The sequence below is a fragment of the Myotis myotis genome, unplaced genomic scaffold (assembly GCF_014108235.1).
Source record: "Myotis myotis isolate mMyoMyo1 unplaced genomic scaffold, mMyoMyo1.p scaffold_m19_p_2, whole genome shotgun sequence".
Taxonomy (NCBI): Eukaryota; Metazoa; Chordata; class Mammalia; order Chiroptera; family Vespertilionidae; genus Myotis; species Myotis myotis.
The window spans coordinates 158738034-158845407 of NW_023416324.1; the positions used below are offsets into that span (position 1 = coordinate 158738034).

General features: G+C 41.6%; 4 protein-coding genes and 1 non-coding gene across 7 annotated transcripts; 3 read left to right on the forward strand and 2 right to left on the reverse strand.

Moving 5' to 3' along the window:
• Positions 1-14331: 14331 nt before the first annotated feature.
• Positions 14332-28329, forward strand: CSTA (cystatin A). The gene is made up of 3 exons (XM_036352404.1): positions 14332-14606; positions 24667-24768; positions 28089-28329. Exons 1-3 carry the CDS (start codon positions 14541-14543, stop codon positions 28215-28217), a joined length of 297 nt encoding a protein of 98 aa, XP_036208297.1. The 5' UTR covers positions 14332-14540; the 3' UTR covers positions 28218-28329.
• On the forward strand, positions 16442-16548 carry LOC118677793. The gene has a single exon (XR_004974519.1). It is a non-coding gene; the product is annotated as a U6 spliceosomal RNA (small nuclear RNA).
• A 16496-nt stretch (positions 28330-44825) lies between the features above and the next one.
• Positions 44826-70429, reverse strand: CCDC58 (coiled-coil domain containing 58). 3 transcript variants are annotated; one of them, XM_036348121.1, is made up of 6 exons: positions 70304-70355; positions 66408-66457; positions 56808-56933; positions 50349-50495; positions 45862-45921; positions 44830-45128 (listed from the first exon to the last, which is right to left on the reverse strand). In XM_036348121.1, the coding sequence occupies exons 3-6, from the start codon at positions 56916-56918 to the stop codon at positions 45078-45080; spliced, it is 369 nt and encodes a 122-aa protein (XP_036204014.1). In that variant the 5' UTR covers positions 56919-56933; positions 66408-66457; positions 70304-70355; the 3' UTR covers positions 44830-45077. The 3 variants fall into 3 exon arrangements, with proteins under 3 accessions (XP_036204013.1, XP_036204015.1, XP_036204014.1); XM_036348120.1 differs by lacking the exon at positions 66408-66457 and having other exon boundaries at positions 44826-45128; positions 70304-70429; XM_036348122.1 differs by lacking the exon at positions 66408-66457 and having other exon boundaries at positions 44826-45128; positions 70279-70332.
• A 909-nt stretch (positions 70430-71338) lies between these two features.
• Positions 71339-101036, forward strand: FAM162A (family with sequence similarity 162 member A). The gene is made up of 5 exons (XM_036348123.1): positions 71339-71493; positions 91345-91467; positions 93454-93562; positions 98271-98379; positions 100767-101036. The coding sequence occupies exons 1-5, from the start codon at positions 71460-71462 to the stop codon at positions 100857-100859; spliced, it is 468 nt and encodes a 155-aa protein (XP_036204016.1). The 5' UTR covers positions 71339-71459; the 3' UTR covers positions 100860-101036.
• A 1884-nt stretch (positions 101037-102920) lies between these two features.
• On the reverse strand, positions 102921-106357 carry WDR5B (WD repeat domain 5B). Its single transcript, XM_036348119.1, has 2 exons — positions 105665-106357; positions 102921-105260 (listed from the first exon to the last, which is right to left on the reverse strand). Exon 2 carries the CDS (start codon positions 105192-105194, stop codon positions 104205-104207), a length of 990 nt encoding a protein of 329 aa, XP_036204012.1. The 5' UTR covers positions 105195-105260; positions 105665-106357; the 3' UTR covers positions 102921-104204.
• Positions 106358-107374: the final 1017 nt, after the last annotated feature.

Below are 107374 nucleotides of genomic sequence, written 5' to 3' on the forward strand. Positions count from 1 at the left end.
TCCATTTCTTTCACCAGGTGGGGGAAGTTTTCTGTCATTATTTCTTCAAATAGGTTTTCAATATCTTGCTCTCTCTCATCTTCTGGCACCCCCATAATTCGGATGTTGGTACGCTTGAAGCTGTCCCAGAGGCTCCTTACACTATCCTCGCATTTTTGGATTCTTTTTTCATTTTGCTTTTCCGGTTGGGTGTTTTTTGCTTCCTCGCATTTCAAATCATTGACTTGATTCTTGCGCTCCTCTGGTCTGCTGTCGGGAGTCTGTATAATATTCGTTATTTCAGTCCGTGTATGCTTAATTTCTAGTTGGTTCCCCAATATAAGATCGAGGGTCTTATTAGTTTTCTTGTAGATCTCATTAAGTTTATCGGCGGCTTCTAAACAGTTCTTGAGAGACCTTAAAAGTGTGGTTCTGAACTCTATATCTTCCATTGACAATTTTGTCCTGTTTCTTTGTCTCCGCATTTTGTTATGCTTCCTTGGTGCACCCCCTAGTGGTCTTTGTTCGCAGTCTTATAGTTAAATCTTGATTGTTGTAGCTAATTCCAGGGAGGGTTTGACCTCCAGGCCAAGTGGCTATGAGAGTCAGCTGTGTCAGCAGTGAGAGAACTTCTGTCCTCTAGGGAGGTGCTAATCTAGCCTTTGCCTGAGGCTATCCGGCAAATGCCTGTGTGCGGGGCTTGGGCGGGGCGGGTCCCACAGGATCAACAGGGTGGGCCAGAGAGAGCAGTTATGGCGGCTCTCAGTCCTGTCCCCAGGGGCTCTGCCTCTCTGAGTCCCAGCACCCGCTGCAAAGCTCAGAGAGAAAGCTGCACTCACTCTGACCGAAGCCAGACAGTCCCGCTTCTCCTGTTTGAGTCTGGGTCCCTAAAGACTCGCCCGGATCTGGAGCTCAGAGTCTGCGACTCCCTCCCGATTGAAAACGCCAACCGCGCCCTCCGCCGCCAGCCCGCTCGCGCACTCCGCACCTCAGAATTTGACTTCAGCACTGTGCCTCCTCTGAGTGTCTGTATGCGTTTCTCTTTCCTCCTAGTTGTAGGACTTCCACTCAGCCAGCGTTCCTGTGGTTCTGGGTGATGTCCCTTCCGTTTTTTGGTTTCACTTTTGAAGTAGTTGTTCAGAGCAGCAAACTCCGGCGTTAACCTATGCCGCCATCTTGGTTCTCCTGAACAATAAAGATTTTAAAAATATCCTATCTAACAGAAGAGAAACATGGTAATTGGCAAATGACCACTACCCTTCCCATTGGCTAATCAGGGCAATATGCAAATTAACTGCCAGCCAAGATGGTGGCCGGCAGCCAGGCAGCTTGAAACTAACATGAGGCTTGCTTGCTTCAGTGACGGAGGACTCCAATGTTCCCCGCCTGCCTTGCCAGCCTCTGAGCTTGCAGCTTAAGAAACATTGTAACAAATATAGAAGCTAAACAAAACCCCAGAAACCTGCTTTCAGCGAGCTGGGATCTCAGAGCTGGAGTTGATACAGAGTTTCGATTATAGAACCTAAACAAACCAGATACATTGGAGTTGATACAGAGTTTCGATTATAGAACCTAAACAAACCAGATACCTGCTTTCAGCAGCTGAGGCCTCAGAGCTGGAGCCAGGCTAAAGCTGGCCCAGAATAAAAAAAAAAAAAAAAAGAAAAAAAGGAGCAGTTGGGAGCTTCAGTTCCAGCCTGAAAACAGCCCTCAGCCCCTCACCCAGACTGGCCAGGCACCCCAGTGGGGACCCCCCCCCGAAGGGTGTGTGACCAGCTGCAAACAGCCATCATCCCCTCATTCAGGCTGGCCAGGCACCCCAGTGGGGACCCCCACCCTGATCCAGGACACCCTTCAGGCAAACCAGCCAGCCCCCACCCATGCACCAGGCCTCTATCCTATATAGTAAAAGGGTAATATGCCTCCCAGCACCAGGATCAGCGGAGCCATGAGGCCTCCCGGCACCGGGATCAGCGTGACAGAGGGCAGCGCCCAAACCCCCTGATCGCCCTGCGGCTCTGTGTGTGACAGGGGGTGGGGCCACAACCTCCCTATCGGCCCTGCTCTGTTCCTGACAGGGGAAGGCGCCCCAACCCCCTGATCGGCCCTGCTCTGTGCATGACAGGGGGTGGCGCCGCAACCTCCCCATCGACCCTGCCTTGAGTGTGACAGGGGGCGGTGCCCCAACCCCCAAATCAGCCCTACTCTGAACATGACTGAGGGTGGCATCGCAACCTCCCAATCTACCCTGCTCTGTGCATGACAGGGGGCGGCACCCCAACTCCCCAATCGGCCCTGCTCTGAGCCCGACCAGGGGCTGCACCTAGGGATTAGGCCTGCCCTCTGCCACCCGGGAGCAGGCCTAAGCCAGCAGGTCATTATCTCCTGAGGGGTCCCAGACTGCGAGAGGGCACAGGCCGGGCTGAAGACCCCCCCCCCCCCAAGTGCACATATTTTTGTGCACCAGGCCTCTAGTATATATATAATAAACAAACAAATAAATAAATAAAGGCAAAACAGGCCATTACAATACACTGTGGTAAGAGCTCTGATAGAAAAATTGCAATTATGAAGTGCTGTAGGAGTAAGCAGCAGAGACATACAGGTGGCGGTTGGGGGGTGGGGAGACAGCGTTGTGTGTGTCCCAAGGGCTTAAATCTTGTATTAATTTGCTAGAGTTGCCAGGAAAAAATACTACAGACCTGGTGGTTTAAACAATAGTCATTTGTTTTCTAACAATTTTGGAGGTTATACGTCTGAGCTCAAAGTGCTGGCAGGGCTGGTTTCTTCTGAGGCCTCCCTCTTTGGCTTGTAGATGCCATCTTCTCCCTGTCTTCACGTGGCCTTTCTTCCCTCTGCATGTTTGTGTTCTAATTGCCTCTTTTTATAAGGACGCCGATCATATTGGATGAAGGCCCATCCTAGTGACCTCACCGTAACTTAATTGCCTCTCTAAAGACCACGTGTTCAGTCACATTCTGAAGTGTCAGGGGCTAGGACTTCACCACATAGATTTCGAGAGGGGAGACACTTCAGCCCACAACAAGCCTGAAAGGTAACGAAGAATCAGCCAGCAAAATGGAAGCACAGGGAAGGGTTTTCATCATGAGCAGAGGCAGTGAGAAAGGCAACCTAGGAAAAGTTAGCAGGAACCAGATCAGAAAGAGCTTGTGAGCCATGTTAAAGAGTGAGAACTGTATCCTATGGACAATGGAACCCTATTAAAGGGTTTTAATTAATAATACAATGTGATCAGCCCAGCCAGTGTGGCTCAGTGGTTGAGCATTCTCCCTTGAACCAGGAGGTCACAGTTCAATTCCTGGTCAGGGCACATGCCTAGTTTCAGGCTCCATCCCCAATGGGGGATGTGCATGAGGCAGCCAATCCATGATTCTCTCTCATCGTTGATGTTTCTCTCTCTCTCTCTCTCTCTCTCTCTCTCTCTCCCTCTCTCTCTCCCTCCCTCTCTGAATTGAATTAAAAAATATACTTTTTTAAAAAAAGAATACAATGTGATCGGATTTACTTTGTTGTTGTTGTTAATTCTCACTGGAGGAAATTTTTCCTTTGATATTTAATTTTTAGAGCGAGTGAAAAGGAGGAGGAGAGACTGGGAGAGAAACATTGATGTGAGAGAGACACATCAATTGGTTGTCTCCTATATGTGTTCTCTAAGACCAGGGGAGACATATCCATCATGCCTTGCTATCAGGAAGTAGCTGTGCTTATCATAAGACCCTATTTGTTCTTATTTTCTCTTCTCCACGAATTGTGTAACTGACCTTGTTTCTGTCTTTGCTTTGGCTCCAAGGACCTTAAAAGCCAAATCTGCAGGCTTGCCTCTGGCAGCTAACCCCACCTTAGAGAAGTCAGCATTTAGTCTAATCACCTCACCATGGCTTTAATTTTTTTTTTCTTTCTTACGCTTATTTTTTTCCCCTCCTCCAGTCCCAGTTTCCTCTACATATGGTACAAGTGTATCTTGTGGCTGTGTTTTAAGCACTTGGCATGCTGATTTAAATCCTTTTTAGAATACCTCAGGATGGAAACAATCAATTCAAGGTGGAAAATCGAAGGTCGTGATTAGTGTTGTGTGAGTTATATTTAAACCCAGATAGGTAAGGAATGATAACCAAAGCCAAATAAGGGTTCTGTTTGCAATTTCAAAACCTGCTTCGGTTGTTCCACAGGTTTATCAATTCTGACCTGCTTCCTGACTCATTCCTAGTCACTACCCATGACAGAGATTGGCAAGGCTCTGGCTTCTCACAGGTGATGGGAGTGCCCTGCCTTTGTAAGCTGTTTGTCTCTCTAGAACCCACCCATTTTCAGTGTAAAAATACAGAAAATATAGGCCCAGCTGAATCTGTATGAAGAAAAGAAGAAAGATATTCTTACCATTCTTGCATATGTGGAACTGTATTTTATCATTAGTGAGACACAACTAGGCAAAGTGATAGACTAGATTTTTCTTTATTTTTGATTACTTAATGCCATTTAAACTGGGGGTTAAGTTTTATGATTAACAAGCACTGTGAACCCAAACTGATCCTCAGTTTCCTCAACTGCAAAATGGAGACCTTGACCAAGACATGCTCAGCCAATGACCTTCAAGGACTCCGTAAAACTGCATTGGAAGTTGCCTCTTCTCCCAATAAGAAAATGGTGAGAGCTGTGAATTTTCTGGGCAGATGCTGTGCTTGATAATCTAGGACAGTGATGGCGAACCTATGACACGCGTGTCAGAGGTGACACGCGAACTCATTTTTTTGGTTGATTTTTCTTTGTTAAATGGCATTTAAATATATACAATAAATATAAAAAATATAAGTCTTTGTTTTACTATGGTTGCAAATATCAAAAAATTTCTATATGTGACACGGCACCAGAGTTAAGTTAGGGTTTTTCAAAATGCTGACACGCCGAGCTCAAAAGGTTCGCCATCACTGATCAAGGAGGTATGTCTGCCATGGAAGAGATTCGAATCAGATCATGGACATGATAAACAGAAGAGTTAATAACTGAGATAATGAGAATACATAGTGCAAACCAAATGCTAAGAGGAACCACAGAGGCTCTGAGTGGTGCAGTTTTTGAAAGCGGTACTGAATGTAAGTTGATGGAGAAGAGGAAACATAATATCCCTCTCAAGGGGCATCACCTGAGCAGGAGCAGGAGGCATAAATGAGAATGAGGACCTGGTGAGAGAGACGCAGCTGCAGGGGAGTTCTGAGAGAGAAGGCTGGCTCAAGAAGAACCTTGAGTACAGTGGGGCCTTGACTTATGAGTTTAATTCGTTCCGAGACGGAGCTCGTTAACTCAAATTACTCTGTCAACTCAATGCAAAAAATCGGCTGAGAGACAGCTGGTATCTCAAAAAACTGGTTAGTCGGACACTCGTAAGTCAAGGCCCCACTATACTTGGGTGAGAGTTTTAAGAATTTAAAATGACCCAAGCCATTTTGGCTCAGTGGATAGAGCGGTGGCCTGTGGACCAAAGGGTTCCAGGTTCAATTCTGGTCAAGGGCACATACCTCAGTTGCAAGTTCCTCCCTGGCCCGGTGCCCTGGTCAGGGCTCGTGCAGAAGGCAACCAAAGGATGTGTTTCTCTCACATTGATATTTCTCTCTGTCTTTCCCTCTTTCTTCCACTCCCTCTAAAAATATCCTCGGAAAATGGAAAAATATCCTCGGGTGAGGGTTAAAAAATATCCTCAGAAAATGGAAAAATATCCTTGGGTGAGGGTTAAAAAAAAAAAAAGGAAAAAAAAAAGAAGTTAGAATGGATTTGATAGATGATAGGAAATTCCCAAGTTATGGAGCAACAATTTTTTTAAGGTTTATGAGGAAGAGTTTGGTATTCAAGAAGTACTAGAAGGGTAGACCCAGCTAGGAAATGTCAGCAATAATCCAGTAAGGAAGTGATGAAAGATTTGATGGAGCAGTACTGAAAAAAAACAGCGGGGAAGTGTGAATTTGAGAGAACTTGTGAAATCATAACTGCCAGTGTATTTGAGTAATTTCTAGCAATATTGCCTCTGGGTTTCTGTTTTAAGTTGGAGATTTCCAGCACCTCAGAAGTATTATGCCAAGACATAATTATTCAGTTTAATGTAAGTTTGGGATTGCTAATGCTCTGTTTAAGTCTTTAGAATGCCCACTATAAGAATAGAGTATTTCTAAATATCAGTGGATGTAAAATAACAGCATATTTAATGTCCAGCTCTGCATTGATCCAGGGTGGCTGGATCAATGTAGAGAGGTTAAAAGAAAATAACACAGAAGGCAGAGACTCCACTTGTTATAGAGAAATATTGATCAGTTTGGCTTTTGATTGACGATGGGATAGTGCTGTGACCATCATTGTCCCCTGCTGATTACAGAGCTTCGCCTGCCCAGACACAGAATTCTCAGCTGGAATTGGTGGCATGGCCATTGAGCTAGGACAGACTGCTTTACGGCCGGAACATTGCGCCCCCCCCCCCCCCCCCCCCCGTTGGATGTTCTACAACAGGAAGCTAGAAATGATTTACATCTCACTCAATATGAATAGTATGGGTTACCAATGTCTGCATTAGCTCTTTCCTTGGCCTTTTTTCATTCGTTTTCTCTTTGTAAAAATGGCTTGCATGTAGCAATGGACTGCTTGTCCAGATTTCTACCTTTTCACCTCCTTACTGCATCTATAAGCTTAGCACACAAACATTGTAAGTTGCTAAATTTAATGCACACAAGAATCACCTAGGGAGCTTTTTAGAAATGCAGATTCCAGGGCTCACCCTAGAGATTGCGATTTAATAAATGTGGATGGGGCTGAGGAATTTGCATTGAACAAGCATCCCAGGGAATTCTGGTGTAGGTGGTCCCCAGATCCTATGCTGGGAAGCACTGCTACATTGAACCCAGTGTGGACAAAAGGAGCCACATGCTAACCTGACAAGCTCATGGGAGGCCTGCGTGGCAGTCTTGCAAACTCAGAGACCTAAAGTAACCACAAAAGATGGTCTGAAAATTAAATATTTAACTACAAACAGGTTATAGTGGGTAGTCATGTCCTAGGCCGATATTTTCCCTGGCAAAGATCAACTTAGATCTTTACTGAGCCCATTTGCCTTTTTGCCTCTAAGATAACATATCTGGGTAACGTGTCTGGGTAACTTGTAACTTCCTTCCCTACCCCTCAGGGCACAACAAATGGCACCAGGACATTCCCTCATTGTTATTGTTATCAAGTTAATTGTCAGCTGTTAATTATGTTAAAGTATCCTGTATCCGTCTGTGTAAAAGAAGCACGTGTCCATCATTTCACTTTTTACCCTATCCCTGAGGTTTCCCCTGCTTTGCTTTATCCCACCTCCTTAATCTATCACCAATGGGTTTCATGTAACCCACCTACGTCCCTTTCCTTTGATTGCTGTGTAAAGGTGTCCCAAAATTCACGCAAGAAGTAATTTTGATAGAAAACACAGGTTTATAATTAAAAATTGTAAATTTTTTATTGATTCATAAAGTATATAGTATAGGGTTATGTATGGAATAGCATATCTGGTAAATGACCTCCACGGCTTTGCTGGCACATATGCACTCTTTTGTTGAAATTTTCCATGACCATTTTTGCATAAATGTGGCTGAATTTCGATGAGGCTCATTTTCATCTTGATGGCTTGGTTAATCGACAAAATTATCACATTTGGGGTTCAGAAAATCCACAAGTGATTGTTGAGAAACAAGTGCATCCACAATGTGTCACTGTTTGGTGCGGATTTTGGGCTGGAGGCATCATCGGACCATTCTTCTTTGAAAATGCAGCTGCTCAGGCAATAACAAAGAGTGCGTATGTGCCAGCAAAGCCGTGGAGGCCATTTACCCGATATGCTATTCCATACATAACCCTATACTGTACACTTTATGAATCAATAAAAAATTTACAATTTTTAACTATAAACCTGTGTTTTCTATCAAAATTACTTCTTGTGTGAATTTTGGGACACCCTTTATAAATACAGATGTAACCCTCCATTTTCTGGAGCATTATCTCAATTAATTGAGGTTCTGCTTCCCAGCATATGTCGACAGTTTGGCTCAATTAAATTCACAAAAATTCTTTACAGGTCTGAATTCTTTTTTACGTTAACACCAGCAGCACAATTAAGCCAAGTCAAAGTCAAACTCATACATGAACATTGATCAAGATACCTTTGAGAGCATGGCCCGATGTTCCTGTGTGAACCCATTTATCCCAGGGCACAAGCATGAAAAAATCACGCTAGGAGACACCTATGACCCCAGTGCATATTTCTACAAGGACAGAATCTTCACCCCAGCGAGAGGCACGGTAACTTTGATTGCATAACAGTACTCCACCCTGTCATTTATTGTTAGTCATAAAAATTGGCAGCCAACTCCAACATCTCCAGGTCACTTGATCAGAATCCAGGGTAGGTAAACTCCTACAATTGCCTTCTCTGTCCCCTCAAAGGGCAAAAGCATAACTCCACTCAGGGACCAGGCTACTGAGCCAATATTTGAATGATCCCTGAGGCCATTCAAAGGTTTCTGCATTGTTCTGAGAGTCCCCAAAAGAGACTGTAGCTGTTGAGATCAGCAGTTCCTTTGTCCTGTGGAGAAAGAGGAGGAGATTAGGGCCACTGCGCTCACTTTTGAAGTGGAAGAACCTGCAGAGTGCTGAAAGGTTTATTCTTGAAGGATCTTTAACAACATTGTTTCTATAACTCTCCAAACTATCCTCACACCCTCATCCTTAGTGTGTTAGCACCCAGAGCAGCGGTTCTCAACCTGTGGGTCTCGACCCCTGTGGGGATCGAACGACCCTTTCACAGGGGTTGCCAAAGTACATCCTGCATATCAGATATTTACATTACAATTCATAACAGTAGCAAAATTACAGATATGAAGTAGCAACAAAAATAATTTTATGGTTGGGGGTCACCACAACATGAGGAACTGTATTAAAGGGTTGTGGCATTAGGAAGGTTGAGAACCACTGACCCAGAGGGTGTCCTGGGCAGGCACAGCATGCAAACTTTTTGACTTTAGCTACTTTAATCCCACCTTCATTCTCAGCACATCTGCATAAGCTTCATTGAAGTTAGCCATGTGACCACTGGGGAGATTAGGTAAGGATCACCTGGACTAGGTGGTGAACAGAGGAATGGGCTGTGGCCTTGAAAAAAGGTTGGAGGCCTTTGTTTGAAAGGGCCTGACTTGGGAAGTTCACAGGAAGAAGTCAGGGATTTTCTGTAGCCAGAGCTGAGCCAAAGTCTTAAGACAACTTGTGACCTCTTGAGTGAGCACCATGTCATCCACATTTGCTGTTCTCAATACACGGATGGGGACATTCCATGGACAGCCATCTGCACAGCACCCCTTAGATTATCTAGCAAGATACCTACATATCTCCAAGAATTGTCAAGCACCTGCCAAACATTACAATGAATGAAACACCTTTCTATGTAGTAATGTAGAACAATATCCAAAATATACAGTTAGGGGTAAAGCAAAGTATATAATAGTTTATGTAGTAGGGTACCATTTATAAAAGAAAAGTATATGCTCACATGTATATATGTTGGTGTACCATTAATTATTTACATACTAGAGTCCTGGTGCATGAAATTCATGCATTGTGGGGGGAGGGTTCCCTTAGCCCAGCCTGCACCCTCTCCAATTGAACAGCCCTCTCACAATCTGGGACTGCTGGCTCCTAACCCTCACCTGCCTGCCTGCCTGATTGCCCCTAACCACTCTGCCTGCCTACCTGATTGCCCCTAACCCCTCTGTCTACCTGCCTGATCACCCCAAACCTCTCTGCCTGCCTACTTGATCACCCCTAACTGCCTCTGCCTACCTGATTGCCCCCAACCACCTCTGCCTGCCTGCCTCATCATCCCTAACTGCTCCCCTGCTGACCTGATTGCCCCCAACTGCTCTCCCCTGACAGCCTGATCGCCCCTAACTGCCTCTGCCTTGACCCCCACCACCATGGCTTTGTAGGGAAGAAAATCAGACGACTGGACGATGGCCAGTTGACCTGGTCTAATTAGCATATTACCCTTTTATTAGTATAGGTAGATTATATAGGATAGGATTGCTAAAATGGGGGGAAAGCCTTTTTCAGCAGGAGGAGATGCTCTTTGTAGACAAAAATACATAATCCCTATATCTGACTGAGAGCCAGCCATATGCACTATGCTGCCAAACCAGTTATTAAAAAATTGAACCGCTCTCTTACACCTTACACTAAACAGCTATTGCCCTTAAAACCCCACCTCAGCCCCCACCTTAGGTTCTGCCTTCGCAGTTCACCCAGATTAGGTTCTGATTGGTCGCTTTCTATGCCTGTCAGCATCAAAAGCTCCACCTCCTAAGCAGCCATTGGCTCCTCTGGGAAATCCAGAAGGCCCTGCTGACAGCTGTCTCTCTCTCCAGGCCTATCTCTGGGCCTGATCGCAGCCTCCGCAGCAGCTGTGGATCAGGCCCACCTCTCTCTCTCTCCGGGCCTTGCCAGCAGCCGCTGAGGCTGCGGATAAGGCCCTGCCTCTCTCTCCAGGCCTCTCTCTGGGCCTGATCCTCAGCTGCCATGTCTGCCTCGCCCCCCTCCTGCTGCCCACCCCCCTGCCATTCCCCCGCCCACCTGCCGCCAGCCTTGCTATAATAGGAGCCTGTGGGCCACAGGGGAGGGGCCAAGAGGTGCTCCATGCACTTCCTGGTGACCAGTTGTCCATCTGGTCATTTAGGTCATGACAGCCTAGGCTATTATTAGTACAGATTTGTATGTGTAAAGAATGTCTCTGCCCAGCCAGCATCTCTCAGTGATTGAGCATCAATCTATGAACCAGGTAGTCATAGTTAGATTCCCAGTCAGGGCATATGCCGGGGTTGCAGGCTCAATCCCCAGTGTGGGACCCCACCCCCCCCCACCACCAAGTGCACAAATTTTTGTGCACCGGGCCTCTAGTATACTCAGCCAGGCCTGTGCCCTCTCGCAGTCTGGGACCCCTCGGGAGATAATGACCTGCTGGCTTAGGCCTGCTCCCGGGTGGCAGAGGGCAGGCCTAATCCCTAGGTGCAGCCCCTGGTCAGGCTCAGAGTAGGGCGGATTGGGAGGTTGCAATGCCACCCTCAGTGACGCTCAAAGTAGGGCCAATTGGGGGGTTGGGGCACCGCCCCCTGTCACACTCCAGGCAGGGTCGATGGGGAGGTTAAGGCACCACCCCCTGTCACTCACAAAGCAGGGCCCGTGGGGGTGGGGGGGTTGGGGCTCCGTACCCTGTCACACACAGAGCCACAGGGCGATCAGGGGGTTGGGGAGCTCCCCCCTATCAGGCACAGAGCAGGGCCGATCAGGGGGTTGGGGCGCCTTCCCCTGTCATGAACAGAGCAGGGTGGATAGGGAGGTTGTGGCCCTGCCCCCTGTCACACACAGAGCCACAGGGCGATCAGGGAGTTTGGGCGCTGCCCCCTGTCATGCTGATCCCAGTGCTGGGAGGCATATTACCCTTTTACTATATAGGATAGAGGCCTGGTGCATGGGTGGGGGCCGGCTGGTTTGCCCTGAAGGGTGTCCTGGATCAGGGTGGAGGTCCCCACTGGGGTGCTTGGCCAGCCTGGATGAGGGGATGATGGCTGTTTGCAGCTGGTCACACCCCCTTCTGGGTAGGGGTCCCCACTGGGGTGCCTGGCCAGTCTGGATGAGAGGCTGAGGGCTGTTTTCAGGCTGGCGGGTGACTGAAGCTCCCAACTGCTCCTTTTTTTCTTTTTTTTTATTCTGGGCCAGCTTTAGCTCTGAGGCTTGGCTCCAGCTCTAAGGCCTCTGCTGCTGAAAGCAGGTATCTGGTTTGTTTGGGTTCTATAATCAAAACACTGTTTCAACTCCAGCTCTGAGATCCTGGCTAGCTGAAAGCAGGTTTCTGGGGTTTTGTTTAGCTTCTATATTTGTAACAATGTTTCAAACTGCAAGCTCAGAGGCTGGCAAGGCAGGCAGGGAACGTTGCAAGCCTCCATCACTGAAGCATGCAAGCCTCATGTTCGTTTCAAGCTGCCTGGCTGCTGGCGACCATCTTGGCTGGCAGTTAATATCGCCCTGATTAGCCAATGGGAAGGGTAGCGGATGTACGGCTAATTACCATGTTTCTCTTTTATTAGATAGGATATATATATATATTATTGCCAGAACCCCCTTCAGGGTGAGGGTCCCCACTGGGGTGCCTGGCCAGCCTGGGTGAGGGGCTGAGGGCTGTTTTCAGGCTCCCTCACCCCCTTCAGGGTGGGGGTCCTCACTGGGGTGCCTGGCCAGTCTGGATGAGGGGCTGAAGGCTGTTTTCAGGCTGCCTGCACCCCCTTCAGAGTGGGGGGCCCCACTGGGGTGCCTGGCCAGTCTGGATGAGGGAGGGGCTGAGGGCTGTTTTCAGGCAGGCCAAGCCTGCAACTGAAGCTCCCAGTATCTCCTTTTTTTCTTTTTTTTTTTATTCTGGGATTTATTTACCTTCTGTAATTGAAACTTTGTTGCGGCTCCAGCTCCGAGGTCAGCTGGCTGAAAGCAGGTATCTGGGGTTTGTTTAGCTTCTATAATTGCAACATTGTTGCTTAGAGTGCAGCTCAGAGCCTGGCTGCAGCAGGCCGGGAGCCTTGGCTTCCTCCATCACTGGAGCAAGCAAGCCTCTTGTTCGCTTCAGCTGCGTGGCTGCCAGCCGCCATCTTGGTTGGCAGTTAATTTGCATATTGCCCTGATTAGCCAATGGGAAGCGTAGCGGAGGTATGGTTAATTACCATGTTTGTCTATTATTAGATAGGAATATATATTTAAAATAATAATAATATCTCTGAAGACCAGGAGAAGCTGGTGAGTAGAGTGGAAAAGGAATAGAGTGGCTGAACTCTCTCATTCCTTTTGAACACTTTTATCATATGTATATGTTACATATTCCAGAAATTGAATAAAATAATACAAATAAATATTCACACACAAAAAAATTTTACTTTTAGATAAGTTGCCTGCAGACACCCTCATACATGGACAAAAGGAGGAAATGCAATATTGTTTATAACAGTAAAAAACTAGAAACTATCAGCCCTAACTGGTTTGGCTCAGTGGATAGAGCGTCGGCCTGTGGACTCAGGGGTCCCAGGTTCGATTCTGGTCAAGGGCATGTACCTTGGTTGCGGGCACATCCCCAGTAGGGGGTGTGCAAGAGGCAGCTGGTCGATGTTTCTCTCTCATCGATGTTTCTCATTCTCTTTCCCTCTCCCTTCCTCTCTGTAAAAAATCAATAAAATATATTTTTAAAAAAACTAGAAACAATCAAAATCTTCATCAATAGGGGAATAAGTATGTAAAATATGGAATAGCATATAAAAGATAGAGCAAGTAGAGATGATAGATCTAACATAAAATAAAGTTAAAGGAAATTAATTAGATTGATCTGTGTATAAACATGGAGTGACAAAACATGTTAAGTATTTAAAAGCATATTATACAATGTATTGGAGGCCTGGTGCATGAGATTTGTGCACTCAGGGGGTCCCTCTGCCCAGCCTGCATCCTCTCGCAGCCCGTGAGCCCTTGGGAGATGTCTGACTGCCAGCTTAGGCCCAAGCCATCAGTTGGACATCCTTAGGGCTGCCACAGAGGCAGGAGAGGCTCCTGCCACCGCCGCTGCACTCGCCAGCTGTGAGCCCGGTTTCTGGCTAAGCGGCACTCCCCCTGGTGGTCAGTGTGCATCATAGCAACTGGTCCTTTCACCATTTAGTCAATTTGCATATTAGGGCTTTTATTATATAGCATAAGATTTAGCTAGATTTTTTTTTTAACATACTAAGTCAAAATATAAAAATAGGCTAGAAGGATACCAAACTCAAACTGTAGTGGGGGGGAGGCAGGGTGGTGTTATAATAATTTATTTCTTAAACACAACTACCAGAAAATATAGAAGTAAAATGACAAAATGTTAAAAGTTTGAATTCTGGCTAACAGGCATATAAGTGTTTGTTGCATTATTCTTTGTGTTTTTCTATATTTTAAACAGCTCTAGAAATGTAAATAAATGTAAAATACAATTATCCAGCCATGGCTTTTTACTTTCTTTGTAAAGAATTTTTTTACTTTCTTTATAAAGGCAAGTAAATTCTAAACATTCAGTCTTGACATTATTAATAAGTAATCCTTTAAAAAAAATTTGTGTAAGAGGTTTTCGGGAAACTCTGGCTGTGGCTTCAGATTCCACTGCTCAGATGCAGCAGGATGGAACCATCATGAGAGAATGCAGGGAGTGTGACTCCTGCTAAGGCATGACTCCTGGTGCACACCCACTATTCACCCTCAATCCCTCGTTCCTCTGAATTCCTGTTAGCTACTCTGTTGAGGAAGCAGGAAGACTTGTCTCAAGGCATCCTCATTTTCCTGTGCCCTTTGCTCTTTAAGAAAAATAAAACATTCTGTAGGTGGAGCTTGTGAACAACACCTTCTTTAAAAACAGGAGTCTCCACGCTTACCTGACCACTTCAGTTCCAGTATCCTGCCCAGCAAAGAAGCAATTAGCCAAAATGATGCCTGGAGGTTTAACTGAAGCCAAACCTGCCACTCCAGAAGTTCAGGAGATTGCTGATGAGGTGAGTGATGCAACCCATGGAAAGGTTTGATCCAAAATCTTAGTTCCTAGGTTGGCCCTGGGTGATGTGGGGGAACGTGAAAATCAGAACACTGGGAAATGTGTAGTTTTGTTCAGGCTTTTTTACAACTAAAAGTCTTTTTAGATGAAACCACTGATAACCCCAATTGTGAGAATGATCTGGAGCAAGCCATGTCCCTTCTCTGGGACTCGGTTTCCCCATTTGTAAAAGAAGAACTTTTTATTGGATGATCTCTAAAGCTTTTACAATGTATGATTCTAGGATTTCTAACTGATGAAACTTTTTTAATCTCACCAAGTGGAGTCAACGTGTAATTAAAGTCTGAGGTTATTAACAATTTGATAAACTAGACTTCAAACTCACTGCAGAGAAATATTTTTAAATGGTTGAATGGAGAACAACATTGTAAAGGCAATCCGCTTACAAATTTCCTACAAACTTGGCCAAGTCGGCAATGTCTTAGTCTTTTAGTATTTAGAAGATGGAAAACTAGTAGAAAAGAGAAGTGGAATAGTCTATGGTGATTCTGAAATTGATCATGGTGAAAACAGAACTCTAAATGCTTTTTAGCAAGTTGATATGTTTTTTTCTAAGTGTTTGATTAACTATCCCCCATATAATAAAAGTGATTATATTGCATATTTTATGAAAAGGAAAATATATAAATTACTATTTTAGGATTGTATCATTTTCTATTTTCTTGTACCATTCTTTCTTTCTTTGCCTCTTTGATGCTTCATTCTATGACACTGTTGGGCCAACAAGATCAGCTTCTTGTGTAAGTGGAAGAGATGGGGTCCCCTATGTTAGAACCCTGAAAAGCTCTCTAAGAGATCAGATGCCTGGAATTCTACCATTCATTCTTTAGGGCTCAATATTCCTCTTCTAAGAGTCCTTTTGAAAAATACATACCTTGGAGCTTTCTTTTTCTTGGAGATGATAATATTAAGTCATTGATACTTTCATTTGAATCCCTGTATTGGGTCAGTATTCTCAAACTTGAATGCGCACAGGAATCACCTTGGGGGCTTGTTAAAATGCAGATTCTGACTCAAGTAATTCTGGGATGAGCCTGATAGTCTGCATTTACAACCAGCTCCCAGGTGAGGCCCATGCTGCTGCCCAGGACTTCACTGGCCTGCAGGACCAGAGATCCACAGTATCCTAAGAGACCTATGAGAGATGGGCTTTCTAAACTCAAAGTGCTGCCAAAAGCTTCTCAATTTCATTTGTGAGATGAAGATAGCATCTCTTGCCCTGCCGATCTCAGAGCTGGAAGGACTAAATAAGATAACTTGCATAAAAATTACTTGAAAACAAGAAATAAATAGCATAGATGAGGCGTCACAATTTCTTACTTCAAATTTTTGCCTGAAATCAGCCCTGACCCTGGAAAATCCCTATGAGACTCTTCAAGGATCAGAACTGTTCGGGGTTGGGGGGGATAACAGAGATTTAAAATATAGAGGATGCAGAAAATGTTAATGATTTTTAAAATTTTATTTATTTTTAATTTTTTAAATATATTTTTCTTGATTTCAGAGAGGAAAGGAGAGGGAGAGAGAGACAGAAGCATTAATGCTGACAGAGAATCATTGATTGGCTGCCTCCTGCACGCCCCACACTGGGGATTGAGCCCACAACCTGGGCATGTGCCCTAACAGGGAATCAAACCATGACCTCCTGGTTCATAGGTCTATGCTCAACCACTGGGCAATTTTAATTATTTTTAAAAGCCTGTCTTGGTTAGCAGCAATTTTTTTTTTTTTAAGAAGAAGCTATAAGAAGGCTTTATGGTTAATAACACCCATCTGGTGCTCGCTTCGGCAGCACATATACTAAAATTGGAACGATACAGAGAAGACTAGCATGGCCCCTGCACAAGGATGACATGCAAAGTCATGAAGCGTTCCATATTTCTTTTAAGAAAGAAAAAAAATAACACCCATCTGTGAGCCGGGTCTTAAATGATAAATTTAATTTGAAAGTGTGTTTCTTGCTGCACATCTCAGGCTCCAATCTTGTCAGAGAGTAGAATGAGAGAGAGGTATTTACAGTAGCTAATCACCCCAGAAAGGTACTTTGCAGTTTTTGTTTTGTTTTGTTGTTGTTTTTTAATATATTTTTATTGATTTCAAAGAGAGAGAGAGAGAGACATCAATGATGAGACAGAATCACTGGTGGGCTGCCTCCTGCAAGCCCCCCACTGGGGACTGAGCCCACAACCCAGGCATGTGCCCTAGACCAGAATTGAACCCAGGACCCTTCAGTCCCCAAGCCGACGCTTTATCCACTGAGCCAAACCAGCCAGGGTAGTACTTTGCGTTTTAAAAGCTTTCTCCTCCATTCAACTTCTCATTTGATCTTTAAAACCTCTGGGGCAGGGAGGAAAGGCATCGTGCCCATTTTTCAGAAGAGAAAACTGAGATTCAAAAATGTTAATAACCACCTTGTGAAGAAGCTAGCCTATCTCCAGATATTTGACCGCCTGCCTTTTCTATCCTACAGTGGCAGGAACAGGGAGAAGTACACGGGGTGAGGGAGATACCCTGGGGAGATAGCATGTGGCAAATTTGCTTCTCTGTGCAAGCAGCAGGCCTCAGATTTAAATCAATATGAGAAATGGATATCAATGACTCTTTCCTCTAATATCTCTCCTGTGTCAGCACTGTATTTTAGAGTATAGGAGATACAGAAGGACTGTAAGACATGGCTCCTGCCCTCAAGGAGTTTCCAGTCCATTTAGGGAAATCAAGATATCTGGAACATATAAAACAATCTCCAGTTAAGTACTTTTTCATAATCATAGGATTTGGACCAGGAACAAGATTAGAGATTGCTTGTCAAACCTCCTTACTTTCAGGTGAATAATTACTGTGTGGTAGTTCAGCTTCTCAGGTGTTAAACTCCCAATTATCCTTTATCTTCCCTCTCTCACAGGAGAGAGCCTTAGGGAACAATTTCCGATTAAGTGTTGGAAGATAGAGGAACAGTCCATTCGGAAGCACTTTATAGTTTAGGAAGCTCTTTCACACCAATTATATCATTTGTTCCCCCACAAACAATCCCAAGAGGCAGATATTACTGTAACCACTTTTAAGTGAGTAAATATAATCAACACCTTCAAGATTATAGAATTTAGTTAGGTCCCCCGGCAGAGCCTGGCACATCACATACCTAGTATGATTTGAGGGAGTCCCAGTCATTTACCTTATAGATTTGTTCCTTTGATTTTTTTTAATGTATTTCTATTTTGAAAAATCACTCGTTAAAATGCAGGTGTTTGGGGGGGAGCTGTTTATCAGCTTTCCCTGTTCTTACCAGAGAGCTTCTTAGTGGAATGCCAACTGAAAGAAGAACCCCATTGGTGAGGGAAGGGAAGGAAGGGGGAGGGTCATCTCATAGAGAGGGGAAAGCATCAAAAAATAAATGAGCCCTACCTAGTTTGTCTCAGTGGATAGAGCGTCAGCCTGCGGACCAAAGGGTCCCAGATTCAGCTCCAGTCAAGACCACATACTTTGGTTGCAGTCTCCTTTTTGGCCCAGGCCCTGGTCAGGGCTCATTCGGGAGGCAACCAATCTATGTGTTTCTCTCACATCGATGTTTCTCTCTGTCTCTTCCTCTCTCTTTCACTCTCCCTAAAAGTCAATGAAAAAATATCTTCAGGTGAGGATTAACAAAAAACAAAATTTACATAAAAATAAAAAATAAATTATAACTGCCTATTCAAGGAATTTGATATCAAAATGAAAGAGGGATGTTAGATGAGGTCAGAAAAAGATCAAACGAAGAGGTTTGGGTTCAGAAGATGAGCATTTCTGAAGAAGAAAAGAAATGAGAAGAAAAGAGTTTCCTCATTCTGAAGATAGCAGAGGCTGGATGGTAAGTGCAGAATCATTACCAAAGAGTTTTAAGGGTGCTTGGGACCAGAGTACACCTGAAAGGAACCTCCTCTTCCAAGATTCTCTATATCGGGGTCCTCAAACTACGGCCCGCGGGCCACATGCAAATACAAATATTGTATTTGTTCCCATTTTGTTTTTTTACTTCAAAATAAGATATGTGCAGTGTGCATAGGAATTTGTTCATAGTTGTTTTTTTTTTTAAACTATCGTCCGGCCCTCCAACGGTCTGAGGGACAGTGAACTGTACCCCTGTTTAAAAAGTTTGAGGACCCCTGCTCTATATCATTTGAGCATCTTGGCTACAACCTTCTTCTATCCTCTTTCCTATTTTGGGAGACAAGTTGTCATAAAATAACAAACCTAGTCTCTTCATTCAGAAAACATTGATTATGTACACAGTACTGTGTGAATTGCTATAGGGAGAGAAGGATTTTAGAGGATATAAAAATAGTCCCGCCCTCAGGGAAATTTATAAAATAGATTGGAGATAAGAGATACACACAAGGAAATAAAGAGTATATATATACCTCACCTATGAAAAGCCATAATACAGGGTGGGGCAAAAGTAGGTTTAGAGCTGTGAGTAGGCGAAAGAGTTTATTCTTGTATTATGATTTATGTACTAGTATGTTTTTCACACAAACAACTACACCTACTTTTGCCTCACCCTGTATATGTAATTAAGGACCAAATGAATGACCCTACTAGCAACAGCTTCTGCACCATTATCTTATCTTATTAAAACCATTGGGTAAAAAATCTGAAACTGTTTATGGGCAGAAAAAAAATGTTATTTCAATAATTATTTTTAGAAATAAGAGCTATTGTTACACAAGCATGGGTACATACACATAAAACACCCACACCAACGCACACACACATACCTAAGTCAAACCTGATTACTGAATACCATTCCTGGAATATACACTGATCGTGAGCTTCATTTGCCAGGACTCCACACAAACACCCCATCTGCATACCATATGGACACACCCCAGGGCTTAGCATGTCATGGCACTCACTCACACACAAATGTGTGTTCTACTCTGACTATAGCCTCCTCATCAATCACCTCTCCCACTGCCCCACACCCAGAGAACATGCCATTCAACCACCTACTTCAGAACACACATAGGCCCACCAGATCACTCACCCAGGCTGGACCCATGTGGGTGGTTCCATCCTCTCCTCCACCCTTATTTCCATGACCCGGTGAGCCAGTGGCATTCCAATCCTCAATTAGAGACCATGCCCACTGCCACCACTTCCTCCTCAGCTTCTACTCTGGATCCAGGAAACTTTGCTCAAGGAAGATGCAAAACCACAAAAAACTCACCCATTATAAATCTATGAATTCATGCCAACAAACAGCCACTACAGAACCTTGGGGTTGCCAAAACCGGTTTGGCTCAGTGGATAGAGCGTCGGCCTGCGGACTGAAAGGTCCCGATTCCGGTTCAAGGTTCGATTCCGGTCAAGGGCATGTACCTGGGTTGCGGGCACATCCCCAGTGGGAGATGTGCAAGAGGCAGCTGGTCGATGTTTCTCTCTCATCGATGTTTCTAACTCTCTATCTCTCTCCCTTCCTCTCTGTAAAAAATCAATAAAATATATATTAAAAAAAAAAAAAAAGAACCTTGGGGCTGCCAGAACACCATCTTTGTCATATCCTGTTGGTCCTTTTCTAGAAACTCCACGGAGATGGAGCTGGACCTTATGTCTCCTCAGTTCCTCAACCCCTCCCATCACCTTGGCCCCTCCGGCCGGTGTCTCGGTTCCTCTCTTAGAAGATCACAGTCATCCTGTGTAAGAACACCCCAGTTTACTTATCTGCTGCTGATCTCACTCCTCCCTCCAATCTCAGACTTTGTCCTCCTTTCTTAAGCCCTCCTCTCTTCTGTCAGATGCCATCACTTCTTGTACACCAGGTGCCTTGCCCCAAAATTCCTCCTTCCCTCAAAACATAGACAACAAATGCCCACGAGTCACCTCTCACCAGCCCCACTGTACTTTCACGCTGCTACCCAAACGCCCCTTCCTTACTCTCTAAAACTTCCCAAAATATGGTCTATCCATGCTGCCACCATTACCGTTCGATCCATTCTTTCCTAAACTATGCATAATTCAAATGATTCTGCAGACTGGTTATAGATAAGATAAACTCCTGGGTGTTGGGTGCAGCGTGGCTGGAATCCTCAGATGCCAGAGAACAAGGTGCCAAGGTTCATGCTCTGCAGCAATAAGAAATGCTGAACAGCCCTGGGGTAGATGTGTTTTACCAGGTGCTCCTCCCTGGCAGCATCCTTCCCCTAGCTGCGGCCCAAGCAGTACACCTACACTGTTTCTTCCAGCGCCTCAGCCACCACCAGGCGTGGCGGGCTGAGAAGGGTGAACACCAACTCAAGGTCTGTTCAGCTCAAGGTCTGTCAGTTTTCCACCAGGCTCCTGACCACCACTTCTGTTACCGGGAAAACCCCAGGTGGGCTGGGGCTACCTGTAGCTCTGTCCAATAACGAAGGCAGGGTTGAATCATGTAAGGCTTATATTGAGGAGGCCAGCCAACCAAGGAGACAGGAAGCTTACAAGCATCCAAAACCTGTCTTACAGCAAGGTGCAGGGGACAGGATTATAAAGGGGAAGGAGTTAGGGTGAGGCTGGGAACGGATGCTGCTACATGCAGAATTCAGCTATTGTTCTTGGTCGTCAGACGATGAGATAATGGCTTGACTCCTGATGGGGACGGCCTGGCCATGCTTAATGGTTCTGCTTGCTTGCTGGGTGCATTGGACATTGTCTGCAGCTGAGTCACCTCCTCCATCACTTTGCCCGGGATCAAAGGGAGTAGTACGCAGGTGCACTGGCCTAAGAAATGAAACAGAAAAACTTAACCCGCTGTTCCCATATAAGAAACTTAACCCTCTGTTCACGTAAGTATATGTATTCTAAGATTTAAAATTAATATAATTATTTTTCAGATTAATTCAGGTGCTCTATCTATCAGATTATAGTCCCCCCCCCCCATCACTCCCAGCTGGCTTTCACCCCTTAGCACTCATTCTGGGGGCCTCTCAGCACCAAGCTGCTTTCTGAAACAGGTTTCACTGAGCAGCTTTTTCCTACTCTCCCCCTTTTCCTGTTCCTCAGCTTCAATCTCATCACCTCAGGTTCATAGCATCCAACTCTAGAATAATACAAATCTGTTTTACTGGAAAGGGGGAGAGTTTTTACAGGTAATAAGTAAGTAGGTCCTCCATATCCACGGGCTTCACATCTGTGAATTCAACCAACCATGGATCAAAAACATTTTGGAAAAATAATCCCAGGAAGTTCCAAAAAGCAAAACTTGGGTTTGCCACGTGCCAAGCTCTATGCCGAAAACACAGGACTGAAACACGTGGTGACCTATATGCAAACACAGGCTATGTGCAAATACTGTACTCTGCTGTTTTATATAAGGGACTTGAGCATCTGCAGATTTGGGCATCTGCAGGAGGTCCTGGGACCAATGCTCCTCGGATTCCGAGGGACAAGTGTACAGCGAACCTGGAATCAGGGCACACACTCGGATAGGAGCAAACCAGGACCATCGAAATCAGCTCTCTCGTGGAAAACTCTGGACTTACAGACTGCACTGATACAATGGAAAGGTTACAGATTTAGATAGGACAGATAGAAATAAAAACTTCTGATATGTGATAAAAACAAGACCAAAAGACCAGACACCAGAAGGAGGACAGATAGCTGCAACAGATAAATCAGATACTTAAGTTGTCAGGCAAGGACTTGAAAATTTTAAGTAACTATAATTAGTAACTTATCAGCCTCAAGCAGTCATCTTCTCACAACCTCCGTTCTTTGTAAAAGAGGTTTAAATAGATAATTTGGGGTTTTGTGTAGAGATTAACCCTTTCCAACTCTTTCTAATGTGAGTGGTACACAGTGTTGGCTGAGGGTTAGGACAGGGGCAGCAGGCAGTAACCCCTTTCCTTAATTTCTCTCTCCACTCTTGCCCATCGTTCTCCTCTCTCTCTCTCCTGCACCCACTTCTTCCCGTTTCTGGTTTTTTCTCACTCTTTGTCTTCTTCCTCTTTCCATTTGAAGCTTATTTTATCCATCTCAGGATTACGGGAGAAACGAGTGGTAGGTAGTCCATGAACTGTTTGCCCCTCAAAAGTGGTCTGAGAATGCCTCGTTTGCAAATGTCTTCATCTTTGAAAACGGTTCTGGTACCCAAACTGAGCCACCAAAAAAGAAGTATTCAAAACATTTAGCGACTGATAGGAAGGCCTGGATGGCCTCGAGAGAACCCTAGATGCACTGGAGGCCTGACCAGAGCTGTGTATGCACATTAAATGCTTCAGGGAAGAGCAGGGAGGCAGTGTCCCAATAAATAAGGCATAGCAAACAACACATTTATTTCCTAGTAAATAATAGAAAAGGATTGAGATGAAAGGGGCACAAACATACAAATATAAAGACAACAGGAGATAGGTAAAGACCGCCTTAGAGACACCGACAAAACTTTGCAAGTTGAAAACAGATGAACATTGGAAAATGACTGAGCCATCTACACAGAGCCTAAGCCACAGAGGGGACCGTCTGAGCCAGAAGCAAGCAGATTCACATGCAGAGCTCCAAACTACCTCAAGCACCAGACAATGACTAAGAGGAGAGTGCGGTATGGGGCTAAAGCCAAGAGGATTGCTGAGAGATCTGTATGAGGGGCAGTCAGACTCCTCACTGTCCTCCATCCTACAAGGCAAGCTACTTCCTGTCCTCCACCCCAGCCTCTGCCAGAACTCTACTGTTAGCAGACACTGAGTCAGAGAGACCATGGTGGCCGCTAGTAGATGAGGCCCAGCTGAGAGCAGGAATGAAGGACCTACACTGGAAACTTGAATTCGGTAAAAGGATTCGGTATAGGATTTGAGACTTTCCTGCTCCCTTCTCAGTCTTGTTTCAAGAATTCTGACATCTAAGCTTATATTCCTCTATGATAGGCAGAATGGTGGCCATCCACATTTCTGAATCTTATAAATATGTTACCTTACATGGCAAAGGGACTTGCAGGTGTGATTAAATTAAGGATCTTGAGATGCGGTGTTTGAAATTTTGAGTCAGGATTTTTTTTAATGAAGTTGTAACTACTGCTCTCCCTTTTTTATTAATCAAAGGCTTATATAACTATGACAGCTTTGCCCATCAGAACATTACTGTACAGTAGGGCCTTGACTTACGAGTTTAATTCGTTCCGTGACGGAGCTCGTAACTCAAATTACTCGTATGTCAAATCAGTGTGACGTTCACTGTGCCAGCTAGCGGTGGGGTATCTGAAGCTGGCTTGTAACCTGAATTTTAGCTCGCAACTCAAAGCAAAAAATCGGCCGAGAGACAGCTTGTATCTTGAAAATCTCGTTAGTTGGGACACTCATAAGTCAAGGCCCCACTGTATTGCCTTACCATCATATCTTCACATTGAGTTGATGTACATGCAGCCTAAAGCAACAAAATTTGACCTTTTCGTGAGCCCATATAATCTTATTAAAAACTAGGTGCCCAGTGCACGAAATTCTCACATACTGGTAGCCCTCAGGGGATGTCCTACTGACAGCTTAGGCCTGCTCCCTGCTCTCCTTGGAGCCGGCTCAGCCCCTGCTCCCTTCGATCACCTGCTCACCCCTGCCCAGGCCTAAAGCCTTTGGCCAAGGGCATGGGCCCCCTCAGCTCTGATCACAGGCTCAGCCCTGCCCAGGAGCCCCCTGGCTCAGGCCCTTCCTAGGCTGCTCAGGGCCCACACGGGGTCTACCTTGGAGTGACCTGGGTGCCCAATGATGTTCCCGGGACCCAGGCCGCTGGTCACCTACATATTCAAATTAATCACCCTCTTAGTTGGGTTAATTTGCATACTCGCTCCTGATTGGCTGGTGGGTGTGGCTTGTGTGTGGTGGAGTGATGGTTAATTTGCATGTTTCTCTTTTATTAGTGTAGATAGGAGCTTTCCTTTCTTGCAAATATGAAAATAGCTCATAGATCTCATTGTCATCATTTAGGAACTTGAGGTCCTAGTTGTGTAAATCACATAAATGGAACCCAATATAGTTTTGATAATGTGTTTCTTCTTTTCTTTTCTTAAGGTTAAGCCACAGCTTGAAGCACAAACAAATGAGACTTATGAAGAATTTGAAGCCATAGAATACAAAACCCAAGTGGTTGCTGGAATAAATTACTACATCAAGGTTAGAGTTTAACATCCACTTTGGCACTAAAAGATATTGTATTTCTCACTTTATGTGAAGTTCCCTGTCACCTCTAACATATAACCTGTTCCTTCTCCTTGTCCTAAATCAAGATGCCCACCTAGCATACTTCCTAAGTAGTAAACTCTCAAATTTAAAAGATGACGGTATATTTATACCTTTTTGTTGTTGTTGTTGTTAATTTAGAAAGCCTTCTTATATTGATTCTTAACTTAATTTCCAGAAGTCGTGTAGAAAAAGATCTCATAAAAGTTCAGGTCCTGTTTAGCTTATGGCGATGGCTGCTTCATATGTGAAGAGGGAGACTGGAGGCCTGGTGGAGCCAGATGCTCTGCTAAAGTTTGCTCCACCTCAAAGCATTGTGATTTTCGTGTCCTCAATTAAGTGGGACTAAAGAATGCCTTGAATCATTGGTTGGGGAAATAATTTAAAGCATTTTTGCCCTGTTTGCATTTTGATTATTATAATTTAAATAATCTTCACAACTCAAATAAATAGACTAATTTAAATAATTTTTGCAACTTAAATGAATAGATTAAACTTGTGGCACTGACGGTTTAGTTTAAAACAGTGAAACATTAATATATATATATATATATATTTTTTTTAAATTTATTTCAGAGAGGAAGGAAGAGGGAGAGGGAGCGAGAAACATCAATGATGAGAGAGAAACATTGATCGCTGCCTCCTGCACACCCCACACTGGGAATCAAGCCTGCAACCTGGACATGTGCTCTGACCGGGAATTGAACCGTGACCTCCTGTTCACTCAACCACTGAGCCATGCCAGCTGGGCCATTAAAATAATTTTTTTATTAATTACATCTATATCATAAAGTAAATGATTTATTGATCTGGTTCTAACTGAAGAAAAAACTTGTGTAGTTACTGAGAGGGAACCAGTCCAACAAGTCAACCATAGATATTTGTGAGCCATTTTTGTCCTTTAGTATTGAGGAGATGGTAATTCTGATTTAATAAATAATGACAGCCCTAGCCGGTTTGGCTCAGTGGATAGAGCATCAGCCTGCTGACTGAAGGGTCCCGGGTTAGATTCTGGTCAAGGGCACATGCCCGGGTTGTGGGCTCTATCCCCAGTGTGGGGTGTGCAGGAGGCAGCCAATCAATGATTCTCTCTCATCATTGATGTTTCTATCTCTCTCTCCCTTTCCCTTCCTCTCTGAAATTAATAAAAATAAATTTAAAAATAGAAAAATAATAACAGACATTCAAATGTATTTACTTAATCTTTACTAAATTATTTGACCAGGGCACAGTCTGGCTTATTTCTCTTTAACAAACAACTACTTAAAATATAAAATTTTAAAAAATATTTTTAGCAATGGAAATAGCATAAGTGGTGTTAACCAGCTCAGCATGAGAAAATCACAGAACTGGGTCATGTAACTGGATTAGGCCAGTTCTACCAAATTTGAGCTCCTGAAATATGCCAGGCCCGGGGGTTGAGCACATGAATGAGAGCCTGCTTTCTTCATAGCTGGAAAAGAATGCTTTCCAATGAAAAGATGATTTTATTCAATAAGAAACATTTCCTCCAAATTGGGATCATTAATACTTTTTAATTAATCTAAGTGCATAACTTTCACATATTAATTAGCTCATGTATTTCTTTAAAAACTCATCAGAAAACTATCTTGAAATTTTCCTCCCTTAAGATCACCTTCCCCCCAACCCCCCCCCCCAAAAAAAACAAGAAAAAGAAAAAAGATCACCTGCCCAGTCTTAACCAGTTTCTTCTCTTCCCTTCCCTTTTCTTTCCCTACCCTCTTTTCCCTCCCAACTCTTTCCTTCTGCTATCAAATTTCTCCTATTGGATTATAGCCACTGGCCCCAATTCCCTCAGACTTCCTGTCAGTCTAGCTGTTAACCCCTTTGCTCTGAGCCACTCTCTTGATTTAAGGTGTTGCTGGTGATGTGACCTTCTCTGTTCTTCCTCAAGTACCCACCCAGAGGCAGGTGGTTTATACTTATTATTATTTTTATTTTATTTTATATTTTTTAATTTCTTTATTGATTAAGGTATTACATATGTGTCCTTATCCCCCCATACTTATTATTATTTTGCAGAGACTCAGCTACCAAGTTCAATAGGGCCAGTGATATCTGATATTCTTATATGAATGCCCGTTTAATGGGGATTGTAAAATTTTATCATTCAGTAAGATGTTTGAAGTAGAGTTTTAATTTAATCACATTTTCTAAATGTTACAATAATTGTTATATTTTATTAAATTCATTTTCTGTAAAAAAAAAAAAAAAAAAAAAAGGTGCGTGGTAAGAAGGAATTATTGTGAGCGTTGGTCCTGGGTTTGAACTCTTGCTTAACTTGTCCTGCTAATTAAAACCTGTGTGATTGCAGCTGCTCATCTTCTCTGAGCCTTCATTCCCTTATCTGCACAAAGCAGATAATAACCTACCTTTGCAGGGTTTTGTGTGGAATAAAATGAACCAAAAATTTACAAGCATGTAGAATGTACCAGGCACTGTTCTAAGAGCTGGGCTTGTATTATCTCATCTAATCCTCTCAACAAATATATTGGATAAGTATGATTATTTTTCTTGTATTACTGATGAGACAATTGAACCCTGAGAAAGTGAAGTAACTAACAATAACTATGAAAGCAGAACTCAGCCCTAGCCAGTTTGGCTCAGTGGATAGTGCATCAACCTGCAGACTGAAGGGTCCCAGGTTCAATTCCAGTCAAGGGCACATGCCTGGGTTGTACACTTGGTTTTCAGTAGGGGGCGTGCAAGAGGCAGCTGATCAATGATTCTCTCTTACCATTGATGTTTCTATTTCTCTCTTCTTCTCCCTTCCTCTCTGAAATCAATTAAAAAAGCATAACCCAGGGAGTCTGATGTTTAACTATTGCCTCTAATAGTATATGCCTAGAACAATTCTGCGTTTCTTCTCCCTTCTTAAATCATGTGGCAAATAAAGTGTGCCAGTTTGGGAGTCAGAATCACCAAAAAGGCTGTCACTTGTTTTTTTGCTCTGTGCATCTTTGAAAATGAAAGGCAACTTATCTGTGCCCAGATTATAGTCAAATATAAAATAAAACACTCCTTAGGGCCTTTGCCTCTTGCCATGGCTTTAACCTGCCCTTTCTCTCATAGAATAAGGTGGCAGGCTTATGAACACCAGGGGTCTAAGAAGGCGTGTCTAAGAATGCTGTTCCAGAAAAGCCATTGCAGCAAGGTCTTCAGGGTCTATAGATTCTCCCTTGTTAGATCCATGCAAATAAACCTCCTCCCCCCCCCCCTTTTTTATCTTTCAGGTGCGGGTAGGTCATGATAGTTATATTCACATAAAAATATTCAAACCTCTTCCTCAACAACAGCAGTCTTTGAAACTCACTGGTTACCAGACAGACAAAAGCAAGGACGATGAGCTGAAAGGCTTTTAGTGGAACGTTCAAAAAGCAACTGGATTCCTTCCATTAATGATGGAATTGTTAATAAATGCAACTATCAATAAAGAAACCTTCCTTTCTAAATAAATTAATCCTTTCAACTATCTGTCTGTTGCATTAAATAGTCATTACCTTTTCTTTCTCAAAATCAATGTTATTGCGTTAGAGCAGAAATTCCATACAAATTGATGTCAATTGGAAATCTTGTAAAAATTAGTCAGGCCTACGCAACTGGCTAAATAATACTACCCTCACCATGAGCCATCAGTGCCCTCTGGTTGCTGAGAATCTGACAAACCATCTCCACTCACATTTCAAATTTAAATCAGGTGTGTTACAAAACATTTTTATTTTGAAGCAATCTCAAATTAGACAAGTTACAAAAACACTTTTTTCCTGGACATTTGAGGGTAAGTTACCTATAATGACGCCCCATCACCAAAACTACTTTATTTTGCATTTCCTACAAACTAGTGTAGTCTCCTGAATAACTGATATACAACCACCAAAATCAGGAAATTAACACTGCTCCATTTACTTGCATCTTATCACCAAATAACATTCAAATTTCCCTAGTCATCCCCAAAGTGCCTTTTATTGCAAAACTAGAGGCCTGATGCATTAAATTCTTGCAAGGGGCTTGGCCCTCTCAGCCCCAGCTTCGTTCAGATTAGGTCATCCGAAAGGTTGTCTGGATGGTAGTTCTGCTGTTCAGCCATCTGGTCTAATTAGCATATTATGCTTTTATTATTATAGATGATCAGGTTCAAAGCCATGTGTTTCATTTAATTACCATTTTCTCTTTTTTAACACCTTTATTGAGATATAATTTGCATACCATACAATTTGCCAATAAAAGTATACAATTCAATGATTTTTGGTATATTCAAAATATGTACAACAATCATCACAGCCAATTTTAGGACATTTTCATCACTTCAAAAAGAAACCTCATGCCCTTTAGCTCTCATTCTCCTCCAAGCCCACAGCCTAAGTAGCCACTAATTTACTTTCTGCCTCTACAGATTTGCCTATTTTAGACATTTCATATATATGGAATCATACAATATGTGGTCTTTTGTAACTGGCTTCCTTCCTTTAGCAGCATGTTTTCAAAGCCCATATTGTAGCATATGCCAATATTTTATTCTATTTCATGGCCAAATAATATTCCATTTTATGGATATTCTACATTTTGATTATATATTGATCAGTTGGTGCATATTTGAGTTGCCCTCACCTTTTGACTATTATGAACAAGGCTGCTATATATATATGCTATATATATATATATATATATATATATAGCCTATCTAATAAAAGAGAAACATGGTAATTAGCATACGAATGCTACCCTTCCCATTGGCTAATCAGAGCAATATGCAAATTAACTGCAAGCCAAGATGGCGGCCGGCAGCCAGGCAGCTGGATGCTAACATGAGGCTTGCTTGCTTCAGTGACGCAGGACTCCAACATTCCCCGCCTGCCGCTGCCAGGCTCTGAGCTTGCAGTTTGAAACATTGTAACAAATATAGAAGCTAAACAAAACCCCAGAAACCAGCTTTCAGCAAGCCGGGATCTCAGAGCTGGAGTTGATATAGTGTATCGATTATAGAACCCAAACAAACCAGATACCTGCTTTCAGCAGCAGAGGCCTCAGAGCTGGAGCCAGAGCTAAAGTTGACCCAGAATAAAAAAGAAAAGAAAAAAAAGGAGCGGTTGGGAGCTTCAGTCGGCCTGAAAACAGCCCTCAGCCCCTCACCCAGACTGGCCAGGCACCCCAGTGGGGACCCCCACCCTGAAGGGTGTGTGATCAGCTGCAAACAGCCATCATTCCCTCACCCAGGCTGGCCAGGCACCCCAGTGGGGACCCCCACCCTGATCCAGGACACCCTTCAGGGCAAACCAGCCAGCCCCAACCCATGCACCAGGCCTCTATCCTATATAGTAAAAGGGTAATATGCCTCCCAGCACCGGGATCAGCATGACAGGGGGCAGTGCCCAAACCCCCTGATGGCCCTGCGGTTCTGTGTGTGAAAAGGGGCGGGGCCACAACCTCCATATCTGCCCTGCTCTGTTCGTGACAGGGGAAGGCGCCCCAACCCCCTGATTGGCCCTCCTCTGTGTGTGACAGGGTGCGGCACCCCAACCCCCCCTCCCCACGGGCCCTGCTCTGTGTGTGATAGGGTAGAGCCATAACCTCCCCATCAGCCCTGCCCTGAGTGTGACAGGGGCCGGTGCCCCAACTCCCCTATCGGCTCTACTCTGTGAGTGACAGGGGGGAGCTCCCCAACCCCCCTGATGGGCCCTGCTCTGTGAATGACAGGGGGGAGATCCCCAACCCCCTGATCAACCCTGCTCTCTGCGTGACAGGGTACGGAGCCCCAACCCCCCTGATGGGCCCTGCTCTGTGTGTGACAGGGGTGACGCCGCAACCTCCCCATCAACCCTGCCTTGAGTGTGACAGGGGGCGGTGCCCCAACCCCCCAATCGGCCCTACCCTGAGTGTGACTGAGGGTGGCATCGCAACCTCCCAATCTGCCCTGCTCTGTGCATGACAGGGGGAGGCGCCCCAACTCCCCAATCGGCCCTGCTCTGAGCCCGACCAGGGGCTGCACCTAGGGATTGGGCCTGCCATCTGCCACCCGGGAGCAGGCCTAAGCCAACAGGGCGTTATCTCCCGAGGGGTTCCAGACTGCGAGAGGGCACAGGCCGGGCTGAGGGACCCCCCTTCACCCCCCCCCCCCGAGTGCACAAATATTTGTGCACCGGGCCTCTAGTATATATATATTTATGTACAAGTTTTTGTGTACACATAAGTTTCCAGCTTTCTTAGTTCCTATGGTAACTCTATGTTCAATTGTTCAAGGGATTTATAGACTGTTTTCCAAAGCAGCTGCACCATTTTACATTCCCACCAGCAGTGTATAAGGGTTTGGATTTCCTCACATCCTTATCAACTTCTGTTATTACCTGACTTTTATTGTTCTTGACACTATTAAAGATTTCCCATTCCCCCACCACCACCCTTTGCCCACTTCCACCCAGCCCCCACCCACCCTCCCCCGTCCTTCACCACACTGTTGTTTGGGCTATGTATATTTGTTCTCTGGCTACTCTCTTCAGCTTCTTTTACATTACCTGACTTTTTTTTAGTCTAGTCATTCTAGTGGGTGTGGAGTGTTATTTAATTGTGGTTTTAATTTGCATTTCCCTAATAAGATATGATGTCAAGTATCTTGGCCTGAGCTTATTATATATTTGCATATCTTCCTTTGAGAAATGTCTCTTAAGAGCCTTTGCCCATATTTTATTGGGCTATTTGTCTTTTTATTATTGAGTTGAGAGTTCTTTGCATATTTTAGATACAAGTCCCTTATCAGATTTGTAATTTACAATCTCATATTTTGTGATTGTCTTTCACTTCTTAATAGTATCCTTTGAAAAACAAATATTTTTAATTTTAATGAAATCCAAATTATATATTTTCTCTTTTGTTGCTCATGCTTTTGGTGTCAGGTCTAAGGATCCTTTGCCAAATCCAAGCTCATGATGACTTACGCCTATATTTTCTACTATGAGTTGTGTGGTTTTAGCTTACATATATATGGAATATAGGTCTCTGGTCCTTTTTAAATTAATTTTTAAGTCAAGCTTTGTTTTTTTGTTTTTTGTTTTTGCCTATGGATGTCTAATTGCTGCAGCACTATTTGTGAAAAGGCTATCCTTCCTCCTTGAATGACTTATGTTCCATTATCAAAAATCTACTGGGCCTATTCGTGTGGATCTATTTCTCCTTCTCTGTTCTGATCATTGATTTATGTATCTATCCTCCACCAGTACCACACAGTCTTGATTACTGTAGCTATATAGTAAGTCTCAGCATGTAGAATGACCTCTCCCACTTTTTTCAGAATTATTTTAGCTATTGCATGCCCTGTGCCTTTCCATTCAAATTTAGAATAAGCTTATCTATATTTACAAATAAATTGCTAGAATTTTTATAAGAATTTAAGTTAATCTTATAGATCAAGTTGGAGAAAATCTATATTGTTACTAGGTTAAGTTTTTCAATCCATGTACACAATATGTCTCTCATTTATTTAGGTTTTCTTTTATTCCTTTCACCAATATTTTGTTGTTGTTGGCATAGAAATCCTACACACATTTTGTTCATCTTTTTCAATAGTTAGAGGTAAGGATACAACATCATTCTTTTGCATGTGGCTATATAGTCGTTCCAGCACCATTTGCTGAAAAGACTTCTTTCCTACATTGAATGGTGTTGGCTCCCTTGTCAAAACCAGTTGATTACAGGCACATGAATTCATATCTGGACTTTCAATGCTATTCCATTAATCTACATATCTAGCCTTATGCCAGTTACATAGTTTTTGGGACTGAATTGTGTAGGAAGGAGAGGGGAAGTAGAAGTGGAAGAGAGGGGAAAGAGCAAGGAGGGATAAAGGGGAGGGAAAAGAAAAGAAGAAACTGTTTTAAAGATGCCCCAATAACATCTCCCACCCAGCTGGCATGGCTCAGTGGTTGAGCTTTGATCTATGAATCAGAAGGTCATGGATGAACCAGAAGGTCACGGTTCAATTCCCCATCAGGGCACATGCCTAGGTTGTGGGCTCTATCCCCAGTGCGGGGCATGCAGGAGGCAGCCTATCAATGATTTTCTCTCTCTCCCTCTCCCTTCCTCTCTGAAATCAAAAATATATTTTAAAAAATAATAATCTACACTAATAAAAGACAAAGATGCTAATTGACCATACCTTCGCTATGCGCAAGCCACGCTCACCAGCCAATCAGAGCGACTATAAGCAAATTAACCCAACCAAGATAGTGGCTGGCAGCCATGGAGCTGGAGCAAGCAGGAGGCTTGGTTGCCCTGGCGATGGAGAAAGCCAAGCTTCCCACCTGCTCTGGTTGGCTGTGGCCTCCGCAACAGGCAACACAGTTTCAATTATAGAAGCTAAATAAATCCCAGATACCTGCTTCCAGCCAGCCTCCACTGGGAGCTTGGGTGGCTGGGGGCTGTGGCCAGCCTGTAAACAGTCATCAGCCCCTCACCCAGGTTGGCTAGGCACCCCAGCGGAGACCCTCATCCTGAAGGGGCTGTGTCCAGCCTGCAAATAGCCATCAGCTCCTCACTCAGGTTGGCCAGGCACCCCAGCAGGGACCCCCATCCTGAAAGGGCTGTGGCCAACCTGAAAACAGCCATCAGCCCATCACCCAGGCAGGCCAGGCACTCCAGCAGGCACCCCCACCCTGAAGGGACTGTGGCCAGCTGCAAACAGCCATCAGCCACTCACCCAGGATGGCCACACCCTCATGGGGTGAGGGTCCCTGCTGGGGGCTTGGCCAGCCTGCAAACAGCCATCAGCCCCTCATCCAGACTGGCCAGGGACCCCAGCAGGACCCTCCACCCTGAAGGCGGTGTGGCCAGCCTGAAAAACAGCCATCAGCCCCTCACCTAGGCTGGCCAGGCATCCCAGCGGGGACCCCCACCCTGAAGGGGCTGTGGCCAGCCTGCAAACAGCCATCAGCTACTCACCCAGGCTGGCCAGGCACCCTAGCAGGACTGCCCCACTCCCTGATCAGGGACACCCTTCAGGGAAAACCAGCCGGCCCCCACCCATGTACCAGGCCTTATCCTATATAATAAAAGGGTAATATGCAAATTGACCCTAACAGCAGAAAGACTGGGAATCACTGGTCACTATGACACACAATGACCACCAGGGGGCAGATGCTCAATGCAGGAGCTGCCCCCTGGTGGTCAGTGCGCTCCCACAGGGGGAGCTCTGCTCAGCCAAAAGCCTGTCTGATGGCTGCCAGTACAGCGGTGGTGGTGGGAGCCTCTCCCGCCTCCTCAGCAGTGCTAAGGATGTCCGACTGCAGCTTAGACCTGCTCCCCACTTGCAAGTGGACATCCCCCGAGGGCTCCTGGGCTGCCAGAGGGATGTCTGACTGCCAGCTTATTCCCAATCTCCTGGGAGCGGGCCTAAGCCAGCAAGTGGTCATTCCCCGAGGAGTCCCAGACTGAGAGAGGGCACAGGCCGGGCTGAGGGACCCTCCTGAATGCACAAATTTTTGTGCACCAGGCCTCTAGTCAATCTAACAAGGAACATACAAAACCTATGCAAAGACAATGACAGCACCTCACTCTCAGAAATAAAAGGCTTGAATAAATGGATAAACATATATTGTTGCTGGTTAGGTTAAGTTCATATTAAAGCGAACACAATAATAAATAACAACAAATAGGAAAGAAGATTTAATAATGTGTGCAGGGATTCTCAATCTTGTTTACATATTAGAATTACTTAATTAAAAAAATTTTTTTAAATCCAGTTTGAGGTCCCACTGCAGACTGATTAAATGAGAATCCCTGGGTAAGAGTCCAGGTGATCCTAGTGTCAGCTGGCTTGAGTACTACTGTTATTTAAAGGAAAAAAGAAAGATCTTAATGGAAATATTCGCCCTTGTAATGAAATTGAAAATATATTTCAAAGTTAAAAGTTTAGTATAAAATATTTCACTGAGAGTAGGTGAAAACAGAATAGATAATGAGAACAGAAAAAAAAAAAAGAAAAAAGAAAAAGGTCAGAAAACGTAACCCAAATCTGTTCAAGCCAGATTAAATAAAAACAGCACAAAAATAATTTTTTATTTCCTAAATTCTGTTGAAAATTTACACTTTGAGGGAAATAATCATTTGGATCTAGGTTTAACATATATCATGATAAATTACAAATTTTTTAAAAAGTGAAAAACTAAAATAGTTTAAAAACCATTTTAACCTAGGAGATGGCTTTTTAAAAGGGAGTGGCTTGTTTTAAAGAATAAGATAATATTATTTGAACAATTACTAGACTTATTCTCCAAGAGTTGTTGGGATTCCCAGAGTAAGAAAGAGAAAATAGGCCTACAACTGGATAAACTATTAATGAAAAAAATGTTCAAAAATTAGTTGGCCATTTAGGGCTTATCCAAGTAAAGGAGCAACTTTCTCCCCAAAAGACCTAACTTCCCTTAACTGTACCATTGCAACTAAAGAAAAAATTGCATTGCTAAAACATTTTTACCATCAAATTTGAAGTTGAATCTGGGATCGAGAATTTTTACTCTGTTGCATAAATTATTTGGTCTAACCCAGAGAGAGAGAGAATGTGCTCTTGCCTCGCAAGTGAGGAACTCAACCCCAGCTGTCTATCCAGCACCTCCAGAATTCCCAGCCACAGAGTCTGTGCTTAAATGACTGGAATTGGGCCAAATGAAAACTCAGAGGGCATAATTCCAGGGTTACAGGCAACTCCTGGGAAACGGGTTTCTTCACTTACGTAAGGAGTGAATCAATCATTTCTGCCTGGTTTCTTACTTAGGAAAAGGCCAGAGACTCTTCTGAGGCTTCCTTGGTTGGAACCTGAAGTTCAGACACAGTGAAGGTACATAGGAAGCTAACCAAGCACATCCCCAGTGCTCTAAACAGTATGATAAAGTGTTGGATGAGGAAAGAATGTTCTAATGTCAGTGGAATATTTAAACATGGAGATATTGCTGGACCACCCAAATGTTCTTAAGAGGCTCCTTTGGTTCAAGAGGACTTGATTTATTTTGTGTAATGCATGGATTGATCATCAAGATGCACCTGCTTGGGAATCTAGGAAATGACAGTCAGGCCTCATAGAGAAGAGGGACCTGTGCAGAACTGGGTCTTACAGCCAGAACCAGAACCCAAGGTCACTCTAGGAACCTGAGGAACTCTGCTGGTGGGTTTTCACCCCGGGCTCCATTATCAGTGGGTCTCAGCTATTCCCCAAACAGCTGTCTGCATCTCTGTCTCTGTCCACTTTCCCGCCAGCTCCAACTGGCATTGTCTCTTCTATTCTGCATGACTTTTCTCTGCCTTGTTGGGTGCATCCTCACAACTCCTGCTTTCTCAAAATATTGAGAGAAATAGCCTCAAAATATAGAGGCTGCCATAGCCTCTATTGTACCTTATCACCACTCTCCTGCAAGCCTCACCTCTCACTGCTAACTACATCATTCTCTCCGTATTGCCCAGTTTCAAAGCCTGGAAGATTTTTTTTTCTTTATTGATTAAGGTATTATATATGTGTCCTTATTCCCCCATTGCTCCCCCCTGCTCGTGCCCTCACCCCCCTAGTGTCTGTGTCCATTGGTTATGCTTATATGCATGCATATAAGTCCTTTGGTTGATCTTTCCCCCTTATCCCCACCCTTTCCTGCCTTCCCTCTGAGGTTTGATGGTCTGATCGATGCTTCTCTGTCTCTGGATCTGTTTTTGTTCATCAGTTTATGTTGTTCATTATATTCCACAAATGAGTGAGATCATGTGATATTTATCTTTCTCTGACTGACTTATTTCACTTAGCATAATGCTCTCCAGTTCCATTCATGCTGTTGCAAATGGTAGGAGTTCCTTCATTTTTACAACTGCATAGTATTCCATTGTGTAGATGTACCCAGTTTTTAATCAACTCATCTGCTGATGGAACTTAGGCTGTTTCCAAATCTTAGCTATTGTAAATTGTGCTGCTATGAACATAGGGGTACATATATCCTTTCTGATTGGTGTTTCTAGTTTCTTGGGATATGTTCCTAGAAGTGGGATCACTGGGTCAAATGGGAGTTCCATGTTTAGTTTTTTCAGAAAACTCCATACTGTTCTCCATAGTGGCTTCACTATTCTGCATTCCCAACAGCAGTGCATGAGGATCCCTTTTTCTCCACATCCTCACCAGCACTTGTCATTTGTTGATTTGGTGATGATACCCATTCTGACAGGTATGAGATGGTACCTCATTGTGATTTTGATTTGCATCTCTCAGATAATTAGTGACTTTGAGCATGTTTTCATATGTCTCTCGGCCTTCTGTATGTCTTCTTTCAAAAAGTATCTATTTAGATTCGTTGCCCATTTTTTGATTGGCTTGTTTATCTTCCTTTTGTTAAGTTGTATAAGTTCACTGTAAATGTTGAAGATTAAACCCTTATTGGAGATAACATTGAAAGCCTGGAAGATTTTTATTGTCTAGAGAACCATTTTGCTCAGGACATGTCACAGGACACTGGCCAACTTAATCTTTGGCTGTGTTGGGCCAACTGCACAACCCTGACCAATCAGCAGAGTGTGAAATGGGCTTTCAGTGGCTGCTCTTTCAGTAGCAGCTGTGGGGCAAAGTTTGCCCTAAAAGAGGGCTCTGGGGTGGCAGGTATCTGATCCATGTGACAAGTATATGGATGGTTTGATGGGTGGATGGACAGATAGTCAGGAATACTTTGTCCTCAGAAAAGTAAGGCATGATTGATTAGTGGGAGAGAGAGAGTCAATGTGGGTTGAACAATTGAGCAAAAAGAGAACTGCATTTGTATGTTAACATGTTTCACTGAGATCTGACCTCAGTCCTTCGGAACCAAGTAATGGACAGGTCCTGCCCTGGATGAGCTGGCTATTAATGACAAGTCTTCCTTTTTAGGGAAATGATATGACTTTCCTCCAAAATTCCTGCACATACTTCTGGCTGTTCCTTCATAGAAGGTCTGATCTTCTCTAGTCTTTCCCTATTAGAATCTTCCAAGGTTCATCTCCCACCTATAGATATAAAAGGCTAACATGCTAAGTGTCCTTCCCACTGTCCAACTGGTCGCTATGATGTGCACTGACCACCAAGGGGCAGATGCTCAATGCAGGAGCTGCTGTGATGCACACTGGCCATTTACAGAGAAATGGCACTGCGGACCTGGCACCGACAAAGCAACACTCAACTCTCCCCAAGTGAAACACAGGCTGTGCCACTACCCTGGAGTGACAGCCCACCAAATTGCAGCCAATGCTGCCATGGCGCAAAATGCAGCCCACAGCCCAGCCCAGCCCAGCCCAGCCTGCATACAGTGGCTGTGGGCACCGGGTAATGACGTCACATTTTTGTTGACATTCTGAAGATAAAACTTTTGACAGACTATGTCTGAAGACCAACTATTGGCACACCATATCTCTGAAGCCAGAAGAAAGCGACGTCGTTGACAGAATATGTCTGAAGAACAGTCATCAACAAGTGTTCCACGTCCAGCATGGGCAGGTTCAACGAGCCTGAGGAGGGGCGGTGAAGGATTAAAGAAGACAGACAAGAGAATACAGCTGGGGCTCAGTGGGATGCTGCTTCTCTGATGGAGAGACAGCACCACGGCCTGCAAACCGAGTCTTTATTTTATAGTCAGAGCACACAAAGCAAAACAAGGGTAGTGGTCAACATGTTTACAATGTTCTTGTGAGTTTCACCTTGTTTTGGCAGCACTTGCTGCACCTCCCACAACCCATTAGCTATATAGGAAGGAGCAAGGGAGGACTATAAGGTCAAGCTTAATTATGCTAAGAGGGCTCTGCCCTCCAAGCTGGGACTTGTTTGTGGCCCTGCCACAGGTCAGTCCGAGGCTTAACCCTATAGCCGCTCCCTACAAACAAGTACTACCAATACCGGTAGGAACTGCCTTCATAGCGAAAATGAGGTAAATGAGGATGCAATTATCAAACGCAGTTGTGATGGAATGACTGTTACATGTCAATTTTGCCTATCCCTAAATTGCTCTAATGAAAAACCACCTAATGGAAAATTTACTCAATGTTGTAGTAAAGGCAAAGTTTGTCCAAATGATATAAGTTTTCCAGAATATCTGGCATATTTTAATGATAAATTAATGATAAATGAAGATTCTGACAGTAAAAGTTTCATGGAAAATACTCATTGTTATATCATGTTGTTATTGTTTTTTATTAATCAATTTATATATTATTTTCATATACATTTTACTAATTTTCTTTCATCTCTGACACTTCTATTATAGAGAAAGGGCAAATAGCGATATTAAAATATTTCTTCTAATTAATTTTCCTTTTAATGTGCACTAATTCGTGCACTGGGCCACTAGTCTCATATAAAGTACTTAGAATGGTGCCTAATTTGTAGTAAGCACTGAGAAAACAAGTTATTATAACAGTATACTCTTCATTCATTGAATAAATATTTGAACAGTGCATGACCCATGGGGCTGTATTTAATAGAATTTTAAATATAGAGACTTAACCAAATAGGTTAACCACTCCTATTACATCCCTGAATGAACAGATAAAAACCCCTGCCCTCACTTAATAACAAGTTTGATGACCCAGTCTGGGGCTGGAAAGGCAACCCACAATGCTGTTTAGGATCCAGTCTCCTGGGCTCTGAAACAGCAAGATGTCTCCAAACAGATGGATTGTGAGGTCCAACAGCCTCCTGGTCCCTCTTGTTCTCCCTCCTCCTCTGTCCCCTCCTGCCCAAGCCCTGCCCCACCCCACCAGAATTTTCCTTTCTTTCCCTGTCTCATGGGGTGCATCCTCATATCTCCTGCTTCCTAATGGAGGGTACCCAGAAAGGCACTAATATTTGAAAGTGATATTTTAAATTAAAGTATGCCTAGCTTGCTAACCCTGGCTACAAATCAACATTTAGGGACATCCCACTAACTCATGTGGAAAACAGTGATTCTAGAACAGCAATCCTCAAACTTTTTCAGAAAGGGCGCATCAGAAAATGCTGGAGCTTTAAAAACTCAGAGTGCAGAGCCCCACCCACAGTTCTTCCCAGCAGGTCTGGAGGGGCCCCAGGAATTTGCATTTCTGCACATTACCAAATGATGCTGTTATAGACAGGGGCAGGGCTGCATTTTCTGTTTTGTCCTCTGGTTAAAGTAGTTTTGCGTGTGAACAAGATGTCAGGAGGACCAGCCACCTTTCCAAGATCCGCTGGCACTTTAGAAGCACACGTTTACAAACAACAAACATGTTCATTCGAAATCCTGACATTCTTCATTTATCCTGTGCATGCTGAAACAGCTCCTCTTGAGCACCTTAACTTAGCAACCAAGGTTGACTCATTTCAGGAATTTGGAAATCCAGCCTTTTATAGCAGGAGGTGACTTCAGAGAACTGGCCAGGCCCAAACCTCACCAAAAAAATAATAAAACAGCCCGGCTGGCATGGCTCAGTGGTTGAGCATCGAGCTATGAACCAGGAGGTTGGTTGGATTCCCAGTCAGGGCACATGCCCAGGTTGCAGGCACAATCCCCAGTAGGGGGCATGCAGGAGGCAGCCAATCAATGGCTTGCTCTCATCATTGATGTTTCTATCTCTCTCCCTCTCCCTTCCTCTATGAAATCAGTAAAAATATTTTTAAATAAACAAATAAATAAATTCTAAAAAGATCCAGTCTCTTTTTCTGTTCAGCATCCTTAATGTGTTATCTTTGAGTTTGTCACCACACAGGCAAGTAGTCCCCACCCTTGTCAGTTCTAGCCACCCTAACCATAACCCAGGTAGAAAGGAGGAGGAAAGGACAATGCGTTTATCAGGAAAGTAAGTGTCTCAGAAATGCTCCAGCCATCTTCTGCTCATCTCTCATGAGCCAAAACTGCCTCACTGCTATCTGGAGCTGCAAAGGAAGTTGGGCACACTGCCACTCTAGACAAAATCAGGATTCTCTTTGGTCAGCAAGGGGAAAATGGATATAAAAGAACTAGCAGTATTTCAGGCTTATCCAGGCCAGGCACTGAGAATCACAGCGTCAGACCTCAAAAGTTGGCAGGGGAGAAGGAAAGCAGCCACAGAGAAGCAAGGTGAAGATTATGAAAGAGGTGTTGCTATTGGGAGCATTTAAAAGGGACACCTAATCTGTATTTGAGAGGTCAGGAAAGGCTTGCTGACAGAAGTGATAGTTGAGACATGAAGTAGGACAGGGAAGAGAGAGCATGTGCAGAAGTTCAGAGGGGAGAATGGGTCTTTTCTGGGAACGGCGAGTGATGCTCTATTGGTGCGGAGCAGAGTGTAGGCAGAGGGCTGTGAAGTTGGGGGTAAGCAGGGACCACAGGACCAAGGACTTTGCAAGCCATTTAAAGAAATTGATGCTAATCTTCAAGACAGTGAGAAGCCACTGAGGAATTTTAATTAGGAGACAGATTTTGCTTATTCGTTTTAAAAAATGAAATGGGAAAAGAAAATCAGTCAATCTGCAGCAATTACCTTTAAGTGCCAGTGGATTTGCTGTCCTGTCCTAGTGCCCCAGGAGACCCACAAATTCTCCTAGGCCAATCCTCTCCCCTTTCACAGGGTGGCCCTCAGCTGGCTGGCCACTGCATTTAGAAGCTGGGAACTCTTTGCTTAAACCTCTTACTAACATTTTGGGTTTCCTCCCCCACATAATGCTCTGGGGTAGTTTAGACTTCTTCAGAAAATCCTGCCCCTATAAGGAGCAAGCACTTTTTTACTTCTTTATTCTTCAGTGTTCATGTTCAACTATACAAGTTGTTTTTTAAAGAGTCAGTCAAGGCATAACTATAAGGCTAAGTACACATGGAAATCATGAGCTACCTAAGTAATCTCTAACATATTTGATCAGGTCACCTAGCTTTAGAGAGAATATTCAATTTTCTTGATTTGAAATGAGACCACACATTTGACTAATCTCCAGTTTACAAGTTATTCCTGGATGGTCTAAAGCAAGCAGTGTGGCACATGAGCAGGGTAGCACCTGGTACATTATTGCTCCACTTCCCAAAGTGGTATCTTTGGAGCACAACTTTAAAAAGAGAATGACTTAGGAAACTTCCTTTTTATTACTGAACTTATTTGGTACTAGAGGCCCAGGGCATGAAATTTGCACACTGGGGGGTGGGAGGGTGTCCCTCCGCCCAGCCTGCACCCTCTCCAATCTGGGACCCCTCGGACATCCCTCTCATAATCCGGGACTGCTGACTCCCAACCACTTGCCTGCCTGATTACTCCTAACCCAGTGGTCGACAAACTGCGGCTCGCAAACCACATGCAGCTCTTTGGCCCCTTGAGTGTGGCTCTTCCACAAAATACCACGTGCAGGCGCGCACGTACAGTGCAATTGAAACTTCGTGGCCCAGAAGTCGGTATTTTGTGGAAGAGCTACACTCAAGGGGGCAAAGAGCCGCATGTGCCTCGCGAGCCGCCGTTTGCCGACCACTATTCTAACCGCTTCTGCCTGCCAGCCTGATCACCCCCTAACCACTCCCCTGCCAGCCTGATTAATGCCTAACTGCTCCCCTGCCAGCCCAGTTGCCCCAACTGCCCTCCCCTGCAGGCCTGGTCACCCCTAATTGCCGGGCCATCTTGTGACCACATGGGGGTGGCCATCTGTGACCACATGGGGGACCCTCTTGTTCAAGGACATGAGTCAACTTGCATATTACCTCTTTATTATATATTTCAGTCTCTACTTAAATCATCTTTTCAAAGGGCACCATGTCTAATCACCTGATAATAATCACTTGCAACCTACTCTCCACTCCCCATTCCTAACCCTCCGTCCTTTTTGGGCATGGAACATCACTTTTAGCGTACTATATAATTTACTTCTTTACCATTGTCTGTCTTCCCTCACTACCTATAAACTCATTAAGAGCAGGTAGTCTTATCTGTTCTTGCTGAGTGATCTATTAATAGTGCCTCGAATATGGAAGGCATTCAAGTGTTTGTTAAAGGAATTTGCAAATGGATTATCTCGGGTGTTTCTCCTATGGTTATCTTCTGTCCTGCTCAGGAAGGGCCAAACTCATCTCTGAACTTTCACACATTCTGTTTCCCCTCTTATTTTGGCTAAATTCTACCTGTCCTCCATGGGACAAGGCTTGTTGTTAAGGCAGCAATTACATGTCAGACTATCAGTAGGTAATCAACTTTCAAGAGCAATGCACCGTATTTGAGGCTTTCAATGCCATTCACCAGACAAAACATACTACTCATTTAGACTAAAAGTCACGCTACATTGCCAAAATTACACATTTTTCATGTTACACTGGAATGATTCAGACATCTTAACATTACTAGATAATATTTTAGCAGACCTGTAATTCTGGAAAGGCTGTAATAAATCCTTCCCTAAGATTCTGTTTCTGAATTCCCACCTAAGCATCAGGAAGATCTTTGCTGAGTCTTATTCTTGCAATTCACTCAAACACCAATAATTATCAAGCATTAACTTTCTGTCAGGCACCCTTCATTAATAGGTAAGTCCTGTACAAAAATCATATTTATTGCTGACCGTAGAAAGATATTTCTTGTTGAAGACTAGGTTAGCTCTAGCTGGTTTGGCTCAGTGGATAAAGCATCAGCCTGTTGATTGAAGGGTTCTGGGTTTGATTCTGGTCAGGGGCACATGTCCAAGTTGCAGGCTCGATCCCCAGTGGGGGGCGTGCAGGAGGCAGCCGGTCAATGATTCTCTCATCATTGATGTTTCTATCCCTCTCTCTCCCTTCCTCTCTGAAATCAATAAAAAAATATATATATTTTTTAAAAAAAACTAGGTTACCATCTTCACAGAAGTAGGTCTTGTGTATCAATACCCCCAATAACTAAGATACTGTCTGACACACAGTATGTGTTTAAAAGTTCTATTAAAAGAATGGCAAGCACTTAATACTTGTATTGCTCACTTCCAACTGCATAATCTGACCAAGATCAACATACTACATAGGCCTACCCATGACCCAGTTGGTCAATCTCTCTGTGCCAGAGCCATGTGGCTTAACTTGTGGTAGGCAAAATCCTAAATGGCTCTCCAAGATATCCCACTCTAATCCTTCAGATGGTGAATGTGAAACATTACATCTTTGATGTTACATTACCTGGTCAGATGTAATGAAGATGCGGATTATCACGGTAGGCCTAAACTAATCACACAAACCCTGTAAGAGCTGTTTGTGTAGCTTACACCAGAAAAGGAAGTCATACTCCAAGAATGAAAAGGATTCAGCGCACTGTTGCTAGCTTGAAGAGGGAGGCAGCCATGTATCAAGAAATGGGGCTAGTTTTCAAGAGGTTAGCCCATGCCAGCCGGCAAGGAAATGGGGATTTCAGTCCTAAAACAGAGGATCTAAATTCAGTCATCACACTGGAGAGGCAGGAAGAAGATTCTGAGAATGCAGCCTGACTGACAACTTGGCCTCAGAGAACCCAGCCTAGCCTGCCTGGGCTCTTGACCTACAAAACTGCATGATACAGGCGGGATTTTAAGCTGCTACACTGTAGTAATTTGTTAGGCAGCAACAAAAACTAACACAATCATCCTGTACTAAAAAGTACTTTTTTTTGCAAAGACCAAATCCTGACATTAGTTTTTTCACTGACTTACTTGATTACTATCATAAAGCCCTCCTCTGCCTTTGCCTTTTCTGAATTTGTTTTACTGCTTTCCTTTTCATGGTGCACAGAAGTACTGTCCAGGAAAAAGTTTCCATTGCATTTGAAAACAAGAGAAGTTAACATACTAAGAGAAAGTTTCTTTGGACAGGATCCAGGCTATAACACTGCCCTTTTACTTAAGAGCAATAAGCCTACAAACATAAAGGTATAAAATCATCAGCAACCAAAAAGGTCCATGTTCATCCCAAAAAATTCATAAAAATCAAAAAGGTATAATACAAATAAAATCAGATACTAAAATTCTGTTCATATTCTCTTATATGAACTTACTGCCTCAACTTGGAAAACCATCAAATAAATATATACACTGAGTCAGAAAATTATTTTAATAGTTATAAAACATCTTTTTTTTTTTTTTAACAGAATCAGTATAAAATAGCAGTTGATTTCTCCATAATTATCAGAATTATTTATACTTGAGGTCTTGGCTAAGTGGGGCTGAAATCAACAAAAGGTCTTGGACTGTTGGCTCAGAGATCATCCTGGGAAGCCCGTCTTGCTGATATCTGTCATGCTTAGCTCTTATGAGATGACACGGTCCTTTTAAAAAAAGTATCTTTTTATTCATTCTTTGGAGGCTTGAAGTGAATTCGGCAGCGTTCATTAAACACCTAAGATATTTAAAGAGAAACAAGTCATCGAGTTATCATGTGTAAATCAGGCCTGGGGCTAAATTAAATTTTTCATGGTTCACGAGGACATAATCGTTTGTCCCAGGCCAGCAGTTTTAAGAAGCAGAGTTTTCTCACCAGTTCAAACTGACCGACCAAGTGCTTTGATATGCATTTATAAGGCAATTTTAGTATTTTAATAAAATTTAAATTATTCAAGAAAAAAAATCACAAACTAGCTTACTTAGTAACTAACAAACATTTCAGTTCCATATTCTGAACACTTAGACAAAAATACCTAAAATAAGTTTAAGGTTTCATCCTTTTTTTAAAATAACATAAAATGTATTTAAACATCAGTTGTGCTTTTCTAAATGAGTGCCAGATCCTTCTTACAAGTAGGTATGCTTGAAGGGAAAGTCGTTTGTTAAACTGTGTAAATTTATATAATGTGTTGTTCTATTTACTCTGCTTCCTAAAAATCTAAACAAATTACATATCATAAATGTTAAAAGAACATTCTGTGACTGTCAATATAAGATTGTGTTAGGGCTAAAATTAGTTTATAAGACGATTCTATTTGGATGCTAACCATATCCTCTGCACCCCAAACGCCCCTCCCAAGTGAAAACCCTCAGTTGCTTATAAATGAAGGATCTCTATTCTTCTCAGGAGCCCTAGGGCTCTCCTCACTCCCCCTCCCAGTTCTCTCAGAGTTAAGATTATTTCATACCTTCCAGCTTCTGTCATTTACCACTTCTTCAACATTCAGTTCTGACTGCATCCATTTCAACTGCAAGAAAGGAAAAACAAACTTACTAATAAGTTATGAAAATTTAAATTAAAATCTAAAACCAAACTCTATGTTTTCCCAACAAAACCAGCCACCGCTCTTGCTTTCTTTGTTAGCTGTATTACCTGGGCTAAGTTTTGAAACCTTCTTTGACACACATTCTTTCTATAACTAATCAATTGTTAAATCTTATAAAACCCATGGATCTCAAGCTTTTCTATATATTATAATCACCTTGAGAGCTTTTAAAAAAAATCTCAAATTCCCAAGTAGTTCACAGAAGAAATAAAAATAACCTATAAAGATAAATGGATGCAACCTCTATAAATGACAATTTGGAAAGATTTATCAAAAATCTATAAATTCACATGTCCTTAAACTAAAAAATCCCAGTTCTAGTTACTGATTCTATAATACAGATTTGCAGACAGCACAGAGAAATAAAAAGCATGGTAAAGAGGTGGCAATCTGATTTAGATTAAGAAAAAGGACTGGGGGGAGGGGGGGGGGGCGACAGGACAGAACCAAAGAGAGGAGGGGGACTATATAAGGCCCAAGTGATCTTGAAAGGCATGAGTTTTCTACACCTTGACCATACAGCTCCAGAGGTCTAAGGCAAAAAATTCTGAAGTCTTCCTAATTTTCTTTATAACTGCCAAACCTAATCATAAAAGTAGCCGATTCCATTGCTAGGTCCAGGTGTCAGGGCCCATCATTTTCCCAGTCACCTCTGGTAAGAGAAACCTGAAAGGAAAGAACCTAACAATTCTAGGAAAAATTAGGAGAAAAAAGCAAGAACTACAGGTTGAAACAGCCAAGAGGTCAAAACCAGGATGATTTCCTCAGGCCAAAGTCAAGACCCAGGCCATCTGGGCAACCATGAGTCGGAGCCCCAGGCCAAAGAACCTGACCAACAGGATTGAAGCTCAGGCAGGAGGTTTGAGAACGTGCACATAATACAAATAAGACTGGAACTTTGTACTGACACAATGGCTCCTTGTAAATGCCCTTCCTTGGCTCAGAGCTGGTGTCAGAGTGTAGGCCAGTAGACAGGACTGACACTGGGGAACACGGGGAAGGGCTGCATTTCCACGACTGGTGCTCTGCTGTCAAGGAGCAACAAGCCTGAAGAATCCACCTGCATATACCAAAGCCACCTCAGTTTTGGATTTCAATCAGCTATACGGACCAGAAATCATTAAAGCGTCACTGCTCTCTCAAAGCCTGGACTATCCACCAGAGAAGTAAAAGCTTCAAACATGCCACTAAGACAATCTTCATAATTGCCCTCAAATATTTAAAGGGATGCCACGTAGCAATGGCTTTAGACCTATCCTATATAGCTCCAAGGGAACGGTAAGGTGCAGTGATTTTACCCAGTACAGGGAGGCAGGTTTTCACAATACATAAGAAAACCTTTGAACAATTACGAAGAGAGAATGCACTGCCACAGGAGATAGCGAATTCCTACCCCCTTAAGTAGTGGTTAAACAATATGTGGAAACCATTGGTTGGGAGATATTGTGAAGATGATCAATGTAACAAATATGGAGTCCCAGAGATCCCAAAAGGAAAGGAAAGGAGCTGCTAGTTTGTATCAGTCAACATGCTAGTTCTTACATACTTTATTTCATTTAACTCCCACCAAAAAAAAAAAAAAAAGGAAAGCATAAAGTTAGGAAAGCATAAAACTCCATTTTACAAACTGAAAATCAGAAGTTTCAGAGCAGTTATTTACAAGGTTACAAAGCCAAGTGGTAGATGGGATTTACTTCCTTAGAGCTGTCTGTCTGCCTTGGTAATCCATGTTTTTTTCTGTTCTTGAACACTGCACATATTACAGCAAACTACTAATACAATTTCAATGCCACCATCATAAGGCTACCTTTGAGATGGTTGTTTCTGAAAATGCTCTGGGTCTTAAAAGAGGTAAATTTCTTCTCAAAGGTCACTAACAGGGACAGCAGTTATACAGTCCCAGCAAGGGATGTTCTTTTTCTGAGTTAAGGATTTAGGTAAAGAAGTGGGACTTTTAAGACTAGCATCTCTGTATATAAATTAAGTATGTCCACTACAGTAATCAGAATTTGACTATCAGCCACAACTAAATGTAAAAGCACTGAATCCAGAGTCAGAAGAGATGGGTTCAAGTCCTGGTTCTAGCACTTACTAGCTTGTGAGTTGAGGGTGTGAGTTAGTATCTCTGAGTCTCAGTTTCCCATACAGAAAATGAAGACGTAGAGCTGGAACAGCTCTGTACAGCTGTCTCTTTCTGCCCTGACCAGGTAGCTCGGTTGGTTAGAGCCTTGTTCCAGTAGGGCACATACGAGAATCAGCCAATGAATGTATAAATAAGTGGAGCAACAAACTGATGCTTCCCTCTCTCTCCAAAAAATATTTTTTTCAAAAAAAGAGCTGTTTCTGATTCCATAATCTCCACAGTAAATAAAAAATTCAGGTTTCCTTATTTGCTTAAGTATTACTCATGGTTACCCTATCGTCCTATATGATATCAGGTAGAAAGCTACCTTTCCTGACTCACTGAGTGGTTTCTAAAGCTCCTCCTTTACAGTGGTCACCCTGGCGATTCTCTCTGGGTCCTAGAGGCAGAGGGCAGAACTGAGGGCGGGGTAAACTGTGCGACACGTCCAAACACTCACTGGTTTCTGAACTTTGCTCTCCACTAACAGTCACTTTATTCTTTGTTTGACTTAATTTGCAAATAGTGATTTTTCAGTTTCTGATTTACCAGCCTTGCCCTGCAGTTTTGTTATATACCTTTAAGAGCCTGTTAAAATACAAACCCCAAAACAACTACATTTTAACGGGCATTATATAAATTATCTCTAGGCCTTCCTAAACACTAATACTATAGCAAGATGACCATTAGAGAAGAAGTCCCCTATTGAGAAACCCACCACTGATGAGTAAGCAGGTATGGAACACAGGGCTGAAGCAGCCTCATGACCAAAGAGAGCAGCGGAGACAGTGGGTGAATCCTGTACCCAGCGAGACATACAGCATCAGGGGGATGATGAGAAAGTGCACTCATCATGTGCAGCTCCAAGAACAAAGGCTTGAAAGAGATGACAAGGCCTCCTGTTCAAAGTTTGGCTACATCTACTAACAAAGGGCAAACTTCACAACTGTTCAGTATGAAAAACATGATTGGATCCCACAATGGATTTTCACTCACCTGACATGCAAGGCTCAGTAAGTCACCTGACATGGCATCTTCAAATATAGACATTATTTTGATAATTGTACAGTGGTCATGTAAGAAAATGCCTGTCCTTAGGAAATAACCAACATATGTAAGGCTAAAGGGGTACAACATGCCAAACATAATCTCAAAAAGGCTCAGGAAAAAAATGTGTATGTATGTATAGGTGGGAGGGAAAGGAAGACTGGGAAAGAGGGAGGGAAGGATAGAGGGAGAAGGGAGCATGGAGACAATGGATTGTGAAGCAGATGGAACAAAATGTAAACAAATAGGTCAATATAGGTAAAGGGTACATGGGAGTTCCTTGTACTATTCTAGCAGCTTTTCTGTAAGTTCGAAATTATATCAATAGAAAACTACCCCTTAAGAGACCCCCAGGAGACAGCCACACATTTCACATAGAAAAATATGGTACATTTCACCTGTTTTCCTGACATGTCACATTTAAGGGCTGTAAGAAGTGTTCTGTCTCATTAACTACACTCTGACGTCCACACCTTATCTACATTATAGCTGAGTTTGGAAAATAAGGCTTCCTCTGACATAGCACTCAGAGGGCACTTGCTATTTTCTTAACCGCAAAAGCCACAGGAATGGGAGATTAAATGGAATGTCCAAAAAAAGAGCCAAAGACCCATAGCAACTTCTCCATAGTAAGGAAATAAATTATAATGAGGTTCTAGTATATCTGGTTATATTAAATTATACTATATTTTAACGGATGAAGAGGTTAATGTCCTGAAATTAATAATCTGTATTTAATTACTGAAGCAGTTTTTATACTGAAGCAAATTTCTACAAATAACACCAGAGGTGAATGTTTTCAAAGTGTAAATACATTTAAGAAATGTTTCTTCTCAAGTCAAGCCTCAGGACACAGATACAGATGTGATTTCCCTAGATTTTCTGGTGTGGTATTGGTCTGAATTAATCCTTTTACTTTTAATAGCAGGAATTGAAATAAAATATGACTACATGTTTCTTTTAGCTAAACCTGCTACACTGCATACATTCATGAAATGCACATTAATTTACCAATTTACCACTGGATATTTCCACTGAAAATGAAGTTTTAATCTCTTGGTAATTTTTTTAAAGTAATAATCATATCTTACTCTAAATTTTTCATGTTAAAAACTGTTTTATTTTGAAGGCTAAGTTTGGAAAAACTTTGCCTCAGAAATGTAAACCTTATTCAACTTACCTTTGTCTGTTCTTTTCTAAGTTGCTTTAATAACGTTAAATCGTCCAAATTCTTTTCTCTCTCTTCTCGGAGGTGTTTTACTACTGATGAAGTCTGAGCTATACAATTTTTTATAAATCTGTCCCTACTGGTATGAGCCTCCATCAACTAAAAGAACAAAGGAATGAAAAAAGAAAAAAAAATCACACCAATTTATCACATTTTAGTGTTGTTTTTTAAGTCTTATTTTTAGACTACAAAAATGTAATACTTCCTAAAACAGTGTTTAAAAATTACGTCAATGGAAGAGAAGATTGTGCTAATCAGCTAAGTCCCCTAAAAACAGATCAAAGGAAGCACCTCTGCCGTGCTCTTCCTCAATAAGCTCCCAGGGCCTCCTGCTCTCTTCCTGAACCCCTCTTCCTGCACCCCCACACTGGACTCTTCGCCTCAGTCTCCTTTTCCCTACCACGCCCTTCTCTCCTCTTCCATCCATATGCTCCTCTACCCCACACCCACTCTTACACATCTTCTGGGCCACTTCCTATTGGTATTATTCTTCCTCTCTTTTTTTGTCCTTTCATGCTTCCTTCAGCCTCATGTTGTCACCAAATACAAGGAATTATAAAGTAAGTGATGTAGAGCAGCTCTTAGTTACAATAAAGAAAAACAAAGGAAGTTACCTTACCTATGTAAGACAGAGCCCTTTTCAAGATTTTAAAGTTTAAGTATTAATAAGGAAAAATTATGTATAAAGTACAGATCATTGATTCCATCAATTGTGTGTGTTGATTGAAAGGACAACTGATAGAGCAACTTTTTACTAACCTTCATGCTGATGTAGCAAATCTAACATAACAATTCACATCTATTTTCTGCCTTGATTCATTTCAAACACCTTCCTATGATCATAGCCAAATTTTTATGACATCCCCAAAATCTGGGGCACAGAAAAAGCAAAAACACTAAAATAATATATTATCACCATTATAAAGGTACATAAATAACAGTGGTTTACCTACAACTAAAATTTAAGTTTTAACTTGCTCCGTGTAATTATTTCTTCTTCTTTCTGAAGAGAGAATAACCTGTGATAATTATAACAGGGATAACCCAACCATTATATATACAAAATACAGCACTAACTTAACCATTCTATAAGCATTCTTCATAAGTTATTTGAAATACATCTCCCAGATGATCATATTGGGACCCTATGGTTGAGAATGACTAGTGCATCTTTCACCTGGAAAGAATAAAACTTTGCAGTTCTAGAGTGCAGTACTAAAAGTGCACTACTAGTAATTATAAACCATACCAATGGAAAGAGAAGTACAAGTAAACTGCCTGATAGACATTAACCTCACCTATAGTAAATTTCTCTAATATGCTATTATTTTTTTCATTGTAATATTTGATTCACAAAGACAGCCTCAAGGCTCATATTGCATATTCCAATATGCTGCTTCTTTACTTGTTTACTCCTTCAGGTATAATTACAGGAAATTAAAGGAGCCACTGAGGGCAGGGAACTACTCTTCCTAAAAGAGAATAAAAAAGAAAAGAACCATCCTGAGAGGTAAGAAGTTCTTTTGCTGCATAAGACTGAGTAATTAGCATTTCCAGGCTTCAGTTTCCTCTTTTGTAAAATTATGAGAAAATAATCACTGATATCCTTTCTACTTCTAATATTTAGGGGCAACATGACTCAATACACTGCTCAGATACCAGATGTTATTTAATCACATTGATATTGTGTCTAACTCCCCAGCAACTGGTGAAATAACACTCGCACCAACTAGAAGCATAACAAAATAGTCTCACTTTTCTATCTGCATTTTAGTTTTTAGAATTTTAATATTTTTCAACTCAGTTTTTCTTTAAAACTTTGGTTTCTGATATGATGGTCAGAAATCTCTCTCTTTAAAAAATATATTTATATATTTTTATTGATTTCAGAGAGGAAGGGAGAGGTAGAGAGAGATAGAAACATCAATGATGAGAGAGAACCACTGATTGGCGGCCTCCTACCTGCCCCTTACTGGGGACAAAACCTGCAACCAAGACATGTGCCCTGACCAAGAATCGAACCATGACCTCCAGGTTCATAAGTCAACGCTCAACCACTGAGACGGGCCAGCTGGGCTTATTTTAATATTTTTAATTTTTATTTTTATTTTTCAATTACAGTTGACATTTTTCTATCTGCATTTAAAAATTAAATTCAAATTTTGTCAAATTTCCTTTCAGTCTCTCTCACCACTAAGTTTCCTTCTTTGGTTGGACTTTCCTTTACTATTCTCCTCTTTAACTTGCCCCTTTCCTGATGGACATCTAGCTGCAGATCACCCTCCTACCCTCACCTGCTTACTTCTCCTTCATATTAGCCTCCTGGGAACCCACTTGATGTAAAGAGAAATTACTGGGTAAATTTTCTTTTATTCTGTATAATCAATTGCTTTAATCTGGTTTCCATGACCATCCTTCAATAAAATTCAGAATTCAGAGCCCGTGCAAGAGGAATATGCCTGGACTTTTCTGTGCACCTATGTCAAAGAAATGAGGACACTTGATAATTAGTAATAGATTATGTGACATGAGCCTAGCAGAGGAAAATATCCCACTAACCCAGGCTTGGCTCATTAGCAATTCAGATACTTAGGATTTGGTCAAAGGAGAACTGTTTCTGATCTATATGAAGTGCTTATCAAAGGAACTGAAGTAAATTTATTAAGAAACTTGGTAAAATGCAAGGAAGGCCTTTGAATAAAGAAAAAAAAAATCCTGAACAGTAAGTATATTATAACCATACTTCCTTTGAGTTGGGGTAAGCAATTCTGAAACAGGAGAATGATTCAAAACTAGTCTTAAGGGGGTTAAATCTAGGACTTTCGGTTTTATTTTATCAAAACTTTAAAAACTTCGTTTAATTTAAAATTTTCATGTCTTTTAATCATTATTTTAAAACAATGTTTTCTGTCTTTAAGGGAAATATGATGCCAACAGTTGTCCTAATTATAGTATGGGGTTTTTGGGGGGTGTTTTTCTTTCTAGAGCAAAAGTTGATTCTAAGTAAACTTCAAATTAAATTCTAATTTCCTCAACATAATTTAGTTTGTTTTAGTACCTTGAGAATGACCCTTGGTTAAGTATCATTCAAATCAAACAAAAGCCCTGGCCAGTATGGCTCAGTTGGTTGGGCATCATCCCATGCACAAAGGAAAGGCTGCTGTTTGGATTCCCAGTCAGGGCACATTCCCGTGTAGCAGCTGGATCCCTGATCCCCTGTTGGGGTGTGCAGGAGGCAGCCGACCAATGATTCACTCATATTAATGTTTCTCCCTCTCTCTCCCTTCCTCTCTCTATAAATCAATTTAAAAAAATAAACCAAACAAAAATTACGGAGTTTTTGTCATAGCATTTTTTGTGTGTTTTAAATCTTCTTCCAGAACTTCTGACAAAATGATGTAAGGGGGAAGCATACCATTTAAGTATATATGAATCACCCTAAATCAATCACAATAACACCAATAACAGTTTGGAGCACTGTTCCAAGTTCATAGACGCTATATTGCTCAGGACTGATTTTTATGTTTACCTTGAGGACAATAAATATAGCTAGAAAAATTTCAGAGACTGAAGGGAATACGCTCTAATAAGGGGATCTCGTAAAATTATTTTATTTTTACTACAAGTAATTTTTAAGATTTGGAATTTCTAAAACAAGTGCTTCATAATAACTTTGCTGATCATCTCCTATGAAGAAGCATTATCACTAGGGTGCAAATACTTGTTCAGCAGCTACAAAGGAAGGGTCAGGGACTAAAGTAAGTCAGGGTGACTACAGGCAGCTTAGACATTTCATGGAGTTCCATTTCTTAGCTGAGACAATATCTGAAGGAACTCAGTGGTAACACTGTGCTGCAGATGGGATCCCTGGCACAAAACTACTTGATAAACAATCTTCTGCATGATGTTCATGTTGCTGAATCCCTCTAGGACAGCGATTTTCAACCAGAGTGCTGTGGTACATTGGTATGCCACAAAAAATTTTAAAACATGCAACACCTGACTACTTAGTCAGGGGCACTGACCTCTTTTCCCTTAGCTTATCAAATAAAAAACTGACAGCAGCTAACACAACAACAGCTGTTTGGTGTGAATCAAAATTATACCTATTTTTTTGTCAGATCAGCAAAAAATTTATTTTTCGATATGCTGCAAAATTTTAGTAAGTAGTTTATGTGTGTCATGGAGATAAAAAAAAAGGTTGAAAACTGCTGCTGTAGGATAACGACAGAAAAATATTCAAACACATACCTAAGAATATACAAAACAGAAAGGTTCCAAATTTAGTATGCAAGGTTATCTTGGCTCAACAAAAGGATAACAAGTAATAATAGCAATAACTAATAATAGAAGCATCAAGCATTCATATGTAAAACATTTAGTACAGTAAGCACTTTATATTAGCTCATTTAATCCTGTTAACAACTCTATGAATGAGATATTCTTATGATACTATTTTACAAATAAGGAAGCTAAGGCAGAGGTTATGTAACATGTTCAAGGTCATCTTCCTAGGAAGTAGCAGAGGTGGGATTTAATCTAGATCAGGAATCCATTTTGTTAATCACTACAATATAAACCTCTAAATCAGTGATGACAAACTTTTTGTGTTCGGCGTGTCAGCATTTTGAAAAACCCTAACTTAACTCTGGTGCTGTGTCACATATAGAAATTTTTTTTTTTTTTTCCCCCACGCCCGCCCTCTCCCAACATATAGAAATTTTTTGATATTTGCAACCATAGTAAAACAAAGATTTATATTTTTTATATTTATTTTATATATTTAAATGCCATTTAACAAAGAAAAATCAACCAAAAAAATGAGTTCGCATGTCACCTCTGACACGTGTGTTATAGGTTCGCCATCACTGCTCTAAATTAATAAAAACACTGGAAACAATTAAATAGGTTACAAAGATTATATGGGTAGTGGGGCGGGGTCACTAAAGTGATCATAATTTTTAGTTCTTCAGACAGCTACCCAAAGAAGTGAAGTGAACAGTCAAACAACCTCACAATAAATTAGGACTCGGACGATGCTCCCTACCTCCAAAACTGGGTTCTACTCATCAATGCCCACAGCCCTGTGATTTTCTCAAACCACTATAATGTACTTTCATATAAAAGCAGAACAAAAATAGCAGCAGTTAACCGCTTAAATTTAACTGATATGAATAAGCTCATCCAAACTGATTTTTTTTCATAACTGAGAAACGGACTTTAGGTTTAAGAAATACCTTCTTTATGAGACAATGATTCCAAATAATAATCTTGCAGTAGAGCCTAAAAAAGCAAATGCCATTTGAACTTTAGCTTCTATGTTAAAGAAAAGATAAAGTAAACTATAAAAAATACTTAGCTACATCATTATTTCCTTCCGCTTTTAGAAAGTAAAGAGAAAAATAAAGGGCATCTTAAAGAGTCAATGAAAATACATACTTGAGAAACCGAAGTCTCAGGAAAAGACATTTACCTGTGACTTTCCTTCTCTCTCAACCACCAAATGCTTCTCTCCCCTTCCTAACAAGTAAGGGAAGAAAGGAGACACAGAAGGTGTGACGGGTTTTACCAGCTGTCTGGCTTCTCAGGACTGAGCCCTTCTCTTGTTTCACTATTTTACTTGACTGTTTTCACTCTCTCCTTCATTCCTTTGTATATAAGATTTTCTTAAGTTGCCGAAACCGGTTTGGCTCAGTGGATAGAGCGTCGGCCTGCAGACTGAAGGGTCCCAGGTTCGATTCCGGTCAAGGGCATGTACCTGGGTTGCGGGCACATCCCCAGTAGGAGATGTGCAGGAGGCAGTTGATCGATGTTTCTCTCTCATCGATGTTTCTAACTCTCTATCTCTCTCCCTTCCTCTCTGTAAAAACTCAATAAAATACATATAAAAAAAAATTAAAAAAAAAAAAAGATTTTCTTAAGTTAAAGGCTTCCCAAGAAGGAGCCAAAAACAACCACTCCCATTCCTTAGAACAGCCGTGGGCAAACTACGGCCCGCGGGCGGCCCGTTTGAAATGAATAAAACTAATAAAAAAAAAGACCGTACCCTTTTATGTAATGATGTTTACTTTGAATTTATATTAGTTCACACAAACACTCCATCCATGCTTTTGTTCTGGCCCTCCGGTCCAGTTTAAGAACCCATTGTGGCCCTCGAGTCAAAAAGTTTGTCCACCCCTGCCTTAGAACCATCTCTTCACAGTCTCTTCACAGACTGTGCCTACAATCACACATTTCTTCAGTTTGTAGAAACTAGGACAAAACTTACACACCTTCAGGTATGAGCAAGAAGAAAACATAATGTCATTATTTTATCCACAGTTTAATTATAACATTTATCAAATGAGTTCTTATTTTGCCTGCAAAGAAACGCATAGAAGCACAAAAGAAAAACTCAAAAGATACACTTACAGACTCATAAAGTTGTTTACAGGTTTGGCTGGCATCAATTTTCCCTGCAAAGGAAGCTGTTGGAACCGTAGTGTTTAATTCATGTACTATTCTGTCATCAATCGTCCTCATCACCTTGAGTAATTCCTATATATTTTTAAAATAAAAGAAGAATAACCTGAATGGAAAGTTAAGTGATTTTTTAAAAAAGAAGCATTTAAACCAAAACATAAAGCTCTTGATTTTACAACCCTGTATGTTAGGAGTGGGGAAACCACGCCAAATATAGTGCAAATACAGGAAAACTTTCGTTATAAGAATTATATAATAGTAATTCTAATAATGGGTGCCAGCTCTGTTTCCTTGGCTCCAATGTGATCATCTTAAGGGTAAAGAATGTTTAATTCATTTGTAAGCCCACAGTACTAAACAAATAGTGTGTGCTCTTTGCATCTCCAGGGTACAGACAATAAAGTGTTCTACTGAGCTGGATTCCCACAGTCTCCAAATCAATCCAGCATAACTGCTTATTCCATTCCCTATCACTCTAAAATGTGATGCTAGGTAGAAAACTTTTGGAAAGATAACACAAGAAACTATTGGTAGTGGTTAACTTGCTGAAATTAATCTATTCCCATTTAGGCTTTCCGTTGTTAAGTTTTTGTTGTTTTTTTACCATGTGGTATAATTTTTGTGACAAAAATAAGTAAAACAAAATATGCTGCTAGAGAAGAAATCACATCTCTTCATGGCTCTCTTGTTTATAGAACAAGCAAGAATCAGTTTTACCTTTCTTAGGAACTCTAGCCTCACACTTCCCAAAGACCTCCTCCCTGAGAAAGGCTCTAACTCTCAAACCAACCAAAAGAAAAATGATAACAGGCAAGAGGACTTGGATTTTGGTGAGTAAGCCTTCGTAGCATAGTCCCTTCTCCCAACATTTTGACTAGCATACATTTGTCAGAGAAACTGGGAGTTAGCTACATCCTGTCTCCAAATAATATAAACACTAGAAAAGGTGTAGTATACCTTTCTCATTAAATTATTTCTTAAACCTGCCCCCTCCCCCCCACCCATAAACAAACAAACATGATCTCTGCAAAATCATCAAGAAAACAGGAGCATACAATTCTAGGAAGAGATTTATTACTGACAACATCCAAGTTCACATTCTATATTAATGTGTATGAAAATCAGGGAAGTCTCTTCTATTTGCTAGATGGGATGCTGCCTGATTCATTAATCATTCAATAAAGCCAATTAGATCTTCTATTTCCCTCAGCATAACATTCTATTTCTTTCCTTTGCCAAACTTTAATCTAGACAGAAACCAACTCCTTTATTTCTTTCTTTATCCATTTGTTAAATATTTTTACTAGCATTAAAGCATTACAAATTCAAATTAGAAAAAAAAAATTTTTTTTTTTAATATATTTTATTGATTTTTTACAGAGAGGAAGAGAGAGAGATAGAGAGTTAGAAACATCGATGAAAGAGAAACATCGATCAGCTGCCTCCTGCACATCCCCCACTGGGGAAGTGCCCACAACCCAGGTACATGCCCTTGACCGGAATCTAACCTGGGACCTTTCAGTCCGCAAGCCGATGCTCTATCCACTGAGCCAAACCGGTTTCAGCAGAAAAGAATTTTAAAGTTAAAATCACTCAGTTAACCATTATCAGTATTTTAACATGTCCCTTCAGTTTTTTCCTATAAATATCTATGAATATTTTTATAAAACTGAGATACTATGTAACAGTTTAAAGTCCAACTTCATGACATTATACCATCAGCATTTTGCCCTTGTTATTAATAATTATTTTATCCTGTGCAGGTAGCACAACTTTTCTGACCACTTCCCCATTAGTGAACATTTAGGTTGTTCCCAATTATAATAACCACTTAGACCACTAATCTTTCATTAGTAATTTAACGATTTTTTCTAGTTTCAGTCTAGAAATAAAACTGCTTTTAGAAGGCTCATAATTTCGATTAATAAAACACAGGCCAACACCAGGTCTAAAAACAACTTCACTATCTTATCTCCTCTTCTTGCATGTTTCTATTTTTGTCAATAGCATCATCATTCTCTGTACACTGGAATTCTTAGTGGTTAATCTCAACATATTCACTAAGCAACTTTAAATAATGCGTTATGTACAGTACAGGATGTATCATGTCAGCAAATGGCAAATTCCAAACAAATGATGGTTAGCACTATTTAGAGAGTCAAAAAGTAAGTAAGTAGCAGAGAGGGACCTACCTTGTTAACTTGATCTCCTATAACTTGACTATTAAAAAAAAGAGCCTCTTTTAAAATCAAACCGATCTTCTGAGCCAACATTTAAGTTATACCCTTTAGATAAAGCTTTCCTTGACTGAGAGGCCTCAATAATCTTCTAAAAACATATGTAATTAGAGACAGTACCACAGAGTTCACTCATTTATTAACTCACTGTTCATTAAAAAATATTCACTAATGTCTAATTTATGTCAGACATCATTCTAAACACCAGGACTATTGTGGTAAATGAAACAGAAAAACTCCTTGTGTTTATGGAGAAAAATTCTCGGAGATAGGCAAGATAATTTCAATAAAGTAGTCCCCCATTATTCACTGGAGATATATTCCAAGACCCCCAGTGGATGCCTGAAATCACGAACAGTACCAAACCCTATATATACTGTGTTTTCCCTTATACATGCATACCTTTTCACTTAAAGCCATTTATGGCTTCTTCTTGACATATCTGAATTGCCAGCATCACTACTCTTATGCTCTGGGCCATTATTAATGAATACAAGCACTGCAATATCAAGATAGTAGATCTGATAACCAAGACAACTACTAAATGACTAATGAACAGGGACCAAAGAGATGATTCACTGATTCATGTCCTGGGTGGAATGGAGCAGGACAGCATGCTACTCAGAAAGTTGTGTAATTTAAAACTTATGAATTGTTTCTTTTTGGAATTTTCCATGTAATATTTTCAGACTGTGGTTGACCACAGGATGAAACCACAGATAAGGGGTTTCAGAAAACAAACTAAGGTAACAGGGATGAAGAGTGACTGGGTGGGGTGGAAGGGTCTACCTTAGATAGGGAGATCAAGGCCACTGTGAGGATGAAGCATTTGAGCTGAGACCTAAATATGAATGAGGCAACTATAAGAGCATCTGGGGGAATAATAAAAATAATGAGACAAGAACAAACTTTGGGGTGTTTGAAGAACTAAAAAAACGTTAAGTGAGCTAGGAGTGAGTAAGGGAGAAAGTCATATAAGGTAAGGTCAGAGCAGAATAAAATGAAGGACAAGAGACCACGGAAACAATAAAGGATTCTGTTCTAAAGGTAACAAAATTTTAGGCAAGGGGATGATATAAACAACTAATTTTTTAAAAGATAACTTTGGCTGCTATGTAGAGAATGCACTAGAGAGAGGAATGGAAACAAGGTGACCATTTAGCATACTATGGTAGTCTAGGCAAGATAAAGGTAGTTTGATAAAGTGGTAGCAGTAGACTTAGGAAGAGGAAACTGGATTCAGGGTTTATTTTGATAATAAAGCTGATAGAACTTGCTGCTGAATTGGTAGGGGTAGTGGGTGAGAAAAGAAAATGGGATAACTTTTAAGTTTGAGGCCTGAGCAACTGAATGGATGTTGTAACATTAATTGACGATGAGGAAGAGGCTGAGGGGAAGAAAAGATTTAGGAGTGGGCAGATCAATAGTTCTATTGTGACTCACAGGGTATTTGATGATATTTAGGATTATAACTGCATTACTTGTATTATGTTATACTTGTATTATGTTTAAAACTGTAACCTTTTAGCCTGGCCAGTGTGGCCCAGTAGTTGAGCAGTGATCTTTGAACCAGGAGGTCATGGTTCGATTCCCGGTCAGGGCACATGCCTGGGTTGTGGGCTTGATTGCCAGTGTGGGACATGCAGGAGGCAGCCAATCAGTGATTCTCTCTCATCACTGGTTTCTCTCTCCCTCTCTGAAATTAATAAAAATATATTTAGAAAAATAAACTATATATATAAAAAGCTAATATGCAAATGTCCCCTTGGGAGTTCAACCAGGAGTTCGATCGCTCACTATGACGTGTGCTGACCACCATGGGGCAGTGTGGAATGAAGGAAGGTCCCAGCCGGCAGCTGGAAGGGCCTCATCACTGGCCAGGCCTAGGGACCTTACCCATGCATAAATTTCATGTACCAGGCCTCTAGTAATAAAACTTGTAATCTTTTAGAGCTACAGACTGAAATATTTATAGAAAAATATCTATTTGGGATTTGTTTTAAAATAATCTGGTTAGGATGGGGGGAGTGGTAGGAGTATAGATGAAACAAGAGTGACCATGAATTAATTGTTGGAGCTAAGGAATGGGTACATGGAACTTTATGATACTCTTTCTCCTGTTGTGTATGTTGAAATTTTTTAGAATAAAAAGTTTTTAAGTTTTGTTTTGGATGCCTTTTTGATATCTGAGTAGAAAGTTGAATATACCATTCTGACACTGAGTAGGACTAGAGTTATAGTAACAAATTGATGTATTTAAAGCTGTGGGATCAAAAGAGATCACTGAGAGACCATAGCAGTGAAGGGGACCAATGGGCAAGAAGGAACTCCAGCATCTAAAACTACACGAGGAAGACTATTATGTCACAGAAGTCAGATGAAGAGAGGCTCCAAGAATGGTCAACTGTGTTGAACTTTACTAAGAAAGATGTGAACAGATGCCGAAACCGGTTTGGCTCAGTGGATAGAGCGTCGGCCTGCGGATTGAAAGGTCCCAGGTTCGATTCCGGTCAAGGGCATGTACCTGGGTTGCGGGCACATGCCCAGTAGGAGATGTGCAGGAGGCAGTTGATTGATGTTTCTCTCTCATCGATGTTTCTAACTCTCTATCTCTCTCCCTTCTTCTCTGTAAAAAATCAATAAAAAATATATAAAAAAAAAAGAAAAGAAAGATATGAACAGAAATTAACTTTTAGATTCAGCAGGGTGGAAATCATGGGTAACCCGGGCAGTCATTTAAATAAAGTATTTAACGGACTCAAAAGTTAATACGGCTTAAGTACAGATAGTAAGAGAAAACATGGTGTAAATGAGGACAAACCATTATAGGTGATATGATAGGATCTTAGTCTTTTTCCTGGGAGCAATGGAGAACCAATGAAGTATTTAGGTACAGTGGGACTACATGATCAGACTTATGTTCTGAAATGATTGTTTAAAGTATTAAATGACTAATGGGCAGGTGGCACAGGGATAATTCATTGTGTAGCTAGGGCTCCACATTAAAGTGTTTGGATCAGTGGATAGAGCATCAGCCTGCGGACCGAAGGGTCACGGGTTCTATTCTGGTCAAGGGCATGTACCTAGGTTGCAGGCTCAATCCCCAGCCTCAGTCAGGGCGTGTGCAGAAAGCAACTAATTGATGCCTCTCACATCAATGTTTCTCTCCCCCCGCTTCCACTCTCTCTAAAAATAATGGAAAAAATATTCTCAGGTGAGGATTAACACACACAAAAAAGTGTAGAAAATGGAATGCAGAAGAATAAGAGTAGATGTAGAGATACTAGTTAGGAGACTGATACAGCAATCAGGGTGGAAGATTACCTAACTTGATACTGCCTAGGGTTTTGATTTACCTGGAACTTTAACCAATTTTGAATTTGATGGTAGCTATACAGTCAAATTTCCTCCAATAAAACTATTTGGACAGACTGTTAAATTACTTATACAGCAGTGGGAATTCATCTGCATTACTAGGTGATGAATGAATCAATCAATAGAACCTACAAATGTGGATTATCAACTATAACAATTCTTCTCTGTGTGCTAGAAAATTATCAATATTTGACCTAGAAGAAATAAAAGATTAAAAAAAAAATATTTGACCTAGAGCTTGGTTTTCATATGGTACAGACTAGCCACATGAGGTTCCTTTAATTAAAATTAAATAAAATTTAAAATTTAGTTCCTCAGTTGCACTGGCCATAAATGAAGTGCTCAAGAGCCACATGCTGCTAGTGCAGTGATGGCAAACCTATGACACAAGTACTCATTTCTTTGGTTGATTTTTCTTTGTTACATGGCATTTAAATATATAAAATAAATATCAAAAATATAAGTCTTTGTTTTACTATGGTTGCAAATATCAAAAAATTTCTATGTGACACGGCACCAGAGTTAGTTAGGGTTTTTCAAAATGCTGACACGCCGAGCTCAAAAGGTTCGCCATCACTGGTTTAGAGACTGTCATATTTTCTTAAATTCAGCACTATCCATTAGATCTTTCTGTGATGGTGGAATCTGTGCTGTCCAATGTAAGTAGCCACTAGCGCAGTGATGGCGAACCTTTTGAGCTCGGCGTGTCAGCATTTTGAAAAACTCTAACTTAAAATCAACAAAAAAATGAGTTCGTGTGTCACCTCTGACATGCGTGTCATAGATTCGCCATCACTGCTCTAAACTAATACTGTACTTGTTCAGGGATTGCTGAGTACTATAAGCTATTCTTAAATGTCACAGAAAAGATACTAGAAAAGCTAAAAGATAAGGGAAATTTTCCCCAAAATTCTAAAGGGAGAAGGAAAAGAACTATAAACCCACTAGGCACACATTTTGTTATAATGGAAAAAATGCTAGAGCTCTCAAGACAACTAGAGGTCTAGAGCAGTGATTTTCAACTCTTTCCATCTCATGGTACAAATAAACTAATTCTGAGGCACACCAAAAAATAGATATGCCTATGTGACAAAAAAACAAAAACAAAAACAAAATGCACAAACAGGTATAATTTTGATTCATTCACACCAAACAACTATTATTGTGTTAGCTGTTGTCGTTTTTTTATTTGGCAACCTATGGGAAAAGAGGTCAGTGCCCCTGACTAGTCAGGTATTGCATGTTTTAAAAATTCTTGCAGCATACCAGTTGTAAACTGTTGGACTCTAGAAGAAAGCCTGGGCGGCCCTCACAGACTAACGGCAATGGAAGATTAATGTAGGTACAAAAGTACTGCCATTAAATGTGTCTCATTCATAAAGAATTACTACCTACCTGATGCCTAGCCCTAATCACATACCCTCTCTCACAAATTCAACCAAGAAAATGTCCTTGGTAGCTTATCTATACTAATAGAGGAATGTGCAAATTGGCCGGGACGCTGGCACATAACAACTAATCAGGATGGGGGTGGGGCCAAGGCAGAGAGTTCTCAGCACGGCTGCGCAGGTCCGAAGGGCCCAGAGAGAAAGGGAGAGCAGTTAGGCAGTTAGGGGGATCAGGCCAGGAGGGGAGAGCAGTTAGGGGGATCAGGCCAGCAGGGAGGAGCAGTTAGGCAGTTAGGGGGATCAGGCAGGCAGGCAAGTGAGTGGTTAGGAGCCTGGGGTTCCAGATTGCGAGACGGATTCCGGATTGAAGAGGGTGCAGGCCGGGCTGAGGGATCCCCCACCCCATGCACGAATTTCATGTATCAGGCCTCCAGTATACAATAAACTGCAACTGAAGTTCACAGAAATACACACACTTCAGTGGTTCTCCATAGGCTACATCTTTGTGTAGAACCTGGAACCCTAATCAGCTTCAAAATGTCAAAGCATAACAAAGAGAACTCTTCAAATTTTATAGTGCCTCTACCTTCTCCTATCTTTCACCTTCCTCAAAACAAGAAGAGATTCTAGTATATCATGAATCTCTAATTTTAGACTGACTCTTTAAAATTATTTATGTACTTTATCTTGGAATTTCATTTTCTGTCTTACCTATAATTGTGGGGCAAAATCTCAATTTCAGTACTTTAAGAGTAATCATATTTAGTAGTAGGGAAGAGTAAATGTGTATTGTCTCTCTATAATTATACTATATTTCTAAGGTTAACCCTCTGGTAAATTCCTTTTATTATTTTGGGCAGCTTTTAGGTTTTATGGGCAGTAGGGGTGGGAAAAGGTCTATTACAAGTCAGTAAAATACAAATGTACTCCAAAAAAATAATCTCAGATTTAACGTTTCCTTTCCACACCCTCTGCCTGTAGGCACCCAGTAGATCCCATGTGCTCTTTTTAGACAGACCTAGTTCCTCAAACCCCATTTTTACAGCAGTACTCATACTGTTCCTCCTAAGCCAGAAACAAAGACTTGCCTCCAACTGTCAAGAGTCCTCTGACAACCAGCACCCCCAGGCACAGGGACAGAGAGCAGCTGGGCATGTTGCAAGAGGAACCATACCTAATGCTAGACAATAGTCTATTTAGTTTGTACCTTATTATCATATAACTCAAAATCAACTGTGTATAAATGAATAAGTATTCCTAACAGAAATACTAATACTTAAACATTCTGGGAAGGAATACTGAGTTGGTTTTGTTCAGGTGATATATGAACTAGATCTCAGACGGTCAGGAAAAAAGGATTTCAAGGTAGCCACAATTGAAAAAAAGCATGGAAATAACAAAGAGCATAATGTGTTCAGAGAAAAGTAGGCCTATGTGGCTGGACAACAGAGATCAAATATACATTGGAGGAGGTAAGGGTTTGGGGGAGAGAAACATGCATGAATAAGGACAGTGGTAAGGGATATAACTAGAGAGAGGCACTTTGGGACTGAATGCCATGTTAAGTATTTTAGACCTAGTAATATAAGCCTAAAATTAGATGCATGGTTCAGATTCTAAAATTTCGAAGATAACAGTATAAAGCCACAATATTATGGAGATTAGATTGAAGGAGGGATATATTAGAGAAAGGAATGACTGAAAATAAGGAGACCTACCACAAAGCTAGTTGCAAAAATAACAGAGCCTGAACAAAGACCATGGCACAAGTGATGAATTTTCCTAAAACACTTGCTTGATCATCTCACACCCTCTGCTCAAAATTGGCTCCTTATTCTCACCCTTGGCATCCAAAGCCTTCTACAACCTGGTTCTAATCTTTTGTGTAATCTCAATGTGTCTCCTGAATTCTAGCAATACTGATTGGCTATTTCCCCAAATACATAAAATTGCCTTATATACTGTTTTTTCTACCGAAAATAGCCCTGATCCTATTCATTTAAGGCCCAGTTCATTTATTTATTTTTAATTGATTGCAGAGAGAGGAAGGGAGGGATAAGAACATCAATGATGAGAATCATTGACCGGCTGCCTCCTGCACACCCTCTACTGAGGATTGAGTCAGCAACCTGACTGGATATAGAACTATGACATCCTGGCTCATGGGTCAATGCTCAACCACTGAGACACACCGCTGGGCAAGGCCCAACTAAATTATCACCTCTTGAGTTATTTCTCTCTGAACTGTTAAAGCATTTTACTCATATTCTCAATGTTTTCTACATTTTATATACAGTCCACTGGGTCTTCCCAAGTGCCTGGTAGCTAGCCGTAACTGTTTTGAATTGCATTGTGCCTTCCCAAAATTTCTATGTGACTATATCTGGAGATAAGGCCTTTAGGGAAGTAAGATAGGGTCCTAATCCCATAGAACTGGTGTCCTTGTGAGAAAGAGAAACCAAAGGTTTTTCTCCCTCTACAAGCCCAAAGAGGCCATGAGAGAATGCAGTGAGAAGGCAGCAATCGGCAAGTCAGGAAGAGAGGCTCACCAGAAACCAATCTTGACAGGACTTTGATCTTGGACTTCTAGCTTCCAGAACTGTGAAAAAATACATTTCTGTTGTATTTAAGCCACCATTTGTGGTATCTATCATGGCAGCCCTAGCAGACTAATACAATATTCAATAAATAGTTGCTGAATGTTAAAATGGGATTCCAGACATTCAATTTTAAACATTCTTTTCTGGATTTTTAAAAATATGTATTTTTTAATTATTTCAGAGAGGAAGGGAGAGGGAGAAAGAGATAGAAACATCAATGATGAATCATTGATTGGCTGCCTCCTGCATGCCCCACACTGGGGATCAAGCCCGAAACGCAGGCGTACGTCCTGACTGGGATGGAACTATGACCTCCTGGTTCATAGATTGATGCTCAACCAGTGAGCTATGCCGATCGGACTCTTTTCTGGATTTTATTTCATTTTGCAAATAGGATATTTTCCAGGAGTGCAAAGTCCAACTTTTATAATAGAAAAATAAGAATTGTAAAAATTTAAAACACTTTAAAAACTCTTAAACTTTACACCTATATCCTGGCCAGGTAGCTTAGCTGGTTAGAGTGTCAGCCCAATGAGCCAAGATTTTGGGTTCAATCCCTGGTCAGGGCACATATAAGAATCAACCAATGAATGCATGAATAAGTAGAACAACAAAATCAGTGTTTCTCTCTCTCTCTCTCGACAGAAAATTGTGTGTCTGATTTTATCTAGCCCTGCTTCTTATTTATGTTATATTAGCATCTAAAACTTCAATTTTTTGTTGCTTTTATTTTATATCATCTGCAATTGTAGAATGAAAGTAATTTTCGCTCCCTGAGGCCCAGTTATTTGCTAACATTTCATGGTAGTTTTGTAGAGTTCAAGTAATAAATCCTTCATTAAAATTTTAAAATATATATATATATATATATATGTGTGTGTGTGTGTATATATATATATATATATATATATATATATATATATATAAAGCATGCACCTATACAGAAAAAAATCAGAACACTAGTTGTCAGAGGAAAGAAGGATGGGGCAAGGATTGACTGGAAGGGGCATGAAGAAACTTTCTGTCAAAACTCATTTAACAGCCCTAGCTGGTTTGGCTCAGTGGTTAAAGCGTCGGCCTGCAGATTGAAGGGTCCTGGGTTCAATTCTGGTTAAGGACACATGCCCGGGTTACAGACTTGATCTCCAGTAGGGGGCGTGCAGGAGGCAGCTGATCAATCAATGATTCTCTCTCACTGATGTTTCTATCTCCTTCTCTGAAATCAATAAAAATATATAATTTTTTTAAAAGGTGGATTGATGGGTAGAGATTGCTATTTGATAAATACAGCAATCACTGGTTAAAGAATCTAGATGGTAGGTACCAGTGTTCACTGTACAATTCTTTCAACTTTTTGTAGTGTCTGAATATTTTCATAATAAAATTCTGAAAAAAATACAACTAATCTTTATAGTGGTTAGAGCATTACCCCCAAGAACCAAAAGGGTCTCGGGTTTGATTTGGGGCTATGAGGGAGGCAAACCAATCACTGTCTCTCTCTCACATGGATGTTTCTATCTCTCTCCCCCTCCTTCCCTTCCACTCTCTCTAAAAAAAAATCAATGAAAAAAAAATTATTTACAATTAACAAGAACAACAAAAATACACACAAGAAAATAAGAAAGAAAAAAATCAAAAGAAACACACACAAAAAAATATACGTGACTTGTTTCTCTTTGAAAGTATTCAGTGCAGTGCTTTTCACATTTAGGATACTCACACAGAAAATGTAATGGTTCCATAGCTTTAAAAAATTTAAACTGCTTAATAATTTGTGAGTATGCCAGTTAAATTCATCCAAACCTCAATGCTATACTAAAGCTTTATAATTTCACAGCACCTTCCCTTATGTTATGGTGTGCCGAGGCAATAGCGACAAATGTTATTCTTATTTACAATGAGGTTAAATGATGTGTCAAGACCAGCTCTGGGAAAGCAGTTCTTCTGACTTTTAGCCCAGGATATTCTCCATTATAAACCATGCACTTGGTTTAGAAAAGTCCTAGAGAAAGTATCTAGAAGCTTCCCCTAGGTATCTAAAAATCATAATTATTTTATGATTTTTTTTTCTCTGTGAATGGAATGGCTTTGCACGACAGTTTAGCTTTTGCCCCACTTACAACATTTTATCTGACCTCCCAAAAGGAAAATCAGTGTTTTAACAGCAAAAAGAGATCGTCTGAAATTTGGTTTTAGAGATTCAAATAACATTACAGAGATGAAAATAAGTTTTAAATATTACTTAACATAATCTTTTTTTACAGATTCAAAAGTTAATTCCCAAAGGAGTTAAGTGATTAGCCCAAGGTCCCAAAGCTAATGGCAGAAGCAGTACTAGAACCCAGAACATCTAACTCACTAACCAAGACTCTTTCTCATAAACCTTAAAACTATCCTTGCACAATTATCTGAGTGTATTGACTCAAGTTAAATCACAGTACTAACGTGACAAGACCAAGGCGACAAATGGTGCAAACCTTAACACCTTAAGCGCCACGTCAGTCACCGGTGACTGATACTATACTTTCCGACCACACAGTCACTGGTGCCGCCAGCATACCGGTGAAATCGGAAAGGAAGACAAAATAGGCTTGGCGCTTAACGTGTTAAACGGTCCATGTACTTTAGAATTCAAGTCTTTTTTTTTTTCCTACTTAAGGTTTTTACAAATGTTTGCATTTGTTGGGCACATGAATCATATTTGAAGTCAACTGCAGTGTTGAGCTAGTCTGAAAAGCAGCTGAAGTAGTGAAGAGGATGCAAGTAATGACTTCACATAAAAAAGACCCCATATAAAGTCCTTTGGCCAAATGGATTGTCACAGAATTCGGTCTGTTGAGGTTATCTTCAAGAATACCACTCCCTACAAAATGGCTCAAAGCACAAAGCTGACTACAGATAGGTCAATGACATGTGAAATAATTTTTCAATACCTTTAGTTAAAAATACATTTGTAGCTCTAGCTGGTTTGGCTCAGTGGATAGGGCATGGACCTGCAGACTGAGGGGTCCTAGGTTCCATTCTGGGAAGGGCACATGCCTGGGTGGCAGGCTTGATCCCCAGCGGGGGGCGTGCAGGAGGCAGCCCATCAATGATACTAACATCATTGATATTTCCATCTCTCTCTCTCTCTGAAATCAATAAAAAATATTTTTAAAAAAATACATTTGTAATCTAGACAGCAGCACATTTGTGCCTATAGTGGAACAGATAACTTTCATTGCAACTGGGTCAAAATCCAAACCCCTGTTAATTCACGGGTTAATATTTAACCCTAGATCTCTGGTGCTTGTATAAAAGATACAGCGTTTTTCTTAAATGTTACATTCTCTCTAATGCTTAGAAAGGCCAGGGCAGGTACTAGAATTACTCGCTCTTCTAAGACTCCGAATGTTATACCCCAACAAAACAATAAAACTTGCGCCAAGTTGATTTATCAAACGAGTAAGCTCTCGTTCACTTTTTTTTTTTTTAATCTCCTACAAATGCTCAACTTACAATACGAGAATGGCACAGGCTAAGTACAGATTTAGGTGGATGGCTAAAAGACTGTTACAATCGCTACCCACCGGCCCGGGCTCGGCTTTACCACCGCGCAGCCACCCGGAGTGTCCCGTGCGGTTACTCGGGGCCTGGGCGGTGCAGAGAGAACCATGACCCCCAAGGAGTAGCCTGGCTCTCTAAGGCCAACCCCGCGCCCCCATGACCTCCAATGGCTCGAAAAAGGAGCCTCGAATTGCCCGCTTCTTCCATAACTTGTCCGCATTCCCTCCTAGGCCAGAGGAGGGAACAGGGCCCGGGGATAAAAGAAAGGACACACCAGCCACTGGGAAAAACCCCATCACCTGGAACTCGGCGAACTCTTCACAGTTCACACCGCCACTGGGCGCCGCCATATTGGACAAACGCGAGGCCCCTGCCGGGAGCCAATCACCGCGGAGCAAAGGTGCCCGCGGCAGCGCCTGACAAAATATTTCGAGGGAAATCGGCGATAAAATAGCTCTCGTCTTTTCCCTGGTCCTCATTCACTTCGCAACCTGGAACTTTGCAGTCCTTTTCACTCCTGCCCCTTTGACAGCTGACTTTCATCGCAACTTGGCCATGTCCTCCTAGAAATGACCCCTATGCATGGACCGAAGGATGTCAGAACTTGAAGGGATTGTTTTACCCTAATCCCATCTTCTTATAAAAAGGGAAACGATTTCCCAGTCTCACCAACCAGATCCTTCGAGGAAGAAACCTGGAGTAGAAGTGGTTTTTCTTAACCCTCCCACTCCAATATCTGTCTCCCGTCCCTAGAGATGAGGGGCCTTTGATTGTTAAGAATTGGGATCACTAAGAAATGTCAAGAAAAGACATTTCTGACAATGCATAAGGGTTGGACAGGTGTCAGGTGTGTAAATGTTTGATTTCATAAAAATAGGTAAATAAGTAGGAAATAAACATGCTAATTTTTCAATTAGCCTGATACTCCCAAAGCCAACAGGGTATGGGGGCCACTGAGCCCCGGCTACGTGTTTTTGATAAAGGCGTGACTCAAATGTACTGAAATGCTGATTTACCTAGGCAGCGTGATGTCGGGAGTCTACAGTTGGCAAAAATTCCGCAATGAATGAGCACAGTACTTTCCCTCTATTTTAAAAGAGTAATTTCTTAAATTTCTTAAGATGCAAAGAATAATATTGCCAAGTCCCGTTATGTCCATGCTCTGCAAGAATATTTTAAGGACGCGTGGAGGACGCTACGCCAGGTGGGACCCGCCGGACGCGCCACTCACACATTCCACACGTCAGCCACGTCCCGAGCGTCACCCAGGTCCCGCCCGTAAGCCCCGCCCATAGACCTACTGCGTCACGCACGACCCGCTCGCTCCGCCCTTACGTCGTACACGCCCCGCCCGCCGTCGCCGCCTGCGTCCTCGTAGCGGCGCTCAGTGACATTGAATGCTCCAGCGCCTCCGCCTTCCCCGAGGCGCCGTGCCGGTCAGCGGAGTAGGCGGCCATGGGGAGCCTCCGCGGCCTGCGCCTGGCGGCGGGTGAGACGCGGGACGGGCTGAGGGAGGGCGGGAAGCCAGCTTGGCCCCTGGGGTTGGAGGAATCCTGCAGCCGTCCTAGACCTGGTAGTGGTTTGGTGCCATCACGCACTCCCCTCCGGTTGCTCGGAATTCTACCCGCACGGTAGTCACAGTGGGAGCAAGCCAGGGCTGAGCGAGCAAGGCTGAGCCGGCCCTGGGGGCTGGCCCTGTGTGACGCTCGCAGCCTGGCTCTCCATCCACAGCTCCCACCAACTTTATGAGCCCCGTTCGCCCTGTCTTCCCACCTCCTGTCACCAGCCTCCGCGGAACTCAATTCACCCGCCACCCCTAGAACTCCCTGGTTGCCTGATTCATTCCACGCTTCTCAGGCTAACCTCTCCCTTTCCCCCCCCCCCTCCACCCCCCATCCCCGTTACTCTCCTTGAGTCTTGAGTCTCCCCCGTCCCCCATCTCGAGTGGATCCTTGCTGTCAGAGAAAACCTGTAGTCTGGAGTTTCCTACCCACTTAGTGTCTTGATTAGGCAACGGAGTTAAGGTCTCACAGTTTTCTTAACATGAGGGCTGCATTGTTTTTTAAAAAAAGCAATTCTACAATTAAGTGCTTTGAACTTCTTCTACTGCTATGTAAATGCAGGATCTGCAGTTTGTTTTCCTAGTAGAAATTTGTAGAATGGGCAATGCCTTCTCGGGGAACCAGTAGAACTTGTACTTATTAGGGGCCATTTTATAGCTGAATATATTTACATACGTTATTCTATTTGACTGATTTTTCATAGTCTTCTTAGGTAAGTTTTATCATTCCCTCTACATTTTACAAATGAAGAAACGTAGGTCAGAGGGCTAATGACTTGTCCAAGATCACTTCCCTTCACAATGTTAGAGGCAGGACATGAGCCTGCTCTCTAATTCCAACTTGTGCTCTTTGCCTTGTTCAAGCTGCCTATTCACAATGTGTGTGTATGTATTTGTCATGGTTAATTGGATCTCTTTGATGTGCAATGAGTCATGAAATGCAGAATTACTTAAGAAAAGGAAGCACACATCCATATGCAATTGGGTTTTCAAGTAAGACTGATGTAACAGGCATCCTGAACCAAGTAATGTATACCATGTCCTCCTATCCAAGGATTCAAACAAGCACCAATCAAAAATACTACAAAAAAAAAAAAAGTTACCTTGTTGCTGATATGAATTATGCAATTTGGTCTATGATGGTTGCAACTCTACTGAACATATACACTTTTTTTCTTGTCATTATTTCCTGAACAATACAGTATAATAGCTATTTGCATAGCATTTACCTTGTCATAGGTATTATAAATATTCTAGAAGTTATAAAGCATTTGGGAAGATGTGCATAGGTTATATGCAAATACTATGCTAGCCTATATAAAAAAGGCTAATATGCAAATTGACCGAATGGCTGAACGACCGGTCACTATGACATGCACTGACCACCAGGGCGCAGACGCTCAACGCAGGAGCTGCCCCCTGGTGGTCAGTGCACTCCCACATGGGGAGTGCCACTCAGCCAGAAGCCAGGCTCATGGCTGGCAAGTGCAGCTGTGGTGGCGGGAGCCTCTCCCATCTCCGTGGCAGCACTAAGGATGTCTGACTGATGTCTGACTGATGTCTGTGGGGAGCGGGCCTAAGCTGTCAGTCAGACATCCCCCTAGGGCTCCCAGACTGCAAGAGGGTGCAGGCTGGGCCGAGGAACACTCCCCACCCCCACCCCCACCCCCCAAGTGCACAAATCTCATGCACCGGGCCTCTAGTTTTATATAACTCCTTGGAGTTGGGTATCTGAGGGGGTCCTGGAACCAATGCCCCTCAGGTACCAAGGGACAACTGTATACCTTACTTATCTGGAAAATTACTTGGAATAAGATACTCTAGGTGAGTGACATTTCAAATAGCCAAAGCTTAATACTTTAAACAATGGCCCTTTATTTTTAATTGTTTCTGTTGGAAATCTTTGCTATACTCCCTTATCAAACAGAATATGAGCTTTTATGAGCTTGAATTTATTTGTTGTTTTGAAGATATAGGTCAGGGTTAACTTGCAATTCTTGGACCACTTCACAGATGAGAGGTCCTGAGAACCTCTGGAATTATATAATATAATTTTATTCAAATGTTTATGTTTACATACCTGTTTAGGGAGAGTCCTTAGCTTGCATCCATTATTCAGATCAATTTGCACTCTTTAAAAGTATTGATACAGATGATTTGGAACTAAATAGCTACTGACCCACACTAGTATGGGTTTCATGATGGTAAAGACTTTTATTTTTGCTAAATCTTCAGCACTTACCAGCATCCAGATCACAGTAGACAGGTAATAGATATTTTTTTTGGATGAGAGACATTAGGAAGTATCATGGAACATGCTGCAGAAGTATCTCAGAACTTGCTGTCTCTTTTCCAAAAGTAGAATAAAATAGATATAACTTTCAGGACATTGTATCTTTCTACAGAATAATTACTAGGTCACAGGAATGGAAGGGCCTTATAAGAATGTTTCTTCACACCTTAGAAAAGTTACTGTCCTAAACTCCTTTGACTTGTTAGTGGATTTTAAAGTGAATTTACTACACTTTTATACCAATGCAATGGACCATTGTCTGCCTCCTTGTCAGTTTAACCCACTTCGCAGAGCATTTCAATCAAGTTACAAGTCCTGTAGTCCAGTTCCCTAACTTTAAAGATGAAGGAACTTAAGGCCCAAGAAGTAAATTGACTTGCCAGGGGTCACATGAGTACAAAGGTGGGACATAACCAATATCTTCTGGGTCCCATTCTCATTTTATTTCCTACATTTATAGTTCTTTTTGTTTGTTCTTGCTAACCAACCCTAAATGAGTACATGCCCATTTTTCCTGCTCCAGTCTTTGGCTTTGCATATCTCTTCTCCAGGTCTTGCCAACAGGTTTTTATTAAGCACACACTTTGTGCTCTGTACGCTATGAAAGCTCTAAAATGAGTGGACTGCCACTCCTAGGGCTGGAGTTTATTGTGATGAACAAATGTACTTACATAGTACATCTGGAGAGATTATACATGACAATATAAAGTTTTCGATTACAGAACAGGTTTTCAAGTCTGTGGTGTCCTGGAGCCATTTCCTAGTGGCTTTGTGCACATCTCTTCCCAATTTCACAATCAGTGATGTCACATTGGTAGCTTGAAGTCTGCTATGGTGTGCCAGGAGCCAGTCCATCCTTGCTGTTTCAAAGGACCTGGCATATATGGCATACTGTTCTTAAAATGTTTGCTCACCTTCTTGGCACTATGTGTTTTAACCAAGGTCTCCTCTCTGAGAAAGGTTGTTTCCCCAGTTAGGGATTTTCCCCTGAAGTTAGGGAGGGAACAAAACTCCTCAACTAAGTGCCAGGCAGGTAATTAATCACTTTAACTACGAACAATCATGCTTAAGCTACATAATCTTTACTCCCTGGAATGGAGATAAGAAACGCCCTAACCTTTGTAATAGAGATTGATAGGATTGAATCAACTGGTATAAATACAGATGTAACAAGACAGCAAGAGACAGAACTTAGAAGACAGAACCTAGACACAGAACCTAGAGAAGAACCTAGAGACAGAACATGGCAAAAGATCCTGGACAGAAACTGGCCACAGAACCTAGGGACAGAACCTAGAGATAGAACATGGCAAAAGATCCTGGACAGAAACTGGCCACAGAACCTAGAGAAAGAACCTAGCGAGAGAACCTGGCTGAAGATCCTAGAGACAGGACCTGGCTACAGAACTTGGTTGGAGAACCTAGCCAGAACCTGGCTGAAGAACCTGGCTACAGAATCTGGTGTCCGAACCTGGCTGGGGAACCTGGAGAACCTGGCTGGAGAACCTAGCAAGAGAACATGGACACAGAACCTGGCAATAGAACCAGGCAAGAGAACCCAACCATGCTGATCAACTGAATGCTGCCTCCGAGTCTTTCCTTCTTCGCCGACTCCGTCCACACCTTTGGGGACCCCTGGACCTGCTGGGGTTAGACCCCAGCAATAGTGAAGGTAATTGGCAAACACCTCAAATCAGGGCTTTTTTCTGCCAGCCCTCTCCCAAGAGCCTGCATTCCACTGGCTTTAAAAATTCAGAGAAAGGAAAAGCAGTGTAGGTTATGATTATCTATTACTGAAGGCTTCATTGAAATGGAAAGGATGGGAGATTTCATAAGTAAAGATAGGGAGCGGTGTAATGAGTCTGGAGATGGGGTATAATATGGGGGTGAAAAAGATCCAAGAGGAAGGTACACTTCCCAGCTCATTCTATGAAGCCAGCATCACCCTAATACCAAAACCAGATAATATGGGGGTGAGGGGGCAAAAGGGCAGTAAGGAGAAAGGATGACGCTGGATTTTAGTCAGGAGGTAATAGGAGATAAACTGTGGTCTTTTGAAGATTTTGAGCAGAAGTCATAAAAAAACATTTTTCGAAAATTAACATGGCTGCTACATACAACACTAATAGCTGCTGCCTATGAAGGTAGTGCAGTCATCCATGTGTGAAGTGATGATGGAAATGACACAAGACCAGTATATCTGGGATATGTTTTGAAGAAATTATAAGTATGACTGAGACAGAGCGATTTAAGGAAATACTTAAAGACTTGCCATTTTTCACATGGAGCACTGAGGGAGTGTTACCCCACCATCAGAAATAAGAAAGTTGGGAAAGGGTGCTGATTTGGCAGAGAGGATGGCGTATTATTGAGTGGTGGGTGGCACTGAGTTATAGGTGAGCATGGGACCTCTCAGTCAAAGGCCTGAAGACAAAGGAGGGGTACAGTTAGGGAAATATATGGGAGCCATCAGTGGGGAGCTGATTTTTTTTTTTTTTATATTTTATTGAGTTTTTACAGAGAGGAAAGGAGAGAGATAGAGAGCTAGAAACATTGATGAGAGAGAAACATCGACCAGCCGCCTCCTGCACACTCCCCACTGGGGATGTGCCCGAAACCAAGGTACACGCCCTTGACCGGAATCGAACCTGGGACCTTTCAGTCCGCAGGCCGACGCTCTATCCACTGAGCCAAACCGGTTTCGGCAGGGAGCTGATTATTAAAACAGTATGGAGGAGTCCTCCCTGAGAGGAGTGTGGAACAGAGGCAAAAACTGAACCTTAGAGGCCTGACATAGTGTAAATAATAGGAAGTGGCAAAGAGGACATTAAAGAAGGTAGATCATAGAGGTCGTAGATGAAGGGAGAAAATGGTGTAGGATGTCAGGAGGGATCAAGTCCTTGTAGAAGGATGAGGTCAGTAGAGTCAAGTGGCTACAAAGATGGGAAGAGTGGGATCAAATGAGGTAATGATGAATCTAAAAAAAAAAATGATTAGAAAGAGATCATAATGTTATTAGAACAATTTTAGTAACGAGTTGGGGAAGGAATGTTGTAGTAAAATGTGTGAGTGGTGAGGTTAAGGTAGGATGCATGCCACTTAATCATTTGATCTTTGAAAGGAAGCAGATTGGTATTTTATTTATAGGAGCTGTTGAGAGCAAATAAATGTTTTGCCCAAGATAGTAGACTCGCAGTGCCACTGCGGTGTGGTGAAATAGGAATTCTCATCTACTGATAGAAGTGTAAATAGATTCGGCCTTTCTGGAAATCAGTTTATTATAAGCATTAAGAATCTTAAAAGGGTTCATATCCTTTAGCTCTCTACTACCAGGATTCAGTATAAGAAAATAATCAGAAATGTCATCAGAGATTAATGTAGAAAACTGTTTGCTGAAACATATTTGTATAGTGAAAATGTGAGACAAATCCAGCCATAGGGAATGATTGAATATTATACAGCTATCAAAAGTACTTCTAATTAATATCTAGGAAAAGTGTTTGTGACATAAGTAAGATATGGTATTTATTATGTTATTATGAAAAATATATATGGCCCTGGCTGGGTAGCTCAGTTGGTTGGAACGCCATCCCAATACGCCAAGGTTGTGGGTTCAATCCCTGGTCAGGGCACATACAAGAATCAACCAATGAATACATAAATAAGTGAAACATTAAATCAGTGTTTCTCTCTTTCTCTCTCTCTCTCTCCCTTCTCTCTCACTAAAATCAATAAACAAAAACATTTTTAAAATGTACATGTTGTGTGTAAGCATAGGGAAAAGTCTAGGAAGAAATACACCAAGTTATTCCTGAAGAGTGTGATTCTGGGTGCTTTTATTTATTTATTTATCTTTTAGCTTCTAAAATTTTTTATAATGGGCAGGTGTTAACTTTTATGATTTCAAGTTTGTTTGTTTTTAAGAGTGGGGAGACATTTGGCATTAAAAGGGCCGTGGAAAGGAAGGATCTAGAGCAGTGGTTCTCAACCTTCCTAATGCCACGACCCTTTAATACAGTTCCTCATGTTGTGGTTACCCCCAGCCATAAATTATTTTCGTTGCTACTTCATAACTGTAATTTTGCTGCTGTTATGAATCGTAATGTAAATATCTGATATGCAGGATGTATTTTCATTGTTACAAATTGAACATAATTAAAGCATAGTGATTAATCACAAAAACAGTATGTAATTATATATGTGTTTTCCGATGGTCTTAGGCGACCCCTGTGAAAGGGTCGTTCGACCCCCAAAAGGGTCGTGACCCACAGGTTGGGAACCGCGGATCTAGAGGTAGTGAGGTAAGTTTAATAAGAAGGATCACAGATGGAAGGGCTCACTATTTCAGAGTGAAGGACTAGTGTTCTCCTGAGCCTGTAGGGAAGCCTGAGAAAACAGATGGAGAGATAAGGAATCTGTTTCTGTCACAAAGCCAATTTAGGTCAACAGCTAAGGCAAGAGAGTTTCAAATCACCCCTGTTGGGAGTGGGCTGGAATGTGGATGGGGGGAAATGATCACCAAGGCGTAGCCCCATCTCACTGAAGTTTGGCCATCAGATAGATGGAATTGCAAGACTTTTCCATAGAGTCCCCACTCCCCAGTTAAAAACTGGATAGATGCCAAAGATTTATTTATAAATCTGGGTTTTTTTCAACTCTAAAAGATTTTTCCCGTACTATTGTTACAAATGGTGATTAGGGTTCTGGCCAGCCCACAAAAACTCATTATGTCAATCTGTCTTGCCAGTTTTCCCTCAGTATTTTACACATATGGTCCTTTAGCTATCCGTTTTCTTTACACAGTCCCCTTGAGTACAGTGTTGCAACATGACACCACCTAAAGGGAGGTTCTATGTTCGCGAAGCTCCCCCCCTTTTCCTCTACCCCAGGCCTGTCCTGCATTCTGCACTCAGATTTATCTTCCAGAAATATCATTGTTATTGTTTTCCTGCTCAAAACTGCTTTGCCTGTTTCCCAGATCCTTTTGGGGGTGTAGCAGACAAAAGGACTCTCACTGGGGGGGAACATGAGTAGCCACAATACCCAGAGCCAGTGAGCTGGGCCAGTACCATCACTTAGGTTCTGAGCCCTAGAACGTCAGTGTGGACCTCATTAACAAGGCAGAGATAGATTATGAGTGATGGTAGCTGGCAGGCAGACCCAGAAGTCTATGCTACGTGCAAGAACAAGCACATCAGATTTAAAGCCAGACAAAATCCATTCCTTGTCAGAATAGTTGCAGACGGAAAATCAAGCCATTCAGGTCTAATTTTTGAAAAGCTCAAAGCAAGTTAATACACGCTGTCCTCCAAAAATGTATACACTCTTTAATAGCTAATAGCTCAATTGATGTTTCTTTCTTTTCAGAATTAATCCATTGGAATTAATAATTATTCAAAGTGTATATACATTTTGGGGGGGAACATGCTGTATTTCAGGTTTGTTCATTTGTTTTGTTGTGGTTGGTCTTTAGTGCAGTCCAGCTTTGTCTTTAATGTGGAAACTAAATCAACGGTTCTCTATTTCAAAAGAGCTCTGGGTGGCCCTGGCTGGGTGGCTCGGTTGACTGGAGCGTTGTCCTGTTTGCCAAAAGGTTGCAGGTTCAAGTCCCGGTCAGGGCACATACCTAGGTTGTGGGTTCAATCCCCAGTCGGAGTGAGTAGTAGGGGAGGCAACAAATCTCTCTCTCTCTCTCCCCCTCCCTCTCTCCTTTTTCTCTCTAAATATCAATTAAAAAACAACAGATCCTTGGGTGAGGATAAAAAAAAATGTATATATGGGGGATGGGGGGCACCAGGAGCAGTCAATGGGGGGAAAAGGAGACTTATGTAATACTTTAAACAATAAAGAATTTTTTAAAAAATATATTTTATTGATTTTTTACAGAGAGGAAGGGAGAGGGATAGAGAGTTAGAAACATCCATGAGATAGAAACATCGATTCAGCTGCCTCCTGCACACTCCCCATTGGGGATGTGCCCGCAACCAAGGTACATGCCCTTGACCGGAATCGAACCCGGGACCCTTCAGTTCGCAGGCCTACGCTCTATCCACTGAGCCAAACTGGTCAGGCGATAAAGAATTTTTTTTTAAAAAAGTATATAAATGAGCTCTGGGTGGAAATAAGAGCTCTAACTTCTCTACATGACAGAATTATCCTAATTATTCTTCTTTCTACTAGGTCAATTAGAGCAGCTATAAACAAATGACATACAATTCATCATAATTATAAAATAACATTTTAAAAAAATGTATTTATTTATTTCAGAGAGGAAGAGAGAGATAGAAACATCAATGATGAGAGAGAATCATTGATCGGCTGCTTCCTGCATGCCTGCAACCCAGGCATGTGCCTGACTGGGAATCGAACCGTGACCTCCTAGTTCACAGGTTGACACTCAACCACTTAGCCACACTGTGGACATAAAATACATTAGTGATGAGACAGTGTATGTATATGAACTATGCTATACTCAGGATAGGCCTACATGTAGCTTTGTTCCTCCTGAGACTTATAATTGATTGATTCACAAAACAAATTTTCAACGTTCCTTAGTCTTGTGCTTTTCTATCATAGCAAACATTTTAGGACTAGCAATATCCTATTTCAATTCTGAAAGGATTAAAGAGGCATTTGTGGACTATCATGGGTACTGTGTATTAAGATTAGAAAAGCTTTCCATGGGACACGAAAAGAGGAATATCATTTGCCCCAGGAATAAGCTTTTCCCAGTGGAGGTCATGGCAGCAGCCACTGGCCTGGAACACTAGGAAAAGAGAACGAGGTGGTTGGGCAAACAGTCTCACATCCCTGCAGTAGGATCAGCTCTGTGAGCTCTGGTCATTCACTGTGAGATCAGACAGTGACTGTGTTCCCCCACGAGGGTGGCCAGCTGCTGTGGAGGAGGGATGTGAAATAAGCCTATTCCAAGGGGATGAAGAAGGCAAGGCAACTATAGACCTGTTCACACTGCATGTTATTAAGGACTGAGTGGTGTATTACAGACTTTAGGGGATGCGGTGGGGGGAGGGGGAGGCTATAAAATCTGAAAGCTGGGCATATTCTACAGGGATTCTAAATTTACTGCTGATATGCCAAACTTAGAAGTAAAGCTGAACTGGTCCGTAAATTAACTGTTGAAAAGAGGGATTTTGAGCCAAGACAGAGGAGACATAGTATTAAGCTCTGTAGGTGCGCTCTGGCATTCATGAAGCTTACGTTCAACAGAGACTCTAGCTGATTGTGTTGAATAGCAATGATTCTTAAATATGGCAGCTTGTTAGAATCCCAGGGGTGGGGAACCTTTTTTTCTGTCAAGGGCCATTTGGATATTTATAACATCATTCGATGGCCATACAAAATTTTTAGCTTAAAAATTAGCCTGCTATATTTGATCAAGCATTTAATTAACGCACCCCTAATGGGTTGGGAGGGCCAGACCAAATGAATTCGTAAGACTTACATGGCCCAAGGGCCTGACTTTCCCCACCCCTGCCTTAGATAATCTTTTAAAAAATATTAATGTCCAGGCCCTGCTCCCAGAAATTGGGATTTCATTGTTCTATGTTGGCCCTGTGTATTTTTTTTTTAAGGTATCCTGGTGATTCCAATATGATGAGTCTGAAATCCAGGTTTCTAGAGCAGTGCTTCTCAAACTTTAGTATGCCTAAGCATCACTTGGAGGGCTTGTAAAAACAAGATTCAAGGTTTGGTGTGAGGGTCTGAGAATTTGTATTGCTATGACACTCCCAGCTGAGGCTAAATAGTATTGCCTTAGACTTTGGAGAATGTGATATTGGTTCCCATGTGTCTGGCACACAGGAAGTACTCAGCAGCTGTTGAATGAATACGAGTATCTTTTTGATTCTCAAAATTTAATGTTCGTATGAATCATTTGGATATCTTATTGAAAATTTTGTAGGTCTGGGGTGGAAACTGAGATTCTGCCTTTCTCAAAGGCTCCCAGGTAATGTCAGCCACACTTGAGAATAGCAAGGTGTGACAAGATACATGCTATAATATGTAATTTTCTCATCTCATTTTCACCAGGATACACTTGTCAGATGACCTTCACCTGTGCATCTTTGGTCTACCAAATGTGAATTGGGCACATTCCCTATCCCATTCCTTTCTTTTTCTCTCCCATTCCAAAAGCATATTGGAGTGCAAGTGAGTGAGTGAGTGACACTTTTATAGTGAGAACATCAAATTCTAAGTTTTTAATATTGACTATCAAGTAAATATTCATAAAACATGTATAAAGTAAAAACAAGATACAGTTGCCCTAGCCAGTTTGGCTCAGTGGATAGAGCGTCAACCTGCAGACTGAAGGGTCCCAAGTTCGATTCCAGTCAAGGGCAGATGCCTGGGTTGTGGACTCGATCCCCAGTAGGGGGCGTGCAGGAGGCAGCTAATCAATGATCCTTTCTCATCATTGATGTTTCTAGCTCTCTCTACCTCTTCCTTCCTCTCTGAAATCAATAAAAATATAAAAACAAGATACAGTTAATACCCAAGTACTCATGTTTTAAAAATATTTTTATTTTGGAATAATTTTAACTTACAGAAAAGTTGCAAAGGTAGTAGAGTTCTGTATAGCCCTCACCCAGTTTCCCCAGTGTCAAGATCTCACATAACCACAGTTCATCTGTTAAACTAAGAAATTAACATCAGTTCATTACTGTCAGTTAAAAGACAGACTTTATTCGGTTCTCCAGTTATTCTGTTGCCCATTTCCCGTTCCAGGATTCAGTCCAGGACACTATGTTGCATTTAGTTGTCGGGTTCCTTAGTCTCTTCTGATCTGTGACAGCGTCACACGCTTTGATTTTCATGATCTTGATAGTTTTGAAGAGCACTGGTCAGATATTTTCTAGAATGTCTCTCAATTTGGGTTTGTTTGATGCTTTCTCATGATGAGAGTAGGGTTATGGGTTTGGAGGAAGAATAAATAGCACAGAGGTAAAGTGTCCTCATCACATCATACTAGACAGTACATGCTATCCACATGATTTATGACTGGTGATTTTGGCTAGTTTGTTTCTTTCTTGTAAAGTCACCAAGTCACTAAGTCCAGCCCATCCTCAAGTGGAAATGAATCCAGGAGGGAAGAGAATCTACATGTATCTGGGATTTCTATTTAAGGAAGATTTGTCCCTTCTCCCCCATTTATTCATTCATCCAGATATCAGTATGGATGCATATATGTTACACCTTAAGTTATAATCTATAACTGCATTATTTATTTTGTTGGTCAAATTATTCCAGGGTAGGTTCTATCAACTCATCTCCTGTGTCCTTTTACATGCCCCCATCCTTTTGATTTTTGAACACTTTTTCTTTCTGGTCCTACAGGATGTTCCAGATTCATCTTGTATTTTCTCTGCCTGAGCCTAGAATCAGCCATTTTTCTCCGAGGAACTCTAGTTCCTTTTATTGGGTAATGGTATTTAGAAACTAAGATCTGGGCACTGAGAGTTCCTGTTGCCACAGAAGTGTCACTGAGTCCAAGCCGACCCAGTGGGCAGAGCTGGGAAATACATATATGTATACTAAGTCCTATACACATAATTATGTCTGTATCTGTCTATAAATCTATCTTCTGTCATCTCTCTATATGTTTACAAATACATAATATATATAAGTATATGAAGCTAAAATAGTTCATATACTGTTCTCTGGCCCTGATCCAGCACCACAGGATTTACTCTAGCTTTCCACCCTTGCTTTTGGAACTTCTTTCTCTGACAGTGAGAAACCTGGCTCATTATCTACCACTTGTTTACTTATTTGTTCAACCCTAGTATACGTGTATAGAGTAGTTTTAGAATTGTTAACCCATGCTCATGTAAAAAAAAAATATCTGCCAGTTAGAATACAGTGTTTATGTATAGTTCTTTTTGTATTTAGTCTTAGTTTTCAGTCAAAACAATGTTTTTCAAAGTTACTTAGGTAGCTCCTTTTTCCCCTACCTAGAAGGTTATGGGGTTAGGTCATTTCATACATTTTAGTACAGTTAGATACATTTGTCACATTCTGCATTACATCCTGGGATTCCTCCAGCATCCTGGTTGATAATTATTTGTTTGTTTATTTATTATTGATTCTAGACAGGGAGGAAGGGAGAAAGAGAAACATCCGTGTAATAGAGATACTAGTACATCAACCAGCTGCCTGCCATATGTGCCCCGACTGGAGATCAAACCTGAAACCTAGGTATGTGCCCTGACCGGGAATTGAATCCCTGACCTTCCAGTGCACAAGACAATGCTTCAACCAACTGAGCCACACCAGCCAGGACCTGGTTGATTTTTTTAAAATATATTTTTATTTATTTCAGAGATGAAGGGAAAGGGAGAGCTAGAAACATCAATGATGAGAATCATTGATCAGCTGCCTCCTGCACACCCGACACTGGGGATCGAGCCCGCAACCCGGGCATGTGCCCTTGACTGGAATGGAACCTGGGACCCTTCAGTCCGCAGGCTGATGCTCTAGCCCAGCCGTGGGCAAACTACGGCCCGCGGGCCGGATTCGGCCCGTTTGAAATGAATAAAACTAAAAAAAAAAAAGACCGTATCCTTTTATGTAATGATGTTTACTTTGAATTTATATTAGTTCACACAAACACTCCATCCATGCTTTTGTTCCGGCCCTCCGGTCCAGTTTAAGAACCCATTGTGGCCCTCAAGTCAAAAAGTTTACCCACCCCTGCTCTAGCCACTGAGCCAAACCAGCTAGGGCGATATTTTAAAATTTACATCTGTTAAAGCTCTTTGTGATGTACAGTATTAAGAGTTTTAACAAATGTCATGATTTTATTTTTAAGCAAATTAATGGCAAACTTCATAGCTAGCAACACACCTGACAACTGATCTTGACAAAGTTTAGGAAACACTAACTTAGATCATCTTGTAAAAGCCTCTTTGTCATCTAGCATTCATTGACCCTTCATTTATCATCACTGATTCCCAGATAGTGGTCATATCTCAGGTCACATAACTGATGCTTCTCTCTAGGAGGGTCTTGAAAGATTCAGAGAAAAAAGGCATCCCTGCTCTCTGCACTGTCCATCATGAGGTTGGAAAGGCTTTTTATGGAAAGGAGGGGACAACAAGATAGAAGACAGTATTTGAACCAGCCTCATCCCAGCTGACCTATTACAACAGCGGTTGCCAACTGGTGGTCCACAGATGACTGGTGCTCCGTGAGATCTGAAAGGTTGGCGACTGCTGCATTACAGTGTCCAGCTAGCAACAGTACCTCTAAGGCACTGGTTTTCAAATTGTGAGCCCCAGGACCAACAGTATCAACATCACTTGGGAAATTGTTAGAAGTGCAAATTTTCAGGTTCCACCCAATACTCGCTGAATCAGAAAATCTGGAAATGGGGTCTAATAACATATTTGAAAGTTTGAGAACCTCTACTCTTCTTTTTTAAAATTTTTTAAAAAGGATTTTAGAGAGAGGAAGTGGGAGGGAGAAGGAGAGAGAGAGAAAATCATCAGTTTGTTATTCTACTTATTTATGCATTCATTGGTTGCTTCTTGTATGTGCCCTGACTGGGGATTGAACCTACAATCTTGGCATATTGGGACCACACTCTAACCAACTAAGCTACCCGATCAGGGAGAGAACCTTTACTCTTAATATTAACCAGCCATTGCCAGTCACAGCCTTAGAGGCAGCTGTGAGACTTCATCTTGACTTCCTGCCTAGGGCCCTAGGGATGCAGAACTGTCAGCCAGGGACAGTCTGTAAGTTCAACCAGAGAGCTAAAGGGCTATTTTCTTTTTAATTTGTATGTTTGTTTTTAATTGTAGTCCACCAGAGATGGAAAATTTTTGACTTGGATATCTGGGGCAAAATATTCTATCTCTTGGAGATAGAAAAAGAAAGCCTTAATAATACTAAAACTTTAATGCTTTCATTTTTTTTTTTTTTTTGTAATCTCAAAGTAAAAACTGAGATCAAGTACTTCATTTTTTAGTGATGTCAGTTTTTTGTTGTTGTTGTTGTTTTGTTTTGTTTTCTCTCTCCTTTCCTCTCTGAAATCAATAAAAACATATTTTTTAAAAATATATAAACAAAGATCAGGAAGGTGGGACTCACATCATGCTTTCCTTCCCTCCTTTCCTTTTTTCCCCCAGAAAATCCTTTTTTTATTTTCCCCATCTTTATTGAGGTATAATTGACAAACTCACATATATTTAAAGTGTAGCTATACAGGGTTGCTCCAATAATGTATACATACTAATAGCTAATAGCTCAAATGCTTCCCCCGACGGTGGGAACACGGGGAAGGACTGCGACAGCGACCTCAGGCCATGCCTGCATCTGTGTTCTCTGATGTCAGTTTTTAAAATTATTTTTTGCATTGGTTGGCATCTAATATGAAGCTATAGTGAGAAAAATTTGGTAAATATTTTCTGATTTAGATAAACCCCTCATGCCTTCAAGTCCTTATCCCCACTGCCACCTCAGGTACCTCTGTGATCTCAAATCCTTTTCACATTATTTACTCTGTTCCAGAATCGCTCTAGGGCCCTTGCACTTACTGTTGTTTCTGTTTGAAATAGCATTCCACCAGATATCTGCATGTAGATATGTATAGCTAGCTCCTTCACTTCCTTCAACAGCGGATTCTCAAAGAGAACTTCCCTGACTATCCTATCTAAAATTTCACCCACACACTCCACTCCAAGCACACAAGCACTTCATATCCCCTCTGTTCATGTTTTCTCTCTGGCACTTACTATCTAACTATATAGTTTTCCCCTCCAATAGAATGTAAGTTCTACTGGAATAGATTTTCATCTCTTTTTGTATATTGCCTGGATCATGGTAGGTACTCAATTATTTGTTGAGTATCTCCAAACATGCGTTTATGTGACTGATTGTAAATAGGTGTAGATGTGAGCATTTTTGCTTTAAATTACTACCTAAACTGAGCTGAGAGGCAACTTCTGTTCTTAACTGTCTATTCTTCTCTATTCTCCTAAACTGCCTGTGTTCTTATTAAGTGGAATGGGCCACCCTAACCAGTTTGGCTCAGTGGGTAGAGCGTTGGCCTGCGGACTAAAGGTCCCGGGTTCGATTCCAGTCAAGGGCACATGCCCGGGTTGCGGGCTGGATCCCCAGTGGGGGACGTGCAGGAGGCAGCCAATGAATGATTCTCTATCATCATTGATGTTTCTCTCCCTTCTCTCTGAAATCAATAAAAATGTATTTTTTTAAAAAAAAAAGGGGGGGGGGGATGGGGAAAGGCAGTTACCAAAGGAAATAATTACTGATTCTTTTTTTCTTTTTTAAATATATTTTTATTGATTTCAGAGAAGAGAGAAGGGAGAGAGAGAAACATCAATGATGATAGAGAATCATTGATCGGCTGCCTCCTGTACATCCCCCACTGGGGATCCATCCCACAACCGGGGCAAGTGCCCTGGACCGGAACCGAACCCGAGACCTTTCAGTTCACAGGCCAATGTTCTATCCACTGAGCCAAACCAGCTAGGGCTGTTGATTATTTTTCTGTTTCCTACTTAGAGAGCAGAGTCCTAGCTCACTGCCAATTACCTGTGTTCCTTTCTGTCTCAGTGCCTGCCAGAAGGGAGTGGGACAGGACTGTGAGATGGGGCCTGTAAGTCTCAGGAAACCAGTGGCTCTCTGGGGAAGATGAAAAAGTCCTGGAGATGGATAGTGGTGACGGTGAATTCTGGTGATGGTGTCACACCAATGTGAATGTACTTAATACCACAGAACTGTACATTTAAAAATGGTAAAATGTGTGTTAAATATATTTTACCGCAATTTGTTTAAAAAAACACAGTGGTTCTCAAAGTGTAGTTCCAAACCAGAAGCAGCAACATCACCTGGAAATTTGTTAGGAATTTAAATTCCCAGCCTCCACCTCATAACAATTGATTCTGAAACTGGAGGCAGGTGTGTCCAGTGATTTGTGTTTTAACAAGCCATTCCAGTTATTCTCATGCACACTAAAGTGTGAGAACACATCACTAAATAATTTTGTTGTAATCCTGAGAGCCATAAAAATCTTTTGAAGAGTGTTCATAGAATTTTCTCATGTCCTAGTAACTGCATGATTTCTCAGAAAAAGTGCTCTGGAAATGGAAGATTAATGTCTTAAGTAGTGTTTCAGAAAACAAACTTAACCTTTAAGAGTGCCTGCTGTGTTTCAAACATCTTGCCAAATGCTCCAACATTTGTTTTTTCCATTTAATCTTCAAAGCAGCCCTGGTGAAGTAAAAACTACATTCACCACATTTTAAAATGAGGAATGGGCATGCTTAATTGTAGTGTGTACTTCCTGCCACAAGGTGGCACTGATGGTGTGGTTACCGGGACCCAGGCAAAGCTTTCTGGAATAACAGCCCTAGAAAACAGGAAAAACTGAGGCCTCTAATGAAGGAAATCAGACTGCAGGTAACCACAAATCCTTGCACAAATAGGGGTTCTGACTTCTGGTATGTCAGAGTAAGGACCTCTGAAACTCCACTCCTATATAAAACAATGAAAAGCTGCCAAAAATTCTTAGAATCAATTTTTGCAGAACTCTAGAAAATAACCAGGGGCTTGTGACAATCCAAGTAGCATTTATCCAAGAAAAATGACTTAATCATGGTAAGAACAGCAAGACTTGTGGAGTTTAACTGATTTGCTTTCTCCTCTCAGCTTCACAGTAGCCTTGAAAACTAATAGCCCCACAACCACAACCCCCATTCACAGAGCTAGCCTCTCCCTCTCCCTCTCCCTCTCCCCTCCCCTCCCCTCCCCCTCCCCCTCCCCCTCTCCCTCTCCCTCTCCCTGTCATGCTCAGAGCTAATTCAGTGCCACCAGCTCCCCTTATTCATCAGAGATATTGGTCTGTCTAACCTTAATTTTAAAATCTGATCTTAAAATCAAAGTATGCCTCTTGATGGCAGTGCTGTAGGAGCTACAATGCCACCTTTGACATTTTGCTAAAAAAAAATTCTAACTTGAATCTGATCAAACCTCAAACATTTGTTTACAAGAAATAGGGGAGTTAGAATATGTGAATCAACACTATGGGGATGCAATTAACAAAATCTCAAATGAGGGAAATTCTATAGAACTAATTACCTAGTTTCTTCAACAAATAAATCACACCAAAAAAGGAGGGGGTGACCTACACAGGAAGCATCAACCATATTCAATGTGTGCACCTATTTAGAATAAGCCAACTAAAAAAATTATGAGCCCAAACTGAGTCATTATTTGACCAAAATGTGATGATAACAAGGAATTATTTTATAGTAATACAAAAAGTTATTATTTGAAAATTTATTTGGGTTGAGATGCATACTGAAGTATTTCTGGAAGAACTGACATGATGTTTTGGATTTGCTTTAAAATAATTAAGTAGGGGAGAAGGAGAGGGTGGGGTTCAGATGAAACTATTAGCCACGTATTAATTGTTGAAACTGTGTGGTGAGTACATGGAGATTTGTAATACTACTCTGTCAGTGCTTAGAACTTAGATTTAAAAAATTACCAACCTATATCTAGAGGCCTGGTGCACGAATTTGTGTACATTGAAAGAAAATTAATTAGAAATATTTTAGAGACCGGGGAGGGACTGTGGGAGGGCTCCAGGGCATGTCCAGCCCATCTCACCCAGTCCCGATTGGCCAGACCCAAGCAGCAAGCTAACCTACCTCTCAGAGCGTCTGCCACCTGGTGGGTCAGTGCACATCATAGCGACTAGTCAAGCAGTCAACCGAACGGTTGGACACTTAGCATATTAGGCTTTTATATATATAGATACAGTTTTATATATTCACTAGAGACCTGGTGCACAGCCTGGTGCAAGCCTGGCCTATGGAGATCATGCCGATCTGGCAGTCCGACATCCTCCAAGGGAGGTAGCAGTGCCAAAGTGGCAGGCGGCCGGAGAGGGACCCAAACTGGGGCTGGGCGCCACACCATTCCTGCTCATCCCAGCCCTGCTGCACCTGCTGCTGTCAGTCGGTAGCACTGCCGTGGAGGCGGGAGAGGCTCCTGTTGCCGCAGCTGCACTCACCAGCTGTGAGCCCAGCATCTGGCTGAGCAGTGCTCTTTCTGTGGGAGTGCACTGACCACCAGGGGCAGCTCCTGTCGTAACGGGTCACTTAGGCTTTTATATATATGGGCTAGAGACCCTGTGCATGAAACCCGTGCACTCGGGAGGGTCCCTCAGCCCAGCCTGTGCCCTCTCTCAGCCCAGGAGCCCTCGGGGGATGTCCAACTGATGGCTTAGCACTGCTGTGGAGGCGGGAGAGGCCCCTGCCACTGCCATTGCGCTCGCCAGCCATGAGCCCGGCTTCTGGCTGAGTGGCACTTCCCCTGTGGGAGTGCACTGACCACCAGAGGGCAGCTCCTGCATTGAGCATCTGCCCCCTTGTGGTCAGTGCACGTCATAGCAACCGGTTGTTCTTCCATCGGGCCGAAACCGGCTTTCCAACATCCCCTGAGGGCCCCAGATTGCGAAAGGGCGCAGGCCAGGCAGAGGGACCCCACCAGTGCACAATCAGGGCCAGGGAGGGCCCCAGGGCATGTCCGGTCTGTCTCATGCAATCCCAGTCGGCTGGACCCCAGCAGCAAGCTAACCTACCGGTCGGAGCGTCTACCTCCTGGTGCTCAGGGCACGTCATAGCAAACGGTTGAGCAGCCTTAGCATATCATTAGCATATTATGCTTTGATTGGTTGAATGGCCGACTAAACGACTGGACACTTAGCATATTAGGCTTTTATTATATAGGATGGCTGTATGTATAGTTTTAAAATTACACATAACTCGTGACTATATCCAAAGGTGATTTTTTTTTTCCCAAAGGTGATTTTTAACAATTGATTTCAGAGAGAGGAAGGAAGAGAGAGAGAGAGGCATGAGAAACATCCATCGATTGCCTCCCACATGGGGATCAAACCCGCCAGTTTCCGGTGTATGGATGACACTCCAGTCAACTGAGCCATACTGGCCAGAGCTAAAGTTGGTTTTTAATTGGAGAAATGTGACTTGGGAGGAGCAAGGCTTTATAGAGCCCCTTCCCATTGCAACTCCCTACCCAGAGTTGGCCACAAGAATATTGGCAACTTGGTGTCTTGGTTTATCATGTCTGCGGGGTTGCTAATCTTTACCTAAAAAGCCAGGTGACATAAAACATAATATTTCCACCAGAACCTTTATTGTTATGAAAAGGCCTATGAGAAGTACTTTTATAAAACTTACAGCTGATAAAGTTTATGTTATAAATTGCTAATTTTCTAATCAGCAACACATATATATTTTAAAACAATACCAAGCATAGCATCCCTAAATATAGTATATGTAGCTTACATATAGAGTAGTATATTCATTTTCTAAATGGGTTAATTTTATTAAATGAAATATATACTTTGTAGGCATTTCTCATTTGGAGACAACATCAGATTTTCCTTCTCTGAGACATTTTTCTCTCTTTTCTAGGAAATTGTTTTAGGTTATGTGAAAGAGATGCTTCCTCATCTGTAAGGCTTACCAGAAACTCTGATTGGAAGAGAATAAATGGATTTTGCACCAAACCCCAGGAAAGTCCAAAACCTCCGTCCAGTAAGTTTTTATTACTTTCCCAATTATGGACGAGGCAGCTCCCAAAGAGTCAATTTGGAATAAAAAAAACCTAAAAGAAGGTGGCCACTACATTATGCCTTGTCATGTAGTTCAGACCTCCAAATTGTACTGACATTGGCTGTGCTCACAGGTAGCAATTATTTCTTCATTTTCCTCATTTGTCATGTTTATTTCTTGCCTCAAAGATTGGACTGTCACTTTTTGTAGGAGAATAGATGCACCAAAGAATAGTAGTCTGGAAATTAAAATTATCTTCTAAGGAACCCCAAAGATGAACCAAATCAAGAAATAATGTTTTGGGTAAAGTACAACCTGGGCGAAGGTCTGGCTTGGGCTTTAACTTCAGCCACGTTTAGTCCTATCCCTAACTCTCCCCCTTCTCACTCACCACTATAGGAAGAAGGAGCATAATTTACAAACTGTAGGGCCCTAAGAACAATGTGCTTGTTGCTTCTTCATGCTCGGGCCAGGCAGGTCTTGGTGAGTGGAAAGGAATCAAACTCAAAATATATTTATCAAGAGCTTAAAAATGTTTGTGCCCTTCGACCTGGTGTTTCACTTCTGGGCATGAGTCCTAAGGAATAATCCCTACATATGGGAAAAGCTTTGAGCATAAAGATGTTTCAATTGTTTATCTATAATAGGAAAATGAAAATAAATGTCAGATACTCTGTGAATGATGAATTATGTATGTCAGATCTACTTGATGAGATTATGCATATGTTGGAAATGTTGCTTATAAATACCATGTACTAGCATGGGGAATGTTATAATGCTAATGAATAAGGCAGGAATTAAAAATTTTACATTGTGTGTAGCGATGTAAAATTAGCATGATACAGATATAGCATTACACATACATATATAATTATGGAGATAAGCCTTAGGAAATAAACCAAATAAAAATATAGGGATTATGCTATGATAAGAAAATTAGGGATGATTTTTATCTTTTTCTTTTTTCCACATCTATACTTTCTGTTTTCACATCTATGTTTTCTTTTTTCACATCTATACTTTCTGAATTATCTTTAATGGGTGTATAGTGCTTAAAATGAGAAGGAAGCCCTAACCAGTTTGGCTCAGTGGATAGAGCGTCGGCCTGCGGACTGAAGGGTCCCAGGTTCGATTCCAGTCAAGGGCATGTACCTTGGCTGTGGGCACATCCCCAGTAGGAGGTGTGCAGGAGGCAGCTGATCGATGTTTCTCTCTCATTGATGTTTCTAACTCTCTATCCCTCTCTATCTTCCTCTCTGTAAAAAATCAATAAAATATATTTAAAAAATAAAAAAATAAAATGAGAAGGAAAAAATACTATAGTGACAGTTGTGCCAAATCCTGGAAGTTTTAGGTAAAACTACAGCAGCACTATTTCTATACTTCTAAACCTCTTTTCTCGCCTTTGGTTCTTTGGATGTTTTCCTTATTAACTTTCCTGTTCTTTTGCTGTTGCCTTCTGATGAAGTGAAAGGAACAGCATACACAAAGGGATGGAGGTGGGAGTGAGTGTGACTGGTAGGTAACAGTCAAGGAGGTCTGTCTGCAGTAGAGATGTGGGCAGCATGCAGCATTTGGATGAGACTATCTTCAAGATCCCTTCTAACCTTGACATTCTGTCATTCCCTAACCTTTTCTGCTCCTTATCTTCAATGACTTCCCCTTTCTTTAAAAGTCTTTTTCCTACGTCTGTGGTTTTCTACCCCTCTTACTCAACTGCCTCTTGGGCCACTCCATTTTCTCCTGTCCCTTTTCTTGGGCCATGCCTGAGGTTCAGCCCTTGGCCTCTTCTCATCTTTATCACCCTTGCTGATGGTTATCTCTACTCCAGAATAATTCATGAAACCTACACAGGTGGCAAAAAGTCAGACCCAATAGATCTAAAATGGCACAAATAGCATTTTTTTGTTGCTGAATTTGAGAGTCAAAATCTCACATGTAAGCTGTCTCGTCTTGTTTTTCTCACAGAGACTTACAGCCACAGAGTGCCATTACACAAACCCACGGACTGGGAGAGGAAGATCCTGATATGGGCAGGTCGCTTCAAAAAGGAGGAGGAAATCCCAGAGACTATCTCGTGAGTGCTGACCTTCAGGTTATAAGCAGCTTTGTTTCTCACTGATCTGTTTTAAAGGAGAAGCAGTTCCTTTGAATCTACTTAAAACCTGTCAACCCAGTTTTAAAATAGTTTCACTTCTTGCCTTGGTGGTGTTGCTCAGTGGCTGGAGCGTCATCCTGTGCACCAAAGGAGTCGTGGGTTCGATTCCCCGTCAAGGGCACATATCTGTGTTCAGGTTCAATCCCTAGCCCCAGTCAGGATGTGTGTGGCAGGCAGTCAGTGAATATCTCTCTCTCTCTCTCTCTCTCTCTCTCTCTCTCTCTTTCTCTCTCTCTGTCCCTCTCTCTCTCTCTCTCTCTTTCTTTTTCTCTTTCTCTCTCTCTGTTCCCCTCACTCCCTCCTTTCCACTCTCTCTAAAAAAGCAATGGAAAAAATATCCTCAGGTGAGTATTAAAAAAAATAAAAGTTTTCACTTCTCTAAATGTTTCCTCTTTATCAAGTACCTGGGATAAAAACATCTAGGATATCTCTCTTATCATTGATATGTCATGTAGTGCCTAGTGAACAGCATACTCTGAAGTCAACTGAGTTGATTTCTTCTTCTAGGTACAGGGACCAAACAGTGACGTTCACTCTTTTTAGGTTGTTTTAATCTGGGTGTATCAGTTAGGTACCAGTGACAATTATTATATTCTATACAATTCACTCAAGTCTTCAGACATAGGCATAAAAGTATTTAAAAGCAGCATATTCCTTCTCTGGGATCCAGGAAAGAGTGCCTTCTGCCACCAAATTTGGGATCTTGGGACTTTTTCAAAGTCTGTAGATGATGGGTACAGATTCCTATAACCCAGGGTTTCTCAGGTGTAATCCTCACCTGAGGATATTTTTTCCATTGCTTTGTTAGAGAGAGTGGAAAGGAGGGAGTGAGGGGAACAGAGAGAGAGAGATTGAGATCCACTGGTTGTCTCCCACACACGTCCTCAGCACTGTTGACATTTTGTTGTTGGGGGCTGTCTTGTGTATTATAGGATATTTAAGCAGCATCCATGTCCTCTTCACCCTGTATATGCCAGTAGCACTCATTAATGACAATTAAAAATGTCTCCAGCCCGACCAGCATGGCTCAGTGGTTGAGCGTCAACCTGTGACCCAGGAGATCAAGGTTGGATTCCTGGTCAGGGCACATGCCCGAGTTGTGGGCTCGATGTCCAGTGGGGGGTCGTGTAGGAGGCAGCTGGTTCTCTTTCATCACTGATGTTTCTATCTCTCCCTCTCCCTTCTTCTCTGAAATAAATAAAAAATAAATAAATAAAAATGTCTATAGGCATTGCCAGTGTCCCCTGGGGGCAAAATCACCCCCAGTTGAGAACCATTACTTCACTGATTGGTTGCATCTTGCCAACAGAGATTATGAGAAATAGATGCCATCTCCCCCATGGGGCATCATCCTCTTCAGAGACAGGGACTTGGGACAAAGCTCCTAGACAGTCCCTTCTAGCCAGAAAACTATTCCTGCACCTTCTGGTCTCTGATTTCAAGTTATGATTGTGAAAGATCTGGGTTCATTTAGGGTATCTTTTTCCGGGAAGATAAGTAGTATTTGCCTTCTCTTTACAACAGCTTTGAAAAAGAGCCCTTCTGCTTCTGCTTGTCAAATTAGCACATTCTTTTCAGCAGGAGAAAATTACTTCAGCAGGAAATCCCTGGTCCTTCTTTGCTCAAGTGACAGTGTGCTTTCCTGGGAAATATCAATGACTTCAGTTTCTTGCTTATCCCAATTTCTTCCTAAAAATCCCAGCAGAAAACAAGCTGGTATAAACCCGTGGCTCTAATACGTGCTATATAGACTTTGTTATGGAACACCTTCTTTAGTTCCCTTGTAGGCCCCTGGCCCTCAGATCCCCTGAAGCCCAAAGTACTGCCTAGTGAGTCACCCTAGAAGGCCTTTCTCTGAGCCCAGGCAACCATTTATCCTTGTGCTCTTAGTTCTGAACAGGCACTGCTTAACTTGCCCATTGGGATTGGTCCCTGTAGAATGGAGGGTAATATCACAGCCTTATTTATGTGCATTTTACTTTTTAAATGTTTCCTCAAATGTAAACTATGTCACTTTTCATGAGGATCACAGCACATCAGTTGGAAATACCAATTTACATAAAATATGGTCAACATGGGTTGGTGGGATCTTAGATGCTTTTTTTTTCTTTATTGACTAAGGTATTACATATGTGTCCTTATCCCCCCACTGCCCCCCCACCCACCCCCACTCATGCCCTCACCCCCCTGGTGTCTGTGTCCATTGGTTATGCTTATATGCATGCCTACAAGTCCTTTGGTTGATCTCTCCCCCTTACCCCTACCCGCCCCTTCCCTACCTTCCCTCTGAGGTTTGAGCATCTGATTGATGCTTCTCTGTCTCTGGATCTGTTTTTTTGTTTTGTTTGTGTTTTGTTTTTAATTTCTTTATTGATTAAGTTATTACATATATGTCCTTATACCCACATTACCCCCCCATCCCCTCCACTCATGCCCTCACCCCCTGGTGTCCATTGGTTAGGCTTATATGCATGCATACAAGTCCTTTGGTTGATCTCTCCCCCTTACCCCTACCCTACCTTCCCCTACCTTCCCTCTGAGGTTTGATGGTCTGATCGATGCTTCTCTGTCTCTGGATCTGTTTTTGTCCATCAGTTTATGTTGTTCATTATATTCCACAAATGAGTGAGATCATGTGATATTTATCTTTCTCTGACTGACTTATTTCGCTTAGCATAATGCACTCCAGGTCCATCCATGCTGTTGCAAATGGTAAGAGTTCCTTCTTAGATGCTCTTAATAGAGCAAGTCAGTGTCCTTAGCAGTTGTCCCTTTGTCCCTTTTCTCCCACCTGCAGGCCCAGCTTCAATGCCTGGAGACTCCATCACCACCTCACTGGGTCCCAGTGTATATGCTTTCAGGGAACTCCTTCCAAGCATTTTTTGTTGTTGTTAATCCTTACCCAAGGATGTTTTTTCTATTGATTTTTAGGGAAAGTAGAAGGGAGGGAGGGGGAGAGAGAGAAATACCGATGTAAGAGAGTCACATCGATTGGTTGCCTCCCACACGTGCCCCAACTGGGGCCAGGGAACAAACATGCAACCCAGATACATGCCTTGACCAGGAATCAAACCTGTCACCCTTCGGTGCATGAGCCAACATTTTACCACTGAGCCATACCAGCCAGGGCCCAGGCATTTTTTTTAAAAGACCTTTTTTTATTGATCTTTAGAGAGAGAGGAAGGGAAAGGGAGAGAGAGGAAGGAAGAGGGAGAGAAACATCAATGTGAAAAAACATTGATTGGCTGTCTCCTGCACGCCCCCAATGGGCATGTGTTTTGACCAGAAATTGAATTGGCGACCTCTTAGTTTATGGGTCGATGCTCAACTATTGAACCACAACAGGCAGGTGGACCAAAGCATTTTTAAAGTACTTTTTGTCTTTTGATTTCAAATGTAATTTGTGTTAAAAACATGAGAAGGAAAAACAAAACAAAACATGAGTGTGTGGGAGAAAATTAGCACTCCAATCCCATCAGCTAGAGATAATCACTATTTATACCCTGCCGAGTAGCCCGGTTCTTTATTCTGGGACAACTAGGACTCCACATGCCCTATCCTGAAGCTCTACCAGACATTCAAGGTGATAGAACTTCAACCCACTGCCCACCTGCGGAATCACCAAGGTGAAAGGGCCTTTTCTTCAGACTTTCCTGTTTTGCCTCTCAGCTTTCACACAAGAATAATAATCTAATCCTCAACTTTCTGTTAAGGCACGTGGTTCTGTATTCAGTGGACAGGTAAGAAGAGGCACTCGAGAAAGAGCTGAAGTTTACTGTCACTCAATTTTAGTAAAACATTAGTTAAAATATAAACAAGGTTCAGCCAATATTGCTCAGTGGTTGAGTTTGAACCCATGAACCAGGAGGTCAGGGTTCCATTCCCAGTCAGGGCACATCGGGGTTTCCAGGCCCGATCCACACTCGGGGCTGTGCAGAAGGCAGCCAACCACTGATTCTCTGTCATCATTGATGTTTCTATCTCTCCCTCTCTCTGAAATCAATGAAAATATATTTTTTAAAAAATATATAAAGGGGGTATTGCTTAAAGGTCTTTCTTCTGATCTAGAGATATTTTTAAATCTGTTCCTTGTTCAAAGCAGAGAACATAAATCTGGGTATAAAAAGCACATTAACTCTCTCCTGTGTTTGTTTCCTTCTGAATTGTGCTTTGTGTTGAAACTTATGAGATTCATTATAGTATCTGTCAGGATGTTCAGGTAATCATTTTATCACATAATACCCTCTTGAGAACCTCAAGGAGAAATAGCTACTGATTCCAATTTTAGCACTGACGACTAATGTGAAACTTGAGAGCCAAAATCAGGGCCCACCATAGCAAGCATGGATTCATATGCCTCGCCTTTTTTGTTCCTGACTTCACTTCCTGTCTTTACCCTTCTCCTTTTTTTCTCCTGTAAACTTGTGCTGTCTCACTGTATTTTATATATAAAGTGAGTTGTGAAAATGCCCAATCCTCCCTAAAGTCCTACAAGATTTCCAGGCCCTATCTCCTTTTTCATATTTATAGGCACCACTGCACTTCTGATTTGCGGTACACAAAGCTTTATATCCTGCTGGCAACTTCAGAAAGTTAACTCTCTCTCATGATCTCATTGTATTACTAGGTTTGAGATGCTCGATGCGGCAAAGAACAAGCTCCGGGTGAAGATCAGCTATGTAATGATTGCCCTGACAGTGGCAGGATGCATCTTAATGGTTATTGAGGGCAAGCAGGTGAGAGTGGACTTCCTATCTCTGTTTGTTTTCCACAGAGGGCCTATAGGAAATCAGGGATTGACTCCCATATTTATTCTCTTGAGAAGAAAAGGCTGCTTTTACACAAGAAATTAGAAGAAACAAAGATATAATAGGGCCAAACCTAGGATCATGCTTGGGGATAAATAGCAAATCCTAACTTTGGCAGGGGGAAGGACTGTTAGTTTTCTGTAAAGTAAAAAGTATTCATCAATCCCCAGATGTCATAAATAATGTGAAACAAGAAATATGACACTGGCAGATTTAATGATAGCTCTGTGCATGTCTATAAAGCACTCTTAGTACATGGGTTTATTTATCCTCCTTCTAACTGCCTGAATCCTGATGAGTAATCTTATCACACTTCTCTACTTCAAGCTCAGCCAAGCTGGTCATATATCTGAAGACCATAGCTCCTAAGCAGTACATAGGAATTCTTTTATTTTAACACAGATAATTATTAATAGCATCACTAATTGAATATTTTGCTGTTGTCTCATTTGAACTTCACAACACTACAAGATCGGTACTATTATTTGGACCTCATTTCCAGCTGAGAAAATATAGCTTAGGAAGGTCATCCATCTCCCTAATGGCAGAGCCACAATTTGAACCTACACCTAATTGAGGTGATATTAAAATTGCTCCCACTGATATAATGATCAACATAATTTTATGAATGAGAATAGATCCAGAGACAAATGGTAGGGGAGTGGGGAGGGGGGTTAGAGAGCAACCAAAGGACTTGTATGCATGCATATTAGCATAACCAAAGACACTGGGCATTGGAATGGCTGGGGGAGGGGGGGGCGGGCTGCAATTTGGGAAAAAGAAGACATAAGTAAAACTTCAGACAATAATAAAAAAAAATTTGCTGCCACTTATTGAGTGCTTATAATATCACAGGCATTGTTAAACTCATTTATTTACCACAATAACCCCAAGAGGTAGATTCTCTTGCTATCTGTATTTTATAAAAGAACATAAAGCTTAAAAGGTGTTAAATAATTTTCCCAAAGTCACATAGCTAATACGAGTAAGAAGATAAAAATTGAGAGCCAAGTATGCAAATCATCAAACTTTATACTGTACTATCCTGTGATTAAAATATAGTTTTATATGCAGCAGCACTGGTTAAGCCTTTATTTTAATACTGTGTCTAATTCCGTTTCACAGTTTACATGTGGAAACGGATGTCTTGTATCTATTATCAGATATTAAAAGAGTTTTTCTACAAACCCAGTGGTAACTGATCTCCTCTGAAGAGTCTAGTCTAGAGCAATGATCAGCAAACTGCAGCTCGCAAGCCACATGTGGCTCTTTGGCCCCTTGAGTGTGGCTCTTCCTAAGCCTTAGGAGCACCCTAATTAAGTTAATAACAATGTACCTACCTATATAGTTTAAGTTTAAACAACTTGGCTCTCAAAAGAAATTTCAATCGTCGTACTGTTGATATCTGGCTCTGTTGACTAATGAGTTTGCCGACCACTGGCTAGAGTAAGAGAAAGGAACCACCAGCTCTCTTTAGTTTTGGAATGTTAAATACTGTTAGGCTGACGTTCTGGGAGCAAGAAGGGCAGTGTGCAGACCTGGGTGAAGTTCTTTTGACAACTCTTCCTGCCCCACTTCAGTTTTTCTTCTGTCTCCCTCTTTGACCTCTCATGCTTCGTTCTGACTGAAATCTGCAGAAGCAGGTGAACAGGACATAAGGGTTTCTAGAACTCTATGTGAAATTACACAGAAAATACTACCTTATATGGTGGTAGTATCACTTGGTATAAAAATTTTGAAGCTGGTCTGTTCATACAAGCTTCACATATAATGTAACAGGTCACAAGGAGGGAAGCAAGGGAAGAGGATGGTTGCCTCTCCCCCACTGCTGTTTGCTCTTTAAGGATGGAGTCTTAGGATAGAAGCTGCTGGAAGTCATCAGTGATAATATTTGGGAAAGTCTGGGATCCCCAAAGCTGAATGGTTTTTGGTATGAAAGAATACAAATGAGTTGGAGAAGGAAAAAATGGTAGCAGCCAAAAAAAAGTAAAAGGAGAAAAAAAGGATAAAAATGAGAACATATTTAATACTAAAGGGAGGGAAAAGGGAAAGACAAGGGAATAAATTGTAAGAGAAGAGAGACAAGATTTAAAGAATGAGGCCAGGAAGGAAGAGAAGTGCTTGAATGAGTGGACTGATGGACTGTGAAGCAGTAGAGGAAGCAGAAGTCACATGGAAGGGACTGCTGTGCCCAGTGTGCATGCTCCAGACCGTTCCGTTCTTGTACTCTTGTACCATCGCTAACCTGCTGCCATCAGTGACGTCATTCACAAACGGGCATAAATAATTTCTTGTTCAAATTTGTTTCATTTTAGGCTGTCAAAAGACATGAGTCTTTAACAAGCCTGAACTTAGAAAAGAAAGCTCGTCTGAGAGAGGAAGCAGCTATGAAGGCCAAAACAGAGTGAGAGGTATTCATGTTGGCTAGATTTTGAAAACCCAGGAATAATGTGTCAGCAACAAGCCTGTCTTAAAAGAATGTGGTATGAGGATCCATTTCATAAAAGTTATGGTTTGTACAAACATACCATTTCCCTATTTCTGCTCTAGAGGTACAAATAAATTTTCTTAAATGACTTGTCTAATTTCACGGCTTTGATCCAGGTTAAATGCGTCCTCTCAACTTTTTGGATTAAATGAAAAACGAGACAACTTATTTTGACTTAAATATTAACTCTTTAGAGTCAGGATCCATATCTTACTTTACTTCCATTACCAAAGTGACCTCTCCCCAGAAGTCAAAATGCCTCTTTTTCTGCATTTCTCTCTCTCTCTCTCTCTCTCTCTCTCTCTCTCTCTCTCTCTCTCTCTCTCTCTCTCTCTCATTTGTATTCCTTTCTGGAAAGAGAAGGAAGGCCATCTGAGAACACTGCCCAAGTGCATCTTAGAGAGCGAACCTCCTCAAGTGCCATGGTTCTTCTCAGAGCCCTGGAAAGCAGACAGAACACACTTTGCCATTCTGGGGTGTGCTGGCATAGAGGCTTTTAGGAGCACAGTCCTTGAAAATGTCCTAGCAAGGTGATGATAATGATCTTGCCACAAGTTTCTGAGGACTTTGAAATCCCCGCATCATTGAATTGCTTGGGACTAGCAGTCACCTCTTCTGCTCCATGGCTTAGAATTCCTAACTGGTCCTTGTCCTGCTGCCTTTACACTAAACTTCTCAATTATGAAAGTCTATCAAATGCATTTTCTTATTAGTGTTGCATTTGCACCTGGTATATATCTCACTTTGACCGGTATGCCAAGCTGTCTCATATTTAGGTAAGGATGCTGGTTTCTATTTTAAATAGTCATTTATTCTCTCACAAATAATAGTGGATGACAAGTCCTCACAGCCATCTCAATCTGCTAGGTCTCCTAAAAGGGTTATAGCAGATTAAAATGCAGCTGTTTGGGAACTTGGCTTAATAAAATGTAATATATCAGTCTACCTAGAGCTTTATAACTATCTGATGTTAATGATGTTTGTCTATAAATTTTATTTTGTAGTAATTTGACCATAGCTTCTTTTTAGATACCAAATTCTTTGATTTTTATCACTTGAAAATTTACTATCAAGAAGCACTGTTCCTTACACATTTTAGATTAGTTTATTTTGGAACATTTATGTTACATCTTACCTAAACCAATGTTCTAAATATGGGTAAATTTTAATGTACTTCTTTTAAAAATAAGTAATCTTTCTTCATAAAACAATACCATTTTTAATTTCTAAAGTAGCATTTTAAAGTGTTGTATCTTGGAGTTTTATTGTAATAAAAATGTTTTCTTAAACCAAAGCTCACATATGAAGCAAAAATACACACAATCTTTTCTCATTTTGTGTCATTCTCCTGTTCAGTAACTTATAATGACTACCTCCTTATGGATTAAATACAAATTCCTTGGCCAGAGTTTCAGACCTACCCCTATCTAATCTCACTTCTCCCAGTACCCCCACATGCTAACTTCTCAGCAGTCATACCCTACTAGTAACTTTTAATATCTTATGTTTTTCAGAACTTGTCAAGCAATTCAGATATAGTGAGCACTAGTATAAAATACTGTAGAACACAAAAGACAGTTTTGCTCTTGATACTTTCAATTAAATTACTGTTGTACAATCTTTTGCTTAATTTCTAGATTTTTTTTTTAATGTTTACCATGTCTCTAGATCAGGGGTGGGCAAACTTTTTGACTCGAGGGCCACAATGGGTTCTTAAACTGGACCGGAGGGCCGGAACAAAAGCATGGATGGAGTGTTTGTGTGAACTAATATAAATTCAAAGTAAACATCATTACATAAAAGGGTACGGCCTTTTTTTTCAATAGTTTTATTCATTTCAAACAGGCCGGATCTGGCCCGCGGGCTGTAGTTTGCTCACGGCTGCTCTAGATAGTGGGCAGAAACCATTTTCCACTTTATATTTTATATAAGCCTTGTGTGAGATTATACTCAGATACAACAAAAATAATAGTATGGGGAATTGATTCCAAAAATTTAGTGAAAGCAGGCAAGGAATGAAGTGCTGGTGATATAATTCCTTGTCATTCATCAAACATCACTTGAGTCCCTTCTATATACAAAAACTGAGAATACAAAGTCCAATAGCATAACATATTTCTTGTCTCCACAGAACACATAATATATGGGAAACATGCCTATGAAACCATTACAATACAAATTGATAAGTGATATATTTTGAACTTTAATAACAGAAACGATAGAAATAGCAATAGCCGTAACTGGTTTAACTCAGTGGATAGAGCATCAGCTTTGAACTGAAGGGTCCTGGGGTTCAATTCTGGTCAAGGGCACATGACTCGGTTGCTCGATCCCAGTAGTGGGCGTGCAGGAGGCAGCTGATCAGTAGTTCTCTCTTATCATTGATGTTTCTATCTCTTCTCCCTCTCTGAAATCAAATATACATTTTTTTAAAAAAATAAAAATGCTTTCTTTTAAAAAAAAAGAAATAGCAATAAAATCTAACTCAGCTGCCAACTGTGGTTGGAGTCAGGCAGGCAGTGATGGCTCCACAAAATACTGATTTCTGAACTAAGTTTGAACCATGGATAGGAACTAGTGAGTCAGTCACATAATGAAAGAGAGCGGCCTCACCACTCCAACATTTAGCTTGTTTCAAAATCATGAGGGCACAATCTGACAAGCCATCTAGGCGTCCTTCAGAAAAATGCCATTTATAATGTTTTACACTCTCAGAACAAACCTAACCATGACTTATTTTTCCCAATTAAAGACTTGATTCCATAGACTATTTCATGTCCCATTTGGTAGGCTATCACTATACAGGAATTGCACTTAGTGTGAGTGGTGCCTGACACACATCTCTAATCCACCACCATCCCAGGCCTAAGCTCTTATTCATCTGATCTCCCAAACCAAAAACCTTGGAGTTATTCCAAACTCCTTTGCTCTCCTCATTTAATTAATCATTCTGTCTTGTGAATCTTCTAAATATTCCTCAAATATACCAATCCTTTAAATAGTCATCGAGAAGAATAGAATGGAAATCTATTCAATGACAGACACAAGAGATTAATAAACTTCAAGATTAAGAGTCAGAAGCCCTGGGTTCTAGACTTGCTATTCCAACTGTCTTGCTTTGAAAATGTAGGTTGTATGTCTTAAAATCTTATATAATTCAAGACAATGTTAAGAAATACAAAACCATGCCAAAATTAAGAGAAATCATCTTTTAAAATATACAACTTTTTGCCAACTTGGCTCTACTACTTGATTTCTAAAGGGTTTAGTAGTTACTTATCCACAGTTTAATTGTTTTGTCATTTCCTAACGCTGCTGATGCAATGATGTTTTCTGTAGGATGACAAGCTGCTGAGATGACGACATCTGTGTGACCTTGTAATTTCTGTACAATCTCTTTAGTCTGAAGGTTCCAAATGTAAACTAGGTTATCCTCTGAACCAGACACAATCCACTTCCCACCAGTAACTGAAAAATTGGCAAATATGCAGTATTTCTCATCTTTATGACCAGTGTATGTCTTCAGGCATCTGCCTCTGCTATAATCCCATAGTTTAAGAGTATTATCCAAAGTTGCAATGAGAATGTATTTACCATTTGGAGAAAATTTTACAAAAGAGACGGGCGGGTTATCATCATCAATAAGTGTTTTTAAACACTGACCTGATGCAGCATCCCAGATTCTACAGATGCCATCGTAACTGCCTGACGCTATCAAGGACCCATTACAACTAAAATGAACAGCAGAAACTGGGTCAGAATGAGCAGACAAAGTCTTGAGGCACTTGCCTGTTTTCACCTCCCATATTTTCACACTCTCATCAAAAGATCCTGAGATTATGAGGTTGGATGGTGGATTGAAATTACAGCAAAACACATAATTACTGTGCCCCTTCAGCGTTTTCAAACATTTTCCTGATCTCACATCCCAAATCTTGAGAGTTTTATCATCTGAGGCAGAAACAAGACGACTGGAATCTGATGACCAGTCAACATCTGATATTTCCAGACTGTGACCATGAAGAATTTTCTCCTTTTTTCCATCATAGGCTCCCCAAATTATAATTACTTTGTCAGCAGAAGAACTTGCTAGCCACTCGCCATTAGGACTAAACTTAACTGATGATACTGCTTCCATATGTCCCACAAGAGTACATCTGAGAGCATAGTTTGGTTTTTCATACGCTTGTTTGCTCTGATTGGCTGATGAGGTGAGGGCCGATTCTGCTTTGGCATCTGATTCCTTTGTTGCCATGGCTTCGAAATCACTAGGTTGGCTCAGCGTCCGGCCCAGAACCAGGCAGCCCAGTATTTTGATTTTCTGCCCAGCAAAATGAAGATTAAAACATTAGATTAGACTAAAAAATAAACGGTCTTTAATGATAATTTCTGGATCATCTCTAAATTACCATATACACAAGGCTTGCACCGCTTCAGTTTCTCCTCGCTTCCTTCTGTAAACAAATACTTGAGAAATATTATTAAAAAGTCCCATGCGCAGTCAGCAAGTAAGGTATTAATGTTGGGTATTTTGTGAACGTACTCAGGCGTCCAAAGCGGGGCGGGGCAGGGCGCAGGGAAATCTCTATACAAACTATTTTTCACGACCCCTCCCCCAGTTCGACAGGTCTGAGAACACTGAGAACCCTCACAGTATGGCAGAGTTTAGGTACTTTAGCATGAATGCATCACCGCTTTAGACAGATTTCAGAAGCTATGAAAAACCTGCGTAATCGCCGTTATTCGAGGTCCGGCCTGCCGACTGCATTCTGCAGATACAAACTGGTCATCACCGCCGCGTCAACCGCTAAAACAGCCGGCCCGACCCTGAGCGCATGCGCAGAGGGAGCCACCTACTTCCGAGTCGAAGTGACCAATGGGGGAAGCCTTCGTGCGCTTGCGCACAAAAAAGGAAGCGGTTTTTTTCCGGTCTTCTTCGCCCCCGCCTCTACACGGAAATGCGCAATGTCTTCTTAACCCCGGGACGGTGTTGTTCCAGACTTGACCGGCTAGAGTGGGAAGCGGTGAATATGTCAGAAAAGATTTGTTTCTTTTTGCAAACCGTGTCACAAGAAAGGACTGCATTTTCCGCCTTTAGCCGCAGGGCTAAGCCCACAGTTGGGACGTGAGCTGCCCAGACAGTGCGCGTTTGGGAATGTGGCTAAGTCTTGTATACAGCAAGGCTGCAAATGGGCTGGGGGAGCGAAGCGACTTCTGGTTTTAAAGTTTTCCCTAAAAGCCATGGCCGGATTGCTCAGTCGGTTAGAGCGTCATCCCTCTGCACCAAGGTGACAGGTCGAGCCCGATCACGACACATAACAGGAATCAACCCCTGGCGGGTGTGTCCTGGTGGTTGAGCGTGGACCTAGGAACTAGGAGGTCCCGGTTGGATTCCCGGTCAGGGCGGGCTGTGGGCTCAATACCCAGTAAGGGGCGGGGGGGCGGGGGAGGGTGGAGGGGGGCAGCCAATCAATGAACGATTCTCTCTGATCTTGGATGTTTCTCACCCTTCCTCTCTGAAATCAATAAAAATATATTTTAAAAATAATAAAAAAGAAAAAGAACCAATGTAAGTGAAACAACAAATTGATGTCTCTGTCCTCCTCCCCCTCCCTCTTTCTCTAAAATCAATCAATAAAAATAATGAAGTTTCCCCTAAATGTTTAGAAAAGGATAAAAGAATATGTGTTAGGGGCCTTGAAACGCCAGTGCTCAGAGAGCATGATCTGGTAATGCTGGGGTAAACTTCCATATAGTTTAAGCTTCCAAAGAAAATTAAGGAAAGTTCCTATCTGCATAGGTGCTTGAGACAGAAAAGGGACAAAGAAGTTGATGGAATGGGGTAAGAAATGTGTATGGTTTCTTCTAATTAGACTTTAGAGCCTTTACCTCAGTTTTAAGAAATGAGTAATGGCTGTGAAAGTATTACCTGAACGATACATGTTTTTCAGATGTAATTACTCTCTTTAAACAAAAATAGGTTTACAAAAAAAAAAAAAATTGGTAATTTCTCCAATCCTTGAATTGCTCAATAAAGAGTGCCCGAGAGAGTCAGCAAGTGTTCTGTTTTAAATGGTTTTCCCCATAGATAAGTTGAAGTCAGGAGGCAAATAACCTTCATGTTTTCTGTCAACCAAGAATTAAAACATTTGCCCTAGCTGGCTTGGCTCGGTGGATGGAGCATCAGCCTGCGGACTGAAGGGCCCCAGGTTCGATTCCAGCCAGGGGCACATGCCTGGGTTGTGAGCTCGATCCCCAGTGGGGGGCATGTAGGAGGCAGCTGATCAGTGATTCTCTCTCATCATTGATGTTTCTAACTCTTTGTCCTTCTCCCTTCCTCTCTGAAATCAATAAAAATATATTTAAAATTTTAAAAAAATAAAGAATTAAAACATTTAAAAACAAAGGGTTTCCTATCTTTTAAGGGATAATCGG

What these genes read in the sequence shown, in the direction of transcription:
- CSTA (XM_036352404.1), top strand. Translation starts at nt 14,541, where the DNA reads ATGATGCCTGGAGGTTTAACTGAAGCCAAACCTGCCACTCCAGAAGTT. An exon ending in TTCAGGAGATTGCTGATGAG is followed by an intron (nt 14,607 to 24,666) that starts GTGAGTGATGCA and finishes TCTTTTCTTAAG; the next exon opens with GTTAAGCCACAGCTTGAAGC. An exon ending in GAATAAATTACTACATCAAG is followed by an intron (nt 24,769 to 28,088) that starts GTTAGAGTTTAA and finishes TTTATCTTTCAG; the next exon opens with GTGCGGGTAGGTCATGATAG.
- CCDC58 (XM_036348120.1), bottom strand. Translation starts at nt 70,354, where the DNA reads ATGGCGGCGCCCAGTGGCGGTGTGAACTGTGAAGAGTTCGCCGAGTTC. An exon ending in AAGAGTTCGCCGAGTTCCAG is followed by an intron (nt 56,934 to 70,303) that starts GTGATGGGGTTT and finishes AAAAATATATAG; the next exon opens with GAATTACTCAAGGTGATGAG. An exon ending in TAAATGACAGAAGCTGGAAG is followed by an intron (nt 45,129 to 45,861) that starts GTATGAAATAAT and finishes TAAATATCTTAG; the next exon opens with GTGTTTAATGAACGCTGCCG.
- FAM162A (XM_036348123.1), top strand. Translation starts at nt 71,460, where the DNA reads ATGGGGAGCCTCCGCGGCCTGCGCCTGGCGGCGG. An exon ending in AAGTCCAAAACCTCCGTCCA is followed by an intron (nt 91,468 to 93,453) that starts GTAAGTTTTTAT and finishes TTTTTCTCACAG; the next exon opens with AGACTTACAGCCACAGAGTG. An exon ending in TGGTTATTGAGGGCAAGCAG is followed by an intron (nt 98,380 to 100,766) that starts GTGAGAGTGGAC and finishes GTTTCATTTTAG; the next exon opens with GCTGTCAAAAGACATGAGTC.
- WDR5B (XM_036348119.1), bottom strand. Translation starts at nt 105,194, where the DNA reads ATGGCAACAAAGGAATCAGATGCCAAAGCAGAATCGGCCCTCACCTCA.